Below are 116414 nucleotides of genomic sequence, written 5' to 3' on the forward strand. Positions count from 1 at the left end.
CTCTGGATGACCCCACAGTACACAGCTGCTAATGCAGCCCCGCAGGCCAGCTCCACCAGCACACGCTCCTCATCTGGACACACACACACACACACACACACACACACACACACACACACATGTATACACACACACACAAACAGAAAATATTTATTCGTAACCTGTAGGTATGTTTCTTTTAGAATACAACTATACCTCATATAATGCAGAGTAAAGTATAGGGATCAGAACAGTGACGGCTGGTACAACGCTCACCCAGGAAGGTCTCCACTACTTGCAGAGCCTGCTGGTCAGTGACCAGCTCTGATATGATGTTCATGTTGCCCCCCTTACTGCACTCAAAGGCCTGCCTTCACACCGTCTTCGAACTCAGACACATGGCCTCTGACAATACAACCATTGCAGATCATTAGAATGGAATGGAATAGATTTGAATACAATACAATGCTAAATGAAAATCTCAGTTTATTCTCTGTTCTCTTCTCACCTGGTGATGTCAGGGAGGGTGACCATCCTGGCAGCCTTTACTGCTGCATTAAAACAGCCTGCTCCCTCAGCCTCCACAGATGATGGGCACACTGCCCCAGCCCACCTCCTTACATATTGGCCATATATCACAAACCCCAGAGGTGCCTTATTACAATTCTAAACTGGTTACCAATGTAATTAGAGCAGTAAAACCTGTGGTATATGGTCTGATATACCACGGCTGTCAGCCCATCAGCATTCAGGGCTCGAAACACCTAGTTTATAATTTGTGATCTAAGTCAGTCATTCTTGAAGTCATGCCCTTTTCTACAGGCTCGGTTAAGGATTTGTCTGACTTAAATATCTTCTCACCAGAGCAGAGGATGGTCAAAGGGTGGAACATACAATAGGTCTGGGTCAGACGCAGGGCCTCATCATTAGCATCATCCCACACCTGAACAGGCAAAATGAGAGAAAAATGGCAACACACACACATGGGGTAACAGGCATAGTCTACAATGTCCACAAGTAAATCAGTCGTCAATTATAAGGCTGTCCTCTGTATCATCATGAACTCAAGGCAGCATTGAATCACATCTCATCTGGTCAACACTAGGAGGTGCTGTCGAACAAGTGTTTCAACCGTAGTAAACAAACCAGTTATAATGGAGTCCATTTCCCATATTCCATGAAGTGAGTCATTTAAAGGTTTATGTGGAGTCTGTTTCAAGTGGATTCATATAGACCCATCACTTGTGTGAAACACTAATCATTGAAATGTTACTAAAGTAGTATTCTAACTGTGTATTCAATTAGGCCTACAGATGTGAAATAATTTATGGTAACTTAACTTCAACCCTTTTGAACATGCTTACCTTTTGACACGTGTTCAATACCGCAGATGTTGAATGAACCAGAGGGTTGGGAACTTTCCATTTTTAAATACTCAGTGGTCCCCACCTGTTTTTACATGTCTATGCTCTCCAAAAACAGACTATTTATGTGAAAGGCTTCTGGATTTGCCATGATGGCTCAAGTCCCTTGATAGATGATTAGTCAACAACTAATTAGTCAACAACTTTGATCTCCTCTTGAATGGTAGTGCACATGCGCAAATGCAGGGTTTTATTTTCACACCTATGTGTCCAGTCCACAGAAAAAGACAGTAGGCAAGAAGTAGGCTACTATAGTACAATTCATTTTGTAATGGTGCAACTTTGTGACAACCATAACTTACTGCGGCTCTCAGTACGTGATTGCTCCTTGACCTTCACAGAAAACTGCACCTGTCAGGCAGATACTGGTCAATGTTTAGCCCAGAGGTGGGATAGATCATAAATCAATTATTAACTCTTGTTTGGTGGACTGTATGAAGACTGTAGCCAATGTCAGCATTGCGCATAGCATTGCAAAACGTAAAGTATAACATTCTATACTGAACTAAAATATAACCGCAACATGCAACAATTTCAAAGATCATGAAGCGCAACAGATCGCCTTCACATAGAGTTGATCAGGCTGTTGATTGTGGCCTGTGCAATGTTGTCCCACTCCTCTTCAATGGCTGTGCGAAGTTGATGGATATTGGCGGGAACTGGAACACACTGTCGTACACATTGATCCAGAGCATCCCAAACATGATCAACAGTTGACATGTCTGGTGATTATGCAGGCCATGGAAGAACTGAGACATTTTCAGCTTCCAGGAATTGTGTACAGATCCTTGCGACACGGAGCCATGCATTATCATGCTGAAACATCGGGTGATGGCGGCGGATGAATGGCACGACAATGGGCCTCAGGATCTCCTCACAGTATCTCTGTGCATTCAAATTTCCCTCGATAAAATGCAATTGTGTTCATTGTCCATAGCTTATGCCTGCCTATACCATAACCCCACCATGAAGCACTCTGTTCACAACATTGACATCAGCAAACAGCTTGCCAACAAGACGCCTGCCTGGTACAGGATTCATCCGTAAAGAGCACACTCCTCCATCGTGCCAACGGCCATCGAAGGTGAGCATTTGCCCACTGAAGTCAGTTACGAAGCCGAACTGCAGTCAGACCAAGACCCTGGTAAGGATGAGGAGCATGCAGATGAGCTCCTTGAGACAGTTTCTGACAGTTTGTGCAGCAATTCTTTGGTTGTACAAACCCAAATTTTCATCAGCTGTCAGGGTGGCTGGTCTCAGCCAATCCTGCAGATGAAGAAGCTGTACGTGGAGGTCCTGGGCTGGTGTGGTTATACGTGGTCTGAGGTTGTGAGGCTGGTTGGATGTACTGCCAAATTTTCTAAAATGACATAAAGAAATGAACATGAAATTCTCTGGCATCAGTTCTGGTGGACATTCCTGCAGTCAGCATGCCAATTGCACGCTCCCTCAAAACTTGAGACATCTGTGGCATTGTGTTGTGTGACACAAGAGTGGCATTTTATTGTCCCCAGCACAAGGTGCACCTGTGTAAAGATCATGCTGTTTAATCAGCCTTCTAATATGCCACACCTGTCAGGTAGATGGGTTATATTGGCAAAAGATAAATGCTAACTAACAGGGATGTAAACTAATTTGTGCACAACATTTTAGAGAAATAAGCTTTTTGTGCATATAGAACATTTCTGGAATCTTTTATTTCAGTTTATGAAACATGGGACCAACACTTTACATGTTGCATTCATATTTTTGTTCAGTATATGTTAAAACATGTTTTATTCCCATTTAAGGGAAATCATTATTTATTGTGTACATTTACATTTCATTATGCATATTGTTTGGTGTTCGTTTTGTCACATAAACCATCCCATAGAACTGATGGTAATACACAACCTATAGATCAAGCCAGCATCAGTCAACAGGTAGGCTATACCAAAGATAGTACAGTATGGCTCAGTGGAGGCTGCTGAGGGGAGGACGTCTCACAATAATGGCTGGAACGGAGCAAATGGAATGGCATCAAACTCATGGAAACCATATGTTTGCTGTATTTGATACCATTCCGCTATTCCACTCCAGCCATAACCACAAGCCCATCCTCCCCAATTAAGGTGCCACCAACCTCCTGTGGTATGGCTATACTCAGTGATCAAAATGTGTATCACTTTGCATGATGGGTATTAAAAAGCCAACAACCAACTTGAAACAAAAATAGGGAAAACAATACAATGTACAAACATCTGCTAAAATGTAACTCAAAATGAAAAACTCCAAAGAGAGATCCAACTATAGGCCTTTTTAGGTGATAAAGCATTTATATACTGTAGGCTTATGAGTGTTTGAGTTTAGTTCAAATTCACACCCATAGTTAGCTTCATAGTTATTGCATCTGTAGAAGAGAATGCAGCCCCTTTCACTTTCCCATCCCAGCATTACATCTTCCACTCATTCCTTCAGAACACGTTTGGGTTTGCATAAATAACACCAACATTGTATGACTGTTTAGAACATTCCACACATCTTTTAGTAGTTTTAACTGGCCTTCAAAGTCTTTCAATTACACCTTCCGTCACTTTCCTTCCTTTTCTCATCTTGTAAAAACCTGTTCCTTTCTTTCCTCTGCTGAACCCTGAAGATATGACCTCCAGGGTTTGAACTCTGATCGCCTTCAAACAGCACTTACTGCAAAACCCATATTCAATAACTCATGACTGCCCCTGTTCTCTGCTCCCTTTTCTGAGATCATCACATTTAGGCCTAACTCTGACTGACACACAGGAGACAAACACTGAGTGAGAAGGGAAAGAGGGAAGCTCTGCTCAGAGTATTCTCTGAATGAGGGGTGGTGGCAGGGCGGTGGGAGTCATTGAAAATAAAACAAAAATGTTTTGTTTCATTGCTTCACGATCCAATGAGCTTCATTGCTTCATGATCCAATGAGCTTCATTGCTTCATGGTCCAATGAAGGGCAGGGGGGGACCTTCAAAAAAATGTAGACAGATCTCTGGGCCATGGATACTGCCTCTACTTCCTCTTAGGTAAGTGACCACCAATTCCAAGCATGTCTGTCTGTCTGGATATGGCCCCTTCTGTCCATGCCCTGGCCCTTGTCCTTTGTTCTGGGGAGGCACAGACTGGCACAAAGAGAGGGCACTGTCCGGGCACAGCCACTGTCTGCAGATCCAGTCAGACCCAGCTCTGAGCCCAGTCAGAGCACAACAACGTGCACTGCGTTCTCAGCATAGTGCACGTCTTCACTATGCCAGAGAACGTTGTCTAGGCTTGATCCTTGGATACAACTGTAAGAAGAAAATGTTACTATTAATTGTATTTTCTGATCATGGAAATTCGTATTCTACAGGCAGGTACAGCAGGGGGTGCCATGTCACAATTTAGGATTTATTACCAAATATTTTGAGATGCCGCTTCGGTCATTTGGGATCCTCATCAATTCAACTAACATTTAATTAGCATCTAATTTCATACACGATTTTTGAAATCTATATACCTAGATACAACACATTAACCATATAACTAAACAAAATGATAGGATCTCTATGATATTAACTTCCTAGTGATTCAGACCATAGTTGTATTCATCATGGTGACTGGCCTTACCCCGAGCAGGTTGCGTGGTACGTAGCCCTCCTTGTCATGTAGCCTGGCCCACCACCACTCTGTCTCAGCGTGGTCCCTGCGACTCAGGGTGGTGATGGCGTCTCCCTCGTGGAAGGACAGCTCATCTGAGCTCTGTGCCTCATAGTCCCACAGCGCATACACAGACCCTTTATTCATCACCCCCAGCTTCTCCTGCAGCCCTGGCGGATGGACAGAGAGGAAGAGGGTCACTTCACAGTTCTCAGGGGCTTCCAGTGGCACAGCGGTCTAAGGCACTGCATCTCAGTGCCAGAGGCGTCACTACAGACCCTGGTTCGATTCCAGGCTGTATCACAACCGGCCGTGATTGAGGGGCATCTCCTTGCCCCTAGAGAAGGATTGGATGGTTACCAAAAATCAGGTTGATGCTTTGCCTTGTCTTCATAAAGATTAGATGGTACTTTCGACATATAGCTTATACCGATCCAATTCTACATATCCAAGCACGAGTGTGTAGGGATAAGTGTTGTTTTGGGGACATGGCCCATAGCTCTCTTTTGAGCTCCACAGATCTACAAAAGGGTGTAGGGGCTAGAGGTTGTTTTGTAGACAGGAGCCGCATGTCTCTCTATACAACACGACTCACCGAAGAGGAACTGGGAACACTGTGTGTATCCGTCCTCCATCTCCTCACACTTATCAGCCGCTGTCTCCACATCACTGATGGTGGTGGCAAAGATGGCCGCCCCTGACTCCACCAGCAGCTTACAGAGATGCACACTGTTACAGGAGGCAGCACAGTGTAGTGGGGTCCTGAGCACATGACAGACACAAAAGGAGAGACGTTCATGGAGACATTGTGAAGTCTTGACCGTTTTAAATGCAGCTGACCAAAGCTAAGGTAAGGTCAAAGAGAAAGAGAGGAGAGATATGGTCACAGTGTACATCCTCACCATCCATCGCTGTCAGCAGCATTGACGTTAACTCCAAAGTCAAGCAGGAACTTGACGATGTGGTGACGTCCAGCACATACGGCGTTGTGAAGGGGGGTGATGCCCTCGTCATTGGCCGTGCTGGGGTTCTCAACCTGCATGGGGGAAATTATCGATCAGTCACATTTATTTCATGAATCAAATAGAAATGTATTGATAAAGCCCTTTTTATATAAACAGTCACAAAAGCCATTAACATTTTTAAAGAGCAGCTGATTTAGAAGTCAGTTTGAAATCTCTTACAGGCTGACAGAATGGTATGTAAAATGAGAAGACTCAACACAAGAAATTTCTCTTCTGGGACAATAAAGTTTGAATTGAATTGAAGAGCCTATGATTACCTCATAGATGATCCGCTGCACCAAGTCAAACTCTCCCTCCAGAGAGGCATCCAGTAGCAGGGCCAGAGGGTTGAACTTAACCCGCAGCCCGTGGCCTGTCCTCTCTGACTCAGGTTTCTTTAGGTTAGTCCTCTTGATCTGCTGAGACAGAGAAAGTGGAGTTACTCTCTGGCTAATGCACAGGTGGTTGGTGGCACCTTAATTGGGGAGGACGGGCTCAGAGTAATGGCTGGAACGGAATGAATGGAATGCTATCAAACAAGTGGTTCCCATGTGTTTGATACCATTCCCTTTACTTCATTCCAGTCATTATTATGAGCTGTCTTCCCGTCAGCAGCCTCCTGTGGTCTAATGTCATGACTGGGGCAGGTAATTTTTCATGTGAAGAAAGCAATATCTGCAACTCAGATGGCAAAGATCATGTGACCTGACCAGGAGAAACTCTAGACCTTATGTATTATGGCACACAAAAAGGAAGCATGCTGTTGCATTATGGAGCTGTGGCTCCGCAGGTTGACCTTAGGCAATGCCGGGGGTGTGACAGTCCGGGGAGAGGTTTCTTTCGGCTGGGGAGACGAGGCCTCAGGGATGGGGCTGGGCCTGGGAGTGGAGTTGGTGCCAGGTTGGTTGTTGTTGTCTTCCAAGCTGGGCTGGGAGGTGGGCATGTGGGGAGTGGTCTCACTGGGTGGGAGTGTCCTCCTCTCATTGGAGTCAGAGGAAGGGGACATAGAAGAGGACAGGCGATGGTTTGAGTTGGTACCGTCTGCGGCAGTGACGACCAGGGAAGCTGTCCCGATCAGGTTCCCATTAGAAGTGTTGATGTTGTCCATGTCCGGACATCCCAGGACACCACCCATGAAGACGGGCTGGTAGAATGGGGTGCTGTTGCTGCCCTCCATGCTTCCGGCCAGAGTGTTGAAGCGCTGGTACAGGAGCTTCTGGATGTTGGGTCCGGTGGGGCCCTCTGGCTCTGTGATGGAGCTGCGTTTCTTCAGCGGGCGCGGTGCATTGGTCAGCCGCCGGCGCAGGACCTCTAGGTCGGCGTCGCTCTGGTAGCGCAGCGGGGAGTGGGCCACGGGGGTCAGCTTGGTGGGGCTCAGGGGTCGCGGGATGTTCTCCACGCTGGGAGGGGGTAGGAGTCTACCCTCTGTGGTGTCCCCTTCCCTGTCCACCATGTCCTCTCCACTCTCTCCTCCTGGGGACAGGGCCCCATGCTGGAAGGGCACAGGGGAGGGAGAGGTGCTGGAGGGAAGCACGGGTTTCCCATACACTACGAACAAAAGGAGATGGAGATATTAATATAGGACCATACAGATTGAGACCCAACAGGAAAGTCAAGCATTATCTGAATCAGGCCTGGGTTGAAATACTATTTGTTTCCTTCAAATACTTTGAGAGTTTGATTGAGACTCCCTGGAGTGCCTTTGCACTTTTGGAACTATTACATTGGTCCCACTGTGCAAGGCATGCTCAATTAAGTGAAGCTTAATTATTTGAAGGAAATCAAATACTATTAGAACCCAGGTCTGACTGACTCTTTAAAAAATATAATGTCCATCGATTGAGGCGTTTACCTGCTTTGACAGCAGACCTGCCTCCTGCTGGGTAGCTCTTGGCTGCTGCAGGCTGCTGCAGGTACATGTGGTAGATGGAGGAGGAGTTCATAGTGGCAGGGCCCTTCCTGGGGGACTGAGGCCTGGAGGATGACCGGTCTGGAACGTAGGGCCTCACAGCCACAGCCGGCAGGGGGTCAGGACTCTCCCCCTCCCCCAGGCCTGACTGGGGTGTGGGGCTAGGGGGGACAGAGATACGCTGCTGGATCTGCTGGGAGGAGTAACCAGGAGGTTCTGGGGCTGAACGCTGCCAGGCTAAAGTGGCAGGGGCAGACCTGGTCAGGGAGCTGGTAGAGCAGACTATAGACGGGTGGCCAGTAGGTGCAGGGTAGGTCCCGTAGATGGGTAGTGGTTTGGACACGGATCCTCCTGGTAGCTTACTGAAGTCAAGGCTCTGTGGAGGTAAACACCATGAACCAGTTAGATTCATTATAGGACAGTAGGAAGGAGAGTCCAAGGAGTGTGTGAAAGAGCCAAAAGTGAATGGCTGCATCTCAATAGTCTTAAGTGGCTTCTACTTGTGTCCTCTCCGTCTGTATTGATCTAAAAAATACTGGGTATGTGAAAGCAATATGGTGTAGAAAACCAACCAGGAATTGCTTTTAATGGTTAGTTATTTAATATCCTTGCAGATGAAAGAGAGGAGATGATGATAGTAAGCCACTTTAGACTATTGCGATGTACCCAATGACTGTAGTAGTGGGAGGTGGAGCAGGGATCTCACCTGGTCTGGGCTGGTGTTCCTCCAATCTGAAGGTTGCATCAAGGAGACACTTTTACTAAGGGTGGGCCACACTGCTTCATTGGCTACAGGAGGGGTACACAGAGAGAGAGAGAGGGATAGGGTGAGAAAGACAAGACAGAGAAAGTGGTAAAAGAAGACAGTCTGTGTTCCAGGATAACGGTTAAGAAAGATGAGCTGTGATATTCTAGTTGTCTCGAGAAATGATCGACAGAATGTTGATGCTAGTCCAAATGAGCAACGGAAAGTATAGTGACACACACACAACACACTGTCTATTTGAAGAACTAGTCCCTGTAGCTAATACGTTTCAATTTCTAGATCACTTTGCTTTCTTTGCCTTGTGCCCTCCATACCTACAGACTGACACAATACAGGAACAGCTTGCCCTCCATACCTACAGACTGACACAGTACAGGAACAGCTTGCCCTCCATACCTACAGACAGTACAGGAACAGCTTGCCCTCCATACCTACAGACTGGCACAATACAGGAACAGCTTGCCCTCCATACCTACAGACTGGCCTGAGGGACATAGGGTCAGGTCTAATACAAGGTGTATGTGCTGGGTGTATTTTGGTCCCCGATTCTGATCGGGTTAAAGAGATTAGAGTGTCTATCACTCTCTCTCTCTCTTTGAGACACAGTCTGTCTGGAGGTAAACTATTCCCTGTCTGTCTGCCAGACTTCCTATTAAACCTTTTGCAGTGTCTGTGCCAACTAAGCCTTGCCTACTCTCCCTTTCAAACATTACAACTGCCCAGCACTATTTAAAAGGTACTTCTAGAAGGACTACACGATCTGAGGCTGCATCTGAAATAGGGCTCTGGTGAAAAGTAGGGCTTACACAGTACCAGTCAAACGTTTGGACACACCTACTCATTCAAGAGTTTTTCTTTATTTTACTATTTTCTACATTGTCAAATAATAGTGAAGACATCAAAACTATGAAATAACACATAGAATCATGAAGTAACCAAACAAGTGTTATATATATATATATATATATATATATATATATTTTAGATTCTTCAAAGTAGCCACCCTTTGCTTTGATGACAGCTTTGCACACTCTTGGTATTCTCTCAACCAGCTTCACCCGGAATGCTTTTCCAACCGTATTGAAGGAGTTCCCACATATTCTGAGCATTTGTTGGCTGCTTGTCCTTCACTCCTTCACTCTCCTTCTTGGTCAAATAGCCCTTACACAGCCTGGAGGTGTGTTGGGTCATTGTCCTGTTGAAAAACAAATGATAAGCGCAAACCAGATGGGATGGCGTATTGCTGCAGAATGCTGTGGTAGCCATGCTGGTTAAGTGTGCCTTGAATTCTAAATAAATCACTGACAGTGTCCCCAGCAAAGCACCCCCACACCATCACACCTCCTCCTCCATGCTTCACAGTGGAACCACACATGTGGAGAGCATCACCTACTCTGCGTCTCACAAAGACATGGCGGTTGGAACAAAAAATCTCAAATTTGGACTCATAAGACCAAAGGACAGATTTTCTCTGGTCTAATGTCCATTCCTTGTGTTTCTTGGTCCAAGTAAGTCTCTTCTTATCATTGGTGTCCTTTAGTAGTGGTTTCTTTGCAGCAATTTGACCATGAATGCCTGATTCACACAGTCTCCCCTGAACAGTTGATGTTGAGATGTGTCTGATACTTGAACTCTGTGAAGCAGTTATTTGGGCTACAATCTGAGGTGCAGTTATTCTAATGAACATATCCTCTGCAGCAGAGGTAACTCTGTGTCTTCCCTTCCTGTGATGGTCCTCATGAGAGCCAGTTTCATCATAGCACTTGATTGTTTTTGCGGCAGCACTTGAAGAAACTTTCAAAGTTCTTGAAATTTTCTGGATTAACTGCACCTCAGTCTTAAAGTAATGATGGAAAGTCATTTCTCTTTGCTTATTTGAGCTGCCATAATATGGACTTGATCTTTTACCAAATAGAGCTATCTTCTGTATACCAACCCTACCTTGTCACAGCACAACTGATTGACTCAAACGCATTAAAGAAAGAAATTCCAGAAATTAACTTAACAACTTATTCATTTATTTCATCTTTATTTAACCAGGTAGGCCAGTTGAGAACAAGTTCTCATTTACAACTGCAACCTGGCCAAGATAAAGCAAAGCAGTGCGACGGAAACAACAACACAGAGTTACACATGGGATAAACAAACGTAGAGTCAATAACACAATAGAAAGGATAAGGGTACGGCTAAAGGCTATAAGAACTGGTCGTCTAGTGCGTTGGGAACAGAGAATAAAAGGAGCAGATTTCTGGGTGTGATAGAATAGATTCAGGGCATAATGTACCAACAAGGTATGGTAGGATGTGAGTACAGTGGAGGTAAACCTAGGCATTGAGTGACGATGAGAGCGGTTGTGTCTCTGGAGGCACCAGTTAAGCCAGGTGAGGTCTCCGAATGTGTGGGGTGTGGGACAAAAGAGCCATCTAAGGCATGTTGGGCGGGGCTGGGGGCTCTACAGTGAAATAAAACAAAAATAACTAACCTAAACAGCAAGGCAGACAAGGCATATTGACATTAGGGAGAGGCATGTGTAGCCGAGTGATCATAGGGTCCAATGAGCAGCAATTGGTGAGTCAAGGAGACGTTCGGTAGTCGCTACTATACTAGGCAAGCTGGAGACAAGGCGATTCAGAAAGCTAGCAGGCCGGGGCTAGCAGATGGGTCTTCAGCAACGTCGCAACGGAAAAGCCTGTTGAAACCTCCTCGGACAATTAAGTCAGCAGACCAGTGGTGATGGATCGGCAGGGCTCCGTGTCAGCAATAAAGGGTCCAGGCCAATTGGCTAAAGAGGTATTGTAGCCCAAAAATGAGCTGGTAGACCTCTTTGGCTAGCTGGGAGATGGGCCTAGCTCGAGGCTAGCTCAAGGCTAACTGGTGCTTGCTTTGGGACAGAGGTGTTAGCCAGCAGTGGCCACTCAGGTTGTTGCTAGCTAGCTACGATGATCCGGTGTAATGGTCCAGAGAATCCGGAGATGTGGTAGAGAAAAAGCAGTCCGATATGCTCTGGGTTGATATCGCGCTGTGCAGACTGGCAGGTATTGACCGAGCTGAAGCTGGCTGGTGTCCGAGTTAACAGTGAAGACCGCTAGCAGTGGCTAACTGACTACTAGCTAGTTAGCTGCTGATGGGGTTCTGGTTCTAAAGTATAAAAATAACAGATCCGTACCACATTGGGTGAGGCTGGTTGCAGCAATTTATATTCAGTCCGTAGAAGGAAAGTGAGATTAAAATATATACAAAAAAAACGAGAGGAAAACGACTATTTACATGGGACAAGACAAACACACGTCCGACTGCTGCGCCATCTTGGTTCAATTGAAATGCATTCCAGGTGATTACATCATGAAGCTGGTTGAGAGAATGCCAAGAGTGTGCAAAGCTGTCCAAGGCAAAGGGTGGCTACTTTGAAGAATCTCAAAAATAAAATATATTTTGATTTGTTTAACACTTTTTTGGTTTCTATATGATTCCATATATTTTATTTCACAATGTATTTAAAAAAATAAAATAAATAAAGACCCTGGAATGAGTAGATGAGTCCAAACTTTTGACTGGTACTGTATATGGAACAGGGTGCCATTTGGGGCGCAGCTCAAGTCCATCAAAGACAACCCCTCATTTCACTCTATTCAGTTCTATTTGTGAGACATGTTTGGCTTGTTACATTCAAAGAGGTGGAGAACAATGCTGCAGTAACCCCTTCTCTAACGTCATACGTCCATTTTTGTCCATACAAATAAACCATGTTACCTAACCATTTCCCCTTATTCAATTGAGGCTGCTCATACTGACAGTGGTATTCTGGGCACACAATGACAATTCATTCCAATATAAAGTACCAGTCAAAAGTTTGGACACACCTACTCATTCAAGGGGTTTTCTTAATTTTTATTAGAAGCACGCGCAATGGACAAGAAGCACGAGCAATGGACATTATACCGGTGGAAATCTGTCCTTTGGTCTGATGAGTCCAAATTTGAGATTTTTGGGTCCAACCGCAGTGTCTTTGTGAGATGCAGAGTAGGTGAATGGATGATCTCTGCATGTGTGGTTCCCACCATGAAGCATGGAGGAGGTGGTGTGATGGTGCGTTGCTTGTGACACTGTCTGTGATTTATTTAGAATTCAAGGCACACTTAACCAGCATGTCTACCACAGCATTCTGCAGCGAAACCCCATCCCATCTGGTTTGCGCTTAGTGGGACTATCATTTGCTTTTTAACAGGACAATGACCCAAAACACCTCCAGGCCGTGTAAGGGCTATTTGACCAAGAAGGAAGGGGAGTGATGGAGGGCTGCATCAGATGACCTGGCCTCCACAATCACTCGACCTCAACCCAATTGTGATGGTTTGGGATGAGTTGGACTGCAGAGTGAAGGAAAAGCAGCCAGCAAGTGCTCAGCATATGTGGGAACTCCTTCAAGACTGTTGGAAAAGCATTCCAGGTGAAGCTGGTTGAGAGAATGTCACGAGTGTGTAAAGCTGTCATTAAGGAAAAGGGTGGCTACTTTGAAGAATCAATCATCTGAAATACATTTTGATTTGTTTAACACTTTTTCGGTTACTACATGATGCCATATGCCATTATTTCACAGTTTGGATGTCTAATACTCTTGGAATGTGTAGGTGTGTCCATACTTTTGACTAGTACTGTAAATAAATATATTTTCTAGGTCCAAAAGAAATGGAACCTCACATAGGCCTACTGAAGATGAACACAATAGTTACATAATGATTTCAACCTGTACATATTTTATATAAGGAGGGATGACAAGGGCGTGGCATTAGTTTTAGGTAGCTGTTATCCTATGCTATGTTGTTGATATATGAACCTGCAAGTAAGCATTTTGTTGGATGGTGTTTACCATGTGTATCGTGTGCATACGACTAATAAAACTTGTAATGTGTATTTTATTATAGTATGTTACTGTTACTGAGGCCTTGTTACGGAGACCCCACTCAATGTGTATATTTAATGTTATAAATATATTTAATATGTATACAATAAGGGAAGGCTGTGGTATTGGTTTTAGGTAAAAGTTGTAACTATGTTATACATGCAAGTGCAGAACTATCTACATTTATGTTGTTGATATTGAGCCCTGTTACTTAGGCCCCTCTGCTTCTGCTGCCCTAGCCCCTGGCTCCAGACTGTGTCGGCACTGCAGGCCCCTGAGGGGGACCGGGGCACCTCTCTCATCTCCACGGGGTCCACTATGATGTCTAAATCTGAGACCTTCCATTGGACGAAGGGCTTCCTCACACCGCACCCTTCCTCCTCTGCTGAGCCCGAGACCACGCACAGCGTGGCACCACAACATCAACAACACCGACAGAACAGACAATACGAATAAGGGCAGGAGAAGAAGAGGTCCACAGACAGACATGACAAAATAGAGAGGACAGGAAGTTAGAGAACGCTGAGCCAGATTTAAAAAAAATAAAAAATCTGAAAAAATATAAATAATTTAGATCTGAAATTTCAGAGAAGTTACCAGCTATGCCAGAGCAATCTCAGGACTGTCCAGATCAGATAAACCAAGGTGTCCCAAATAAACAGATGTAGTCTGACAGTAAGTAGTCTGAGACTGATAAAGTAGGTAAAGCTGCAGTGTGGCACAGGGACTGACCTGATTTGGAGCGGCCATGGCTGATGGTGCCAGTCCCAGGGACAAACGGTGGTTTAACGGGGTCTGGGGGCAGAGCATAGCCCACCTCTTGTCTGCCTGGGACGGGCACCTGGATGTACGGACATACCGCGGCTACGCGGCCTGAGCTGCTGGGAGTGGGCTGGGGGGAGGGAGGACCGTTTATCCTGTTAAGCTGTGGAGTGGAGAGAGAGAGGGCAAAATACAATGTCAGCTAAGGCAGCAAAATGTGAAAACTTTGTGTACTTTCACTACACACTGCACAGTATTTAGGCATGCTATGCTACTGTATAGGCTGGCGGTCTGTGTGTATGAGAATAAGTGGGAACACAAAGCAAATTTAATGCAGTCTATCACAGTGCCATCCTTTTTGTCACCAAAGCCCCATATACTACCCACCACTGCAACCTGTATGCTCTTGTTGGCTGGTCCTCGCTACATATTCGTCGCCAAACCCACTGGTTCCAGGTCATCTATAAGTCTTTGCTAGGTAAAGCTCCGCCTTATCTCAGCTCACTGGTCACCATAGCAACACCCACCCGTAGCACGCACTCCAGCAGGTACAGTATATTTCACCGGTCAACCCCAAAGCCAACACCTCCTTTGGCCGCTTTTCCTTCCAGTTCTTTGCTGCCAATGACTGGAACGAATTGCAAAAATCACTCAAGTTGGAGACTTATATCTCCCTCACTAACTTTAAGCGTCAGCTGTCAGAGAAGCTTACTGATCGCTTCAGCTGTACACAGCAAATCTGTAAATAGCCCATCCAACCAACTACCTACCTCATCCCCATATTTGTTTTTCTTTTTCTGCTCTTTTGCACACCAGTATTTCTACTTGCACATCCTCATTTGCACATATATCACTCCAGTGTAAATTGCTAAATTGTAATTACTTCGCCACTATTGGCCTATTTATTGTCTTACCTCCTTACTTCATTTGCACACACTGTATGAAGATTTTTCTATTGTGTTATTAACTGTACGTTTGTTTATCCCATGTGTAACTCTGTGTTGTTTTTGCCACACTGCTTTGCTTTATCTTGGTCAGGTCGCAGTTGTAAATGAGAACTTGTTCTTAACTGGCCTACCTGGTTAAATAAAGGTGAAATCAAAGATAGAAGCTTCCCAGAGATACTCAATCTGAGAGTTTCTTCCTGTGGGGTTGATCTCTTTTTGACGTGCCTCTGTTTTTTTCTTGTGCAGGCGCTCGCGAAGGTCCCCAATGCGCTTGTCCATCATAGTCACCTCCGTGTTGCGCTTATTCAGCAGCTCCTTGTTCTGCTGCAGCCTGCCACTATGCTCCGTGTTCAGCTTGTTACGCACCTGACAGAGACACAGAGGGAACATGGAACAGAATGGCTGTGAGTCACACCAGGAGGCAGATGGATGGGCAATGTGCGCCCTGTCTTGTCTCTGTTTAACCATGCCCTGGCAGGATGAGGAATGGAGACAAAGCTGCACATCTATTATGTCAGCGTCGCAAATATCCTTCAGAATGAAATTGTCAGCCTGACTCATCCAATCTCCTCTCCTTCACATCTGCTCTGCAGCTGGATGACATCATCTGGAACTTCCTAAGAAAATGTGAATCTGAAGTGCCATTTTATAGTGTCATTGCTTGTTGTATTACGGAAAAATAAATGTCACGTCAAGCTTTCTCTCTGATGACATGTACAGTCGTTCTGAGCAGACAGTGTATATTATACAGTGTACATTATGCAGTAGTACCCAAAACATACTTTTAGAACAGCCGAAGCAAGCACGCATTTTCTTCAGGAAATGTACCTGTAGTTCCTGGTAGAGTTTGCGTAGCTCCAGAGCGGCGGTGCCAGTGAGAGGTCCTCCTAGGGGCTGCAGGCCGTTGAGACGTCCCCTCCTCAGGTCCTCAAGCTGCTGGTTGAGTTGGTCCACCTTCACCACAGCTGACTGCAGCTCTGCCTGCTTCTCCTGGAACTGCCCACTCACATGCTGGATCTCAGCCGCTGCATGAGGAGAGGAGAGGAGACGCAGTACACTGTGAGATACGGACTACCTGTGTGTTCAAGTGTGTTGGGAGAAATCAAAACATAGATATTTCAAGTCTGATGGTGTATGAGAGAAGAGTGAATAGAGTGTATTGGAAAGTTGTGGACTGGATGGACAACTCCCCTTTCTCCTGAGTACCAGTATCAGAATGTGTCAGACAGGGTGCAGCCCTGGACGTTATACAGGACAGGACTACACCCTGCTACAGTATGAACATAGGGACTTTAAGGCACCCAGACACACCCAGTTCCAGACCACAACATGGGGAGGGTCAGATTCCAGGCTCACTGACAGAACTAGGGAAAGAGATGACATCATGGACAGCTGAACGGAGCCTAGATTCCACTATGCTGGGGTTCTCCGTCAGAAGAGGCTGGTGGGAGGAGCTATAGGAGAACAGGCTCATTGTAACGGCTGGAATGGAATGAATGGAACGGTATCAAACTCTGTTCCATCTATTCCATTCCAGCCATTACAATGAGCCTGTTCTCCTATAGCTCCTCCCACCAGGAGGAGTCTGCGTTTGCATCCTGCATCACATGGCTTACACAGGTTGCCATTGATGAGCTTGCTGTAGTCCACCTGGCCCCTCATGGCGCGGATCTTCTTTAGTTTGGCCTCCTGACTTTCCACTCGCTCCATCAACCTCTGTAGCTTCCCAGCCTCTGACACCGTCTGGCCCTGTCTGTGGTCCTGCTGCTGCAGGTACCTCAGACGCTGCTCCTAAAAGGAGAGGAGGGGAAAGGAGGAGAGGACAGGAGAGGACAGGACAGAGCGAGAGGACAGAGAGAGGGCGGAGAGAGGACAGAGAGAGGACAGGAGAGGAGAGGTTTGGGTTGGAGGAACAATGAGTTACAGATATGGGGAGGGAAAAGCATTCCTCCACTTCATTCAAGAACAGTGCAATGACAGATAAAATGACACAAACTGACGCACAGTCACACACACAATGACCAGCTTTTAGAAATAACTTTCACACACACACACCCTCAGTTCGCACAGAAGTGAGTTGAAAGGAACAAAAGATGAAGAGGAATGAGAAGTTAAAGGAAAAAGAAGGTAATAAAAAGGATTGAGAAAAGAGGGAGCAAGAGACACACATTAAATACAATCCTATTCAGCTAACACAGTGGGCCTCAACACACCAGCTCGCAGAGAAGAGAGAATATACCCCCAAAAAGTATCACAATAGGAAAAGGGCTTTGCCAATACATGTTTTTTCCAACACAAAAAAATACCAGCCTTGCAAATAATACTCACATACATAGACAATCTAAATAAGCGGAAGTGAATCCATACATACCAAATACACACAAGTGGTGGAGTAAGAGAATGAAGGAAAAAGGAATCAGAATGTGAATGAGAGCGAATGAAAGGGATTGCAAGACTATGTGGTGCTGACAAGCATTTTCAATTCTGCTCTAGAATGAGCAAACACAGTACAGGCTCAGACAGAGAGAGTAGGACAGGGAGTGTTGACTAAACACAATATACTGTTCAATAGAAGGAGAGGTAACCCCTCAATACAAACTCACAGCTAATCACGCACATTAATACACACCGCTAATACACTGAACAAATATGACTCACTTAAACGCTGTGTAGCTTATACAGTCAATCTACACTGAGCCTCTAGGAGTCCACTTCATCACCATTATTACCCTAATCATTACAATCATCCACAGAGTAAGGCATCATGGCTTCTCAAAGAACAGAAAACATTGGAACATTTGCAGTGTTCTTTCAGCCCCATCATAAAATCAGATTTACCTTCAGAATGAGAAATATCAGTCAAAACCTAACCCACAACCAGATCCAAACTCCTTGTAAAGGAAATGTGATGATCAATGAAACAAAAGAATACGTGACAAGATGTCCCCTTGATGTCACGATACACGTAAATGCTTTCCTGGTGCTAAATTAGCATTTCCAGTATGTTCTGACTTAGATATTCCTGGGAAGTGACCAGTGCGCTGGGTGTGGTAAATACTGTTCAACCCTCTAGGTTCCTCTCCGTCTTCTCCCCTCCTTGAGACAACACACTTCCTTCTCAGCTGCTGGCTGCTCACTGCTGACCTAATTTCCTGCAGGACATCTAGTCCCTTCCTGTTGTTGTCCCTGGCAACGCACACTGCCAACTCCCACAATGACCGCACTAACCTTAGTAACCATGACCTTGTACCTAGATCATGACTGAACCCATCCTCACATACAAGCTGATCTAGGAACTGCTTGTTGTGTTTAAATGACCACAGAGACCACAACAAGCTGACCACAGCACATGTGACCAGATCAACCACAGACCGTGTGAACTATATCCCATTCCATCAACCAATCAAAGAGCAAGCAGAAGCAGATACATAGTGGCCAGTAAAACCTCCTTAGAAGGAGGAAACCTAGAAGAACCAGGTTCATCCACACTTCCCCCTGTCTGAGACCCCAGTAAATCCTCTCCCCAGTCCTCCCCATTCTGGCCAGTTACCTATAGAGGGAATAGAGTGCCATGTCAAATGGATCCCTGGTGATATGGCCCAGCCCAGACAGTGGAAGCTGAGGATCCATCTATAGATCTATAACATATAGACCTGCTCTCTGACCCGGTGCCTGTCCCCCAGCCCACTGGAAAATGAGGATCTATATATTACATAACTATATAACTATTTGGCGGCAGGTAGCCTAGTGGTTAGAGCGTTGGGCCAGTAACCGAAAGGTTGCAAGATCGAAATCCCCAAGCTGACAAGGTAAAAGATCTGTCGTTCTGACCCCTGAACAAGGCAGTTAACCCACTGTTCCTAGGCCGTCATTGTAAATAACAATTTGTTCTTAACTGACTTGCCTAGTTAAATACAAAAATATATAGATGAGCCTTCTGACCCACATGTTGACTGGCTGGAGCCCACAGAGAGAGAGGCTGAAACCTGAGCCAATCCAGAAAAACTGTCTGTGACCAATCAGAATGATTTACACTCTGGACACTCAAACGGCACCGATTCCATAACACAACGGGGCCACGTTCAGTAGGCACCGATTGGATGAAAAAGGGGACTGAAATAAAAAAGGGACAACCCCGGACTTGTCCAATGAGAAAAGCTTTAAAACATTTTGCTACGGTGTGCTCGAATTGACAACACAGCCACTCAACTCAGAGGGTAAAAACTTTGAGCTTGGCCAGAAATCTCAGAGGTGTAGACACCAGTGGGTTTTCTGAATGCGAGGTCAATATGGTTTGCGGTATTGCGGTTGGAAAGGAGGTTTATCCCAGAGAGGTCAATAAATGATTTAATGGTTTATATTATTGTCTGTGTTCTAGTACCTTGGCAACCAGCATCTGCTGTTGGGTCTCGATCTGTTGCTGTTGACGTGTGGCCATCTCCTGCAGCTCCGACAGAGTCAGCTCCACGCAAGGGTTCCCCACCTACACACACACGAGACAAACAGAGAGATGGCCCACATTTTGAGCGTGTTACAGAGTTACAGAGACTGGTGTAGGCAGCAGGAGATCTAAATAACAACATCCAACAAAGAGAACATCTTATGGAAGACAAGTCTCTATAACATCAAAAAAGCAAAAACAGAACTGTCCTCTTTGATGTAAAGTTAGAGGACTCATACAGTAGTTTTGTGACATAAAAAATGAATATCAAACAGAATATCATATACATTGTAATATAAAATAGTATGCTCATGACATTTAAAGGTTTTCTGCTGACCCATGATGCTGAGTGCAGGGTGTGTGCCACACAAAGCTATCAAAAACAATGAGGCGATTCCACGCCAGGACAGGGTAAAAATGATTTGTTCTGGCAATTTTCACATAAAATATTCATTGGGAGGAAGGATGTTTGACATGCTTTTTCCATTTGTATCACAAAAAATGTAGGAGAAAATTACAATGAAAGTGGCCATTTTAGGCTCTTTTTAGACCTACTGTATACATGTCTCCTGTAAGACCCTGTGATCTGTACATGATACAGACATCATCTTGGTGTCATTATACTCCTTATAGTGCGCTCTAACATATGGAGTATGTCTAGATTCTGAATTTTTTAAATTATAAAATAAATCACATTTATTCAACATTACAAATATTAATAAGAATATCTCAAAAGTACCCTTTTTTATTTAGCTTATTTTTAGACATATTGTTTGGAACAATATATTTTTAATTACATTATCCATTTCATACATAGCAATTTACGTTATAGGTCAGGGTTCACCAACTGGCGTCCCGTGGGCCGAATTTGGTCAAGCAGTGATTACATTTGCACCCCCAAGTTTTCAGAGCTAAAAAAATACAATAATAATTATTGTAAAAACACCAACAAATTAGCTCCAAGTGACTTTATTTTTTGGAAATCTGTTACAAAGTATTCCCACACATAATAGAGTGATATAACATTAAGAACACCTGCTCTTTCCATGACATAGACTTTAAGCCTTGAGACAATTGAGACATGGATTGTGTATGTTTGACATTCAGAGCATGAATCGGAATGACAAAAGATTTAACTGCCTTTGAATGGGATATGGTAGTAGTAGGTGCCAGGTGCACCGGTTTGTGTCAAGAACTGCAACACTGATGGGTTTTTCATGCTCAACTGTTTCCCATGTGTATCAAGAATGGTCCACCACTCAAAGGAGATTCAGCCAACCTGTGGGAAGCATTAGAGTCAACATGGGCCAGCATCCCTGTGGAACTCATGACACCTTGTAATGCCCAGACGAATTAAGGCTGTTCTGAGGGCAAAAGGGGGTGCAACTCAATATTAGGAAAATGTAGATTTACGAGCCTAATGTTTATACACTCAGTGTATGTGATCGTATACAAATGTAAGGAAGGTTTGAAATGATTATGCTTTAGTCAAATATTATACCTGTTTGAGCTTCTTGCGGTCACATCGGCCCATGGCTGAATCTAGTTGATGATCACGGTTGTTAGGTCATTAACCAATCACAGCCCTCATTTAGGATTGCACATTCAGCAAATTGCAAGCAGAGGGAGTTCCCTTTTAATTCATTTTCCCATTCACTGTGTTGGTGGTTCTCCTAAAATTGCTCATAATTAGCAGAGCACACTCTGTAAATGTGATGAACTTGTAGAGTATATTGTTCCAAACAATAGGTCTTAAAGCTGAGATCCATGAAAGGTGAAACAGCACCACTGGTCACCCCAGGTGCATTTGTTATTGTTTTTTTGAAAAGTAGGAGATGAGCATCCAGCAACGTAATAAAAAAATATTGCAGTACTCTGCTGTTCTATCGCACGTGCATTGACGCCCCAGGTAAAAACATCTTTGTTGTTGTAATTTCACCAAACAGATGTGGCAGTTTGACCGCATCGGGTTTCAACTTTAAAATGAACAAAAAGGGTAATTTTGAGATATTTAGATTTACAGCACCAGTCAAAAATTTGGACACACCTACTCATTTAAGGATTTTTCTTTATTTTTACATTGTAGAATAATAGTGAAGACTACCACAGCATTCTGCATTGATACGCCATCCCATCTGGTTTGTGGGACTATCATTTGTTTTTCAAAAGGACAATGATCCAAAACACACCTCTAGGCCGTGTAAGGGCAATTTGACCAAGAAGGAGAGTGATGGAGTGCTGCATCAGATGACCTGGTCTCCACAATCACCCGACCTCAACCCAATTGAGATGGTTTGGGATGAGTTGGACCACAAAGTTAAGGAAAAGCAGCCAACAAGTGCTCAGCATATGTGGGAACTCCTTCAAGACTGTTGGAAAAGGATTCCAGGTGAAGCTGGTTGAGAGAATGCCAAGAGTGTGCAAAGCTGTCATCAAGGCAAAGGGTGGCTACTTTGTAGAATCTCAAATATAAAACATATTTTGATTTGTTGAACACTTTTTTTGGTTACTACATGATTCCATGTGTTATTTTATAGTTTTGATGTCTTCACTATTATTCTACAATATAGAAAATAGTTTAAAATAATAATAATAATAATAAAATAAAATAAACTTGAATGAGTAGGTGTGTCCAAACTTTTGACTGGTACTGTGTGTTGAATAAATATGTATTTTGTTTTATTTCAGAATCTAGACATAGTACATATTTGAGAGCACACTATAAGGAGCATAATGACACCAAGATTATGTCTGTATCATGTAGGGTTCACAGATCATAAGGTCTTACAGGAGGCATGTACGTAACAAATATTTGTAATAGAAATGTTAAAATAATTTAAAACATCCTTCCCATCCTTTTTTTTAACTAGGCAAGTCAGTTAAGAACAAATTCGTATTTTCAATGACAGCCTAGGAACAGTGGGTTAACTGCCTTGTTCAGGGGCATAACAACAGATTTTTCCCTTGTCAACTCGGGGTTCGATCTTGCAACCTTCCGATTACTAGTTCAAAGCTCTAACCACTAGGCCATCTGCCCCCCTCAATTAAGTTTCTATGTGAATATTGACAGAATAATCTGAGATACCAAAACTATTTTTGGGCTGTTTTGGCGTGGAATCGCTGAATAATGTTTTTTTTTTTTAAGAAAAATTATAATAATCTCAGCGCACGCAAGCATGCTCACATCACACGGTGCTCACACACCAACAATCTTCATTGGACCACTAGGAAATGTCTGTTTGCTTGAACAGGAAGCTTTTAGTCCTGCCATGTCCTGTGATTGTGTGTAGTCACTGATTAACAAACACAATACTCAGTGTGTATGTGTGTGTGTGTGTCTGTAACAATGAGAGGTGCCTCTAAGTGGTCCATTCAGTCATGCATCAGTCAACGGAACGGCACGGAAGTGTTGCCTGTCACATCAAGAGTTCCTGGAATACATGACAATACAATTCAACAGTGGAACGTTGCATCCATCCCCAGAAGGATAGAATGAGTACTATAGTACTTATAGACTAGTGGGCCTATGGGCAGAGTTGCCCTCATTCAGAAACAAATTCTCCTCATCAGTCAAATGGGGTTTGAAAAGACCACTGAGGAGCAGGCTTGGTTGCATTTTAGCAGAGCTGTAGAGTAGCTTTAACTGACAAAGCTGCAAACAGACGTTAGGCTTTGACGATATCAGTACTGCTGTTCTAAGTACTTGCTGTCAGTCATTTAACGGGTCTGTCAGTCATTTAACGGGTCTGTCAATGTCAGTTAAACAGCAGGAAAGCAGGAGTCAGTCAGTCAGTCTACTGCAAGGTAAGGGAAATGGTCAAAAAAAATGCTACAGTGCATTTCCATCACGTCAAACCATGACAAAACTGCTGATATTAGAAAACAAGTGTAGGATCAGAATGCTGCATCACCCCCTCATTCCATATGAAGGACCATGCCACTGTACTGTACCTACAATGTTTCATCTATGGGAATAGACATAGCTGCCGACTATAGCACTAAGTTTAAAACACATTACACATGAATGAGGAACCTAAGAATACATATGTAGGCTTTAATTAACAGAACATATATCTTACACATTTCAATTGCACACAATAAATTAACAGCTATGACAATATTTCAATGCAAAAATCAGTGCCACTTCTATACAACATTCATTAAATTAAAATGCTGATATTCAAACTATTCTCTTATTTGCTTTTTATTCAAGCCATGTGTTACATAACATATCATTTTCTACAATCAGGATAGATACAATGAAATACTATACAAATCAATAACACCACATGGAAAGCCTTATAGGCAGAGACAACGATGTGACTGACCTGCACGGATAAACTTCACACAAAACATAGGTTTTATTACCTGGTGGGCGTCCCATGTAATTCTGCAAGATCGCACCTTAATTTTGCTGCATTGTCCTTCAACTGTAAATTCCTGTACAGCCTCAACATGTTTCCACTCCATTTTTTCTAGCAAATATTTCCTCTGCTAATCCAGAAAATGTAGCCGATTACGGCGCCACTGAATGACAGTGCACTGATTCCTATCAGAACTTTCGCACTTGTCCGATGCGTTGATTTACGAGTCTCTTCCTCTGGCTCGAGGAGCGCGGTTGGTTAGTCCCCTGCTGTCCCCGTTACAAGAGTTCGCACGCCAATCTACAAATCAGTAAACAGAGGGGGCGAGAATCAACCGGATAGTTGTCACATCTATTTAGGCCTGTCCGATAACGGATCGTATTTGTCTTTCTCTGATAAAGAGAATGTTTCTACAACAAATACCCCTATCTCAATATAAAAAAATGTACGTAGGCTAAGAACATCTAAAACATGTAGCCGATCAAAAGCGCCCATTCTTCGTCGCTGACGAGACTTTGTGACAGCATACATTTTTCACCCCTGTGAGGGTTTTGTTCCAATTTTGACGTGCCAGCAGTTCTTTCCACTACTCCCTATCTCCGCTGCTGGAGCCAGACTGCAGGTCGAGTACACCCCCCTCCCTCTTCCAAGCTCCTGCTGCCATAAAGTCCCTGCGCCACAGCTGTCTGGCAGACAGAATTCGGGACCCTCCGGATGCGCACAGGGATTTAGGGGAAACCTTGTATCATTCACAAGCTTTCATGCATCATATTCTAAAATTGCTGTGATCTCAGGAATAGGCACACTGATTACACTTCTAGCATGTAAATGTAATTCTCAATAGAGCATCAGAGTCAAGGCTTTATCATAGTCCAAAAAGCAATTTCTCCAACTGCCAGGAGATGCGCGTTCGGGCGTTGGGCGAGGGACCAAAATTGGAATAAACTATTCAAATACTCAGCGACATCCAGTTATGAATAACCAATCGACGCTCACTATAGTCTCCAGACCCGACTGGCTTGCCTGTTGATACCTAGTACTACCTAGGTTGCTTGAAGTCGAAGCAAACGTAACTTTTACACGTTACACTTTTACACGTTTAAATGATCTTGGCAGTATAGCAGTCAATGGAACCATTGACCAGACTAGCGCACATTGAACAAATCTGATCGAACAAAGTGGATGCTTGTCAAATCCATCATGATGTATGTATTGTAACAGGCCAACAATCTGGATACCAAAGCGGGAAAAATATATATTTAAATTCAGTTGAAGTCGGAAGTTTACATACACTTAGGTTGGAGTCATTAAAACTCGTTTTTCAACCACTCCACAAATTTCTTGTTAATTAACAAACTATAGATTTGGCAAGTCGGTTAAGACATCTACTTTGTGCATGACACAAGTCATTTTTCCAACAATTGTTTACATACAGATTATTTCACTTATCAGAAGTTTACATACACTAAATTGACTGTGCCTTTAAACAGCTTGGAAAATTCCAGAAAATGATGCTTCTGATAGGCTAATTGACATAATTTGAGTCAATTGGAGGTATACCTGTGGATGTATTTCAAGGCCTACCTTCAAACTCAGTGCCTTTTTGCTTGACATCATGGGAAAATCAAAAGAAATCAGCCAAGACCTCAGAAAATAATTCTGGACCTCCACAAGTCTGGTTCACCCTTGGGAGCAATTTCAAAACACCTGAAGGTACCACATTAATCTGTACAATCAACAGTACGCAAGTATGAACACCATGGGACAACGCAGCCGCCATACTGCTCAGGAAGGAGACCCGTTCTGTCTCCTAGAGATGAACGAACTTTGGTGCGAAAGTTCACAAAAGTGTTACTTGTAATATTGCTGCTCCAACAACAACTGCCATGTACTGGAAATAGCATGTTAACATTGGCTGAGAAGATTCCTTGGTCAGTCAAGGTAACCTGTATATTGCTAATTACAATAGCTGATGTGGTTAATTTTTAGAAGTGTATTTGTAAAAGTATACTTGAAACACAAACACACTTTTAAGGCCCCGGTGCATGACTGAGCAAGAGGACAAGTACATTAGGGTCTAGTTTGATAAACAGCACCTCACAAGTCCTCAACTGGCAGCTTTATTAAATAATACCTGCAAAACACCAGTCTCAACAGTGAAGAGGTGACTCCGGGATACTGTCCTTCTAGGCAGAGTTGCAAAGAAAAAGCCATATCTCAGACTGGCCCATTAAAAATAAAATATTAAGATGGGCAAAAGAACACAGAAACTGGACAGAGGAACTCTGCCTAGAAGGCCAGCATCCCGGAGTCGCCTCTTCACTGTTAACATTGAGACTGGTGTTTTGCAGGTACTATTTAATGAAGCTGCCAGTTGATGACTTGTTTATTAAACTAGACACTCTAATGTACTTGTCTTCTTGCTCAGTTGTGCACCGTGGCCTCCAACTCCGCTTTCTATTCTGGTTAGAGACAGTTGCGCTTTTCTGTGAAGTGAGTAGTACACAGCGTTGTACGAGATCTTCAGTTTCTTGGCAATTTCTCACATGGAATAGACTGATGAGTTTCAGCAGAAAGTTATTTTCTGGCCATTTGGAGCCTGTAATAGAACCCACAAATGCTGATGCTCCATACACTCAACTAGACTAAAGGACAGTTTTATTGCTTCTTTAATCAGCACGACAGCTTTCAGCTGTGCTAACATAATTGCAAAAGGGTTTTCTAATGATCAATTAGCTAACATGACCTGCCATTGGAACACAGGAGTGATTGTTTCTGATAATGGGCCTCTGTAGGCCTTTGTAGATATTCCATAAAAAATCAGCAGTTTCCAGCTACAATGTCTACACTGTATTTCGGTTCAATGTAATGTTATTTTAATGGACAAAAATGTGCTTTTCTTTCAAAAACAAGGACATTTCTAAGTGACCCCAAATTTTTTAACGGTAGTGTACATCAAATGTGCTTTAGGTGTTTTCTAGTCCAACAGTAATCATGTAGTTGTTATACTAGGACATAAAACCAGGTCAAAAGGTCATTTGATAAATCAGAAAAACCCAACCAGGAAGAAACTACAGTACAGGCATAAAACTACATCAAAAGTGGAGAAACAAATCACGTCTCCAAGCAGCAGTAATCATGTAGTTGTTATATAGTAAATTGTAATGGAACAGATCATAAACTGTGAAACTAAATTGAATTGCTTTTGAGCACTGCCTTGAGACATTATCTAGCAGAAATGATTGACATTTGACACAAAAATAATACCAAACAAAGCAGTGGGAATTCCTGCATGGGTCAGAGATGCCAGACCGTAGTAAGTTTATCTCCTGCTTACACATGGACAAATTCTAAGGGAACTGTAATCATGCCTGTCACTAAGCCTTTTCCTAATCCTCTACACTCTACAAACAGACACACACTCACTCGAGCACTCTAACACACCAAATCGTTGCCTCCACTACAAAATCTATGATTTTTTTTAAATGTAAAAAATAAACATTTGCCGTCAGGGATTGGGACACTAGTCAGTATCGAGGGAAAGATGAATGGTGCAAAGTACTGGGAGATCCTTGATGAAATCCTGCTCCAGAGCACTCAGGACCTCAGACTGGGGCGAAGGTTCACCTTCCAACAAGACAACGACCCTAAGTACACAGCCAAGACAAAGCAGGAGTGGCTTCGGGACATGTCTCTGAATGTCCTTGAGTGGCCCAGCAAGAGCCGGGACTTGAACCCGATCGAATATCTCCGGAGACACCTGAAAATAGCTGTGCAGCAACACTCCCCATCCAACCTGACAGAGCTTGAGAGGATCTGCAGAGTAGAACGCGAGAAACTCCCCAAATACAGGTGCGCCAAGCTTGTAGCATCATACCCAAGAAGACTCGAGGCTGTAATCGCTGCCAAATGTGCTTCAACAAAGTACTGAGTAAAGGGTCTGATTACTTAGGCAAATGTGATATTTGCACTCGCACATCTGAGCAATATTATTTGCAGGTGCATGGCAACAATTGAACAAGATGAAGGAAAAAGGAAACCGCACACTGCTCTTGCTAGTATCACTGATCTTTAATAAGCTTACGTATTGGCCACACAGCCTTCGTCAGAGTTTGTGATAAAAAAAGTGCACCTTTATGTAGACCTAGCCCCACCCACATCCGTTCTACACATCAAAGGGGGTTGGAGGTAAAGAAAAAATAAATAAGTGCTACCAAATATAACAATATGCATTTCATAAATATTACAGAAGTGTAGAAATAAGGCGTATTGAACACGTCTGTGAAATCTCAATGAGGACATAGTAAGTTTTCATTAGTCACTGGGTACATACATCGTACGAAAAACATCAGAATAATCTACAAGTGACACATTTCATGTTCAAATTCACAACATAACATACATAGGCATTTCATCATTAAGTCCTTTAGGAAATCATGTCTGGAGGGCGAAAATCCAAAAACATTCTCTTTTACTCAGAGTATTATTAATATCTCCTCCCCTGTCTGATATCTTAACTTTCTCTACGCCACAAAATCTAAAAAGGTGGAAATGTCATGCTTCAGGTCATTGAAATGTACAGCGACTGGATAATCCCTGTCGTTTCTCCTGATTTTCACCAATTCAATTCAAGGGCTTTATTGGCATGGGAAACATGTGTTAACATTGCCAAAGCAAGTGAGGTAGATTATATATAAAGTGAATATATAAAGTGAAATAAACACAAAAATTAACAGTAAACATCACACATACAGAAGTTTCAAAACAATAAAGACATTACAAATGTCATATATATATATATATATATATATATATATATATATATATATATATATATATATATATATATATATATATATATATATATATATATATATATATATATATATATATATATATATATATATATATAGTATTTTAACAATGTACAAATGGTAAAGGACACAAGATAAAATAAACAAGCATAGATATGGGTTGTATTTACAATGGTGTGTGTTCTTCACTGGTTGCCCTTTTCTCGTGGCAACAGGTCACAAATCTTGCTGCTGTGATGGCACACTGGAATTTCACCCAGTAGATATGGGAGTTTTTCAAAATTGGATTTGTTTTCGAATTCTTTGTGGATCTGTGTAATCTGAGGGAAATATGTCTCTCTAATATGGTCGGTCATACATTGGGCAGGAGGTTAGGAAGTGCAGCTCAGTTTCCACCTAATTTTGTGGGCAGTGAGCGCACAGCCTGTCTTCTCTTGAGAGCCATGTCTGTCTACGGCGGCCTTTCTCAATAGCAAGGCTATGCTCACTGATTCTCTGTTTGAGAGAGCGGGTGGTTTTACCGACATAAGAGCCCACGTGGACATTTAATAATATAAATAACATGGGTGGTGGAACACGTAATAATGTCATTTATTTGGAACCGTTTTCCTGTGTGTGGGTGGCAGAAATATTCACACTTCATCATATTGTTGCGCTGTGCGCATCCTCTGCAATTATAGCTACCATTTGATAGAGGGCCTAAAAGAGCTTGGCTGATTTTCTTTTGTGGCTGGCAGTTGGCATGAACCAATTTATCGCGTAAATTGCGACCTCTCCTATGTGGATACTTAAATTCAGCCGGTAAAACTGGGGCCGATGATAAAATATGCCAGTGTTTCTTGACCACACCTCCCACTTTTCGCGAATTCAAAGTATAGGTAGTTGTGAACATTACGGACTATTCTTTGGCTTTAGCGGGTCTTTTTTTGTAGCAGTTCATCTTGTGTTTTTTCCAATGCCAAATTATGAGCTTCATCCGCACATTGTGACGAATAGCCTCTTCTTAGAAACCTCATGCGCATCTCCGCTGCTGTTTCTAGATAATCCTCTGTGGAGTGGTTTATACGGCGCAGTCTGAAAAACTGGCTTCTTGGAAGTCCTCTTTTTAATGGTTCGGGGTGGAAGCTGTCACTCTGTAATAGAGCATTTCTGTCCGTTTCTTTTCTATACAGAGTTGTAAACAGGGTTCCATTGATTTCTCAATCCACATATCGAGATAATGAACACGTTGAGTGTCACGTTCAATGGTGAATTTGAGATTAGGGTCAATGTCATTGAGTAGTGCCATAAAATCTGACAGTTCTTCTTCAATTCCTTCCCATATACAAAACATGTCGTCAATATATCGATACCACTTCAGGACTTTATTCAAAAATGGATTCTCGTTTTCATTATTAACAAAACGTTCTTCAAAAAGACATATATAGAGGTAAACATAACTCGGAGCAAATGTGGAGCCCATCGATATTCCATTCGTTTGGAGGTAGTATTCATCATCAAACCTGAAATAGTTATACGTCAAAACATATTCAGCTCTAGAATGAAATTTGTTGGTGGATATTCATTAGTATCTCTGTCTCCCAAATAGTGTGCTAGTGCTGCCAGCCACCCCACATGGGGAATGCTGGTATGTAGACTCTCGACATCTAATGTGACCAAAATACAGTCTTCTTTTAAACCCGTTATTGGTGAGATCTTGTTTATGAAGTCTGTAGAGTCTTTTACATATGATGGCAATGCTTGCACATGGGATTTAATAAAAGAGTCTACAAAGTTCGACAATGGCTCTAGCATTGAGCCTATTCCTGCAACCACTGCTGCCTGGATAGTTGCCTTGTTGTGTTTTAGGTTTGTGTAATTTCGGTAAAATGTATAAGCATGGACGCATGGCACATTTGCAGCAAAGATATTCATATTCAGGTTTTGAGATAAGGTTGTTTAATAGGGCTTGCTCCAGATTAGAGCATATTTCCCTTTGGAACACCTGTGTGGGATCAACACGCAGTTTTCTATAGAAACGTTCATTGCTGAGTTGTCTCTGAAATTCTTCTTTATACTTTTCATAGTCTAAAACAACCACAGCACCCCCCTTGTCTGCAGGTTTTTATAACCAAAGATGAACCTTTCATTAATTCATTGAGTGCCAGTTCTTCTGTTCTAGTGAGATTCTTCTGAATGTGGTTTGTTTGTCTCGTATATACTGACAAGGCTTCTTGTTCGACTAAGCTACAATAGGTACTAATCGAGGAGTTGTTAACCATGGGACAGAATTTGATTTTGGGCTTAAAATGGGTACCAGTTCTTTGATGTGTTACTAGGCCCGGATCAGTGTTTTGCGAAAACACATGCTTAAATTGAATCTTGCGAAAGAATTTAAACAGATCTACTTTCGTATCGAATGGTTTATCTGTACATGTACGTACAAAAGAGAGGCCCTTAGATAAGACTGAGACTTGAGCGTCAGAATCAATTTTAGAATAAGGCTGTAACATAATCAAATGTGGAAACAGTCAAGGGGTCTGAATACTTTCTGTATATACTAAATAAAAATATAAACAACATGTAAAGTGTTGGTCCCATGTTTCATGAGCTGAAACAAAAAGCTTTTTTCTTAAATGTTGTGCACAAATTTGTTTACATCCCTATTGGTGAGCATTTCTCATTTGCCAAGATAATCTATCCACCTGACAGGTGTGGCATATCAAGAAGCTGATTAAACATCAAGATCATTACACAGGTGCAACTTGTGCTGGAGACAATAAGGCCACTCTAAAATGTACAGTTACTGTATGTCACACAACACCACAGATGTCTCAAGTTGAAGGAGCCTGTAATTGGCATGCTGACTGCAGGAATGTCCACCAGAGCTGTTGCCAGAGAATTTAATGTTAATTTCTCTACAATAAGCCACCAACGTCGTTTTAGAGAATTTGGCAATATATCCAACTGGCCTCACAACCGCAGAACACGTGTAACACTCACAAACACACAAGAGTTTTAGTGACCCACTATGAAATCTCTAGGCGTGAGTTACCAAAGAAGTGCTTGGCATTACAGTAAAAACTCTGGTGCCTATTTGGCCCTATGGATAGGAATTATTAGGACTTGAAATGTCAAATCATGACGTCATACAGCCTTCCTTCCCATTCACACGCAGTCAGGCATTATGCCAGGAAGTGTGTTTGGCTAGGTGATTTACTGCAGTGTTTTTTTGTTTGTTTGTGTTGTGAGGACTTACCCTTTCCTCACATGACTGGCCTGAGCTCCCTCCACTGCCTCTGTTGGACTGTTCTTGAGAGAGCTGGCTCCCTGCATTGGAAACAAGGACAAACACATCAGACACTGTGCAGACAACTAGTCACTAACACAGCATGGATACATAGCAGTACAGCATTAACAATATACACAGTGTACAAAAAATTAGGAACACCTTCCTAATATTGAGCTGCACCCCCTTTTGGCCTCAGAAGAGTCTAAATCCGTCGGTGCACGGACTCTATAAGGTTTCGAAACCGTTCCAGAGGGATTCTGGCCCATGTTGACTCCAATGCTTCCCCCAGTTGTGTCAAGTTGGCTGGATATCCTTTGGGTGGTGGCCCATTCTTGATACAAGCTATTGAGCGTTAAAACAACAGCATCGTTGCAGTTCTTGACACAAACAGGTGAGCCTGGCACCTACTACCATAACCCGTTCAAAGGCAGTTAAGCGTGATAGATGGCATCATGAGGCAGGACAATTATGTGGATATATTGAAGAAACATCTCAAGACATCAGTCAGGAAGTTAAAGCTTGGTCGCAAATGGGTCTTCCAAATGGACAATGATCCCAAGCATACTTACAAAGTATTTGGCAAAATGGCTTAAAGACAACAAAGTCGTGGTATTGGAGTGGCCATCACAAAGCCCTGACCTCAATCCAATAGAAAATTTGGGGGCAGAACTGAAAAGGCGTGTGCGAGCAAGTAGGCCTACAAACCTGACTCAGTTACACCAGCTCTGTCAGGAGGAATGGGCCAAAATTCTTATTGTAGGAAGCTTGTGGAAGGCTACCCGAAACATTTGACCCAAGTTAAAGAATGTAAAGGCAATGCTACCAAACACTAATTGCGTGTATGTAAACTTCTGACCCACTAGGAATGTGATGAAAGAAATAAAAGCTGAAATAAATCCTTCTCTCTATTATTATTATTATTATTATTATTATGACATTTCACATTCTTAAATAAAGTGTTGATCCTAACTGACCTAAGACAGGGATTTTCTTATTAAATGTCAGGAATTGTGAAAAACTGAGTTTAAATGTATTTGGCTAAGGTGTATGTAAACTTCCGACTTCAACTGTATAACGAGGAATAAAGTGACTGTGCAACAGAATATATATATTTGTAAAAATATGAATCACATTTATTATTGGCATACCCCTGACTGCATTGCCTGTACCCCAGTTTGGGAATACCTGTTCTATAGTATAGATAGCTAACTTGATAGGAAATAGTGAACAGCGGTAAAGCTCCTCTCTTTACTACAGGCTAATTCATTCACAGAGGCCAGTTCCAACTTCCCAGGCCTTTTTTACACCCCCAGTCAGGCCCCAGTCAGATCGCAGTCTCCCTGCCCTCCACCCCTGATTGGGCCACAGTCAGGCGGGAGGACCACACAACATGTTATCGTGTGACTCCAAGTTTACTTCTATATGATGGTTTTATATCAATATTTGCGCATAAAAGCGTTTCCACCGACATTTCTCGCATAATGCGTTTTACAGACACAAAAAAATCCCGCCTTGTCTAGCGTATTTTGTCGACATTTAGAAAATTTACCAACAAATGATCTGTTTCCATCAGGCCTGTCATGACATTTTTTTTATACAACATTACTTGTGTAAAAAAAATTGATGAAAATCTGGAAAGAGACAGTAACAGAGTTTGCAAGAGCACAACCAGATCTGGGACCAGGCAAGGTCTACCAAGGCCAAGTCACCCACCCTGGTCGCTGCTCTCTGAGGGGGAGTCTTCGTGTCTCAGGTAGAACCTGACCTCCATCCTCCTGGGACCCCACTCCTGCAGGTGCTCATACATCAGGTGGTCAAAGGGGATCACTCTCTCTGTGGAGGACAAGGAGAACAGAGTTATAACATAGTTCTATTATATACAATACTAATAAAGGGATTACTCTCTCTGTGGAGGACAAGGAGAACAGAATTAGAATAAAGTTATATTATATACAATACTAACAATTGTCTTACTCTCTCTGGGCGGTAAAAGAAAACAGGAGTTGTTGTTAGACACATAGACTTGGGTGATTATCTATTGGTGATTGTAAAGTGACATGGTGGGTTGATTGCCCCTCAGCCCTGATCATCATTAGAGATGAACTAAGTACATTCTATTAATAGAATGGATAAATGACATAAGGCCCCATGGCTAAACTCTGGTACTGAAGCACTGTATTGTGTCGTGATGAAGAGAAAAGAACCCATGACAGTCAGGCCAACCTTGCCAATAGCTAGTTACTATATTTTCCCCTCACCTGTGAAGTCATTGAAATATAATTACTAGAACACATGATTCACTGTCTGTCTGGGATGTACAGGCCCGGGTTTTCCTGGATCAAAAATGTGTTTAGGTGGGGTGGGGTCTTTTAATATTAATCCTACACATTTCTCCACGGAGTTGTGAGAAATTGTTTCAGTTTGAAAGCAAATTTCCTGCAATTTTATGCATTTGCCATGGGTAATAGTGTTTTATTTGCTCAAACATAACAACAAAATCAATACGGCTAAATTCATTGTTTTGGGATTTTTCAATTCCTCCTGACTATTTAGCTTTTATTTTGGTGATGGTTAGTTCTCAAAGATTATAAATATATACAGTACCAGTCAAAAGTTTGGACACACCTACTCATTCAATGGTTCTTCTTTAATTTGACTATTTTCTACATTGTAGAATAATAGTGACGACATCAAAACTATGAAATAACACATATGGAATCATGTACTAAGCAAACAAAATGTTAAACAAATCAAAATATATTTTATATTTCAGATTCTTCAAAGTTCACCTACTCTGCATCTCAAAGACATGGCGGTTGGAACCAAAAATCTCAAATCTGGACTCAGATCAAAGGACAGATTTACACCGGTCTAATGTCCATTACTGGTGTTTCTTGGCCCAAGCAAGTCTCTTCTTATTGGTGTCCTTTAGTAGTGGTTTCATTACAGCAACTCAACCATGAAAGCCTGGTTCACGCAGTCTCCTCTGAACAGTTGATGAGATGAGTCTGTTACTTGAAATATGTGAAAACATTTGTCAAGGGAGGAGAGTTGGTGATTACCCAAGTAAGAGATCTCAATGATGTCTGGCTGTCAATGATGTCTATTTGCCTGTATATATCAAGACATTCAGTTCAATAGATGAATCTAAAACTTGGAGGAGATCACTAAAATGTCCGTAAGAAAGTCATGAAGCAGAGGAAAATTATAAAATAGTGCTATCCTAAATATCTGTAAAGCTAAGATTTTTAACTTGTCAGCCGAAAGTGTCACTTACCGTTGCCCTTCCAGACATCAGTCAGGTGACAGCCACCTTCTCCGGCCTCCTTACAGAACTCCACCACGTCTTTACAGGTGGTCTCTGGGGTGATGGGCACCTCTGTCAGCATCTGCTGGCTGTCGCTCAGGTACACTGTCAAGATCATCTACAGAAGGGAGACAGAGATATAGCTTGTCAAACATACTATACATCTCTGACAAGGTATCGCCTAGGCACATACTTATTTGCCCTAGAAAACTCTTCTATTGTAGTAATACCAGACTGGTAATATCGGATTAGCAACTATACAACATACATATGGCAGAAATGTTCATGCATGTAACCCAGAGAGGAAAGCTCTTGTATTACAGGAAATGTCCCCTTAACTCTGGCTGTCCTCTAGCCTAAATACATTTCCATCAGATGCTTTGCCTCAGTCAGAGGCAGTCAAGAGGGAGAGAGACTATTGATGACATAGCTGAGCGATAGACATTAGAGGAGAGATATTACAAGCACAGACCGCCAAGACAACATGCTTAGAGTAAGACAGTGATTTTGTATGTCTATTGTTTAGCTGGATGTTTATGTGTCCATGGTCAGTGAGTGTCCTGTTCCTCCTATTCATAGGTTTCTTTGATGCATTTCTAATACCTTTTAAGTTTTTTTTTTACATGTTGGTGCTCATGGGGCTTTTTACATGTTGGTGCTCATGGGGCTTTTTACATGTTGGTGCTCATGGGTCCTTTTACATGTTGGTGCTCATGGGGCTTTTTACATGTTGGTGCTCATGGGGCTTTTTACATGTTGGTGCTCATGGGGCTTTTTACATGTTGGTGCTCATGTTTTTTTTTTTTACATGTTGGTGCTCATGTTTTTTATTTACATGTTGGTGCTCATGGTTTTTTTTTACATGTTGGTGCTTATGGTTTTTTTTACATGTTGGTGCTCATGGTTTTTTTTACATGTTGGTGCTCATGGTTTTTTTTTACATGTTGGTGCTCATGTTTTTTTTTTACATGTTGGTGCTCATGGGGCTTTTACAAAAACATTTATAAATATGACTTGCAGTTAAACTAAGCAGTGACATCATCATTTCCAGATTGACAATCTGTTGTAAACGGAAATGTGGGTTAATCTGCAAATTTGCCGAATTAAAAAATGTCTCTCTCTTAATGTCACCACCCCCTCCTCTCTGTCCAACAGAATCATCCACTAGGATAGACATAGACAGAGGTATTTATACCCAACAGCTGCCTGACATTGGTCCCTTGGTCTGTATAAACCACTGAGCCCTCTGCGGAAGGCTCAGCCCAGCCCCATAAGCATGTCTAAACCACAGACACACCAACCGAGACAAGACCTGAAATGGAGCTGCACGTCCCGTCCACAATGTAAGGTAATCTCTCCCTGCCACACGCAAGGACGAGGATAGACAGATTGAGAGGAGGAATTCTGTAAGTCTCAGTTTACAACCCTGAGCAAGCTATAATAATCTGATTATGGCGGTTGTAAACGTGTGCGTGTGTCCACAGGGTGACAAGTGAAAACATACACCAGGAGAGAGAGAGAGCAAAAACAAATCCAGGAAGGTAGGGTTATTGTCCCCTCACTGTGAGGGAAAAGGATCATGTCTTTTTTTTCTCCTTAGGGATTGGCCTGTAGCCTTGACTATATAGGGGCTGCTTAGAATCAAACAAAAACTAACCAAGGGTGATAAAACCCAAACCAGTCCTGAATTCATCATCACTGCTAAAGATTCTGTTTCCAAAAAGCAACAATTTGTGAGCATGCATCTCTGACCTGCGTCACTTAACCTGCTCAGAGCTGCTGTTGTCTCTCAATGAAAGGTCAGAAACCACACACAAAGAGCTAGAGTGGCTAAACTAGCCTCTGCCTAATAGTATTAAACACTCAGTCACACTGAACAGCCTACCATGTTAACATTCATAACAAAATCCCACACAGTCAGGTAACTTTTCAAATCTACAAAGACACCACACATGTCTACAGTACAACAAGATACAATACGCAATCATATACACCAGAAACATTGTCCTCAACCACATACATACTGTGCCTCTACGGTGTCCTCACCCTAACTACACTCATTAACTAACAAAAAACATCAACAGCCCACCAAACTCTTAAACTTGTGCAAACACATAACACCTTAAAAACATATAATCACACTGTCCAGCTTCCCAAAATGACTCCTAGCCAGCTCTGGATGCCATTTGCTATTTTTAGCAACAGCATATTTATTTAAAAATAAATAAATCACCTTTATTTAACCAGGTAGGCCAGTTGAGAACAAGTTCTCATTTACAACTGCGACCTGGCCAAGATAAATCAAAGCAGTGCGACACAAACACAGAGTTACACATGGGATAAACAAACGTACAGTCAATAACACAAAAGAAAAATCTATATACAGTGTGTGCAAATTAGGTAAGATAATGGAGGTAAGGCAATAAATATGCCATAGTGGCAAAATTACAATTTAGCAATTAAACAGTGGAGTGATAGATGTGCAGAAGATGAAAGTGCAAGTAGATACTGGGGTGCAAAGGAGCAAAAAATAAATAACAGTAAAGGGATGAGGTAGTTGGGTGGGCTATTTACAGATGGGCTGTGTACAGGTGCAATAATCGGTAAGCTGCTCTGACAGCTGATGCTTAAAGTTAGTGAGGGAGATGTAAGTCTCCAACTTCAGTGATTTTTGCAATTTGTTCCAGTCATTGGCAGCAGAGAACTAGAAGGAAAGGCGCTCAAAGGAGGAGTTGGCTTTGGGGATGACCAGTGAAATATACCTGCTGGAGCATGTGCTGCTATGGTGACCAGTGAACTGAGATAAGGCAGGGCTTTACCTAGCAAAGACTTATAGATGACCTGGAGCCAGTGGGTTTGGCGACGAATATAAAGCGAGGGCCAGGCAACGAGGGCATACAGGTCACAGTGGTGGGTAGTACATAAGCTGCCCTGCGTGGCACCTGTGCCTTCCTGTTCTCGTTCTCCTGTGGCTGTGGCCCGGGACATACCGTCTGGTGGAGCCAGGCCTTGTCCTTGGTCACACTGACCAGGCTGTGCTGCACCATGCTGAAGAACCTCTTCATAGAGCTGGAGGGAGAGGATTTTCACAGGCAAACAGACAGACAGGAGGGCAGGCATGGCTAAGAGACTCACTCACTGCTTGTGGGTGTGTGACACCAGGCAGTAGAAGGATAGGGGTTGGGGTGTCAGTGAGTTAACGTGAGGAGCGTAGCCAGGGTGAGGGTGTGTGTGCTGGTAAATTCAGCCAGAGCCAGGCCAGGTGTAACATCATGAAGAGATTTTCAGATAAAGTATCTCTTTATCATTGGATGGATTTGCAACGTGTCTGTTGGGTGGAAGACATAATGTGCCACTTTTAACCAGAGCCCATACTTCCATGACAGACAACAGAGATAAGAAACCAGAATGCAGACAGTTTGATGTTTCAGAGTCCGACACACTCTGGACCACCTGATTTAGTGTCCTGGCTAGCTGGCTTCCCTGTGCAGCACAGAACAGTCAATACATTGTCCATAGCAACCACTGTGTAGGGGAACGGGCTTGCCTGGCACCACTAAAAGAGCTAAAATACTGTTCTTCCAGAGATTGTTGAAGTTAAACGCAGGACATAGCTGTAAACACTGCGGTTCATCTATAGTCTATTCAATGGAGCTGACAGCCTCCCATTCACACTGCTGACATACATGCCCAATGGGTTTGCACATAGACGGGGAACTGGGGGGAGTGTTTCCTATAAAGGCAAGAGGTTGAATGGGAGGATCTGAACCCAGTATGTTCTGGATCAGATTTGTAGCTCTGAGATGTGACGGGACCCTGCCTTGGAGCAGCTCACAGAGACCAGCACTGTCTGATCCATGTTCAGCCACTAATTTTATCCTCTAGTCTAGAGAGATCATGGTTGGGTTGAATTCCATTTCGATTCAGTAAGTAAACTGAAATTCCAATTCAAAACAAATTTTTCCTCTGTTGTAATAATTGAAATGTAATTGACTAACACCGAAAGGCACATCAATACAAATGGCACATGGTATGGCTGGATTCATAACAACAACAGCAGCTCGACTACACAGTGATGCAAGGCTTCACTTCCACTAATGAGAGCTGAGGAGGGGGACTCTCACTATAACAACAACAGTAAGTCAGTCAAGTAAGCCTACAACTGGCTACTGGTCAAGTCATGAGATGGGAGAGTACAAAATGGCTCACAATCAATATCAGTCAGTTAACTCCACTTGGTCTGAGCCGAGTGAATAGAGGGCTCTGAACTTGATCTTTGGCTCGTAAACACCAGCGTTGTACTACAGTAGAGTATATGCTAATAACTGTGATGTTTAAAACACTCTCACTCCCAATGATAATGAATGTCCAACACAGTCCATTAGCAGTGTCTTTCCTGACTATTCCACCCAAATTCTAAACTCTGGTGTCTGTTAAATAGCTATGTATAATTAGTTTTGTATCAAATCGGTTGTATCAAATCTGGGTGGAAATAAAGGTAATGGGGGTGCTGTGAAGGATCGAAAAGAGGCTTCTGTAGTACAGGGACGACAAAAGGGGTTTGAGTGAGAAATAGGACTGCCCTGCTAGACATGATAAAGAACATACAAATGGAATATGTGCATGTGTGTGAATAAAGCAGTTGTGAAACTTTCAACCCACTACACTGCCTCGAAATTAGGATAATGAGCCAGTTAACAGGCATGAGGAGATCCATGTTGGAGCCGTGTGTGTGTGTGTACTTCCCTACACTGACAACAGTTACTGGTGTACTGACACTGACAGGGAGGTTACAGGTCTTGGTGAATGTGCGTCACTGGGTGGGTGACCACAAGTATTGCCGGTCACTGTTGTGTGGGGATCTTCCCTAGGCTACCCTAAAAGTCTGCCTTATTCCGCTTCCTATTCATCTCACTCATTGATGGGAGTACTGTAGCTCACCCACAACTCAAAATCCATATGTAAATTCTATTCAAATGAACGGGTTTTATTTTATACAAGAGCTTATTTGTTCGAAGCTATCCACAGGCATCTGTTCATTCGATCCACAATATATTTTTCCAAGACTTCTAAAACTATCCGATTTTTAAAAATGTACTTACCGGCGTCATGATTTTAGTCAGTCAATTAATGTTTATCCCAGCCAATCTCTTGGAGAAACTCTCTCTCTGGTCCGAATAACTGGTCGGTATGGTCGAGTGCGTCCCTCTCCAGAATCGGATGTAATGGTCCTAAAGTAACGACACTTGGTCCCACAGCGATGCAGGCATAACTAGACGCTGAGGGCGAAGTGGATCGCGGCACGCAATAGTCACTGAACATCACTCAGCGTAGTTGGGAGGCATGTTGTTTCGGTGAGTTTGCTGCTGAGCGACTGAAAGTTCATGCCACAAATAATTCGCCGATTGCCTTTAGAGGGTTCGACCACCCGCGCGCTGGAATAAATAGTACAATCAAAGGCCAGGACAAATCCGCTAAATGCTGTTGTAGCAAAGACGGCTGCTTTTATATGGCTATCCGTGAAATAATACTGCAAATGTTAACAAGAACGCTATAAAGTAATTTATGCTTCATATCAAGAAAATATGACATCAAATCCATTCCAACCGCAACAATGTTACTTTGACTTTCATGCCTGGATAGCCACATTGAGGTTCGGTGAAAAATCTATGTAGTTGTTATCAGCCCCTGGTCTCGTCCTCGTTTATTTGACAAGCTAAATCAAAATAGAACAGCGAATAGTTTTAAATTCACAAGATAATGCAACCCACTTTCCAACCGCAGCTACAAACGCCATGACAGGCAAAGGAAACTCTCCGACTGTAGTTCTGTTATATTTTGTGATAATTATATTCTTAACTAGGACTATAATTAAAATACTGATGAATGTAATAAAATAGGCTACCAGAGCATTCTTCCTTCAGTCCAGTTGTTTTAACACATCTAAGCCAACTTTGTTCACATGAGCTGTTTCAAAAGGATGATGCCGTTTTAAATGGGACGTCAGTGTCATCTTGTGTCCATACTGTGAAATTAGTTGTTGGAGTTGCAATCATATCTCTGAACAGTTAGTTGCAGGGGACGGGAAACGATTCATTGGATCGTTCAGGTCTGACAAAAAAAAACACGAATTCATCAAATGAATTGTATTAACTTAATTTATTTGAGGTTTTCTAATGTGTGTATGCCTACATATTGTAGTGGTGGTGCTCATCATCCAAAACATGATCACGTTACACTCTTATTTACAGCACAAAAACTGAAATAAAATTAAGGTATTTACTCTGAAATTACATGGTAAATGGTAATACCTATAGGCCTAAATTACATGTTGATTCATGAGTAATTCAAATACAGCAATCCCCATTTGGTACCAGGCAGTTACCCAAATATGTTATAATTAATTTCTACCACAGAATTTTGTATGAAATACCAGGTAAATACAGTATTTATGCAGATTTGTGCTCGTCCTTGATGATCTTATTTTTTTATATATATATATATGTAATACTATCAAAGGCTGTTAAACAAAAACAGATTTCAGCCTTTGCACAACTCATACATGATCACACCACCAACAACAAGGAACAATTTTAAACATCTTGCTTTAATGAATCACTACAGTAGTTGAGGAAAACAGCAGTGCTAACAACTCAGATTAATCTCTAACTTGTCTTTTCACATTGTTTACTTTGATCAAATTAAATGTTACTATTTAGACTGGTAATCAATAACTTTTTTTTCTTTCAGTATATTTTTTTCTTATTTGAGTATAATCAATAACTTTTCTTATAGTAGTCAGTTTCTTTGTTGAGTAAATCTTGACAATACCGCTTATCTTCTTACTGAATGCAGCAATTTTGTCCATTAGCATCTTTGAAGCGGAGACGCATCTTGGGCTTGTAGTTTTCGAGGTACATTAGTTGTTTTGAGTTGAAGGCTCCACGTCTCTTTCTGAGAGAAGAAACACAGACAAAATGATGGCATTTTGATGATTTCTGATGGTTTTGGCATTTTGATGGCATTTTAAATGTCACACTGGCATATTCAGGAATCACCTCACCATAACTTATATCATCTTTATTTTTAATCACAGTAGCAAGAAGATATGATAATTTATGAAAATTATTATTCATTTATTAGTATTCAGAAAAATGGTTGAAGTATCCAAATATTATCAATGTAGAGAACTTGTGGGCAGCAGGTAGTTTACCAGTTAAATGTGTTGGGCCAGTAAACGAAAGGTTGCTCGTTCGAATCCCAGAGCCAACTAGATAAAAAAAAACTACCAATGTGCCCTTGAGCCAGGCACTCAACCCTAATTGCTCCAGGGTCGCCGTCAATAACGGCTGATCCCTGGCCCCACTCTCCGAGGGTGTCTCAGGGGGAATGGGGTATGCTTAAAAACGTATTTTCAATTCACACATGCATAATACACACTTGAACATGTATGAAATAGAACTAATTATAAGCACCCACCAAATTATTATATAACTTACTGTCTTATAAAGTGAACAGCATCTTCATACTCCATCCCACACTCAATCAACGCCAACGCTACCAGGACTGGGGCTCTGGGGAGAAATTATATCAAATCACATCAAGTGTACTGTAGAGATGGGGAAAGTTGGTGTAATATAAAATACCCCTCCTTCACTAAATAACCATATTCACTAAACACTGCTTTGAGTTGGTGGCTAGCAGACATTCGAAGGAAGGAGAAGATACAATATGTAGACAACTCACCGACCCAACCCCGCCACACAATGCACTGCAATGCAACAACCGGGTTCCTCTCTGAATTTACACTTCAGGAGGTTGAGCCAGTCATCAACGACTTGTTCAGGGGGTGAAGAACCATCATCAAAGGGCCAATCCTGTTTGGAGAGAACATATGGTTGGAATTAGGCTCTGTTAAAGGATTCATTGTTTAGGTAGGGTAATTGATAGGCCTAATGCTTTCATGCTACCTCCATCATTAGGAAAAGGACAGGCCTAGATATCATGCAGATACAACAGAAATGCCTGAATCAACTCCAACCAAATTTTAAGGTCTAACAGGTCAAGATAGTGGCAGAACAGAGCGGTTGTCTCACCACAACAGTGATGCCTTCCTGCTCCACAGGGGTTTTGTCGTAAGTGGCATCACACACTCTGACCAGTGTCTGCACTCCAAAAGCCTTCAGATCCTATAATAGATAAGTGATTTTAGTTTAGTAAGTAATAATTCAACACACTTTGTTTTTCAGTTAATTCCAAATGTGGTTTAACATATAAGAACTCTTAAACCAAATAACACAATGCTTCATGTAAATGCAAAGCATAAGAGATATGTATTAGTAGGAGTCAATGATACTGTACCTCTATAAACTTCACCAACTGGGAGTTGGTGGGATTGTGGGTGATCAGAAACTTCATACAGTCATGGGAGATCTCAACAGGGGCGGGGCGATTCATCTTGACAGACAGAGAAGGCAGTCTTCCAGGAGAGGGTGTACAGTAGAGTAGTAGAGAAAAGTACTCCAAAATGGTAGCTAGATTGGGTATAAAGGTGGTTATTGAAAGATATAGGCTATGGAGAATGGGGCGAAAGTAAATAAAAAGTGGAATATGAAAAGGAAACAAAAGAAAGAAAAGGGGTATCCCTTTAGATTTTAAATCCCAACTAGCCCATTCAGGAATTATTTAGTGGTTGTTTAGTGGCTGGATTAGCTCAATCCAAGCCATATACTTGGAGAAATATCAGCCTCTCTCTCTCCAGGAGTACTGGTTGACTTCTGGTGGGGTATTTCTTCATATGTTTGGCTGCAGGCTGCTCACAGGTGCTGGTGCTGTGCCTGGCAAAAGTCTCCAAAGTGCGGCACCCTCGCAAACGCCATAAATGTGCTGCCTGAAAACATATAATTCACAGGAAGGTAACAAGTCACAGGGAGGAATGGTTTTATCAGCAACACAGCCCAATTACTAACAGGTAATAGACTAGCTGCAAAGTAGGATAGGGTACAGCACTGAACCAATTCAGGCTATATAAAAGAGTCCATACGATGTAATGTCTGTCACGTTGGAATGGTTTTATCAGCAACACAGCCCAATTACTAACAGGTAATAGACTAGCTGCAGAGTAGGATAGGGTACAGCACTGAACCAATTCGGCTATATAAAAGAGTCCACACATTTCATGTAATTTTGATTTGCGATAATGAAAGTGTTATTCAACATGTTAGGCCTAAGAAAATCAATGAGTGAAACAAACCAACCGTTGTGTGCTGAGTAACGTTGCGTTCATCCAGCGTGCACAAGGCGGTGTGGCAACTCTGCACACCATTGATTCTTCTCTCTACAGTGGCACAGCCTAGGGCTCCTGCTGCTCACAAAGAGCTCTTGACCTGTAAAACAAAGCATTAGGCGAAATCATAGCGTATACATTAAAGCCACGTTGAGGAACAATGCTGTGAAGCCTAAACGTACTTTAGTAACAATAGAAAATACATTTTTTTACATTACATTAAAGTTTCATTCAGCTCATAGAAGAGGAACAATACCATGTATTTACAAACATTACAGCTCTCTCTCTTTGTCCCTATCACTGTCTGTCTCTCTGGCAAGAATAGTTCAATACAGTAAATGCAATGATTACATATTATACATGATGCAATAATAGCTATACACGTAGCTATTGCAGAAGCACTTGCATTTAGCCATCATAGCGAGCTAGTTATTTGCTTGCTAGAGGTTAATCTAATAAATTAGCCATTTGCCATAGATGGCGACAGTATTTGGGAGTCAAGCTAGGTTAGCTAGCACGTTGTCAACGCAGCAGATAAAACTAACGTTATCTAGCTAACAAAGACGTGCCGGATGTTTAGGCAACTGCCTAGTTACTTACAAAAAGCTGATGATTGACGTCTTCAATGAAAAATCGATGAAAAACTGGTTGAAAGAAGCAACATATCCGTTTGTTGACAGCAGTGCTAAAAAGCGTTAGCTTGCTAGCGGCTTGGTATTATACCACGTGACGTACGTGACGTCAACGTGTATGTTGGGAAAAAATACAGTGAGCATTTTCATTCAGATTCTCAACACTAGAGGGAGTCACAGTCATTTGGAGAAAGAATACAACATCGTTTTGGGGATTATTCCATGTTCATTCAATGACAGACCTTGATGGTGATAGAGGATATTGCATGTTTGACCAATTCTGACGGCAAAGACACTATACAAAGAAAGTCTGCCTTGACAAGAAATCTAGTAGATGCATTAATTGCCATAGCGATTTGCGATAATGAAATAGGCCTAAATAGGCCATCATTGTAAATAAGAATGTGTTCTTAACTGACTTGCCTAGTTGAATAAAGATTACATTAAAAAAAAATGTAAAAATGCCATAGAGGTCATCATTCTGTGTTACCCAATCTTAACAGTGGAGGCTGGTGGGAGGAGCGATAGGAGGACATGTTCATTGTAATGGCTGGAATGGAACAAATGTGGTTTCCATATGTTTGATGTGTTTGATACCGTTCCATTTAATTCCATTCCACCCATTACAATGAGCTCATCCTCCTATAGCTTCTCCCATCAGCCTCCACTGAATCTTAGTATTCCACATGTGTGAAATGCCATATTAGTCTTACTGCTTACAGTAGGCCTATGACGCTCTCACAGTCCGCAGCCATCTCTCTCGCTCTCTCTCTCTCTCTCTCTCTCTCTCTCTCTCTCTCTCTCTCTCTCTCGCTCTCTCTCTCGCTCTCTCAGGTAGTGGGCTTGGATTCACATGTCTGTTCTTGTGTGGTTTCCTTGAGTCCTCATGAATAGATAAACACACACCCACACACCCTTTGTTTAGCAGGTAGAAAAACTACACCACTGCCAATAGTATACAGTCCTCACTCCTCACACACCTGGGGCTGGTAGTTTTCCATGTGACACAGGCAGGATTTCTGAGAAAGGAGAGAGAGATACCCGAGGATAGACTCCTGCTCTGTTTGTTCCGCTGGAATATTTACATTTTTCTGATCCCAGTTCATATCCCAAGTAAGGTCATTTTCAGCCAACTTTAATGAATGCATGTCTTAACTATGTTGTCTTAGGGAATTGAGGAGAAATTAACTTAAAATTCAGAGACCCAGGGTTACGAAAGGCCTGACACAGTAGAGGCTCTGTACAAAAGAGATGTTCCTGTTTCCTACTGTATGTTTATTATCTCTACACATTAGGTGTTCTATACTCAAGGTGCTTAACATGTCTTTAATAATAATGATAATAATACATTTTATTTGACATACGCCTTTTAGGACGCTGAAAGACACCTTATATTATAAGTACATCAAATCAATCACCGTCTGTTTGTTCAGTGATGTGAATGTAGTGATGTCGCACTTTTGCTTTCTACCAACATAGCAATACCTCTGTACACATTTAAATGACCATTTACTGGCAAGTACTGTTGTTGCACAGACTTTAGTAATAATGAATCAATAAATAAAATACAATCACAATCTGGAATACTGAATACTTGTCAAATACAGGCCTACGCTCTAACAGTAAATATATAATCAATAGTCTGAGTGGATGTGGGAGACATAAATACAATGGTATAATTTTAAATGATGGCGTCATTACTGACATTATGGAAAAGTACGTGTTCCATTTTTTTTATTTCCGTAAGGCCTACAGTTTCAAAATTGATTGCTGTGCTTCGAATCTCTAAAAGCATTTAGAGTGGATAAATCCTATCAGAAGGTAAATTAGTTTAATCTCCATGGACCAATTAAAGAGGACGTAACACAAAAACATATTCACATACTGTAGGCCATTTAGGTCTTGTTAGATTCATGAAATGATGAGTCAAGAATTTAATTATCTAACTTCCCTTCATTGAAAGAGTGCTGGTTTTACAATAAATGGACTTCCTCTATTGTAAATAAACTAGGTGTGGTTTCTTCATGGACATTTTAGTGTTGAATTTAGTAATGTCAATGCCTACACTGCTGTGTGAAGACTCACAGAGTAGCAAGCGAGAACTAATGCCATCACACAGAAAATAATGTGTTTAACTGCACTGAAAAGGATTGAAGATTGGCCATGTCAGTGTCTTTGTGGTCAGGTTTAAGTCTATGTATTTATTTAATTTATGACAGATTTGTTTTAACCCTGTGTGAGACCATTTTGCCTTGTGACTGACTTCTATATTTTACAGGCCACAGGGATGAACTGGTCAGCACTAGAGAGCCTACTCAGCGGGGTCAACAAGTACTCCACTGTGTTTGGCCGTGTGTGGCTGTCCATGGTTTTTGTGTTCCGTGTCATGGTGTTCGTGGTTGCCGCCCAGCGTGTGTGGGGAGACGAGAGCAAGGACTTTGTGTGCAACACCAGGCAGCCCGGCTGCACCAACGTCTGTTATGACAGCATCTTCCCCATCTCACACATCCGCCTGTGGGCCCTCCAGCTCATCTTCGTCACCTGTCCATCTCTCATGGTCATGGCTCACGTCAAGTATCGTGAGGGGAAGGATTCAAAGTACGCTTCCCAGCACCAGGGCTCTCACCTGTACGCCAACCCAGGGAAGAAACGTGGAGGCCTGTGGTGGACCTACCTGGTCAGCCTGATCTTCAAGGCCGTGGTTGACACAGCCTTCCTTTACATTCTATACTACATCTACCATGGCTATGACATGCCACGTCTCTCCAAGTGTGCCCTGGAGCCTTGCCCAAACACAGTGGACTGCTACATATCCAGGCCCACGGAGAAGAAGATCTTCACCATCTTCATGGTGGTCTCCTCAGCCGTCTGCATCTTCATGTGCATCCTGGAGATGTTCTATCTGTTGGGAAAGCGGTTACACAAGGTGCTTAAAGTACGGCAGGCCAACAAGAGACTTCTCTTCGCTGAGTGCCATGAGGTGACCAACATCGCTCTGCCGAGGTCATCGTATATCAGGGTAGATCCAACTATTGGGAGCCAGCAGAACATCAGCAGACAGAAGAAGGCAGAGGAGGCTGCTGCCACAAGTCTGTAGTCCTGATCTGTTTGATTTTGGTGCATATAGCACTGACTTTGCTGAGAGCTACTTTATTGAGGAAAAATGTACTTAGATATGTGGTTGTCCCACCTAGCTATCTAAAGATGAATGCACTAACTGTAAATCGCTCTGGATAAGAGCGTCTGCTAAATGACTAAAATGTAAATCCATATTGCACTGACTTTGGGGGTGGCTACTTTATGGAGGAAAAACATACTTACTATGACTGAGATATATGGTTGTCCCACCTAGATATATTAAGATGAATGCACTAACTGTACATTTTACTCTATACTGGAGCATTTTGGATTTGAGATCAAGTCTTTTATATGAAGCGACAGTACAGAATGTACCGCTTAGAAATTAAAGCTCTTTATATATCTAGTCCCTCCGTTTGAAGACGTCATAACTGTTTGGACAAATTGACTTATAGTGTATTAAAGTAGTCAAAAGTTTAACATTTGGTCCCATATTACCAGCAGGCAATGACTACATCAAGCTTGTTGGATGCATTTGCAGTTTGTTTTGGTTGTGTGTTATGTTTTTCCCAATAGAAACTTAATAATGAATGATAATTGTATTTCTAAGTGAGTAAATGAGATGTTTCTGAACACTTCTTAATGAATCCTGATAAGGCAATGATTAACAAAAATCATGAATGAATCATGAAAAATGATGGGTGATAAAGTTACAGAGGCTATACAAAACATGCTAACAACTCACCATTCCCAAGATGAAATCAAATCAAATATTAATTGTCACATGCTTCATAAACAACAGGTGTAGACGAACAGTGAAATTCTTACTTTACAGGCCCTTCCCAACAATGCAGAGGAAAAAATAATAACACAAGGAATAAATATACAATGAGTAACGATAACTATATACACGGGGTACCACTACCAAGTCGATGTGCAGGGGTACAGGGTTATTGTTGGAGATACTGTATGTACATACTGTATAGGTAGGGGTAAAGTAACTAGGCAACAGGATAGATAATAAACCGTAGCAGCAGCATACAGTGAGGGAAAAAAAGTATTTGATCCCCTGCTGATTTTGTACGTTTGCCCACTGACAAAGAAATGATCAGTTTATAATTTTAATGGTAGGTTTATTTGAACAGTGAGAGACAGAATAACAACAACAAAAATCCAGAAAAACACATAAAAAATGTTATAAATTGATTTGCATTTTAATGAGGGAAATAAGTATTTGACCCCTCTGCAAAACATGACATAGTACTTGGTGGCAAAACCCTTGCTGGCTATCACAGAGGTCAGACGTTTCTTGTATTTGGCCACATAGGCATCATTTCTCCTCCTCCAAACACGCCGAGTTGAGTTGATGCCAAAGAGCTCCATTGTGGTCTCATCTGACCACAACACTTTCACCCAGTTGTCCTCTGAATCATTCAGATGTTCATTGGCAAACTTCAGACGGGCATGTATATGTGCTTTCTTGAGCAGGGGGACCTTGCGGGCGCTGCAGGATTTCAGTCCTTCACGGCGTAGTGTGTTACCAATTGTTTTCTTGGTGAGTATGGTCCCAGCTGCCTTGAGATCATTGACAAGATCATTCCGTGTAGTTCTGGGATGACTCCTCACCGTTCTCATGATCATTGCAACTCCACGAGGTGAGATCTTGCATGGAGACCCAGGCCAAGGAAGATTGACTGTTCTTTTGTGTTTCTTCCATTTGCAAATAATCGCACCAACTGTTGTCACCTTCTCACCAAGCTGCTTGGCGATGGTCTTGTAGCCCATTCCAGCCTTGTATAGGTCTACAATCTTGTCCCTGACATCCTTGGAGAGCTCTTTGGTCTTGGCCATGGTGGAGAGTTTGGAATCGGACTGATTGATTGCTTCTGTGGAGAGGTGTCTTTTATACAGGTAACAAGCTGAGATTAGGAACACTCCCTTTAAGAGTGTGCTCTGAATCTCAGCTCGTTACCTGTATAAAAGACACCTGGGAGCCAGAAATCTTTCTGATTGAGAGGGGGTCAAATAATTATTTCCCTCATTAAAATGCTAATCAATTTATTTAAAAAATGTACATGCATTTTTCAGGATTTTGTTGTTGTTATTCTGTCAACCTACCATTACAATTATAGACTGATCATTTCTTTGTCAGTGGGCAAACATACAAAATCAACAGGGGATCAAATACTTTTTTCCCTCACTGTATGTGATGAGTCAAAAGAGTTAGTGCAAAGAGGGCCAATGCAATCCGGGTAGCTATTTGGTTAACTATTTAATAGTCGTATGGCTTAGGGGTAGAAGCTGTTCAGGGTCCTATTGGTTCCAGACTTGGTGCATCGGTACCGCTTGCCATGTGGTAGCAGAGAGAACAGTCTATGACTTGGGTGGCTGGAGTCTTTGACGATTTATAGGGCCTTCCTCTGACACCGTCCGGTATAGAGGTCCTGGATGGCAGAGAGCTTGGCTCCCAGTTTTGTACTGCGCCATCCACACTACCCTCTGTAACGACTTGCGGTCAGATGACAAGCAGGATACTTCACAATTCGTTCATGATTATAGATAACCATGGTATGATCCATATTAATGTAAAAGTGACACCAAAATGGCACAAGACATTATACACCATTCTGTTCCTATTGGGCTAAACACAATCCAAAACAAACTGCAAATGCACAGGTCGGATTAATGCAAGGGCTTACTGGTGCTGTAGCCCCTTGGCCCAGGCACTAGGCAGCAATTAAAAAAACACATCTATAAATATATATACTACCAGTCAAAAGTTTGGACACACCCACACCAGTCCAGGGTTTTTCTTTATTTGTTATATTTTATACATTGTAGAAAAATAGTGAAGACATCAAAACTATGAAATAACACAAATTGAATCATGTAGTAACCAAAAAAGTGTTAAACAAATAAAAATCAATTTTATATTTGAGATTCTTCAAAGTAGCCACCCTTTGCTTTGATGACAGCTTTGCACACCCTATTTGACCAAGAAGGAGAGTGATGAAGTGCTGCATCAGATGACCTGGCCTCTACAATCACCCGACCTCAACCCAATTGAAATGGTTTGGGATGAGTCGGACCGCAGAGTGAAGGAAAAGCAGCCAACAAGTGCTCAGAATATGTGGGAACTCCTTCAAGACTGTTGGAAAAGCATCCAGGTGAAGCTGGTTGAGAGAATGCAAAGAGTGTGCAAAGCTGTCATCAAGGCAGAGGATGGCTATTTGAAGAATCTCAAATATATTTTGATTTGTTTACGACTCTTTTGGTTACTACATTATTCTAAATGTGCTATTTCATAGTTTTGATGCCTTCACAATTATTCTACAATGTAGAAAATAGTAAAAATAAAGAAAAACCCTTGAATGAGTAGGTGTTTGAAAACTTTTGACCAGGAGGGTATATATATATAGTATTTATTGTTTCACTTCAACCGCTAACCACAGGAAGATTCAGGAGCCCGCTCTCAATGAGTGTAGACAGCCTGCTACTGCCTGCTGCCGCTTTGCTAATTGTCAGAGGAGGAGAGGAGAGGAGGTAGCCCACATGGGTAACTTGGGAGGCCTACCTTGATTGGGTAACTGATAAATAATTTGTTTTAAATAAACTGCATAATAAATAAAGGTGACTGGTCAATTGTGTGAGTCAGGGGCTGGGCCCAAGCCTGTAGGGGGCTCCCTCCTGAATCTAGCTTGGAAAGACAGTATCGTGCAGTATCAAAGAGCCCTCACTGCTGCTCGATCATCCTATTTTTCCAGCTTAATTTAGGAAAATAAGAACAATCCAAAATATATTTTTGATACTGTCGCAAAGCTAACTAAAAAGCAGCATTCCCCAAGAGAGGATGCCTTTCACTTCAGCAGTGATACATTCATGAACTTATTTTACGAAAAGCAAATTACGGACTCCTCTTTAAATCTGCGTATTCCTCCAAAGCTCAGTTGTCCTGAGTCTGCACAACTCTGCCAGGACCTAGGATCAAGGGAGACACTCATGTTTTATAATACTATATCTCTTGACACATTGATGAAAATAATCATGGCCTCTAAACCATCAAGCTGCATAATGGACCCTATTCCAACTAAACTACTGAAAGAGCTGCTTCCTGTGCTTGGCCCTCCTATGTTGAACATAATGAACGGCTCTCTGTCTACCGGATGTGTACAAACTCACTAAAATTGGCAGTAATAAAGCCTCTCTTGAAAAAGCAAAACCTTGACCCAGAAAATATTTTAAAAACTATCGGGCTATATCGAATCTCCCATTCCTATCAAATTTTTTTTGAAAAAGCTGTTGTCCTCTGACAAATCAACTGTAAATTTCAGTGTTCCTCAAGGCTCCGTTTTAGGACCACTATTGTTTTCACTATATATTCTACCTCTTGGTGATGTCATTCGGAAGCATAATGTTAACTTTCACTGCTATGGGGACGATACACAGCTGTACATTTTGATGAAACATGGTGAAGCCCCAAAATTGCCCTCCATGGAAGCCTGTGTTTCAGACAGAAGGAAGTGGATGGCGGCAAATGTTCTAGTTTTAAACTCGGACAAAACAGAGATGCTTGTTCTAGGTCCCAAGAAACAAAGAACTCTTCTGTTGAATCTGACAACTAATCTTGATGGTTGTACAGTCGTCTCGAATAAAATTATGAAGGACCTCGGCGTTACTCTGGACCCTAATCTCTCTTTTGACGAACATATCAAGACTGTTTCAAGGACAGTTTTTTCCCATCTACGTAACATTGCAAAAATCAGAAACTTTCTGTCCAAAAATGATGCAGAAAAACGAATCCATGCTTTTGTCACTTCTAGGTTAGACTACAGCAATGCTCTACTTTCCGGCTACCCGGATAAAGCACTAAATTAACTTCAGTTAGTGCTTAACACTGCTGCTAGAATCTTGACTAGAACCAAAAATGTGATCATATTACTCCAGTGCTAGCCTCTCTACGCTGGCTTCCTGTTAAGGCAAGGGCTGATTTCAAGGTTTTACTGCTAACCTACAAAGCACCACATGGGCTTGCTACTACCTAACTTTCCGATTTGGTCCTGCCGTACGTACCTACACTTACGCTACGGTCACAAGGCGCAGGCCTCCTTACTGTCCCTAGAATTTCCAAGCAAACAGCTGGAGGCAGGGCTTTCTCCTATAGAGCTCCATTTTTATGGAATCGTCTGCCTATCCATGTGAGAGACGCAGACTCGGTCTCGACCTTTAAGTCTTTATTGAAGACTCCTATGATTGAGTGTAGTCTGGCCCAGGAATGTGAAGGTGAATAGAAAGGCACTAGAGCAACGCGGTTCCCCTCTCTCCACTGGGATTCTCTGCCTCAAACCCTATTACAGGGGCTGGGTCACTGGCTTACTGGTGCTCTTCCATGCCATCCCTAAGAGGGGTGCGTCACTTGAGTGGGTTGAGTCACAGTGTCTCCCGACCCCTCCTGTCTCAGCCTCTAGTATTTATGCTGCAATAGTTTATGTGTCGGAGGGCTAGGGTCAGTCTGTTATATCTGGAGTATTTCTCCTGTCTTATCCAGTGTCCTGTGTGAATTTAAGTATGCTCTCTCTAATTCTCTCTCTCTTTTTCTCTCTTCTTTCTTTCTTTCTTTCTTTCTTTCTTTCTTTCTTTCTTTCTTTCTTTCTTTCTCTCTCTCTCTCTCTCTCTCTCTCTCTCTCGGAGGACCTGATCCCTAGGACCATGTCTCAGGACTGCCTGGCCTGATGACTCCTTGCTGTCCCCAGTCCACCTGGTCGTGCTGCTGCTCCAGTTTCAACTGTTCTGCCTGCGGCTATGGAACCCTGACCTGTTCACCGGACATGGTACCTGTCCCAGACATGCTGTTTTCAACTCTCTAGAGCAGGAGCGGTAGAGATACTCTGAATGATCGGCTATGAAAAGTCCACTGACATTTACTGACCTGTTGCACCCTCTACAACCACTGTGATTATTATTATTTGACCCTGCTGGTCATCTATGAGCATTTGAACATCTTGGCCATGTTCTGTTATGATCTCCACCCGGCACAGCCAGAAGAGGACTGGCCACCCCTCATAGCCTGGTTCCTATCTAGGTTTCTTCCTAGGTTCTGGCCTTTCTAGGGAGTTTTTCCTAGCCACTGTGCTTCGACACCTGCATTGCTTGCTGCTTGAGGTTTTAGGCTGGGTTTCTGTACAGCACTTTGTGACATCAGCTGATGTAAGAAGGGCTTTATAAATACATTTGATAGACTTACGTTTTTGATTTTATTATAATATATTTTTTCCAACCACAGAAGCCCGCTCTAAATGTTCAAAATATAATTTAGACACAGACCATCAATAGTTTATAAAAAATGTTTTTATCACAAGCACAAAATAAATGTAATTCATTCAAATTAATTAAATTAAGGAAACACCAACATAAAGTGTCAGGAAGGCTGCAGTTTGGGCAGCATGTGCGCCAAATATAGGCTACATCTTGTTGCGTGGTGGCCCTAAACATATAATCCATAGAAGGTTTTGTAACCCCGGGGCCTATGATTTCTTAATCCGGTCCTGGAAATGCATTCAACACGTTTCTTGTCACAAGCTTGATGTAGTTATAGTGTGCAATGAATATGGGACCAAATTCTAAACTTTTGACTGCTTGAATACACTTTAAGTGAATTTGTCCAAATACGTATGACATCTTCAAATGGGGGGACTACTGTGGGTACATAAAGTGCTTTCATTTCTCAAATGTGCAACGTTCACCTCACTCACCTCACTCACGCCATGCAAATGAAATCACCTCTCACTCTTCAACAAAAAGGAATTTGCATCGCCACCACAGACAATTCAAAACCCCTTTCCTGCAGTATGCTTTACACGATAAAAAGGCAACAACCTTTATACAATTCAAAAGGTCACAACAATCTTTGCAAGGTTCAAAAGCTACAACAAAAATGGTTAAACAGATCAATTCAAAAGCTCTCCCTTTTCTGAATTTCTCTCTCTCTCTCTCTCTCTCTCTCTCTCTTTCTCTCTCTCTGTCTCTCTCTCTCTCTCTCTCTCTCTCTCTCTCCCTGTCTCTCTCTCTCTCTCTCTCTCTCTCTCTCTCTCTCTCTCTGTCTCTCTCTGTCCCTCTCTCTCTCTCTCTCTCTCTCTCTCTCTCTCTCTCTCTCTCTCTCACTCTCTCTCTCACTCTATCCCCGTCTGCATTCTAAAGCCTCAGCCCACACGGTCTCTCTCTCTCAGCTACAACGCCTTTTAAAATAGCACACTCCATCCACAGCACAGCACATTGCCTGCCTTAACGTTACATAAGTGACACCTGTTAGCCTTTTACTTGTACTTCCCTCCTACAATTCCATTTCTCCATTATCAACACACCCTCTCCCTCACTCTATTCTTCCCTCTGTCATCTAACCACAATAACAATTTCCTTTAGTGCTCTCTCGTTGCCATGGCTCACACTGCTTATTGTCCCTCATTCTAGTATGGTCTGATCCCACTGGGCACAGACATCTATTACACGTTGGTTCAACGTTATTTCATTGAAACGATGTGGAAACAATGTCGATTCAACAAGTGTAGCACCTGGCAGATATTCTACTGCATGATTCACCCACTCGGCTACACCCACTCATGCAGTGTCCTAGCTGGCTACATATCACACTGTAGAAACAAGCACACAGCATGCACCCCCACATACTCACTCATACTCACTCACATACTCACTCAAAAAATTGAGTGAGAAAATAAACATGTTAAATATGAAAAATGTTCATTTCTTTATTCTCTAATGATAATAGTAAATACTACAGTATTTAATTTGCATATACCCTACCCATTCCCTGGCTCCAAATCGCAATTTTTGCCACACAAAATTGAGAATCCTAAATTCCAAGTATAGACCATATATTGTGTTCCCTACAGTTTATTGAAAGAGAAGAAGCTCTGAACTATCTGTTCAGACCTACCCACAAGTTTATAGAAAACCACATCAGTTCTGAACTATCTGTTCAGGCCTACCTACCTAGAGGTTATGGAAAATGTGCTCTTTTGGTATTTCTCCAATAGGTTTCCAGAAGGAGAAAGCCTCCACTTCTATGTCAATTATAATAAAATAAAAACACTATAGTAAATGCTACAGTAGTGTCCACTAAAACACTACAGTAAATACTACAGTATAGTACAGTCCACAAAAACAGTGATTACTGCAGTATACAACAATCCACAAAAAAACACTACATTAATTACTATGGTGTGTACTACAGTTTTCTTTTACCACTGTCACACCCTGACCTTAGAGATCCTTTTTATGTCTCTATTTGGTTTGGTCAGGGTGTGATTTGGGGTGGGTATTCTATGTTCTATTATTTGTATTTCTATATTTTGGCCAGGGAGGGTTCTCAATCAGGGACAGCTGTCTATCATTGTCTCTGATTGAGAACCATACTTAGGTAGTCCTTTTCCCACCTGTCTTTGTGGGAGATTGACTTTGTTTATGGCACATAGCCTTTAGCTTCACTGTTTGTTTTTGTTGTGTTTATTGATTTGTTCGGCGTCTTTTCTAAATAAAATAATATGTACACTCACCACGCTACACCTTGGTCCAGTTCTTTCAACGGCCGTGACAGAACTTCCCACCACAAACGGACCAAGCAGCGTGGTAAGGAGGAGCAGCGTGTTCAGGAGGACTGGACATGGGAGGACATCCTAAATGGCAAAGGATCCTGGACATGGGAGGAGATCCTGGTGGATCGCCTGCCGTGGGAGCAGCTGATAGCAGAGAGGAAGGTGGAGGCAGCGAGAAAGAGGGCCCAGGTTTACACAGGGTTACGGCCGGCACCAAAGACTGGGAGGCCACTCCCCCAAAAGTTTTTGGGGGGCACACAGGGAGTGTGGCAGAGTCCGGATTCAGACCTGAGTCAACTCCCCGTGCTTACCGTGGCGAGCATGTGACTGGTCAGGCACCGTGCTATGGGGTGATGCGCACAGTGTCTCAAGTGAGCCTTCACAGGCCGGTGTGCTCTGTGCCAGCATCCCACATTTGCCGGGTGGAAGTGGGCATCCAGACAGAACGGGTTATGCCAGCTCTGTGCTCGAGACCGCCATTGCGCCTCCACGGCCCAGTGTATCCGGTGCCTCTGCCAAGAACTAAGCCTCCTGTATGTCTCCCCAGCCTGTTGAGTCCTGTGCCTGCTCCCAGAGCAAGGCCTCCTTGTGTGTCTCTCCACTCTAGTGATGATCCATGGCAAAAAGCCTCCAGTGATGATCCATGGGACGAGGCATCCAGTGATGATCCATGGCACGAAGCCTCCAGTGATGATCCATGGCACGAAGCCTCCAGCGACGTCTTCCAGTCCGGGGCCCCCAGAGACGGCCTCCAGTCCGGGGCCCGCTACGAGGGTTCCCAGTCCGGGGTCGGAGACGAGGGTCCCCACACCAGAGGTGCCACCAAAGTGGGGTGAGCCAGTGGTGGAGTGGGGTCAGCGTTCCCGCACCTGAGCCGCCACCGCGGATAGATGCCCACCCAGATCCTCCCCTATAGGTTCAGGTTTTGCGGCTGGAGTCCGCACCTTTGGGGGGGGGGTACCATCACACCCTGACCTTAGAGACATAAAAATGATCTATTTGGTTTGGTCAGGGTGTGATTTGGGGTGGGTATTCTATGTTCTATTATTTGTATTTCTATGTTTTGGCCGGGTAGGGTTCTCAATCAGGGACAGCTGTCTATCGTTGTCTCTGATTGAGAACCATACTTAGGTAGCCCTTTTCCCACCTGTCTTTTTGGGAGGTTGACTTTGTTTATGGCACATAGCCTTTAGCTTCACTGTTTGTTTTGTTGTGTTTATTGATTTGTTCGGCATCTTTTCTAAATAGAAGAATATGTACACTCACCACGCTGCACCTTGGTCCAGTTCTTTCAACAGCCGTGATAACCACAGTAGTTATACTATAGTTACCTGTAAATACTACAGTATATAACAGTAAATACTGCAGTATTAACTGTACTCTAGTCCGCAAAAAGACTACAGTGAATACTGTAGTATTTTCAGTGCATTTGGAAAGTATTCAGATACCTTCACTTTTTCCACATTTTGTTCTGTTACGGCCTTTCTTTTAAAACTGATTAAATAGTCCCCCTCTCATCAATCTACACACAATACTCCATAATGACAACACAAAAATAGGTTTTTAGAAATTCTTGCTTTTTACAAATAAAAAATTGAAAAAAAAAAACATTTACATAAGTATTCAGATCCTTTACTCAGTACTTTCTTGAAGCATCATTGGCAGCGATTACAGCCTCGAGCCCAACATTTGAAATGATTTATACTTTTGATACTTAAGTATAATTTAGCAATTACATTTACTTTTGATTTGTAAGTATAATTAAAACCAAATACTTTTATACTTTTACTCAAGTAGGATAATAATGGGGGACTTTCACTTTGACTAGAGTCATTGTGTATTAATTAAGGTTTCTTTACTTTTACTCAAGTATGACAATTGGGTACTTTTTCCACCACTGCTTGGGTATGACACTAAAGGCTTGGCACACCTGGATTTGGGGAGTTTCTCCCATTCTTCTCTGCAGATCCTCTCAAGCTCTGTCAGGTTGGTAGGGGAGTGTCGCTGCACAGATATTTTCAGGTCTATCCAGAGGTGTTCGATTGGGTTCAAGTCTGGGCTCTGGCTGTGCCACTCAAGGACATTCAGAGACTTGTCCCGAAGCCACTCCTGCTTTGTCTTGGCTGTGTGCTTAGGGTTGTTGTCCTGTTGGAAGGTGAACCTTCACCCCAGTCTGAGGTCCTGTGCACTCTGGAGCAGGTTTTCATCAAGGATCTCTCTGTACTTTGCTCCGTTCATCTTTCCTTCGATCTTGACTAGTCTCTCAGTCCCTGCCGCTGAAAAACGTCCCCACAGCATGATGCTGCCACCACTATGCATCACCGCAGGGATCGTGCCGGGTTTCATCCAGACGTGAAGCTTGGCATTCAGGCCAAAGAGTTCAATCTTGGTTTCATCAGACCAGAGAATCTTGCTTCTCATGGTCTGAGAGTCCTTTAGGTGCCTTTTGGCAAACTCCAAGCGGGCTGTCATGTGCCTTTTAATGAGGTATGGCTTCCGTCTGGCCACTCCACCGTGGCCAGACGGAAGCCATTGTGCTGCAGAGATGGTTGTCCTTCTGGAAGGTTCTCCCATCTTCACCGAGGAACTCTGGAGCTCTGTCAGAGTGACCATCAGGTTCTTGGTCACCTCCCTGACCAAGGCCCTTCTCCCCTGATAGGTCAGTTTGGCCGGGCGGCCAGCTCTAGAAAGAGTCTTGGTGGTTCCAAACTTCTTCCATTTAAGAAGGATGGAGGTCACTGTGTTCTTGGGGACCTTCAATGCTGCAGACATTTTTTAGTACCCTTCCCCAGATCTGTGCCTTGACACAATACAGTCTTGGAGCTTTACAGACAATTCCTTTGACCTCATGGCTTGGTTTTTGCTCTGACATCCACTGTCAACCGTGGGACCTTATATAGACAGGTCTGTGCCTTTCCAAATCAACGCCAATCAATTGAATGCACGACAGGTGGACTCCAATCAAGTTGCAGAGACATCTCAAGGATGATCAATGGAAACAGGATTCACCTGAGCTCAATTTTGAGTCTCATAGCAAAGAGTCTTAATACTTATGTAAATTAGGTATTTGTTTTTTATTTTTAATACATTTTGAAACATTTCTAAATACCTGCTTTTGCTTTTTCATTATGTGGTATTATGTGTAGATTGATGTAGATTGATAATTTAATCAATTTTAGAATAAGGATGTAATGTAACAAAATGTGGGAAAAGTCAAGGGGTCTGAATACATTCCGAATACACTGTATACCATAGTATACCATAGTATTTTTTCATGTGGGTTGTCATGCCAATGTACTTGGCAAGAGCACAAACAGATCTGGGACCAGGCTAATATAGAGTGCCTTCAGAAAGTATTCACACCCCTTGACTTATTCCACATGTTGTTGTGTTACAGCCTGAATAAAAGCAAAAACATGTTTTTAGAAATGTTTGCGATCTTTTTTAAATGAAATACAGAAATATCTTTGTAGTGACTGGGTGTATTGATACACCATCGAAAGTGCAATGAATAACTTTACCATGCTCAAACGGATATTCAATGTCTGCTTTAAAAACAATCTTCCACTAGGTGCCCTTCTTTGCAAGGCATTGGGAAACCTAACAGGTGATTGTGGCTGAATCTGTGTTTGAAATGTACTGCTCGACTGAGGGACCGTACAGATAATCAATCGTATGTGTGGGTTACAGAGATGAGGTAGTTATAAAAAAAATCATGTTAAACACATGGCATGAGTCCATGGAACTTATGTGACTTGTTAAGCAAATTTTACTCCTGAACTTATTTACACTTGCCATAAAAAAGGGTTTGAATACTTATTGACTCAAGACATTTCAGCTTTTCACTTTTATTTAATTTGAAGAAAAAAAAGATAATTTCACTTTGACATTATGGGGTATTGTGTATAGTGACAAAAAAATCTAAATTAAATTCATTTTAAATTCAGGCACAACAAAATGTGGAAACAGTAAAGGGGTGTGAATACATTCTGAAGGCTCTGTAGACTAGGTATTCTCAATAATAATCTTTAGCAGAATCAATCAATTATGCAATAACCACGTCTGGTGTGTTTGAAGCACGCCAAAGCCACAATATTCATGATTATGAGAGATCCTCATTGCATGAACATGTGAGGTGTATTTTTTTTATGTGGTGCCCTGTCAAACCTTCACTGGAGAAGTCTCCTCCCTCAAGATGCTCAAACAAAAGGTTGATGTCATCTCTGTCATTCAATGCGCCAGAGCTCAATGTCAACTGTTCCACTTATTTGGGTTGGGGTAACAATGATTCCTTCTTCAAACAAAAATACACAAAAAAAAGAACAGTGTCACATATGAGTGAGTGACAGTAATGGTATTGAGATGTTAGTCACCCAGACAAACACTGTGGCTGTGATGAAAGGCCATTCGTATACTATTAGCCTGGGTACTAGTCTGTTCAATGAAAAGGTGCAAAGCTCGCTCAACATTAAAAATGCATTGTTTTATTCAAGCAAGGTTTAAAGATGAGTGTTTTCCAGCCTTCAATTCTTTCCATACTAGTCTGTTCGTGCAATCATGCCACTCCTTGCCACTCCTTGTAATGATTGGAATGACAAGGAGTGGCAAGATGGCACAAACAAACCCAATGAACTCCTACTCAGACACAAACACAACAGTTTGTCTGTCAGTCTCCTCAGATAATGTGGGTATTGATCCTCATGTGAATTATAGCTGACATACAAATTAACTATTAATTACGACAGCCCCCACCCCATTATCACATCCACTGCCACCTCACTGGCCTGGTTCACAATGATCTAATTAATTTGGCCTGAAATAGACAGACAGAGCCCTACATTTCTGCAATAGAGGGGTGTTGCCCTTGGATGTATTCACTTGCAGTGGTAAAATAAAAATGTAGAAAAATAAATGTGGGGCTTACTTTTCCCAACAGACAAAATGCAGGTGACACAGAATCCCCATTAGAGCCACCAAGTCAAGGTATTTATTTGCACATTTATGCATTTCAACAACAAGTTGTACATAAAAGCTTTACAATAGCTCCCTTTATGTGTATGCATCACTTAGTATTTATTATACACCATCAAGAACCAGGCAAGGTAGGCTACTGTAGATCAATAGTTAACTGCAAGAAATCTTCATAGCTTTACAATGCAACATTTATTTCAGAGCACTTTATTATATATTTGACAAAAAAAAAATATTTAACCTTTATTTAACTAGGCAAGGCAGTTAAGAACAAATTCTTATTTACAATGACGGCCTACTCCGGCCAAGCCCTATCCCGGGCGACGCTGGGAAATGTACCAATGATAAAATACACCACATTCACTCATGATTTTCATTTATACAAGACCCAATCAACACTTTTTATAAATTAAATATACTGAAAAACAGTAACACCTGATCTTTCCATGACAAAGACTGACCAGGTGAATCCAGGATAAAGCTATGATCCCTTATGGGTGTCACTTGTTAAATGAAGCAATGAGACAATTGAGACATGGATTGTGTATGTGTGCCATTCAGAGACTGAATGGGCAAGACAAATAATCAAGAACTGCATCGCTGCTGGGTTTTTCACACTCAACAGTTTCCCATGTGTATCAAGAATACTGTAAATGAAAATCCAACAGTATCTCAATATCAATCAACTTGACAAATGATATGTAACTTATTTGATGCAACAGAAAATACATTAAATAAAGCAACTGTAGAAGGAGAATTCTTCAATTTTGCTTATATGGTAATAGAAATCTATGAAGAATGAAGCTCTTATTAAGGTAGTATTTACTATGACTATCTTTACTTAAATGAAGCATGAATACCAAAACGTATGACTGAATCAATTGGTTATGGTGTTTAAAACCTTAAAAACGAATTTATAATTGAATTAAAAGAATGTCACGGGCTGCCTTAATCACTGTGAGATCAACAACTATGAACCAGACTCAAACTTTGTTTGTGTCCCAAATGGCACCCTATTCCCAATGGGTCCTGGTCAAAAGCAATGAATTATATAGGGAATAGGGTGCCATGTGAGACGCAGTCAGTGTGTCTCTCCTCTCACACCTCTGTGTGGGTTGAGGAGTATGAAGAGGATGAAGAGGAAGATGAAGAGGATGACGTGTCTTTTTTACTCGTCTGACGAGTGGAACCTTCAGCAGCCCTGAACTGCCAGGTAACCTTCCTCGGTTGATCGGTTACAGGGACTGTCATTTCCTCTGTCACTGGCTCTGTCACTGGTTTCACTTCCTCACAGAATAGATCAGACAACACTTCCTGCTCTAATTCCTCCCACAGATCCCATGTCGGTTGTTTGATTGGTTTAGACTTAGAGCCGGACTCGGACTCATCAGAATCCCAGTCACTGTCTCCAACCATGGAGCCGAGCACAAAGTCCACTCCGGACCCGCTGTCATCGGAGGAGTCGGACCCCTTGGAACAACGAATAAAGGAAGAGTGGCCTTCTGTGGCAAGCAGATGACACTCAGGACCCGCCAGATACACAAAGCTATCTGTTGAGAGGAAGTCACTCTCCTCAACGTTGGGGCAGAGGGGTCTGGAAAGGGAGGTTGGGGGTGTAGACTCAGTGGGGAGAGAGGGGGGCTCCTCCTGTGCCAGTGAGACATCAGGGAGCACAGACACAGCCAGGTATACAAAACTATCTGTAGTGGCAAATGGATCCAGGTCACTGCTGTCCAGGCCTGACTTCTTCCGTGGTATCTCATGTCTGGAGGGGGACAAGGGGAGTGGGGAGTCAGTGCCAGATATGATCTTAACACTCTTGTTCCTCGGTTTCAATTCTGCCTGGTTTAAAGGGGTGAAACCATCATGTAGATCTGAGTTATCAGGCCCTTCATTGTTGGTGGATTGCATGTCACCCATTTCAGTGTCTTTCATCAAAGGTGCTTCTTCCTCAATTCCATATCCCTCACAGTGAGAGGAGCTCTTTAAGAGTGATGGGTAGCACCACTGAAGCTCGGTGCTCTCCTCCCTCCCCCAGTCTTTAAATGCAACCTCGTCTTTATCCTCGTCCAGAGATGTGTTGCTCCCCAAGTCTGACTCAGTCAAGGGTCTGTCACTACCATCTGAGGCGTTGTCTTCCTGGCTTGTCTGACTGGGGTTCGACATGAAGACTCCACTTGAGTCTGACTCCAAGGTCAGGTTGAAATCAGGCGAACCATCTTCCTTGACATTTTTTGTCCCTGTTGAGCACCCCATGGCAAGGAGTTCCAGGCTGGGTTGGGTACTGATCTGCTCAGGTTCAGAGACACTTCCAGAAACAACAGACTGCTCTGCTGTGAGCTGTGAAGCTTTCTTTCTCAGAGAATCTGTCAGACATTGTTCTGCTACAAGCTCACTTTCTACATCCTTGGCCCTTCTCTCCAGCTCCAGGAGAGAGAGTTCAGAAGCAGCACTAGAGGGTGGGTGAGATCCTCCAAACCCAGAAGGGGGTTTGAGCAGAGGCCAGTGCCTCAGTGAGCCAGTGTAAGACTCTGCATCCCCCCAGCCTTCATCCCACAGTGTGTTCACCATACCGAGCACTGTGTCCCACTCCTCCACCTCAGCACCGCCACCTCTTGCTCCACTCTCCTGCTCCTTGCTTTCTGGATCTCCCTCCTTTATACTTGACTCAGTGCCATCGCTGCTTTTACATTCTGGCTCCTCCCCTCCTTCCCCTTCCTTCTCTGGTTGTTGGAGAGTTTTTTTTGCAGAGAAGACCCTCCAATTTTCCAAGTGTTGCTCCTTCAAGGAGTAACCCACCCTACCCATCAACCCTACCAATTTACCCTGGTGCTCAGAGAAAGGGGTGAGGTGGGGAAGATTTTTTTTCTCCATGGCACTAAGCACCACCAGGGAGGGCAGAGGGGGAAGGATAGGAAAGTTATGGATTGCACCACCTTGTCTAACAGTTCTCTTCCTTACAATCAGCCTGCGAGGCCAGGTAGATTCCATAGGCTGGGGGCTCACAGCACGAGCAGGGGCAGGTCCTGGGGAAATCTGATCGAGCAAGAGGGGGGTAGTGTCACGGGGTGGCTCTGGGGAGAAGGGAGAATCATTGTCAATGGCTGAGTCCAGTGCCTTCGTTCTCGGCGCAAAACCAAAAACCCCAACATTCTCCTCTTGAGACATGGAGCCCACTGAGTGGGATACCGCCCTTTTTTTCTCAATCTCTCCCCCTTTCACATTCTTTCTTTCTGTTTCTCTGTCTCTTCCTCCTATCCTTCTGAGATCCTCTTGAACACATTGGAGGGCCGTGACAGAGAGCTGGGCGAGAGGGGGTTTGGGAGGGGGGTGACGAGGCTGAGAGGGGGGTGATTCTTCAAAGACTAAGCTCTGATACTGAAACGGAAGGGGCTTGGCTGGGGAGCAGAACACAGGGGTGTGACAGCCAGAGGAAAGGGGTGACCCAGAGAAGGGTGAGATTAGAGGGGAGGTCATGTTGTGTTGTGAGTAGAAAGGATTTAAGAAATTCTTCTCCATTACATCTCCAGATGAGAGTTCTAGATGCTCAAGATGTTTAGGGGGTGTTAGGACTTTCCAGGAGCGCTGGCCGTTGTCCCCTCTCTTGCCGCTGTCATGCTGGTGTTGATGTCTCTTGCCACTGGAGGAGGAATTTCCCCCAGGGGCTGAAATCAAGGAGACACTGGGGGACACTGACCTCCCCCCAAACCCCCCTGCGGAACGGCTGCTCTGGCCAGCTTCAACCAGCTTCAGCTGGTCAAATATCACCCTTTCGTCTAGCCTCCTACCCATGGAAGGTATGGGAGTTGTAGATCGTGCCTCAAACGTGATCATGTCCCCGCAGGCACCTGCCCCTACCCCTTGGTTGCCGTTGCTGGAGAAGTTGTTGTCCTGGCCTCCCCTAGAGGTTATGGTGCTCTGAGCAGAGCCATGGTCAATCTGTTCATTGATACACATGGTGTCGTAGATGGAGCGCTGGGGGATGTAACCGTCCTCATTGTAGCCATCCCCGTCCACACTCTTCTCCAGGCAGCAGGGACACTGCCTGAAGCAACACGGTCGACTAAGAGGCTTCCCCATGGTGTTCTATCCACCACCAGCAAAAATTACTGTCAGTAAATGTTCCAAAAATAGTAGTCTAAAAAGTGATGGTAATTGAAATATACTAGATATAAAAGAAGTGCAGTGAGACAACTTAAAAATGAGTATGATGCATGTCAGGTCATTCCTTTTCATCATGCAATAGTCAATTACAAATAATATTCAGATTGAGTGCCATCTGTAAGGTCTATTAAAATTGCCTCTCTCTCCGCTCAATAATACCAGTACAGGAGCTTGGAGAAATTATTTTTGTCATAGAGGCACATTCAAGAACAATTTTGCTCGCTTGCTCTGACAGAACTGCAGCCAACAACACAAAAACAGATTCACAAAGGTGTTGAATAGAGTTGCAGCTTCAAAAAAATAACTCACGACTGCAACATGATGCTGGATAACTCACTGTTCTCTCTGTGTTGGTTCATTCAGAACCTCCAAAGTATTTCCCTTTGTCTCTCTCCGCATCACCTTCTCCTCATGCTAGTCTCTGCTGTCATCAATTTCAACTGTCCCCATCAATAAATGAGTCAAAAACTTGTCATTGCCATGGCAGCTGATTAATCCATCTCGTTGCTTGCGCTCCAGAATACATCATTTCTGAAATGAAGAAACTAAAGGTTTAAGAAACCATGTAAATCATCCATCTGCTCAGAGGCACTGTTTATTTGACAAATGGTCTCTTATTTGAACACCAACGCAAGCCACCCCCCTCTTCTCTCTCACCCGCTCTCCATCTCTCGCCCTCACACAGATTCCCCTCCCCCATGTTTCTAAGGCTGCTTCAGAGGTTTCTATTAAAGACAAACTTTTTCTCTTTTTTCTTTCTCTCCGTCCTCTTTTCACTCCATTTAGGTATGACCTCTGTGGGCTTTGATGTCCTCCCCAGACATGAATCAGCAGGGGAAATCAGACGGCTCTAAAGACGTGGTGAAAAGAAAGACAGTCACAGCTTCATCATCTCCGGCTCACACAGGTGATGCATGTGACATTGGCAGAATGATATCCTTGAAATGACATCATTCGAAACGAATCAGAAATGGGTATAGCAAACAAAACATGTTCTGTTATATAACCACTTTCAATGTGTTTGGCTTGGCTGAGAGATACATGAGGATAAAGCCTGCAGTTTCTTTTACCTGCCTCCTCTCTCTCCCACACAAACGCTTCTTTGCTCAGCACACTCAATCCCCCAGTACCACTTCTCTCAGTACAGTGCCCTCTCCCCTCCCACTCATGCCCTTTCGCACATGCAAGGAGAACGTGGCTTCTCTCTTCTATTTGTCCAACAACACATCATGTGCTGTACAATAACAATACTCTGCACTGCTAAAGCACGATACATCACCCCACCTTGGAATCATCAATTAGTAAATCATGCAGTCAAGCAGATGAGAACGACTCTTCAACGCCACTCAGATTTTCATACAGGCAATTTACCATAACATTATTCACAAATCTAACTGATGATCACTTTCACAGTGAAGGAACATTTCCATTTGGTTTATGAGTTGTATTCTCAGTCAAGTTCTTTTAATCACTTCAGACAACAGACAGCAGAGCAGACAGAAATGTCCTTTGCAAAATGTTGCTTATTCAAGTCCACAACAGAGGGATTCATACAAAAAACTAAAACAACAAAACTATGTACAACATTATGTGATCACCTCGGTTTAGTTAGTAGTTTGGATGGTCAAGACTATGGAATTAGTTGTGTGGGCCCTCAGAATAAGGCAGATTGGTAGAAAGTAACAACATTTTCAGCTATATTAACAAACTAGAAAAACAAACAGAAACAAATGTAACATGAATAGTTTTAATGTTTTGTGAGCCATAATTCCATTCATCATCTAAAACTAGAATCTAAGAACAAAGATGTAATGGAAAACTAAATGAAGTGTCAGACAGTATCTTATTGTCTTTACATGATTGTGCATGTTTGCGGCATGTCCATGACCGTGTCCGAAATGGCACCCTAACCCCTATATAGTGCACTACTTTTGACCAGAGCCCTATGGGCCCTGTTGAAACGTACTGCACTGCACTATATGGGGAATAGTGTGCCATTCCATGAGTAGGTTATTCCCACTACAAATGGTCATCGTCATCATCTGTGGAGGCTTCAGTATAGTGATTATGCAGCGGAAGCTCATCCAGGTGGACCTCCCGTACTGCCAGGATGCGTGTGAGCATGCTTTCCAGCGCAGGGCCTTCTAGTTGCTGGGCAGAATACCACAGCAGGCTATTTGAGTGACAGGAGAGCTCTGGCTGCAAGTAGAACAGGTGTGGTCTATTCTTCACCGACTCTGAGCTGCAGGTAGAGACAAAGGAAGAGGATTATAGAATTATCAAAAGGCAGCAACTCCAGAAATATTCTCAATTTTTGTTTTTCAGACTGCAAAACATTGAGGCATTAAAACATTGTCAATATCACAAACAAGTCATATAGCTCCAGTAAAATTAGAGTGGAATATAACAGAAATAAAGATGTACTATGTAATCTCACCATTTGGAGAGGTAGAACTCGTAGAGTCTGACAGGGCAGCGTAGTGGGTTCTCAGTATTCTCAGGCATCTCCATGTCACCTTCCTCTTCATCCAGCCTTCTCTTGGCAGGCAAAGCTAGCAGATCTGGATATGCACACAAAAGAGAAAACAACTCACAACCCACAACGCATTATGGAACTCGTGGAGGATGTTATTGCTTGTGATATGGCAATGCCTTTCTTAATTGCGCTTAATGGGATAAAGAAAGTAGAATAAAATAAAATAGAATGTGATAGCCTTGAACACCATTGAGGTTGGAACTCAACTCACCGGGGGTGTCTGACACATCCTGACCAGGCCTAAACCTCAGGAAGGAGCTCTTGCCGTTCTTGGTGACCCTGGTACAGCGGGTGAAGTTGGTGAAGGACAGACGTCTGTGTTGGCCCATGGTCTTGAACTGGAATAGCTTGGTGCCAAAGAAGAGCAAGGTGTTGAGCAGCACGATGGGGGAGTAGGCTCCCAGCTGTTTACAGTCCCACAGGTACTCCTCCTCCACACGGGAATGCAGGTAGCCTAAAGAGAAACAGTGGAGGGACAGAGGGATGTGTCATCATTGTGTATGCGTTTCAAATGGTCCATGACATTAAAGGGATAGGACAGGCGTAGAAGAGAAGAAGAAGGCTAGAAACATTCTTACCGCTGGGCAGCAGGGTAGGACTCCAGTAATGTAGCATCATAGTAATCTCCATGCTGAACTTATGATAGAGCATATCAGTGAAGATATTCTCTAGCCTTCCATTCTCAAATAGATACTGTTGAGACAAATGAGAGATGGTGAGGGAGAGAGGCATTAGGTACTGTATATTATAGTTGGCAGAGGGGCAAATACAATAGATGTCCCTGGGGCAGTAGTTACTATAGCAAAAGTGCAGATAATACTGATGTTACTAGTAGGGGTGTGAACATTTAAAACTTGGATCCTTAATGTTAAGAAAAATTCATAACCGAAAACCGTTTTGTTATGTAGACGCAGAAAGTAAACTGCATAGTGGGTCAAATTCCTCAACAACTAAAAGCTTTGAAGCGCGAGGCTCAACTTCTCCGCTGTTTTGGTGCCCTAGCTACCAAGCTGCGAACAACCTGTGCAACGTGTTGCATCTCGCTCATCTCAATATCCTAGCCTATTCATTGATGAGGTCCTGCTTTACTGAAGTTGAGACATTGCAACGCAAGAAATTGCGATATACAGCTTTTGATTGCCGATGTATTTTTATTTACTTATTTAACTAGGCAAGTCAGTTAAGACCTACTCCGGCCAAATCCGGACGATGGTGGGCCAATTGTGCGCCGCCCTATGGGACTCCCAATCACAGCCGGATGTGATACAGCCAGGATTCGAACCAGGTACTTTAGTGACGCCTCCTGCACTGAGATGCAGTGCCTTAGACCGCTGCGTGCACGGCCTCTATATAGGCCTAGTGCACGGTTCTGCCTGCCTGCCTAGAGGCCGAACTGCCTATACTGTGCTCCTGCCCCCCCTCCGTCCGTTGATAGATCGCTATGGAAGATGCAAGTGTTTGTGTTGTCGGAAGTATGGCAACTAATCAGTCTCCTCCGTTCCAAAAATAATGAAATCTTGACACTCAGAAATTGGAGTCGAGAAATCAATTATTTTGGAGTCGACTCTCCTTCACTACGCCATCTTCATTAATTAGTTTGAAAAATGGGAGAGAAAGGCAAGCGACAGCAGCAAATACCTGTATGGCAATACTTTGAGAAGTTAAATGAGAAGGAAATGCAAATGTTTGCGAAGTGGAATTGAGTCCCAGTAAGGGCTGTGCAGGTAAGAGGTTTGCGTGGGACTGATTTCTTCATCCCACCCCCGCAGCTTTTCATACTGCACCTGCTGGTTCTGTCCCGACTACAACGCTCTACATCAAGAACTGGTCTGACTTAACAGCTATTTTAGGAGTATGTGACACAGCTCACCTACCAGCCATGGTTCCAGACAATTTTGCGCCCTGTAGGCAATATCAAAATGCACAAAAATAACCTAAGAAATAGATTCTATTAAGCTACCGTATTACTGGGCTAAATCAGCCAATAAGCTAGCTTAAAGAGAGCCAAGTTAGAGACTTGCACTTTCTATTTAGAATTTTTTTTTCTGCCTACCTATTAGGAGTGGGATGATTTTGGTTGGGAGGTCAATATTTATTTCTAGGCAATGAAGTAAACTATAGCCTAATTATATTTAGCAAGTACATTTCCTTGGAAAGATAACTGGCAATGATTGGCCGCCCATGAATACTATTTCAGAGAAACCACACAGTGCATTCCGAAAATATTCAGACCCTTCCCCTTTTCCACATTTTGTTACTTTACAGACTTTTCTAAAATGGATTAAATAGAAACATTTCCTCATCAATCTACACACAATACCCCATAATGACAAAGCATAAAACAGGTCTTTCAAAATGTTTGCAGATTCATAGAAAAACAAAAATACCTTATTTACATAAGTATTCAGAACCTTTGATATGAGTCAAAATTGAGCTCAGGTGCAACCTATTTCCATTGATCATCCTTGAGATGTTTCTACAACTTGATTGGAGTCCACCTGTGGTAGATTCAACTGATTGGACATGATTTGGAAAGGCACACACCTGTCTATATAAGGTCCTACAGTTGACAGTGCATGTCAGAGCAAAAACAAAGCCATGAGGTCAAAGGAATTGTCCGTAAAGCTCCAAGACAGGATTATGCCGAGGCACAGAACTGGGGAAAGGTACCTAAACATTTCTGCAGCATTGAAGGTCCACAAGAACACCGTTGCCTCCATCATTCTTAAATGGAAGACGTTTGGAACCATCATGAATCTACCTAGAGCTTGACGCCCGGCCAAACTGACCTATCAGGGGAGAAGGGCCTTGGTCAGGGAGGTGACCAAGAACCTGATGGTCACTCTGACAGAGCTCCAGAGTTTGTCTGTGGAGATGGGAGAAGCTTCCTCAACCATCTCTGCAGCACTCCACCAAATCGTGTCTTTATGGTAGAGTGGCCAGACGGAAACGACTCCTCAGTAAAAAGGCACAACAGCCCGCTTGGAGTTTGCCAAAGGGCACCTAAAGGACTCTCAAACCATGAGAAACAAGATTCTCTGGTCTGATGAAACCAATAACTGCCAAGCATCATGTCTGGAGGAAACCTGGCACCATCCCTACGGTGAAGCATGATGGTGGCAGCATCATGCTGTGGGGATGTTTTTCAGCGGCAGGGGGACTAGTTAGGATTGAGGGAAAGATGAACGGAGCAAAGTACAGAGAGATCCTTGATGAAAACCTGCTCCAGAGCGCTCAGGACCTCAGACTGGGGCGAAGGTTCACCTTCCAACAGGAAATTGACCCTAAGCACACAGCCAAGGGAGTGGGAGTGGCTTTGCGACAAGACATGTTCTTGAGGGGCCCAGCCAGAGCCCCGACTTGAACCCGATCTAACATCTCCGGAGAGACATGAAAAAAGCTGTGCAGCAACGCTTCCGATCCAACCTGACTGAGTTGGAGAGGATTTGCAAAGAAGAATGGGAGAAACTCCCCAAATCCAGGTGTGCCAAGCTTGTAGCGTCATACCCAAGAAGACTTGAGACTGTAATTGTGCCAAATTTGCTTCAAAAAAGTACTGAGTAAAGGGTCTGACATTTTTTCTAAAAACAGTTTTTTTGCAATATGGGGTATTGTGTGTAGATTGATGACGAAAAAAATAAACTATTTAATCAATTTTAGAATAAGGTTGTAACGTAACAAAATGTGGGAAAAGTCAAGGGGTCTGAATACTTTCCGAATGCACTGTACAATAGGCACACTTGATCTGACACGCCCAAGTAGAAGAGGAGAGGTAGGCTACTGAAGATGAAGCAGCAAATTCTGAGTGTTTGGATAATGCGACTAAGATGTGCTTTCAATACAATAGGTAGGCTAGTATATACGACCGTTTCCAAATAATCGGCGGGACAAAAAAATATTTTATCCTAAAGTCGTCTGTCTGACCGACCGCGCCACAATGATCTGTCGGGACCCACAGAGTACAGGTGCAATGCTTAACCATCTGAAAAGGACTCACAGTGAAACAAAAAAAACATTGCTGGCAGCAATGCAGCTACATTGTGAATTCACGTGGAATTATATACATTGTTCTTATTGTTTTCAAGCAAAATCAAAGAGAACAAAAATTGCTGTTTAAACATTAAGAAAAATAGTCAATTTGTCACATTAGCTGCCATCATGTCACTATAACCAGTATGGCCACTGACAGACAGAAAAGGTGGTATCAAATCAAATCAAATTTTATTTGTCACATACACATGGTTAGCAGATGTTAATGCGAGTGTAGCGTTATTCCGTAGCAGATAACGGAATAAGGTATAATGATTAACTGGAAGTATCTTGGATAAAGTATTGAATAAAAATAAAATACTAGGGAGTAACGTGGAGGCTCAATACCTGCTGTATGCCCAGACAAAGGTAGAAGATGCTGTCAGCAGGGTAGGCCTGGCCGTTGGGGCGACGGACCTCACTGATGAAATGACAGAGGCCGTAACTAAGCTCAGAGGAGTTACACTGCAACACGTTCTCCTTCACAACCATAGATTTAGCTGCTGTAAGAGTGACACATGGACACAAAAAAACAGATCAGGGAACCATGGATTTAGCTGCCATAGGGAGAAAGATGGACAAATGTACATGATAAGCAAAGCTCTAAAAATGGTCTGTGCAGTTAGGTTGGACTCACAGGCATCTTTGGAAAATTCAAAGTCAATCTGTTTGTTCCTCTGCAGGACCCAATTCTTCCAGGCTTTCACCCCGTACTTGTGATGGAGTTTTGATCTGACAGGAGGGAGTGAAACAGTGTGCTCCACCATGTCAATAGTCCCACTTCGCTTACAACTCTGCAATACAGAAAGCGCCCACAGAAAGGGAAAGGGAAAAACAGTTGGACCAAAAACATAGTAGGAGTAGAAACCACTTACTTTTACTGTATAACATCTTTGGTTGAATTATCTAATAATACAACCATATTGCAGTCAAAAGTAATAATGGCGCTGATGTGACAGGGGCCATACTACCTAACTAACTAGTTCTGTTACCATTATATTACTATACTGTATGACTACTTTATTACAAGTGTTATATTACTATATTACTGCTGGAATTGGTGTTGAAGGGCCAGTAGGAGGCACTCTTCCCTCTGGTCTAAAAAAATATCCCAATGCCCCAGGGCAGTGATTGGGGACACTGCCCTGTGTAGGGTGCCGTCTTTCGGATGGGACGTTAAATGGGTGTCCTGACTCTCTGAGGTCATTAAAGATCCTATGGCACTTATCGAAAGAGTAGGGGTGTTAACCCCGGTGTCCTGGCTAAATTATGCTAGGTAAAGCTCCGCCTTATCTCAGTTCACTGGTCACGATGGCAACACCCACCCGTAGCACGCGCTCCAGCAGGTGTATCTCACTGATCATCCCTAAAGCCAACACCTCATTTGGCCGCCTTTCCTTCCAGTTCTCTGCTGCCTGTGACTAGAACGAATTGCAAAAATCGCTGAAGTTGGAGACTTTTATCTCCCTCACCAACTTCAAACATCTGCTATCTGAGCAGCTAACCGATCGCTGCAGCTGTACATAGTCCATCGGTAAATAGCCCACCCAATTTACCTACCTCAACCCATACTGTTTTTATTTATGTACTTTTCTGCTCTTTTGCACACCAGTATCTCTACCTGCACATGACCATCTGATCATTTCACTCCAGTGTTAATCTGCTAAATTGTAATTATTCGCCTACCTCCTCATGCCTTTTGCATGTATATAGACTTTTTTTCTACTGTGTTATTGACTTGTTAATTGTTTACTCCATGTGTAACTCTATGTTGTTGTCTGTTCACACTGCTATGCTTTATCTTGGCCAGGTCGCAGTTGTAAATGAGAACTTGTTCTCAACTAGCCTAATCTGGCCCTCAGACCATCACGGTCACATAATAATCCCCAGTTTACAACTGGCTGATTCATCCCCCTCCTCTCCCCTGTAACTATTCCCCAGGTCGTTGCTGCAAATGAGAATGTGTTCTCAGTCAACTTACCTGGTAAAATAACAGATAAATAAAACTATCACCTAGCCCATGTGACCAGTAGACTATGTTGCACTCAAATGACACCCTATTCCCTTTATAGAACACTACTGTTAGTCAAAAACTAGTGCACTATAAAAAGGAAATCGGGTTCCATTTGGGACGTACCCTATATCATTGACATACCCGTTTATTGGGAGGGAAGCCATCTCTGGGTCTCTTACGTCTTCTAATCTTTACAGTCAGTCTCTGCCCCTTCACTGCAGCAGGATCAAACAAATCTGAAACAGCATGAAAATACACATTTAAGTGATAATGCCAGAGAAGCCGATGTTTAGAGGATATATTGGTACGGGTGTTGTTAGGCCCGAAACGAAGTCGAGGGCCAGCAAACCGTGCAAATATATCCTCCAAACACTGGCTTCGAGTGCATTATCACTTTCATGGGGCGGCAGGGTAGCCTAGTGGTTAGAGCGTTGGACTAGTAACTGGAAGGTTGCAAGTTCAAACCCCCGAGCTGACAAGGTACAAATCTGTCGTTCTGCCCCTGAACAGGCAGTTAACCCACTGTTCCTAGGCCGTCATTGAAAATAAGAATTTGTTCTTAACTGACTTGCCTAGTTAAATAAAGGTAAAATAAATAAAAAAATGCAGGTTACCAACATGCTCAAATAATAACTGACATATTTTAATTTAAAACGTTATATTTAGATTAATTTAGTCACACTAGTTCATCCTTCCCCGAGCTATAGCCCCGACACACATCTAGGGTTGCTACCCAACCTGGCTGGTTGTTCGTTCTATCGGTCCGGTTATCCCTTGCTTGCTAGCTAGCCAACTACGGCTAACTTACAGTCACGTCGAACAGTGCAGCCAGAATAACAGTAAAGTAAGCGCATTTGTATTTGTTTGGAAACTTCCATAACAATGAGCTAATGATGCGTGATTTCTCTTGGCATAGAAAATGTGCTCTCTCATCAGGACACTGTTGCTCTGAGGAGCTAGCCAACAACACAGCTAACACAATCACTTAAATCTGAAGCTGGAAAGACAGCAAACTAGCTGCATTTACTTTCATTTGACCTGTTTTCTACTGACATTTCTTTGTATATATCCATAAAAATGATGCCAGCTGATTCATGATCTCGACTGGCTGACAAAAGCTGCCTGTCTGTCTCGTCCTAACCACTACACGTTCATTACAATGGGACAGTTGGAGAACGAATTTCAATATTGAAACAATGTTGCCATGGTCAGAGACAGCAAGGTTTATACAAATCCCCTCTATTGAAAACCAAATGCTAGTCTAAAAGAAAATATCTAGATGCTTTTTACAGTTGAGATCAAGCTTTAGCCGTGGTAACTTGTGCAATAGACCAGCTGGAAAGCGGTTTTAACCAATCAGCATCCAGAATTAGACCTACCCGTTGTATAATTATGCAATAAGGACTGGGGTACATATACATATATAAACTGCTTACCAATGTAATTAGAACATTAAAAGAGAAATGTTCTGTCAAACCCTTGGTATACGGTCTGATATACCACGGCTGTCAGCCAATCAGTATTCAGGGCTCAAACCACCCAGTTTATAAGGACACTTATACAGATGACACAGATGTGATATGTGGGAATTTAATAAATAATAAATAATAATGTAATGTCTGGGAACATAAATGCATGTTGACTTTCTCAGAGCCTTTCTCACCAGGGGGGTAGTCAGCCTCCAGGTCCAAAAGTTGAGGGGAGGAGGGAGCTGTGCTGGGGTGCTCTGAAGGCTTCTCTGCCCCTCTCTGGGGGTTGGATGTGGAGGTGGACTCGTCCTCTCCACCCCAGCTGTGGGGGGTGGACACGGCCTCCGACTCCAGGTCCCCACTGTAGGCGCTGCCTTGATCTGTGGATAAACACCACACAGACAGACAGACAACATGCTATGTAAGCAATCAGTAAGAGCCTCCACCAGAGAGATTTTCATTTAAAAAGTTGCTTTTCAAACACAATGCCTATCTATTAATACAGGTTCATCTCATTATGGAGGTAACATGTATTTTGCAAGAGAGACCTGTTCAAGCTGGTGTGCCAAGCAACAATAAAGATACAGTAGCGTTCTCATACACGATACATAGCTCAGAGTAAAAACTATTCTCTTCACCTCCATGGGAGACAGGTTTGTCTTTCTCCTCCTCCTCGGCCATGGTCTGAGATGGAACATTGTTTTTTCTGTCCTTGAGCTCTGAACGGCTTAACGAGGGAGGTATTACCATGGGCACTGGCACCTGGACAGGGGGCACAAAGAACAGAACAATATGGTTTAACCAGCCAAGTTAACAGACCATTAAAAGAATGCACCATGAAACATGGTGGGGTTCTCAGAAGTATATCAATCCAAGACATGAGGGTGTTTGTGGGGGCCTGTGAGTGTTAAGGACATCAGGGATGGGTACTTCCCGGTAATTCCCGTTGGAAAATAAAGTATCTACTCTGAGGCATATAAAGAGAAAGTGGATGTGGGCATGAGGAGAGGACACAGAGCAGACGTACAGGCACAGGGATACCCATGGGCACAGGAGTGTACTGGCTGTACAAGCTCATAGGCACTGGGATGAAGACTGGCACAGGAACAGGCATCACAATCACCCGCACTTTCTCCCCGTTCTCTGTGTACGTGAACCCAGTCTCTGCGAACCCTAAAACAACAATAACATCAACAACGAGAGAGAGGATGATGAACAGATGTCAATACTAAACCTTTAAACCCACTATGTACATGTAGTGCAAGGTATGATTTACAAATTCAGCGGCAGGGCGAGGCCAAAGAAATGTAATGAACACATTATTAGAACTTCATGGACGGGGCTGGTTTGTTGTGAAAAATAAAAGTATATATATACACACAGGACTGGTGTGGTCGCATATATATATATATATATGTTTTTAAAAAGTTGCAAATGATTAGAATTGCATGGTGTTTTTTGTACCCGTTAATGTCATGGATTTCTCTGTGGTCTGCGTCTGAATCTGGCAGCTGGTCTGCTGGTCCAGCATGAGGGGTTTACAGATGATGGCCTTGTTCTTCATGATCCTCCGGCGGGCTGAGATCCTCATGGCTTCCGTCTGGGTGCTTGCATCGCCCAGGCTCTTGCCATGAGAGTTAGACGTCGGAAGAGCTCCTGCAAGCAAAACAAAAAACAGTCTTATCTCCAAAGCGTATATTACTAGACCTCGTCTTCACAATGTCTTAACCATGCTTGGTGTTCCACAGTGTTCTAGATGAGTTTGCTAGCTACCAGTCAAGGCAGTGGCAGCCGTAGTATGGGGCTGGTCAGCAGGAGAGGTGGCCAACGATACAACATCAGCAATGACAGGAGCTGGCTTGGAGAAGGGGAATGGAGTTTGGGATGGACCTTTAGCGGGAGAAAGAGAAAGAAGTGCAGGGATGAGAGACATGTTGAGTAGTATGCCTAAATCCGTCATTAAAAAATAAATGTAGCAATACGTCAGACAACAAGGTAGTCGTTTTCAACAGGAATTTAATTGAGTAAATAATTTAGTAGTACCCTGTGTAGCAGTGGTGCCATTGCTAGTCCAAGGGTGCTGTTGGAAGGTCTGATAGCAGTACTGAATGACACACTCCAAGGTACAGAACAGCTTCACAGCCCCAAAACACTTCAGTTGCTCTTTCATCTTCCCTTGACGTCTGCAGCACTCACACTTAGCCATCTGGGAGGGAATGACAACAAACAGGTCAGCAATTCAAAGGACTTCAACCATTTGTGGACTAAATAGACAGCTCCCAGTTATCAAACCAGGAAGTGGTTGTGAGGTAATCAAATCAAGAGAGTGAGAGACCAGGGCCTGAATTTAGAAAACGTCTCAGAGTAGGAGTGCTAATCTAGGATCAGGTCCCTGCTGTCCATGTAAAACTGATCCTAAATCAGCACTCCTACTCTAAGATGATTGCTACATACAACCCAGAGGTCAACATGCATAAAGATGATTTTAGCTCTGACCTCATAGAAAAGAACAGTGTAATTTGACATGCACGCCTCACTGCAGAACTCCTGCATCTTGCCACCAAAGTGGTTGTGGATCATATTGGGGCTGATGTTGGCACAGTAGGCACACATCCGCCATGGCCCCTTCATGTCGTGCTTGAAGAGCAGATTACAGCCTGTTACAGTCACACAGACACACACAAATAGATAAATATGATGAGGTTAGTTGGTGTACGTGATGAGAGAAAAGGACTACGTGAAAGACGGGTTGAAAATAAATAAATCCAATGACTGAAACTTAAGTCGATATCAGAATGGATGGTCTGGGGCCACGTTAACCTCCCCTTTCATGTAAGAAAGTCATGATCATCATGATTTTAGGGAAAGAGGATCATTTTGTCCATGCATTAAACTATGAGTTTGACCAACTCCAGTCCCCTTGCTTAGGGGGTGTGGGGTCCTCCTGGGGACAATTTTGATATACATAAAAGGACCTTCAATTCCAAAATGAATGAAAATAAAAATGCTGACATCATAAAATATAATTTCCACCTCCAGAAATGAACCCAAAAACATATTGGTAAAAATGATTTTAACATATTGGACCATGCATATAGCCTATGCATGGTCTATATGATCAGATATGCTATTAGCAATATGCATTATCATCTGGAGCCCTACTGAAGCAGCATAGTGGCTATAAAATGTACATAGACAAACCCCATGCTTCAGCCGATCTGCATTTAGCCTAATTGGACACAACATCCTGATTGTTGTTAGTTCTTCTTCTTCTTCTTTTATAATACATATCTATAAATATTGACTCATTATTATTATTCACTCAAATGTATTACAAAGTATGCCATTGTCCTTTTAAGATAGCATTGTTCCCTTTGAGCTGTTGTGTAGTGATGGTCATTCCGAGTCTGCCGGATCATTTGGCTACATTCACCTAAAATAACTGATTATTTGGCTCACAAACGGCTCTTCATTCAATAATAATTGGAAATTGAACTAAAACAAAGATTATTACTGACAAGATAGATACATGTACTGAATCTTTGTCCCTTAACAATGGGAGTCATTGTATTGGTGGATACATGTCATTGTTGTAATCATTTTTGAATATTCAATGTGGATTGTTGACGTCAATCGCCTGTATTCCATGGAGAGAGATGCTACGCTACTTTTACAAACAGAAAACCACATTTTCGTACCCTAGAAAAAGAAGTTGAACTGTATTTTAAGACGGTTAAATGCTCTACTAACAAAAAAGCTGTTAGAATTGTAAGTATATGTATGTCCCTTAAGGTCCCTGTGTAATTGTAATGTGATATTGTACCCCTTAGCTCGATTGTCCATTGTTTGTAATCTATGTATGCTTGTGTTCCCCCTCATGTGCTTTATGTATTGATTTGTTGTTAATAGAAAAAATACAAAATATGCTACGCTACTAGCCTCACACCATGAATATGCATAGCCAACTCCGCAAAAGTGTTGCCGGGATGTCACATGTCCTACGTATATTAGTACACTCGTAACAACTTACGCATTACGAAACTTACACTTGATCAAATAAAACTCACGTAGCATATAAACCATACATTTTTTGTTGTTGACAAAATTTGACACTCCATTAAAAAACTCCTTGCTTGGTGACGGAACGTCGCCACCTGCTGGAGAGAGATATTTTCAACAGAGTTGGGACTCTTCCTCTTCTTCTCTGCCCATGAAAAACTGTAAATCTCAAATATAAAGACTAAAACATCGTCTACCATTGTCAGATCGTGAAATGTGAGTTAAAATACATTTTTATCTGACCAAATTATTATATGGCCTGCAACAAAAAAAGTTTACAAAATGTTATCTGGACCAGAATGAGCCTCTCTCCTAACTATATTGCTCATGTTATGAGGAACTACCATCTTCAGAGAATATTTGTATAATTTATCTGCAGATAATTGATGTCTGCAGCTCAAAAAGCTACAGTAGCTAACAGTATGAAAACCAGGGAGACAAATCGACGGTTTTCACGATTCGGTTCCAGAAGGTTCCAAAAATAACAATTTAAAAAGATGGTTGTTGCGAACGACCAATCATTATCGTTGCGCAGCTGCTCCTAAACCATGCTTGAAACTCCGGTGGTAAAACTGCATTCGTAAAACGATGCCACTCGCGCAATTGAAGGTGTAAATAAATAAAGTTAGCAATGGAAAACTGGGACCCAACTCTTTTAACAAAGGCCAACATTGCTTTAAAAATAAATTTGCCAAAACTACTTTCAAAAGTGTTTTCCTGTGATTGCATTAAGAATTGTTGTGCACGGACTGCTTGTCAGAATACGTTTCCCTCCCCTACATCATTACATTGCAAAAATAGAAGCACTGGAAAATTGCAACCTAACCTGAGTGATAAAGTAGAGGCTTTGAAGTACTTTGTGAGCAGCTACAGTAGGCTACACACCGCTCTACCGCGGTGTTGTGCATTATAGACTATTTAATTCCCGTCATCTGAACATCGGAGTGTTAGCAACAATCATGCATGTCAGTTCAGTGCACACAGCTTAATATACAATGCATTCGGAAAGTATTCAGACCCCTTGACTTTTTCCACAGTTTGTTACGTTACAGCCTTATTCTAAAATTTAAAAAATATCCCACCCCCCCCATCATTCTACACAAAATACCCCATAATGACAAAGAAAAAACTTGTTTTTAGACGTTTTTGCAAATTCATTAAACATAAATACATTTTAGAATAAGACCGTCATGTGATAAAATGTGGAAAAAGTCAAGGGGTCTGAATACTTTCCAAATGCACTGCACGTACGTACGTACGTATGTATGTATGTATGTATGTATGTATGTATGTATGTATGTATGTATGTATGTATGTATGTATGTATGCATGTACATTTTGAGAATACATTTATCATCTGTATTATTGCCTGGCGAGGGAAAGAACTAGCTGAACGAGGGAAAGGACAAGGTGAAAGAGGGAAAGGACAAGGTGAAAGAGGGAAAGGACTAGCTGAACGAGGGAAAGGACTAGCTGAACGAGGGAAAGGACAAGGTGAAAGAGAGGGAGAGAAAGGGGATTCGGTACTCACTCTCGCTGCAGAAGGGCCGATCGATGAAGTCATATTTTATGACTTCTTTGACCAACTTCTCCAGTTTGCAGTATTCACACCTCACTATGACATTACGCTGTTTCTTAAACTCAACACAGCAAGGTTTGGAACAGAACTGCATGGTGCGACCCTGAAGGAACACAACACAAGAGCACAGGAGGACACAGAGCATTAGACAGATACAACTACAACCCCCATCACAAGAGCATTAGACAGATACAACTACAACCACCATCACAAGAGCGTTAGACAAAACTACAACCCCCATCACAAGAGCATAAAAAAAACAATCCCCATCACAAAACTAAAGTTAAATAAAGGTTAAACTAAAAATTAATAAAAAACCCCACAAATTTTACAATCGCCATGACACATCAGAAATGAACAACGAGGTTCAGGAACAAGAGGGGGGTACCTACATTGTACTCGTAGAGCTCAGGTTTCCAGCGGAACTGCTGAGGGCACTGATGGCAGGAGAGTTTCACATGCCCCTTGGGGGTGGAGGTAGAGGGGGGGATCATGGGCAGCCCTGGTTGATGCTGCCCTGCTCCATATGCCCTAGCCATGTCTGGGGCGGCGCCATAGGGTAGAGGTGGAGCAGAGGTCTGGGCTGGAGCGTATGGGTGTCCAGTAGTGGGGACCCAGGACGGGGGATAAGGACGGAAATAGCCCTGGGGTGGTGCTGGAGGGGGAGGACCAGTGGACGAGGAGCCGTTCATCTGGCCCTGCTGGGGGGGAGGCTGGCTGCCTTCGGCCTCCTATCAGATTACATCGTAGGAGAGCACATTAAAAGAGCCATATTATGTATTCTGTAAAATCCGTATTCTAAAGGCTGATTGGCATCTTATTTTTATGTATGGTTCTGCATAATGTATAATTATGTAAAATATACCTAAATGAATGCTAGAAAATACATTAAATCCCTCTCAAATCTACCTAACAGAGACCGAACAGTCTTTAATATACACACACAGAAAGCACAGATCATATGTATCAATCCATTTAACCAATAAATCAATGAGCAGCACCCGGAAGGTCTTGACACAGGTGTAGGAGCAGAAGTTGCGGATGGTGCCGTCCACCATGGCCAGGTGGTACTGAGAGACAGCCTTCACTTTGCAGTGGGTACATGGGAATGCCGTTCCTGTGTGTGACAACAGGAGGACGGTTATTATAGAATGGAAACTTTTTACATACTAGTCAGCAAGGTCACAGATGATCAAGCCTACCGTAAGCCATCTTTAAAACAGTCCAGTAATAAACTGTAGATATCTTTTAAAAAATCGGACTCCATAATAATAACATTCTCAGTACAATCATGTATACTGAACAAAAATCTAAAGCAACATGCAACAATTTAAACGATTTTGCGGAGTTACAGTTTGTATAAGGAAATCAGTCAATTGAAATAAATAAATTAGGCCCTAATCTATGAATTTCACATAACTTGGCAGGGGCGCAGCCATGGGAGCCAGGCCGACCCATCGGGGAACCAGGCACAGCCAATCAGAATGAGTTTTTCCCCACAAAAGGGCTTTATTACAGACAGAAATACTCCTCCGCACCAGATCCCACAGGTGAAGAAGGTCCTGGTCTGGAGTGGTTACACGTGGTCTGCGCTTGTGAGGCAGGTTGCACGTATTGCCTAATTCTCTAAAACAAGGTTGGAGGCGGCTTATGGTAGAGAAATTACTTGTTAATACCACTGCAAATACATTTCAATACCAATTTCATGGTGAAATATTGGTTGAAAAGCTAAATTGTTTCCTGGCTTGCGGGGGAAATCTGCTGACCGAGCCAAGTCCAGAAGCCATTGCAGAGTTTTTCTACTCTCTGACTAATAATTATTGGACTAAATGGAAATGCCGACGCATCCCAGAAAAAAATCTAGCAGTCAGAAACAGATTTCAGACCTTTCAGACAACATAAGGCCTAAAATATCGATAAATAAAATACATTTGCAGACTTCCGCTTATACCATGGTAAAGTCAATGCTACCTGACAGTTCGTTCTGAGGCCAGCTTTTATTGACACAGATGGAGTTGCAGAAGAGTTCCACCTTGCCCTCCGAGTCGGTGCTCTCCAACATGTCAGACATGAGCCTCAGGTCACGGCAGCGTCCGCACGGCATCACCTTGGTGGTTGTCTGTCATACAGAAACAATTGGAAAGAGTGGATAAAACTAGGAGAGATTTGATGATGGCCAAGATGAGACGGGGACTCAGTGAGATAAATGCGCATAATAGCAATAATTTATTCACAGAGAAACATTGAGAGGAACGAGCCTCAGAGGGGAGGCCTGATAGAACAGCGGTTCCCAAACTTTTTCACTCTGGGCGCGCCCCCCCCCCCCCCCCCCCCCCCCCCCCCCCCCCACTCGCACCCATGCCATGTCTATTTCTATGGGCACAAGCACTGTTCATGACAAACTGTTCAACCCCTCTTGTTGGTGGAGAGAATTTTGGGTTAAAGCTTATTTCCTGCAATTCTACACATTTTGTCATGGGTTGCAAAGCAAATTTAGCAGTTTTAAATCTTTTCTTGCAATTGTAAACATTTTGCCACGTCTAATTCATGTGCTATTTGAGTGACAAAAAAAATTACAATAATATATATGGCTAAAGACTAAATAAAAAAACATTAGCTGACATGGGCTAGTTGTAAACAGCACTCTAAGGTATTCAATAACTAACATGACAAGAGGAACTGATAATGCAGTACCTAATGTGTGTTCCACTATTACAACTTTCAACAGTAAGTTTAAAGCCGAACTGAGTTCCTTTTTTTGGGAACTCAGCCGACCCCGGTGCCCCACAGTTTAGGAACCACTGTGATAGAAGACCATATGACCAAGGCTAGACAGTTTTCAAAAGTGGAGTACGGTTTCTATGGAGGACCGTCTGTGTGTACTACTTGACTGTACGTGCTTACCTGCTTATAAGTGCTAATGCAGGTAGGACTACAGAACTTTATGGTGACGCCCTCTACTCGAAGTCTCCGGCAGTTCCTGTCAGCACTGGCGCAGTACTCGCCACAGCTCTCACAGACGTTTATGACCAGGTTGTGGGAGGAGCGGAAGCGCATGAAGCACTCATCACTGCACAGTTTGTGCAAGGAGCCCTGGTGAGACACCTCGTGCTGAATCTGAGAGAGAGAGGTGGATGGAGAATGATCAAATCAGGCAAAATGATCAAGTCAAATAAAACATTTCCTCATGTAACCTCACCTGCGATTGAGTTAGAACTAGAAGTGAACTAGTCGAACCAGTGGTTGTCTGTCATGTCCCTTACCGTGTCACTTTTCTTGCACATACTGCACCTCAGGGTGGCAGGCTCTTGGACAGAAGGCTTGGAGAGAGGCCCTGGTTTCCTCCTGCGGTTGAACACGGAGAGGCAGAACTGGCTACAGAAATCCTTCAGGTTATTGTCTGTAATGACACTGATCACATCTTTGGGGTCCTCGATCTCCCTGAAGATATGAGTTATACAGAATAAATAAATAGTTAGAAACAGCAATAAAGTTAAGAGAATTTTACAGTAATGGGGAAGACAAAAAAATGCAATGTTATTTGGAGCACCACCACAGTTCAGCTGGGACTTGGATGACAGTGGCTGAGTGACTCACTTGAGGCACTGGTAACAGGTTCTCAGTTTGATGGCAGGCAGGGTGAACCCAGTGAGGCAGACGGTGGAGCAGAAGAGCTGGGTGGATCCTTTCCGTTGGAAGGCAGTCTGACCGCGCAGCAGGATCTTAGAGCAGCCTGAGCAGGACACACGCACTGCGTTGGCTGGGTTGGAGCTGCTGGGGGCCTGGGGTTGGGGCTGGGGTGGCTGGGGCACTGGAGCCAGGCTCCTGAGGGTCATTGTTGGCCCCTGTGGAACTACACTTCTTCCTGGTCCAAATATGGAGGTGGTGTTCTGGGAGGCTGCCATAGAGCCTGAAGGAGACAGGGCAGAATCAAGCACCTATTTATTTTATTGTGAATATATACAGTACCAGTCAAAAGTTTGGACACACCTACTCATTCCAGGTTTTTATTTTATTTTACTATTTTCTACATTAAAAGTGTAAGTGTTAAACAGATTCTTCAATGTAGCCACCCTTTGCCTTGATGACAGCTTTGCACACTTGGCATTGTTTTTTGCACACTTGGCACTATTTTCTACATTCTACAATGTAGAAAATAGAAAAAATAATGAAAAACCCTTGAATGAGTAGGTGTGTCCAAACATTTGACTGGTACCGTATGTAAGAGATTAAACAACATGACACAAGTACTGTATCTCCACATCAAATTGAGGAATGTAAATGCCTGCTTATTGGAACCATCTGTAAATATTGGTAAAAAAAACTATAAAAGCTTCTACCATAACCAGAGAGCATAAGATTCACCGCCTTCTAACACTTTGTTTCAACATTTATGATCTTTCCATGTCTCTCTCTCATTGAACAATAGACCCAAATATTTGAACGTAGAAACCCTACCAATAGGATGTCCATACAAAAACAGTTAATTATCAGCAACTTTCTTCTTTGAGAAGAACATACAGCAAAGACTTCGGCACTGATCATTTGAATCCCCAGTCAATCAACCATCTTTAAACAGTCAACTGAACAAAAATATAAAACACAACATGCAACAATTTCAAAAATGTTACTGAGTTATAGCTTATATAAGGAAATCAGTCAATTGAAATAAATTCATTAGGTCCTAAACTGTGGATTTCACATGACTGGGAATACAGCTATACATTGGTTTGTCACAGATACCTTAAAAAACTGGAACATGCTGTCGCACACATCGATCAAGAGCATCCCGAACATGGTCAATGGGTGACGTGTGGTGAGTATGCAGGCCATGGAAGAACTGGGACATTTTCAGTTTCCAGGCATTGTGTACAGATCGTGCGACATGGGGCTGTGCATTATCTTGCTGAAACATGAGGTGATGGCGGCAGATGAATGGCACGACTATAGGCCTCAGGATCTTGTCATCCGTGAAGATCACACTTTCCTGAGATGGTTTGTGACAGTTTGTGCAGAAATGATTTGGTTGTGCAAACCCCGTTTCATCAGCGGTCACGGTGGCTGGACGATCCCAAAAAAGCCAGATGTGGAGATCCTGGACTGGCGTGGTTGCACGTGGTCTGCAGTTGTGAGACCAGTTAGAATATACTGCCAAATTCTCTAAAACGACGTTGGAGGTGGCTTATGGTAAATAAATTAACATTAAATTACCTGGCAACAGCTCTGGAGGGCATTCCTGCAGTCAGCATGCCAACTGTATGCTCCCTCAAAACTTGAGACATCAGTGGCGTTGTGTGACAAAACTGCACATGTTAGTGGCCTTTTATTGTCCCCAGCATAAGGTGCACCTGTGTAATGATGCTGTTTAATCAGATTCTTGATATGCCACACCTGTAAGGTGGATGGATTATCTTGGCAAAGGATAAATGCTCACCAACGCGGATATAAAAAAAATGAGCACTCAATTTGAGAAATAAGCATTTTATGCTAATTTGATCGAGACATACCTTCCCCTCTTCGACATAGCTCCATTGTCAGCATATAGGGAAGCCCCAATGCTGCAACCACATTCGTAAACACATTGTTAATCATAATGTTGAACAGAATAGGACTGACAGAAATGCCTTGAGGAATACAATTATCAACTCCATAATCAGATAAATTGGATCCTATTTTAACTTGAAAAGAACGGATAAATAAGAAGACCAGAACCCATTTATATAACCCCCCCCACCAATACACCCTGTCTTTCCATGTTAATCAGTAGGCCTTTTCTCCACATAGTGTTGTATGCCTTTTCAATGTCAAAAAGACAGTAGCCATTACTTCTTTGATGACCAGAGTTTGTTCCCACTTCATTGATCACCTTTACTAATGCCTCCAAGGTAGATCTACCTTTATGGAATCCACTTTGACATTTGTGTTCAAAGAAATAAGACAGTCCGTTAAAATCTTTTTAATCAGTTTACATAGGTTAAAGGTCAGTGCTATTGGTCTCTAAGGTAAACGGCGCGTTTCCATCCAGGAGGAATAACCCCTTCACTACAGATCTTATTAAATAATCCCAGGAGAATCTTTATGACCTCATCAGGAAGATGCTTAAACACTGCATAACACAATTTATTATGACCGGGGCGGTCCATCCACAGCCTATTAGGGCTAATCGCATCCCATGCAATGTAATCAGCATCCAAAGAGTCAACAACATCCCTCTTCTTATAGACATTAATATGAGCGTTAAAATCTCACGACTGTGTTCAAAGTAACTCCACTATGTAGTCGTGGCCCAAAATTTTGAGAATGACACAAATATGAATTTCCACGAAGTGTGCTGCTTCAGTGTGTTTAGATATTTTTGTCAGATGTTACTATGGAATACTGAAGTATAATTACAAGCATTTCATAAGCATCAAAGGCTTTTATTGACAATTACATGAAGTTGATGTAAAGAGTCAATATTTGCAGTGTTGTCCCTTCTTTTTCAAGACCTCTGCAATCCGCCCTGACATGCTGTCAATTAACTTCTGGGCCACATCCTGACTGATGGCAGCCCATTCTTGCATCATCAATGTTTTGAGTTTTGTCAGCATTTGTGGGTTTTTGTTTGTCCACCCGCCTCTTGAGGATTGACCACAAGTTCTCAATGGGATTAAGGTCTGGGGAGTTTCCTGGCCATGGACCCAAAATATCAATGTTTTGTTCCCCGAGCCACTTAGTTAGGTGCTCCATCATGCTGGAACAGGCATTGTTCGTCACCAAAATGTTCCTGGATAGTTGGGAGAAGTTGCTCCGGGAGGATGTGTTGGTACCATTCTTTATTCATGGCTGTGTTCTTAGGCAAAATTGTAAGTGAGCCCACTTCCTTGGCTGAGAAGTAACCCCACACATGAATGGTCTCAGGATACTTTACTGTTGGCATGACACAGGACTGATGGTAGCGCTCACCTTGTCTTGACACCAGGCCATCCTCCAAAAGTCTTTGCCTCACTGTGCGTGCAGATGCACTCACACCTGCCTGCTGCCATTCCTGAGCAAGCTCTGTACTGGTGGTGCCCTGATCCCGCAGCTGAATCAACTTTAGGAGACGGTCCTGGCGCTTGCTGGACTTTCTTAGGTGCCCTGAAGCCTTCTTCACAACAATTGAACCGCTCTCCTTGAAGTTCTTGATGATCCGATAAATGGTCGATTTAGGTGCAATCTTACTGGCAGTAATATCCTTGCCTGTGAAGCCCTTTTTATGCAAAGCAATGATGATGGCACGTGTTTCCTTGCAGGTAACCATGGTTGACAGAGGAAGAACAATGATTCCAAGCACCACCCTCCCTTTGAAGCTTTCAGTCTGTTATTCAAACTCAATCAGCATGACAGAGTGATCTCCAGCCTTATCCTCGTCAACACTCACATCCGTGTCAACGAAAGAATCACTGACATGATGTCAGCTGGTCCTTTTGTGGCAGGGCTGAAATACAGTGGAAATATTTTTGGGGGATTCAGTTCATTTGCATGGCAAAGATGGACTTTGCAATTAATTGCAATTCATCTGATCACTCTTCATAACATTCTGGAGTATATGCAAATTGCCATCATACAACCTGAGGCAGCAGACCTTGTGAAAATTAATATTTGTGTCATTCTCAAAACTTTTGGCCACGACTGTACATTAGCAAATGTCTTCCCCAACAGGTTAGCCTTTTCTTAATCTGATACAGAGATTATCACCATCAACCAAAACTGGAATTCGAGTACTTTTGCTTCTTCCAGTCATCTTCTTCAACATGGACCAAACATCTTCCAGCTCCGTACCCCTGCCTATTGTAGAACTTACCCGTCTCCATGCATTTCTCTTGGAAGACTTAACGACCCTATACACCAAAACTCTCTTCTTTGGAAATTAACCAGATTTTCAGGAGTCAAAATCTTACGTAATACTCTGTAGGCCCTATTTCGTTCCTCAAATAGCCGCAGAGCAATCTTCAGTCCACAAAGGAACCACACTTCTTTCCTTACCCACTTCACTCACTGGTATATGTAAGTTTGCTGCATTCAAAATAAGAGATTGCCTCTAGGCAGCATCAACAGGTCTCTCTAGAGACAACTCTGCAACAGAGTTTAAACAATGTTCTCCAAACGTTTCCCAGTCCGCTTTAGGAAAGCCCCATATTCTGAATGGTGCCTTATCTGGAATAGTGACATCACAATTGATGGTACATCAAACTGGGAAATGACCACTCCCAACAGTAGAATCATCCATTACACTCACACATTGCTGCAATAGAGTTAGAATCCAGTGTGAGGTCCAGGCAGGATGTAACCCCTCTGACAACATCTATTATTGTACCACATCCATCGTTAAGACAAACTAATGCTCTTACTATCCTCATATCTTCGAAAATCACACAATTAACATCTGTATGTGTGCTTCCACAAACTAATGTGTATTAAAGTCACCACATCATATCTCTCTAGAACCCAAGCATCCTGATAATTCATCAAGCATCGCTACTGATAGTTGTCAACAAGGACTGTAGAAATTGAAAAGCTTAATATGACTACCTGTACTGTAGACTTCCACCATGACGCATTCATATTCAGGTGGAACAGATACTGTATATTACAATATGCAAGACTAGTTGTTCTATCAAGATCTGATTGAACAATAACCAGGAATAATAAAATAAAGATGTGGTCTAAGCCGTCTCTTGAAGACATATCACATCAGGTTTAATCTCTAAATCAATTAGCAATAAAGCTTCTAGCATTCCATTGAAGGAAGATGATAAAACACATAATACAACAATTTATTCTGTTCCTGATCATCTGATGTATCAAGGGTACTGAAACTTCAGTAATGTTCAGTATTTCTTGGAATGCCTTCACTACTTTCATTATTCGTGCAGTCCTGCTCTCTCTTTCATATAGCCGATGTTGATTGCTTTACACAAGAAAGCTATGAAGTCTATACGATTTACAACCATGTATTTATGCTCGCGTGTCACATTGACACTAGTCCGAGGTGCCATGGACCCCCTCGATGCTATGGGCATCCTAGAAGCAGCCACCACTGACTGCTAATGTACTGGAACCAGAGCATTTAGATCAAAAGGCTTGTTCATTTTCCACACAGCCTCCACAAGGGATACATTATTCGTTACTTGGTACCTCTGCGCTTCCATGGCTTGTATTGTACTTCACATCACCAGTATGCTGCACTACGCGCTCACAGTTGCATCATTTAATTTTGTATCAGATCTACATTTCCGTACACTTCATCCCCACCACACCTTGCACATCTAATATAACATTTGTACACATTAGCAATATGCTCTGTCCTTTGGCATAAAAGCACTGAAGTGGAGATGGTACATATTCTCTGACAAGGTAACATAGCATTCCTAGCACCGGCTCCGACGCTCGTCGTGGCAAGGCTTGCAAACTATTACGGACTACAAAGGGAAGCACAGCCACGAGCAGCCCAGTGACACGAACCTACCAGACATAAATAACATATATGCTTGCATCGAGGCAAGCAAAACTGAAGCATGCATGAGAGCATCATCTGTTCCGGACGACTGTGTGATCACGCTCTCTGTAGCCGATGTGAGTAAGACCTTTAAACAGGTCAACATTCACAAGGCCGCAGGGCCAAACGGATTTAATTTAAAAAATATACATTTAACCTTTATTTAACCAGAAAGGGCTCAGTGCATCACTTGGGCCAAGCTTCCTGCCCTCCAGGACCTCTATACCAGGCAGTGTCAGAGGAAGGCCCAAAAAACTGCGAAAGCCTCCAGCCATCCTTGTCATAGACTGTTATCTCTGCTACCGCACGGCAAGCGGTAGCAGCTCCTGCCCCCATAAGACTCCTGAACAGCTAATCAAATGGCTACCCAGCCCCCATTTTTACACTACTCTCAGTTTATTATCCATGCATAGTCACTTTACCTCTACCTACATGTACATATTACTTTGACTAACCGGTGCCACCGCACATCGACTCTGTACTGGTACCCCCTGTATATAGCCTCGCTACTGTTGTTTTATTGCTACTTAATTGTTATTTTTACTTCAGTTTATTTGAGTAAATACTTTAACACTTTTTTCTTAAAACTGCATTAAGGGCTTGTAAGTAAGCATTTCACTGTAAGGTCTCTATACCTGTTGTATTCGGCGCATGTGACAAATAACATTTTATTTGACTTTTTAAATTGGATTTGTACTCTGATTGGCAATATCCCTTCAAAGTTTTCAAAGTTTAACAGTACCGTTGTGGGATACACTCGACTGCCACTTTTCGCTCAACATCCTTTTTGCTTCAGTTACTTTCCCACCTTTCAAGGAAGTCATAACTTATTCTATGGTTACTGTTAGTGGTATCCCAGCAGTTACCCCCATTTGGCCTTAGCACCGGGATATAGCATTTCACCCGATCCTCATTAAGGGTCAGAATTTTCTCCTGTATCATTTTACCATTTGCATAAATCAATAATTTGCCAATGGTTCAGGGAAAAAACATTTTGTAGCGCTCTTCTACCGTATAGTGTCCTGTTCTAGAGCCTAATTTCAACACCACTCAATTCCCCAGCAGTATTCAGACCTCCATCACGATCCCTTCTGTTTCTCTTTTCCTACTTACAACAGCTGTAAAAGGTTGATCCCATCATTATCACAATCAAAATCAATTTCATTACTGCTAACTAAATGAAGCACCTGCAATGCTGACCACAGTCACAGCACAGTCATGCTAGACCTCAAAAATAAAGAAAACGTCTTCTGTTTGTACCGTCTTATTACACAAAATCAAACGCAAGTAGATCTTGTTCAAGGAAGTCATAACTTCTTCTATGGTTACTGTTAGTGGTATCCCAGCAGTTACCCCCCAGCAGGTTCTCCCATCTCAGCCAAGGAATTATGTAGCTGTTCATTCAATTATTGGTCACCTCCCTCACCAAGGTCTTTCTTGCCCAGTTTGGTCAGACAGCCAGCTCTTAGCAGAGTCTGGGGGGGGTTCCACATTATTTCAATTTCCAAATTATGGAGACCACTGTGCTCTTGGAAACTTTCAACACTCAAAATTGTTTTAAACCCTTCCCCAGATATATACCTCACCACAATTCTCTCTCTGAGATCATCGGACAGTTCCTTGGACTTCATGGTATAGTTTCTGCTCTGACATGCACTGTCAACTGTGGGACCTTATATGGACAGGTGTGTTTCTTTCTAAATCATGTCCAAACAATTGAATTGGCCACAGGTGGACTTCAAGTCGTAGTGTCATCTCAAGGATGGTTGAAGGAAATTGGATGCACATGAGCTCAATTTAGAGAGTAATAGCAAAAATTCTACAAAAATATATAGTTTTTAATTTGTCATTATGGGGTATTGTGTGTAGATAAGTGAGAAAAAAATATATTTAATCAATATTGAATTCAGGCTGTAACACAACAAAATGTGGAATAAGTCAAGGGGTATGAATACTTTCTAAAGGCACTGTAATATGCTGATTCTCTCACCAGTGGAAGAGCCATAGGAGTTTCCTCCTCCAACGGAAAAGACAGAACTGATTCTCAGCTCCTCCTGTAACATACAACACAGAGCAGAGTCTGTATAATAATAATAAAAACACAGTATCACAGAACCATCAAATCAAGTGTGTGAAAGCTGGGGGAATATTGATTGAAGACAGGGCATGGGAGCATTGGCTGACCTCAGGAGTTGTGTTGTCCAGTTCCTCCTTGATATTCCGTGTTGAGGGTAGAAGGGCACAGTCATATCCTTCATCTATGGGCTCATCCTTGATGTTCATGAGGGGAGAGATGGGGGGCTCTTCTCTGTCCCCCATCGCTGGGTTCTGGAACACATTCTCTGACCTCTGGAGGTCAGGTAAAAGGGACGAAATTGATAAATGAAGGAGACAAAAAAAATGTAATGTTCATAAAAGCATTTACACTACCTGTATACTTAAGTCATACAGTAACAGACCTCTTGACGGCTGGATCCCCCAGCCGTAGACCGATTCAGACTTCCTTCATCTGACAGAAATGGAGAAAAGGCAATTAGTGTGCATAGCATGTGCATGAAGCGGAAAAACTATCAAATTAATGTTTTTTATTAAAATGAGTTATAACTAGCAGGACAAGGTTGCTTACCCAAGCTGTTCTCTGGTAAAGGGGACAGAGAGTGGTTAGTTGAAAGATGACTTTCTCCTTGTATGGTTAGTCTGTACTCAGCAGTTTGACTAGCCTCCTCAGAAGCTGTCAAAAGAATGACTGTTGTTAATCATTGCACAAGAAGTAGGCCTAAGTAGTAAGAAATGTAAAAGTTATGTTGAGAAGTAAGAAATGCTTGAGGAGGTACATCACAGGACAACTCAGGTTAGACATCATGGTTTCATTCTCACTTGTTCTAACTTTGGAAAGTGAAACTGCATCAAGGAATCTGTCAGTCGCATTTTGATCATCATCCTGAGTCTCTGCATGTTGTGTGTCAGGTCGTCCGGCTGACTCTCTGTCAGACTCCACATCACCCAATGCCATCTTGGGCAGGGCTATGTTCCACTCCTCCTCCTCCTCCTCATCTACCCCAAACACAGGAACCCCATCCAGCTCGTCTTCTTGCTCGACCACCCCCAGACCAGCCAGGGAGAAGGTGGCACTGGTAGGGTGAGAGATGTGAGGGAATACATGCCCCTCATCATCACTGCTAAAATCATGGTCGACGTCAGGCCGTCCGACTGGTTCTGGTACATCAAAGACTGGTCCGGTTGTGATGCTGCTCCAGAGAGATCTGGTTGAGAGGGGAGTGTGCTGCCTCTGGGACTCACCAGCCATGGGGGCTGAGAGCTTCACCGCCTCATCAAAAGCCTTGGACAGTCGGAGTTCATGCTGTGGGGAGGGAGACAACCAGTTACGACTTTGTTCCTATAGTATTAATAGTGCAGCATATTGAGGGGGAATGTTCTGACTGGGGTTTGAACCAGAAACCATATTGCATACAGAACAAGCACACTACTGCCTGTGCCATGAGGGACCATACCTCTGAACAGTTACTGTAGTAGGTACACAGCCGTAGTGGCCCTTGCTTGCAACAGCGACCCTGATCTGCGGTTATGGACTGTCTGTCATAAAGTTTCGGACCTCTTGACATAGACCGTTGTACACTTACACAGTAATACAATCTCATAACGTACTTTTGACAGAACTGTGGGCCCATCTTTGATACGAGGGTTGATTGTTCTACGAGCACTGCTACGTTAGCTAGCTAAATAGTTAGCTAGCTAACGTTAGCTCGACTGTAACGTTTAGCTAGCTACTAATGCAGTTGAAGAGGGACATATATGATACTGGCTGTAACACGGCTGAACAGAAACAGATGGCTAACTAGTTAATAAGATAATGTCTTAATTATTTGTTTACATATTTTCACCTGAGATTTTTGTTTAGCCTCCTCTGACTCCGCCATGTTTTTGTTGCGCGCTGTTCTTCTCGGGGGAGTTTCCTTTGGCTTTGCCGCTAACGCTAGCTAGCTAGGATGCACTGTTTCACAATGTTATTGTTAGAGACAGTGCAAAAGCGAGTTCACACTGTGCACGAGGTAGATTACTATTTGCAGGATGTGTCTGAAATCATTTTCATGGAGGAGGCATTCTAATATGTGTTATTAACTGCTAGCTAGCTTTTCAATGGGAAGTTGCATGCACATCGAACTCTCCCTTTCTGCTGGTATGGCTGTACCGTAAAGCGCCATAGCTTTGCGCATACTCTGTTTATGGTCTGGTAATTTGATTCAATAACACAATACATGAAAATGTAACCCATCAGTAGATAAACATGGTACATATTATCTGAATTTGTACTCCATTCTATGGCTAGATAGCCAATCTGGACACCTTATTTAGTTTTCCAAGCTAAAATCCCGCATATTTGGATTAGTCCAGTACCCTACTAAGTAGTTTAGCATTGACGTTGCAGATCGAAATGAAGTCTAGATTGATGGGTAATATTACAGATAAAACAAGAAGACAGATATTCACACCGGATATACAAACCTGAAGCATCCGGTTGGAATGTCCACTCCCCAAATATGGTGAAGAGAGGAAGCCAAGTGGCTGGCAGTAATATAGCGAGATGGAACTGGGCCGACATTCTGCTAGTTTTCTAATCGAAGAAAACCCCGATCTCAATACAATTTTCTGTTCACACAACTAAAATGTGTTACGAATAGAGTGCATTAAGCTTTGTAGACGTGACGTTGTTCACAAAGAGTACAAGGGTGAATTTAGTAATTACACACGCGCACTTCACAGAGAAGGCGTTCCCTAACGAAAATATGCAAATAATGATAGAATTCACCAATAGGATCTAGATAGTTCGTGCCCACCTCCTTGCTTGTTCTGCCCACTATGCTTCATTTTATACCATTGAAAACGACACAGATGAACGATCTTGGGTTAGTTATTGTTCTAGCTAAATCGTTTATTCCCAGCTGCAACGCTCAACGTTTCTCATAGGTCAAATAGTCAACTAAACGTCAACAGGAAGCAGGAAAGGAGACTCGACATTGTTGTTGATTTGTTCTAGCTATCGTCAGCGAACTGGAGATCAATCACTTGTACAGAGAGGGGGTATAGATAATTTAGCAAGCAAAAGTCATTCACAAGTTACAACATGGCCATGACGGCGGTGCGGTCAGGGGGAGCGGGAGGACCAGCCTCTTTGTCTCGGTTCCGCGGTGCACTGGTTGCTGCGGTGCTGGGAGACTGCGTTGGTGGAGAATTTGAAGGTGCAGAGGAGGTGCCCATGGACCGTGTATTGCAGCATTTGAACGGATTGGAGGATGAGAGTCGCGGCGATGGTGAGACAAGATCGATCACTATTAATATTGAAAAACAAGTATTTGTACTGTCTTCAGTACAAATACTAATTTGTCTTCAGTACAAATACTCACATGTATCACCATGCATCTACCTCAGCCCCCCTCCTCGCTTAATCCTAATCCCTATAAAATATTTGGATTGCTCAATGCAACATTAACCTATATTTAATGGGAAATGGCTACACATTTATAGCAGTCTTCTGTGAATGTGCCTCTAAGCCTAATATCAGACTCCCACCACCACACTATCATATCGTCATCATCATCATCTGTGTGTGTCCAGGTATTCTGCAGTACAGTGATGACACTGCCATGACGCGCTGTGTTGTCCAGTCTCTGCTGACCAGGGCAGGGTTCGATGAGCAAGACATGGCACGCAGGTAAAGTAGACAGTTAGGGGTCTGTATGTGTATTACAGTTTCAGTAGTATTAAGTATCTATAAAATGTAAATATTATGTTGGGGTGCTTTTTCTCTGCAGGTTTGCAAAGGAATACAGCCATTCTCCAGGGCGGGGGTACGGGGCAGGTGTGATCCAGGTGTTGAGGAAGCTTGCATCTCCACACCTTAATGATGTCTTTCAGCCGGCTCGGGCTCAGTTCAGTGGCCACGGCTCCTTTGGGAATGGTGGTGCGATGAGGGCTGCACCTTTTGCGCTGGCTTTCAGTAACCAAGTTGACATTAGGAGGGTTAGTGATAGAATGTGTGGTGGGGGCGAGTGGCTACAATGGCTACCATTACTGGCCGTCCTAGAAAACCAGCTAGAAACTCAACAGATTTGCTGTTTAAAGAGGATATAAGGCTACTGTCACCCTAACAACCATTCCAATTTGTCTGTCTTCATTTAGCTGGGCACTGCCATACTTAAATCCTCTCTCTCTTTCTCTGCTCTCTCTGTATCTCCTATTTCTCTCCCTCTCTGCTCCCAGTACTCCAGGCTTGGTGCGATGCTGACCCACTCCTGTTCTCTGGGTTACAATGGAGCAGTGCTCCAGGCCCTCGCGGTCCACCTTTCTTTACAGGGGGGTTTGGAACTGCCACATAGGCCTACGTTTATCAACAAACTCATCTCAGAGATGGAGGCAGTGGAAGCAGAAGATGCTGCTCGCAGTGACTCGAGAGTGTAAGTATTTAAACAGATAGTAAAAAATAGTTTATGTTAATTTACCAAGTGCAAAGGATACAACCAGTGAAAACAGTACAGTGAAATTCTTACCTTGAGAGCTCTTTCCCAACAATGCAGTGATCGTAGTAGTAATAATAATATACAGTGAGCTCTAAAAGTATTGGGACAGTGACCATTTTTTGTTGTTGTTTTGGCTCTGTACTCCAGCATTTTGGATTTAAAATTATATTATGACTGAGGTTAAAGTGCAGACTGTCAGCTTCAGGGTATTTTCATCCTTATCGGGTAGAACGTTTTAGAAATTACAGCTCTTTTTTTACGAAGTCCCCCCCTTTTTTTAGGGGTCCAACAGTATTGGGACAAATTCACTTACACTAACGTTCAAAAGTTTGAGGTCACTTAGAAATGGCCTTGTTTTTTGAAGGAAGCACATTTTTTTGTCCATTTAAAATAACATCAAATTGATCAGAAATACAGGACATTGTTAATGTTGTAAATGACTATTGTAGCTGGAAACGGCTGATTTTTAATTAGGATCACCACATTATTTTAAGAATGTGAAATGTCAAAATAATAGTAGAGTGATTTATTTCAGCTTTTATTTCTTTCGTCACATTCCCAGTGGGTCAGAAGTTTACACACACTCAATTAGTATTTAGTAGCATTGCCTTTAAATTGTTTATCTTAGGTCAAATAAGGCATTGTGTAATTTATGAGTCTCTTATTGTAAATAAGAATACAATATGTTTCAAAACACTTCTACGTTAATAAGGATGCTACCATGATTACGGATAGTCCTGAATTAATTGTGAATAATGATGAGTGATAAAGTTGTAGACGCACAAATATCATACCCCCAAGACGTGTTAACCTCTCACCATTACAATAACGGGAGGTTAGCATTTTTTGGGGGGTATGATATTTATGCCTTATGCAATGTGTGGTTGAGGTAGGTTTATACATAAAACATGACTGGTAGTAGGATATAAATGTAAACAGGGCTGAAAAGTGACTGAATATACACTAGCGGTCAGAAGTTTTAGAACACCTACTCATTTAAGGGTTATTCTTTATTTGTACTATTTTCTACATTGTAGAATAATAGTGAAGACATCAAAACTATTAAATAACACATGGAATCATGTAGGAACTTTTTTTTTTTTTTTTACAAATCAAAATATATTCAAATAGCCACCCTTTGCCTTGATGACAGCTTTGCACACTCTTGGCATTCTCTCAACCATAATATGGACTCTGTCTTTTACCAAATAGGGCTATCTTATGTATACCAACCCTACCTTGTCACAGCACAACTGATTGGCTCAAACGCATTAAGAAGGAAAGAAATTCCACAAATTTAACTTTTAAGAAGGCACATGTGTTAATTGACTACCTCATGAAGCTGGTTGAGAGAATTCCAAGAGTGTGCAAAGCTTTCATCAAGGCAAAGGGAGGCTACTATGAAGAATCTGAAATATAAATATATTTTGGTTTGTTTAACCCTTTTTTTGGTTACACATGATTCCATATTTATTATTCCATAGTTTTGATGTCTTCACCATTATTCTACAATGTAGATAAGAGTAAAAATAAAGAAAAACCCTGGAATGAGTATGTGTGTCCAAACTTTTGACAGGTACTGTACTTGTAAACTAGAGTAATAGAGTTATTAGAGAATGACGTCGTGATGTGTGTTTTGTCCTATATTTTTAATCCCAGCCCCTCGTCCCCGCAGGAGGCCTTTTGGTAGGCCGTCATTGTAAATAAGAATTTGTTCTTAACTGATTTGCCTAGTTAAATTAAGGTTAAAAAAAATCCAAATAAATGGTCTGTTTCCACGCCAGGCGTGGAAAAATAATAATTTTGGTATCTCAGAATGTTGGCAAATCTCACATAGAAACTTAATTGGGAGAAAATATGTTTGACATGCTTTTTACATTTGTATCACAGACTATTTTTGAGAATGTCATGATGAAAGTGGCAATTTATGCACTTGGTAGACCTATACGTGCCTCCTGTAAGACCCTATGATCTGTGAACTGTACATGCTACATCTTGGTATCATTATACTGCTTTTTGTGTGCTCTAAAATATGGAGTGTCTAAATTATTTATATATATTATACTTTTTTTTTTTACATTCATTTATTCAACAATTAAACATATTATTAACACCCCATTTTTTTATTTGGCTTATTTTTAGACATTGTTTGAAACAATTAACAAACACGTCAAATTTCCTGAGTGGACTCTGGGCTATCCTGTTGTGGAATCGCCCAATGATGAATTCAAACATAAGGGTACGCCTTTTTTAGGGTGCTTGAAGAAATAACCGTTGCACGGAGGAGAGTTTTTGGTTCTCAACTTTTCTTTCGTCTTGTTCTGTTTTGTATCTCCAGCTTCAGCGAGTCAGAGTTCCCATTCTGTGATCGACTGCACAGAGTCAAGGACCTGATGGAAAGGAACAACAGTGTCAGCATTGAAGAGGTCATATCTGAGTTAGGTCAGTATTGACTTATGGGGTAAATACAATCTACATTCAATGGTGGCATTATCCCTCTAGGATTTTGTTATTCTCTACTGGTCTTGGAATATAATTTCCTAGTTTATCACTTATCACTAGCTAGTATGATAAACTAGCAATTTTAGTTCACTCTAAATATGTACTTCTTTCTGTGTTTGTACTCAGGCAATGGCATTGCAGCCCTGCATTCTGTCCCTACTGCCATCTTCTGTGTGCTGCACTGCCTGGAACCCCGGGAGGGTCTGCCTGAGCGCTATGGTGGCCTGGAGAGGACAATGGCGTACAGTCTGGCCTTGGGGGGAGACACAGACACCATTGCCTGCATGGCGGGGGCCATTGCAGGGGCACACTATGGAATCGATGCTATCCCCCAAATCTGGCAGCGGTGTTGTGAAGGGGCAGAGGATGCTGATATAAATGCTGAGCGCCTACACACTCTGTACCACCAGGCACCAGCTGAGGGAGACTCTGGGACCGACAGTCAGCCACACACAGCAGCACATGACCCCCCCAACCAATAAATGACTTTGACAGAGATAAACATACATTGATAGCTATTTCATACATCATCTTATTCTGTGGTCCTCCTTCTGTCATTGTTGAACAAATTAGTCTGTCATGAAAACCCCCATTATGGATTTAACATGAGTTACTGTATGTCATCTTTTTGATGGAGAAAAGTATTTAATAAACAGTTTTTAATGTCAGAAGCTTTATGATGTATTTGTGTGTGTGTTACTGAGAATGTACAGGGAGGTGCAAGACACTGAAATCCCTTGTAATTCAATACTCTGAGGTAGGTGGCGATATTTTCACTGGCGCTGACAGTCTGACACAGACCCAGAAGAAGAAATATGCGGAAGTTGACTTTGGAAGAAATGTGTGTTTCAGAAAGCACAAGAGTACTTCAATAAACTAACTTAACTTGAATAGTATAAACCATGGATATACAATAACAATGGAAGGTAAGGCAATAACTCCAGTCTTGTGTTAGCGAATGAGGTGGATGGTGTTAACAAATTCAATGTTGATTGATTGGACCACTGCTGAGCGAGCTAGCTAGCTTCGAACGATGCCCTGGACCGGAGGTAGCAAGCTACTAGGTCTGGGTGATATGGAGAAAATATATCACGGTATTAAAAAAAATTACGGTATGACGCTATTTTATGTTTTTGAATAATACATGTAAAATCAAATTGTATTTGTCACATACACATGGTTAGGAGATGTTAATGCGAGTGAAGCGAAATGCTTGTGCTTCTGGTTCCCGACAGTGCAGTAAAATCTAACAAGTAATCTAACAGTTCCCCAACAACTACCTAATACACACATCTAAAGGGTGAATCAGAATATGTACATATAAATATATGGACGAGCGATGGCCGAGCGGCATAGGCAAGGTGCAATATATGCTATAAAATACAGTATATACATATGAGTAATGTTAGATATGTAAACATTATTAAAGTGGCATTGTTTAAAGGGACCACCCTCTGGAGAGCCTTGCGGTTGAGGGCAGAGCAGTTGCCGTACCAGGCTGTGATACAGCCCGACAGGATGCTTTCGATTGTGGATCTATAAAAGTTAGTCAGGATTTTGGGTGACAAGCCAAATTTCATCAGCCTCCTGAGGTTGAAGAGGCGCTGTTGCACCTTCTTCACCACACTGTCTGTGTTGGTGGACCATTTCAGTTTGTCATTGATGTGCACGCTGAAGGACCTTAAAACTTTCCACTTTCTCCACTGCTATCACTTCAATGTGGATATGGGGGTGCTCCCTCTGCTGTTTCCTTAAGTCCACAGTCATCTCCTTTGTTTTGTTTACGTTGAGTGAGAAGTTGTTTTCCTGACACCACACACCCTCACCTCCTCCCTGTAGGCTGTCTCGTCGTTGTTGGTAATCAAGCCCACTACTGTTGTATCGTCTGCAAACTCTATGATTGAGTTGGAGGCGTGCATGGCCATGCAGTTGTGAGTGAACAGGGAGTACAGGAGGGGGCTGAGCACGCACCCTTGTGTTGCCCCAGTGTTGAGGGTCAGCGAGGTGGAGATGTTGTTTCCTACTTTCACCACCTGGGGGCGGCCCGTCAGGAAGTCCAGGACCCAATTGCAAAGGGCGGGGTTGAGGCCCAGGGTCTCCAGCTTAATGATGAGCTTGGAGGGTACTATGGTGTTGAATGCTGAGCTGTAATCAATGAACAGCATTCTTACATAGGTATTCCTCTTGTCCAGATGGGATAGGGCAGTGTGATGGAGATTGCATCGTCTGTGGACCTGGTAGGGCGGTATTCAAACTGAAGTGGGTCTAGGGTGGCCAGTAAGGTGGAGGTGATATGATCCTTGACTAGTCTCTCAATGCACTTCATGATGAAGTAGTTCAGTTATCTTTGCCTTCTTGGGTACAGGAACAATGGTGGCCATCTTGAAGCATGTGGGGACAGCAGACTGGGATAGGGAGCAATTGAATATGTCCGTAAATACACCAGCCAGCTGGTCTGCCTGCACATGCTCTGAGGACACGGCTAGGGAGGACGTCTGGGCCAGCAGCCTAGCGAGGGTTAACACTTTTAAATGTTTTACTCATGTCAGCCACAGAGAAGTTCCTGTTTGTGGGCCGCGACGGTGGCACTGTATTATCCTCAAAGCGGGTAAAGAAGGTGTTTAGTTTGCCTGGAAGCGTGACGTCAGTGTCTGTGACATGGCTGGTTTTCTTTTTGTAGTCCGGGATTTCCTGTAGACCCTGCCACATACGTCTCGTGTCTGAGCCGTTGAATTGCGACTCCACTTTGTCCCTGTACCGGCATTTCACTTGTTTGATTTTCTTGAGGAGGGAATAACTGCACTGTTTAAATTCAGCCGTATTCCCAGACCTCTTTCCATGGTTAAATGCGGTGGTTCGCGCTTTCAGTTTTGCGCGAATGCCGCCATCCATCCACGGTTTCTGGTTAGGGTCGGTTTTAATAGTCTCAGTGGGTACAACATCTCCAATGCACTTCCTTATAAATTCACTCACCGGGTCAGTGTATAGGTCGATGTTATTCTCTGAGGCTGGCCTGGAACATATCCCAGTCCGCGTGATCAAAACAATCTTGAAGCATGGATTCTGATTGGTCAGACCAGCATTGAATGGTTCTAGTCAAGGGTACATCCTGTTTGAGTTTCTGCCTATAAGACGGTAGGAGCAAGATGGAATCGTAGTCGGATTTTCCGAAGGGAGGGCGGGGGAGGGCTTTGTATGCATCGCGGAAGTTTGAGTAGCAGTGGTCAAGTGTTTTACCCCCACCCGTAGTGCAATCAATATGCTGATAGAATTTAGGTAGCCTTGTTCTCAAATTTGCTTTGTTCAAATCCCCAGCTACAATAAATGCATCCTCAGGATATATGGTTTCCACTTTATATAGAGTCAGTGAAGTTTCTTTAGGGCTGTCTTAGTGTCTGCTTGAGGTGGTATGTATCCAGCTGTGACGATAACTGACGAGAATTCTCTTGGAAGGTAATATGGCCGGAATTTGATAGTGAGGAATTCTAGGTTGGGTGAGCAGAAGGACTTGAGTTCCTGTATGTTGTTATGATTACACCGTGAGTCGTTAATCATGAAGCATACACCCCCTCTTCCCAGAGAGGTGTTTATCTCTGTCGGCGCGATGCATGGGGAAGCCCAGTGGCTGAACCGATTCCGACAATGTATCCCGAGAGAGCCATGTTTCTGTGAAACAGAGAATGTAGCAATCTCTGATGTCTCTCTGGAAGGCACCCTTGCTCTAATTTCGTCTACCTTGTTGTCAAGAGACTGGACATTGGCGAGTAGTATACTTGGAAGCGGTGGGCGATGTGCACGTCTATGGAGCCTGACCAGGCCGCTCCGTCTGCCCCTTCTGCGCCGCCGTTGTCTTGGGTCGGCTCTGGGATTAGATCCATTGTCCTGGGTGGTGGTCCAAACAGAGGATCCGCTTCGGGAAAGTCGTATTCCTGGTCGTAATATTGGTAAGTTGACATCCGTCTCATATCCAATAGTTCTTCCTGGTTGTATGTAATAAGACTTAAGTTTTTCTGGGCTTACAATGTAAGAAATAATACATTAAAAAAAAGAAATACTATATAGTACTTAAAGGACTTGCAAGGACTTGAAGCGAGACGACCATCTCTGCCGGTGCCATCTTGTTAAATTTGCTTAGTAGTACGTAACCCTAGGGTGGCAACACCTATATTCTAAGGGATTTCAATGAGTCGTTCTTCATTCTGATACTTTTATACTGTTCAATTTAACTTAAATTAAAAATACTTTAAAGCATTTATCAATTTTTGCATTTCCTGCACTCATTTGAGATAATTTCCATACTGCCACATAGGGCTGCACGATATGGGCAAATCATCGAGGCCTTATTTTTAACCAAATGTTACAATTGCGATTTGGCTAGTGATTGAGATTAAAACACTTGTGTGAACTGTTGGATTCATGGAAATATAATGATTATTCTAATTCTATAGTTAGAATATAATAGTTTACACTTTGAATACAGTATTGTTTGACATGACAAGGATTTATAATGCCAGGCAGGAGTTATTGTGACAGGGTAAGAACCAAAGAGTTGTGTTTCCTTGGGGACCCTGGCTACATTGAAGATTTTCTCTTAGCTACTTCATGCTTTGTATTCCTCTTTGATTTAGAAGATGCTGTTGTACAAACATCATGCTGATTTAGGTCTACACCATCTCTGGTATTATCAGGCTGTAAAGCTAATTATGTGTCCTCTGATTCAGTACATTTATTAGCTAGTTAGCCAGCTAACTAGTGATTAGCATTAGCGGCTAACAAGATTTAGGCCCAACTTGCGAAGAAAAGACAAACAAGCTGTTTGCAGATGTAAGAAACACAAACTAATATAAATTATATAACATGGATTTATATTAAGAAGCAAAGTGCAAACATCATTGTTGTCATCAACATAGTTGACCATGCAGACTGAATGCAAGTGTCTCGTGGTCGAGGAACAACAAATGCTCTCATTGGGTGGCTGGGAGAGAGCGAGTGGAGAGAGATGACTCAAGTAGTGAAGTAAACTATACAAATTGACGTTACACACGACACGTGTGGCATATCAAGAAGCTGATTAAACAGCATGATCATTACACAGGTGCACCTTGTGCTGGGGACAATGAAAGGCCACTCTAAAATCAAATCAAACATTATTTGTCACATGCGACCTTTTCGTGAAATGCTTACTTACAAGCCCAACAGTGCAGTTCAAGAAGAACAAAATAAACTAAAGTAAAAAATAATACAAAGGAACACAGTAAAATAACAACAATTTGTATTTTATTTATTTTATTTCACCTTTATTTAACCAGGTAGGCTAGTTGAGAACAAGTTCTCATTTACAACTGCGACCTGGCCAAGATAAAGCATAGCAGTGTGAACAGACAACAACACAGAGTTACACATGGAGTAAACAATTAACAAGTCAATAACACAGTAGAAAAAAAGAAAAAATAGAGTCTATATACATTGTGTGCAAAAGGCATGAGGAGGTAGGCGAATAATTTTTGCATATTAACACTGGAGTGATAAATGATCAGATGGTCATGTGCAGGTAGAGATACTGGTGTGCAAAAGAGCAGAAAAGTAAATAAATAAAAACAGTATGGGGATGAGGTAGGTAAATTGGGTGGGCAATTTACAGATGAACTATGTACAGCTGCAGCGATCGGTTAGCTGCTCAGATAGCAGATGTTTGAAGTTGGTGAGGGAGATAAAAGTCTTGAACTTCAGCGATTTTTGCAATTCGTTCCAGTCACAGGCAGCAGAGAACTGGAATGAAAGGCAGCCAAATGAGGTGTTGGCTTTAGGGATGATCAGTGAGATACACCTGCTGGAGCGCGTGCTACGGGTGGGTGTTGCCATCGTGACCAGTGAACTGAGATAAGGTGGAGCTTTACCTAGCATGGACTTGTAGATGACCTGGAGCCAGTGGGTCTGGCGACGAATATGTAGCGAGGGCCAGCCGACTAGAGCATACAGGTCGCAGTGGTGGGTGGTATAAGGTGCTTTAGTAACAAAACGGATGGCACTGTGATAAACTGCATCCAGTTTGCTGAGTAGAGTATTCGGAAGCTATTTTGTAGATGACATCGCCGAAGTCGAGGATCGGTAGGATAGTCAGTTTTACTAGGGTAAGTTTGGCGGCGTGAGTGAAGGAGGCTTTGTTGCGGAATAGAAAGCCGACTCTAGATTTGATTTTAGATTGGAGATGTTTGATATGAGTCTGGAAGGAGAGTTTACAGTCTAGCCAGACATCTAGGTATTTATAGATGTCCACATATTCTAGGTCGGAACCATCCAGGGTGGTGATGCTAGTCAGGCGTGCGGGTGCAGGCAGCGAACGGTTGAAAAGCATGCATTTGGTTTTACTAGCGTTTAAGAGCAGTTGGAGGCCACGGAAGGAGTGTTGTATGGCATTGAAGCTCGTTTGGAGGTTAGATAGCACAGTGTCCAAGGAAGGGCCAGAAGTATACAGAATGGTGTCGTCTGCGTAGAGGTGGATCAGGGAATCGCCCGCAGCAAGAGCAACATCATTGATATATACAGAGAAAAGAGTCGGCCCGAGAATTGAACCCTGTGGCACCCCCATAGAGACTGCCAGAGGACCGGACAACATGCCCCCCGATTTGACACACTGAACTCTGTCTGCAAAGTAGTTGGTGAACCAGGCAAGGCAGTCATTAGAAAAATGCCGATATGGTGATTGACAGAGTCAAAAGCATTGGCCAGGTCGATGAAGACGGCTGCACAGTACTGTCTTTTATCGATGCCGGTTATGATATCGTTTAGTACCTTGAGCGTGGCTGAGGTGCACCCGTGACCGGCTCGGAAACCAGATTGCACAGCGGAGAAGGTACGGTGGGATTCGAGATGGTCAGTGATCTGTTGAGGCTATATACAGGGTGTACCGGTACTGAGTCAATGTACAGGTTAGTCGAGGTAATTTGTTAATGTAGGTAGGGGTAAAGTGAATATGCATAGATAATAAACAGCGAGTAGCAGCAGTGTACAAAACAAATGGAGGGGGGAGGTCAATGTAAATAGTCTGGTGGCCATGATTAATTGATTATTTGTTCAGCAGTCTTATGGCTTGGGGGTAGAAGCTGTTAAAGAGCCTTTTGGGCCTGGACTTGGCGCTCTGGTACCGCTTGCCGTGCGGTGGCAGAGACAACAGTCTATGACTTGGGTGACTGGAGTCTGACAATTTTTTTGTGTGCAGTTTTGTCACACAACACCACAGATATCTCAAGTTTTGAGGGATCGTGCAATTGGCATGCAGACTGCAGGAATGTCCACCAGAGCTGTTGCCAGAGAATTTAATATTAATTTCTCTACTCTAAGCTGCCTCCAACGTCGTTTTAGAGTATTTGGCAGTATGTCCAACCGGCCTCACAACTGCAGATCACTTGTAACCACGCCAGTCCAGGACCTTCACATCCGCCTCCTTTACCTGCGGGATCTTCTGAGACCAGCAACTCGGACAGCTGATGAAACTGAGGATTATTTCTGTCTGTAATAAAGCCCTTTTGTGGGGAAAAACTCATTCTGATTGGCTGGGCCTGGGTCCTCCAAGGCCCACCCATGGTTGTGCTCCTGATGTGAAATCTATAGATTAGGGCCTTAATACATTTATTTAAATTGACCGATTTCCTTATATCAACTGTAACTCTGTAAATCATTGAAATTGTTGCACGTTGCGTTTATATTTTTGTTAAATATGAAATATATGGCTCTGGCTACATCCTTAGAATCATAATGGTAGTTAGTAAGAAGCCTTCTTGTGTCAGCTGGTGAATTACCTGCTATGTTTTATTTCATCTTCTATCTATGCAATAAAAATGTATCTAATATACTTATCTACCCATTACCTGGTTGTCAGTAAATTACCTCTTCCCATATCTTTGGCCACACCAAGGACACTAGCAGGCAGGAACACTCTCTTAGGCCACACACAGAAGTGTTTCTGTCTTTTCCCCAGTAGGCCTACAAGGATCAGAGACGACCACTCCTGGCAGAAAGTCCCAGTCTGCAGTGACTGGCAGTGCAAGGAAAGTGAAGGACAACGCAGCAGACTGGCACAATCTGATTCTGAAATGGGACCGACTGAATGATGAAGGATCCACCATGGCAAATAAGATAGTCAATTTAGGATTCAATAAAAGGTAAGTCAATCCATGTTCTGCAATGTGTGGTTTCTACCAATGAGGCTGTTGTAAGATTTGTAGTAGGATAATAATACATGTCTAATAATCAATGGATTTATACAGAATTGGTAGGAAAGTCATGCCAATGTGAGAGAGCTCTTAAAGTGCACCCCTCCTTATCCCTTTATTAAAATCAGTTCACAGAAAGAGATGCAAGTCATGATGGCGGGTCAGGACACCTCTGCCAGCTCTAATTCAGAGAATGCATTTGAAAACAGTAGAGAACTAGAAGAGGAGTGTGACAAGTTGCTAAGTGTCGTGGACAAAATGGTGAGTAGATCATTTGTGCCATTATTGAACAGAACCAAAGATTGTGGAAGAATCTGCCAAATATTGATGGTGGAACAATCCTCATTCTCTTTTTCTCTGGAAACACCAACAATTGTAGCCTGGTTCCAGATCTGTTTGTACTGTCTTGCAAACTCAATGGTCATTGTCACAACACAAAAATATCTGGGACCAGGCTACAATTGTACTGTCGGTGTCATTACTGACCATTTTTTTCCCCCCATCAGATCCATATTGTATCAAAAATGGAGAAGTTAGTTTCCTCTGAGAAGGGGATCATCGATCTAGAGACATTCCAGTATGGAACAGGAGGAAGACAAACTCCTTTGTTTCAGACCTGGCCTACGTCACAGTTCGGTGAGACTATTAATCAGTTTTAGATGCCCTGCGCTTTGAAAATACACATTGAACTGGTTTCCCAGGCTATACCAAGTTCTAGACTAGAAAACACTTTGAATGGAGATTCTCAATTGCCTTTTAGTTCTATGGTAGGCTTAATTTGTATCTGGGAAACTGGCCCTCGCAGTGTTTTTAGTATGGACCATTTGTTTTATGAAATATGTCTCTTTTCATTGCAGCAGACGTCTCCAACAAGCTCTATGAAGCCTACAAGCAAGAACTGACTCTGAAACGGGCTATTCTTCAGGAGCTAGCTCACACAACTAACCCAGACCTTTCAATGGTGTACCTGTCCTGCTGGCTGTATCAGCCGTACACAGATGACAGGGCAAAGTTACTGTTAGAGGGTCTTCTTTTAGAGACAGGGCATAGGCCAATTTAACCAACTTCAGTTGGAACATTCTATTTTGTTTATGGACTTGTATGGCTACTGTACTAACAAGTCCATAAATAAATGACAACTACTGTATGGCCATTACAAAGGAACTCATGCACAGCAATGCTGCTGGTTTCAACTCCATGAAATAATAGAATGATTTGGTTCTCGCATCCTTTATTAGGAAAATGCGTTCAACTGTACAGCATATGAAATGGTTGTATTGCAACAATGAGTCACAAATGAAACATGGAAATGAATAACCACAATTTCTTAACTTTTGATTTTATTTACCCTCATTTGCATTCATTTTCAATGGTATTAGAAACCTATTTTTGGAAAATGTTACACCCAAATATATAAAAAGTAATAAAATAGTGCAACATTTTTTGTACTGCTTTGATATTTATCTACATATAAACATATCACAAACTAAGCACTTGTTAAGGGATGAAAACACCACAACGAAAAGAACGTTTACAAATTTACAAAGAATACCAGGAATACACTTAAAATCCACCAGATGGAAAAGAGAGATGTGTGCTTGGTGTTGAGGTGGCCGGGTGTGGAGGAACAAAAATCATCACTGCTGTGTTTTCCCCTCAGCCTCAATACCAAGCAGAGCGTGGACTGCTTCCAGAGGGACTCCTTCAGGGGCGCGGATGTGCATAGTGGTGCCATCAGGCCCGTTGACGATGACGATGCGCTCCGAGGCCAATTCGCCCTCCTGGCCGTCTGCTAGGTGCATGGTCAGCCCCTCCGTCTGGATGTAGATCTCCTGGACCTCCTGGCAGCCCTGGGCCTCCTGAACCACCACCTGGCCTAGTCCACTGGAGGTGGAGGCAGCCTGGGTTAGGCCACTCTGCTGGACTGGGGTAGGGTTGGACTGCTGCGGCTGAGTACTCATGGGCTGCTGATCAACTGCGACTGGGTCTGTGGCCAAGGCCTTCTCTAGCTCCTTCATTTGATCAGCTATGTCACTGGTGCTCAGGACCTCAGTAGGTTCTGTACCAGACACACCCTGAGCTGTCTCCATGGCCTCCTCTCCTACTGAGTCAACGGTCTCTGTCATGCTGTTGGATAAGTGATCCTGGATCAGTTCCATGGGTGTTATGTTCGTCTCAGGGTTAGATGAGACGACCTGTGGTGTGATGGTAGCAGTCTGAGTGACTTGAGGGCCCACAGGACTCTTGGTGACCACCTCAGTATGTGGCGAAATGTACTTCATGCTTGTTGTTGCGGTGTTCTCGACTTTGGCCTCACTAGATTCTGAGAGGATACAGGGAAAAGAAAGCAGAAGATAATGAAAAGTGATCTACTTTGGACATATAGCAAATATCTATCCACAAATTGTTAGTAGCATCAGGTAAAAAAATACAACATACCTTTTGTGGAAGTCTCAATGCCGTTCTGATGGATCTGAACACCAGCCTGGTTTTCCATTTTAAACCTCTTTGTTGGAGGTAACATTTTAGAATTCTAGGTAGAGAAAGACTTACATCAATCTAACAATTACTCAAATCTGAGCATCTCATAATTCATTATTATGAAAACAATCCATAATAATGCCATAATTCCCTAAGCGTAGAGAAGTGTGCGGTCTAAATTAAATAGTGCTCTCCTTACCTCCATATAGTGGACATTCTTGGTTGCCATGTTGGTGACATTCTGCTGAGTTGGAGGGTTCAGAACTTTGAATTTGTTCACCTCATCGAAGATGCCAAGAGATTTGGCAACCTAAGTGACAGGATGTACAGTATGAACATTTTACTCTCTACATTTTGATTCCAAGATGGAATAACAATTTAGTAGATGCTCATATCCAGAGTGACTTACAATTAGTGCGACAATTAGAGACAACCACATATCACAGTCGTAGGCAAGTACATATTCCCTCAAAGTAGTTATCAGCAAAGTCAGTGCTAGCAGGAAAATATTCTGTATTAATTTTTACCTCTACATTGTGGACCTCCAAGGCCATGTGGACACCCTGAGGGTTACTGATGTAGTCTTGGGCCATCTTCTTCACCTGACTGTGGAGCTTCTCAAACTCCCGGTACACATCCGAAAACTGGGTTTTGGGTTGCCGCCCCTTCTCCACCTTAGGTTAAATGGGATACACTTATTCAGTAAACTAAAAACTGAACGTCTTATTCTTTATTTGACTGTTGCTAAAAATATGATAAAAAGATTCACCATTTGTCCAGAGGTAATTAGCTTCCATATCAAGCCTAAAATGTGAATATCCAATTTTCCCACTATTATCACCATGCATTCAAACAATGTGCAGCAAAAACCATGTATTAGGTAACTTCTTTTTTATTGCACTGTTTTTCAGGTGGTGACCGTACCTTCATCAGGAGGAACTCCCAGACAGTCATGACCTTAGCCAGACGAGGGAGCACAGTCTCCATTAGTTCTTCATTGTCACATTCGTGTGTCACCTAAACAGGGGACAAGTGACGTAGTAAAGTACTAGTATATACACATTCCTATCCTTTGTCATTAGCACCATTGGTAGGTATGATTTTCAGATGTGATACTCACAGCATCGCTATGTGTTGCATTCTTAGAACAAAATGCTTTTGAGCACATTTTTTATGGTAGTAACGTTTTCTAATCCTGACGCTTAAATGTATGTACCTCTTTGAGCCATGCTTTCCTACTCTGGGTCTGCTGCTCCACGCTGGCAGCTCCCCCTCCTAGCTTTGGAGGTCGCCCCAGTCTCACCGCTGGGTGTGCTTTGGTAGGTGGTCTGCCTCGTCCTCTGGGCCTCCCTGGTCCCCGAGCCTGGACCACAGCCTGCCTGGTAGAAGCTGCTACTCCTTGGGTTGCTGTTGTATCCGCCTGTGGAGGTACAACAGAATCAGTAAAACACTATGGATCAGTTTCCCAGACACAGATTAAGCCTAGTCCTGAACTAAAGCTATTTCAAGAGATTTTCCATTGTGCATGATTTGTATTTTTAGAACAGGACTCGGCTTAGTCTGTGTCCAAGAAACGGACACTATAACAGACAGACATAACCATATTAGCTTTAGGCTAAATTAGCTATGGGTTGTAAACACACCAATGGTCATTTTTTGTCAACATTGGTGGAGACGGTAACTTTCTAGGGTCTTACTTTTTGTTGAGTGGTTGACATTGCAGCAGCTGTTTTCTCTGTGGCCTCACTTTTCTCAGGACCTGATGTATTTTTAACACTGCTTGCATTACTTTCTTCAGTCGGCTTCTTATGTTCGGCCCCAGCGTCTGCGCTTTTATCAGGGCTGTCTGTTTTAGAGGTCCCTTCAGGAAGTGACTTCAGTTCACCGTGGGAGGGGTTCAGCCTGTAGTGTCTGGACAGACCTCCATGGCCTATGTAAGCTTTATCGCACGTTTCACATTGAAAGGCCTTCCGCTTGTGACTGTAAATCATAGATGCTGCTCCCTTTTTACCATCCTCACCATCTTCATCTTCCTCCACACTGATTTCAGAGTAGTCGTCAGAATCTGACTGATGGCTCTCGGCCAAGTCCTCTGTCTTGATGAACTTATAGTCCTTCACCTTGTACTTGGGCGGTCTGGACACCCTCCCGGAACGCGTTTTGATTTTCGGTGCCTTTTTCATTCTGGTTTTGACCCTTTTGACTTTTTCCACTGTGGGGACAGAGACAGACGTGGCAGGTTTAATTGCTGTGACTGTTGTGCCATTGACCGGGGCCTTACCTGAAGGCTGCTGGACAGGGGTCTGAACAGGTATTGGCAGTTTGTGCACAACGGGAACCAGGCTCCCAACCACAGGTGTTGAGCTCTGCAGTAGCAGCTGAATAGGAGGGTCTCCAGGGTTCTGCTGTAGGAAGTACTGTTGCTGTCCAACTATGGGTGTGATGTGGATGATCTGGGGGCTGTTGCTCACACTGCCGTTCGTAGACACTTTGACTTGCTGGCCTTGACTGGCCACAGCCAAGTTCTTCTGTTGAGGGATTGATATGGTAGTTTGTGTAGGTCCTTTCCCCTCCTGCTTTCCAGATGGTATCTGGACTTGGATTCTGATGGTTTCCTGCTGGTAAAATATAAACAATATTAATGTCAGTGGCGGTCATAATTGCCAGACAGTAGATTTCATGCAGCTGATTAAAGTGCAATGATCGAATATTAGCTTTTTTCTCCTTAAACAGAATTGGACAATTAAGCATACATATCAGAGAATGTCACAAGCAACAATTTGGATTACTAACTAAATTATAACATAGAATACATAAACAAATCCCAAACTTTTACCTTTTTCTGAACCAGGCGTGTACCATTGTGGGACTGAAGTGCCACTTGTTTCGCAACATTCTTCAGCTTCTGTGATGCATTCTGCATAGTGACCAGTGGCTGTGGGCTTGCTACTGCAATCTCTGAAGCTGCTACAGTCGTGAACAAGCCAGTTGTGGGATCCAGTGTGGTCACAACCTGCTCCGATCCCTTGGGTGTCTGGGCCATGAATTGCTGAGATTTGGTAACTTGCTCTATCACTTGTTGCAGTTCGTTGGGAGCCAGTGCTGTACTGGGAATAGTATACTGTATCTGTGACGAAGTAGTAGGGACTGTTTTGATGCCTTGATTTTGTTCAAACAGATGAGCAGCCTCATTCTCAGTCACTGTGATTAGCTGTTGTTTGGCCAACTGCTCCACTAGCTGTTGCTGCTCCTCTTCAGTCAGACCTGATCCCTCAACAAAACTACCATCTGGTTGCACATAAATGATGGTGGTCCCAGGTGCAAGAGCATTTACAAAGTCAGCACTGACTGTAGAATACTCTGCTCCCGTTGCAATACCTGGGGTCTCAACAATAGAAGTTATTATGTTCTGTTCAGGTTGTTGTTCATGGTCTTCAGTTTGGCTGACAACCTCCTGGGAGTCCTTTGCAACGAATGTCTCCTCTTTTGTGCAGCTTTGCAGGAAATCTGTCAAGCCCTGCTCTTCGGTGATCTCTGGTGCATTTGCTTCAATGCATTTCTCGCCGACTTGCTTCTGGTTAACTTGCAATCCAGAAACACATGGAACTTGAGATACTGTAACATGATCTGCCCCTGTTGTTGTACTTGACATATTGCTCTCGTTGTCGGCCATTTTGATTGTTGTAGCTAGCTAGCTAGATGTTCATGTGCAATTCTGAACCAATCGATAGGTTAGGTAACTTGAATTTCGATAAATTTTTACAGACCAATACGTTGGTAAAAATATATTTCTACAAAGGTTACTGCAATGGTCCCAATTTTTTGTTGTTGTAATATTGTGAAACGGTGCAATCATTAAACGCTACAGAAGGAAACAGTTCACGTCGTGAGCTAAGAGACTGCTAGCTGTAGCTATCATATTTTTCTCCAGCGTTGATATGCCGTTTCCGTATCCGTTCTTCGTATTCTATATTATTATAGCGGTCCGCAAACAAATGTTCGAGGTGCATGCCACCGCCTACTGTCCTGGAGTGTGTAGTCATCCACAGTTCACACACTGAATAAAGAAACCAGTAATTAAGATACATTAAACCCTTTTATATAATACGGTAGTACTAAGAAAATAAAAAACTACCCTACTAACTTCTAACAACCTATTCCCAAAATCCCTTTCAACACCCTGATCCCCATCCAACCTCAATAACCATACACGTCAATATTTCTCCCTCTTCCACATACGGTACTTACAACAATACATCAACAAATGCTTCACTGTTTCATGAATTATACACTCTGTACATAAACCATTTGCATGCTTGCAAACCAGATATAATGCCGATTTCAATGTACAAAGTCCTAGAGGCAACTGAGCAAACACTACCTCTCCCTTCTTAATCTAACCCTTGAATCTTGGTCCACCAACTGTTCTTTGGAGGGCATATAAATGCCGGCCCTTGGGCTTTGAGTCCCACCTCTTCTGCCACACATCTCTACCCAGTGGAGGACAAATATCAATTATATCTAGTTTTAAAGCCATTTTGGCTACCTGGTCTACTATTTCACTCCCAGGTGGGCTGGGACCCAGCAGAATCGCACTGCTACTCCCAGTCTCTTGATTCTCCATAATAACATTAATGCCTCCAATAGTAGGTCACTCCTATTAGATTTTCTGGATGATAAACTGTTCAATACAGACAGGGAATCTGACCATAGTACATTTCTGACTGGTGGAGCGTCCTCCACCCACTGGAGCACCTACTATTGCCAAAGGTTCTGACAGTTAATCTGTTAGTTTCGACATATCTCTACATCAAATTCAGGGATGTAACCGCCTGCTCCTGTATGACCCAATGATGTACAGTACCAGTCAAAAGTTTGGACACACCTACTCATCCCATGGTTTTTCTTTATTTTTACTATTTTCTACATTGTAGAATAATAGTGAAGACATCAAAATTATGACATAACACTTATGGAATCATTTAGTAACCAAAAAAAGTGTTAAACCAATCAAAATATATATTATATTTGAGATTCTTCAGTTGCCACCCTTTGCCTTGATGACAGCATTGCACACCCTTGGAATTCTCTCAACCAGCTTCATGAGGTAGTCACCTGGAATGCATTTCAGTTAGCAGGTGTGCCTTGTTAAAAGTTCATTTGTGGTAAAAGACCAAGCCCATATTATGGCACGAACAGCTCA

General features: G+C 42.6%; 7 protein-coding genes across 12 annotated transcripts; 3 read left to right on the top strand and 4 right to left on the bottom strand.

The window, feature by feature from the left end:
* Nucleotides 1-3080: 3080 nt before the first annotated feature.
* Nucleotides 3081-38583, bottom strand: LOC139383612 (protein phosphatase 1, regulatory subunit 13Ba). The gene is made up of 19 exons (XM_071128168.1): nt 38479-38583; nt 35507-35654; nt 33943-34062; nt 32197-32267; nt 19721-19822; nt 16956-17130; nt 16168-16364; nt 15565-15705; nt 14363-14555; nt 13842-14012; nt 9207-9214; nt 8671-8988; nt 7908-8340; nt 6852-7603; nt 6334-6471; nt 5954-6087; nt 5647-5813; nt 5022-5221; nt 3081-4702 (listed from the first exon to the last, which is right to left on the bottom strand). Exons 1-19 carry the CDS (start codon nt 38581-38583, stop codon nt 4661-4663), a joined length of 3615 nt encoding a protein of 1204 aa, XP_070984269.1. The 3' UTR covers nt 3081-4660.
* A 3097-nt stretch (nt 38584-41680) lies between these two features.
* Nucleotides 41681-45559, bottom strand: LOC139383801 (protein tyrosine phosphatase 4A2a). Its single transcript, XM_071128371.1, has 7 exons — nt 45423-45559; nt 44794-44922; nt 43898-44426; nt 43633-43725; nt 43283-43413; nt 43036-43110; nt 41681-42490 (listed from the first exon to the last, which is right to left on the bottom strand). Exons 3-7 carry the CDS (start codon nt 43991-43993, stop codon nt 42379-42381), a joined length of 507 nt encoding a protein of 168 aa, XP_070984472.1. The 5' UTR covers nt 43994-44426; nt 44794-44922; nt 45423-45559; the 3' UTR covers nt 41681-42378.
* A 929-nt stretch (nt 45560-46488) lies between these two features.
* LOC139383462 (gap junction protein beta 9a) lies at nt 46489-49087 on the top strand. The gene is made up of 2 exons (XM_071128008.1): nt 46489-46567; nt 47733-49087. The coding sequence occupies exon 2, from the start codon at nt 47742-47744 to the stop codon at nt 48549-48551; it is 810 nt and encodes a 269-aa protein (XP_070984109.1). The 5' UTR covers nt 46489-46567; nt 47733-47741; the 3' UTR covers nt 48552-49087.
* An 18535-nt stretch (nt 49088-67622) lies between these two features.
* On the bottom strand, nt 67623-95681 carry LOC139384132 (zinc finger MYM-type protein 4). Of its 3 annotated transcripts, none has more exons than XM_071128806.1 (27): nt 95382-95681; nt 94357-94840; nt 94106-94210; nt 93939-93988; nt 93664-93828; nt 93470-93533; nt 85557-85869; nt 85223-85400; nt 84864-85076; nt 83931-84078; nt 82961-83076; nt 82352-82690; nt 81912-82062; nt 78818-78978; nt 78365-78527; nt 78095-78211; nt 77786-77977; nt 77349-77494; nt 76960-77083; nt 76516-76701; nt 74994-75088; nt 73476-73632; nt 73187-73341; nt 69388-69502; nt 69021-69263; nt 68711-68834; nt 67623-68515 (listed from the first exon to the last, which is right to left on the bottom strand). In XM_071128806.1, the coding sequence occupies exons 1-27, from the start codon at nt 95415-95417 to the stop codon at nt 68293-68295; spliced, it is 4563 nt and encodes a 1520-aa protein (XP_070984907.1). In that variant the 5' UTR covers nt 95418-95681; the 3' UTR covers nt 67623-68292. The 3 variants fall into 3 exon arrangements, with proteins under 3 accessions (XP_070984907.1, XP_070984909.1, XP_070984908.1); XM_071128807.1 differs by having other exon boundaries at nt 67708-68515; nt 73187-73338; nt 95382-95676; XM_071128808.1 differs by lacking the exons at nt 94106-94210; nt 94357-94840; nt 95382-95681 and having other exon boundaries at nt 67703-68515; nt 93910-93977.
* Nucleotides 95682-96414: 733 nt separating this feature from the next.
* Nucleotides 96415-101185, top strand: LOC139384141 (ADP-ribosylserine hydrolase). Its single transcript, XM_071128824.1, has 6 exons — nt 96415-96809; nt 97114-97210; nt 97311-97518; nt 97759-97952; nt 100354-100457; nt 100644-101185. Exons 1-6 carry the CDS (start codon nt 96623-96625, stop codon nt 100997-100999), a joined length of 1146 nt encoding a protein of 381 aa, XP_070984925.1. The 5' UTR covers nt 96415-96622; the 3' UTR covers nt 101000-101185.
* Nucleotides 101186-101304: 119 nt separating this feature from the next.
* On the top strand, nt 101305-110171 carry LOC139384145 (cyclin dependent kinase 2 interacting protein). Of its 3 annotated transcripts, none has more exons than XM_071128828.1 (5): nt 101305-101443; nt 108496-108679; nt 108859-108991; nt 109237-109366; nt 109591-110171. In XM_071128828.1, exons 1-5 carry the CDS (start codon nt 101437-101439, stop codon nt 109788-109790), a joined length of 654 nt encoding a protein of 217 aa, XP_070984929.1. In that variant the 5' UTR covers nt 101305-101436; the 3' UTR covers nt 109791-110171. The 3 variants fall into 3 exon arrangements, with proteins under 3 accessions (XP_070984929.1, XP_070984927.1, XP_070984928.1); XM_071128826.1 differs by having other exon boundaries at nt 101313-101443; nt 109588-110171; XM_071128827.1 differs by having other exon boundaries at nt 101333-101443; nt 108499-108679; nt 109588-110171.
* LOC139384135 (uncharacterized) lies at nt 109945-115180 on the bottom strand. 2 transcript variants are annotated; one of them, XM_071128813.1, is made up of 8 exons: nt 114048-115180; nt 112909-113826; nt 112428-112631; nt 112136-112228; nt 111739-111885; nt 111411-111521; nt 111170-111263; nt 109945-111053 (listed from the first exon to the last, which is right to left on the bottom strand). In XM_071128813.1, the coding sequence occupies exons 1-8, from the start codon at nt 114882-114884 to the stop codon at nt 110368-110370; spliced, it is 3090 nt and encodes a 1029-aa protein (XP_070984914.1). In that variant the 5' UTR covers nt 114885-115180; the 3' UTR covers nt 109945-110367. The 2 variants fall into 2 exon arrangements, with proteins under 2 accessions (XP_070984914.1, XP_070984913.1); XM_071128812.1 differs by having other exon boundaries at nt 112909-113829; nt 114048-115166.
* Nucleotides 115181-116414: the final 1234 nt, after the last annotated feature.

Source organism: Oncorhynchus clarkii, chromosome 25, assembly GCF_045791955.1.
Source record: "Oncorhynchus clarkii lewisi isolate Uvic-CL-2024 chromosome 25, UVic_Ocla_1.0, whole genome shotgun sequence".
Taxonomy (NCBI): domain Eukaryota; kingdom Metazoa; phylum Chordata; class Actinopteri; order Salmoniformes; family Salmonidae; genus Oncorhynchus; species Oncorhynchus clarkii.

Coding starts and splice junctions, on each gene's coding strand:
- LOC139383612 (XM_071128168.1), bottom strand. CDS start 38,583: ATGGTGCAGCACAGCCTGGTCAGTGTGACCAAGGACAAGGCCTGGCTC. Junction 34,063..35,506: donor TGATGTCTGGAAGGGCAACG/GTAAGTGACACT, acceptor TGTCCTCCACAG/AGAGAGTGATCCCCTTTGAC. Junction 14,013..14,362: donor CCATGGCCGCTCCAAATCAG/GTCAGTCCCTGT, acceptor CGGGCTCAGCAG/AGGAGGAAGGGTGCGGTGTG.
- LOC139383801 (XM_071128371.1), bottom strand. CDS start 43,993: ATGAATCGCCCCGCCCCTGTTGAGATCTCCCATGACTGTATGAAGTTT. Junction 43,726..43,897: donor AGTTGGTGAAGTTTATAGAG/GTACAGTATCAT, acceptor TATCTATTATAG/GATCTGAAGGCTTTTGGAGT. Junction 42,491..43,035: donor GCTGTTCACTTTATAAGACA/GTAAGTTATATA, acceptor TTCTTCTCTCAG/AAAGAGACGTGGAGCCTTCA.
- LOC139383462 (XM_071128008.1), top strand. CDS start 47,742: ATGAACTGGTCAGCACTAGAGAGCCTACTCAGCGGGGTCAACAAGTAC.
- LOC139384132 (XM_071128806.1), bottom strand. CDS start 95,417: ATGGCGGAGTCAGAGGAGGCTAAACAAAAATCTCAG. Junction 94,841..95,381: donor AGGCTAAACAAAAATCTCAG/GTGAAAATATGT, acceptor CCCTCCCCACAG/CATGAACTCCGACTGTCCAA. Junction 85,870..93,469: donor CTCCTATGGCTCTTCCACTG/GTGAGAGAATCA, acceptor TGTCTCCTTCAG/GCTCTATGGCAGCCTCCCAG.
- LOC139384141 (XM_071128824.1), top strand. CDS start 96,623: ATGGCCATGACGGCGGTGCGGTCAGGGGGAGCGGGAGGACCAGCCTCT. Junction 96,810..97,113: donor GGATGAGAGTCGCGGCGATG/GTGAGACAAGAT, acceptor GTGTGTGTCCAG/GTATTCTGCAGTACAGTGAT. Junction 97,211..97,310: donor GAGCAAGACATGGCACGCAG/GTAAAGTAGACA, acceptor TTTTCTCTGCAG/GTTTGCAAAGGAATACAGCC.
- LOC139384145 (XM_071128826.1), top strand. Junction 108,680..108,858: donor AATTTAGGATTCAATAAAAG/GTAAGTCAATCC, acceptor TATTAAAATCAG/TTCACAGAAAGAGATGCAAG. Junction 108,992..109,236: donor TAAGTGTCGTGGACAAAATG/GTGAGTAGATCA, acceptor TCCCCCCATCAG/ATCCATATTGTATCAAAAAT.
- LOC139384135 (XM_071128812.1), bottom strand. CDS start 114,884: ATGGCCGACAACGAGAGCAATATGTCAAGTACAACAACAGGGGCAGAT. Junction 113,830..114,047: donor CACGCCTGGTTCAGAAAAAG/GTAAAAGTTTGG, acceptor ATATTTTACCAG/CAGGAAACCATCAGAATCCA. Junction 112,229..112,427: donor GGAAAGCATGGCTCAAAGAG/GTACATACATTT, acceptor TCCCCTGTTTAG/GTGACACACGAATGTGACAA.